Raw genomic sequence first — 144,179 nt, forward strand, 5'->3', positions numbered from 1 at the left:
GACAATAGAACATAGGCTTAGATATAAACATCAAAAGGGATGTTGATTTACATAAACTACCATAATTAGAGAGATTAAAAGAGAATTTGAAGATAAAACATCAGAGCAACATGGTGATGTAGGTTGGATTTCATAAGCATTGACTCACCTCTGCAGGTTCAGAAACACTTTTCTAAGATGGAAGTAATATCTATCCTTTGTTCTTGAATTACATTCATACTAAACTATCAGCTATTGTAAAATAATTCATTTTCTTTTCCCTTTTTTTTCCTATCCTCCTAGTCAAAAATTACTGATTTCCTATTATCTTTGCTAGATGATTAGCTAAATAATTTTATAAACTCAGTATGGCTTAGCTACGAATTCATGTTTGTCTCTGTACTCCCAGAGACTGTAGGCCACCAGGCTCCTCTGTCTGTGGGATTTCACAGACAAGAATACTGGAGTGGGTTGCCATTTCCTTCTCCAGGGGATCTTCCTGACGCAAGGATCGAACCCTATTGCGGGCAGATTCTTTACCAACTGCATGCTAAGTCACTTCAGTCATTTCTGATTCTGCGTGACCCTATGGACTATAGCCTACCAGGCTCTTCTGTCCATGGCATTCTCCAGGCAAGGATACTGGACTGGATTGCCATGCTCTCCTCTAGGAGATCTTTCTGACCCAGGGATTGAACCTGTGTCTCCCACATCTCCTGCGTTGCCAGGAAGGTTCTTTACCACTAGCACCAACCTGGAAAGCCCAACTGAGCCACAGGGAAGCCCAAAACTAAGTGTAGCATTTCTAAATTACCAGCACCGCGCCCCCCACCCCGATTTTTTTTTTTTTTTTCCATTCTAAGAAGGCTCTTCAATGTTTCATGCCTAAATAAGGACTGCTTTTGAGATTGTCATGTAGGCTGGTAGGAAAATGAAACGTATTTGAAAGTGAAGGTGAAGTTGTTCAGTTGAGTCTGGCTCTTTGCAACCCCATGGACTACACAGTCCATGGAATTCTCCACGCCAGAATACTGGAGTGGATAGCCTTTGGAGATCTTCCCAACCCAGGGATGGAACCCAGGTCTCAGGTTTCCTGAGAAACCCATTTAGCAGAGTGCAATTTTGGGGTTAAAGTAGTTATCTAATTGCAAAAGAAGAATTTCGATGAATGTGTCCCCTCCTTTCTTCCTTTTTCTGCCTCATTTTATTGCCTTTGCTTTTATCATTACCTAAAAGCCATTGCTTATACCAACCCCAGTAAAATGTGAACAGTACTTAAAACAGAGGTTTTTTTGTTTTTTTGGTTTTTTTTCTGTTCAGTTCTGTAATACCAACAACTACAATAGTACCTGACATTCCTACTGGAACTTAATAGTTTAGAGTCTAAATAAGTTCAACCTTGAATTAAGAGGAGAAGAAGGCTCATGCATCCATATTGCCCCAAAAGAAACTTGTCTTCTCACAGTTATACCAATGTTGAATGTGTTTCTTCTCATGTCGCACTTCTAAATTTCATGTCTCATGCTTGTCATAGTCATGCTACTATATTTCCCAAATAAATACTTTCTTTCCCTAAATTCCCTTGAACTGCGGACTAAGTCCAACAGTACTCCTTATAGATTTGTATTTCCAGTATGACTTAATGAATCAACCAGAAATACACGTTCCTCATTTTGCTCTAGGTTCAAAGAGAGCTTTCTTTCTTTTCTGTGTGAAATGTCGGAGTATCAAATTCTAGTGACAAGTGCAGGAGATTTACAGTCAGAGAAACTGTGTTTGAGTCTGAGCTATACCCTTTGTTTCCCACATAATATTGGGAAATCTGTACCTCCCCAAGCGCCTCAGTTACATCTTCTGTAAAACTTGGAAAAAAAATCCTCGTTCAAAGCATAGAATAGAATCATAGAATCAAGAGAATGAGAAATGTTAAAATTGCCTTATAAACATTAGAGATCCATTTTTGTGTCTTTTTCCTATCAAATCAACTAATGAAACATCTCTTTGAAACATTATGAGCTTCAGTTTTGGCATTCAACTGATCTATATTGTAATTTGAATAGTTATATTATTAAATTTAAATTAATCAAGGACTCTTATTTTGTATAAACATGTCTACTATTTTGTTATCATTTTACAAAATTTTGCTAAGTGCTTTTGGGGAATGACAAAAAAGATGGGGATTTTCTTGCATAAAGTTTAAAATCTAACCTGAAAAGCACAAGAGAAAATGAAATAAAAGTGACAGATAATCCAAGATGAACTTAAGAATTGTCATTTATCTTTCCAGCACTTCCTCATTTCAAATAAATAATAAAGAAAAACCCAATGATAAAGGAATTTTAAATGCAAAAAATCAGAGGTAGAATCTAATGGCAGGTAGGTAGATCCAAAGGTTTTGAACTTTAAGAAATTTCAGATTTCCATTGTTTATATAATAAATGATAAAAAACAAGCTAATAAAGTCAGCTTGTAACTCAACTTCCTGACAATAAGTTAGACAAAACAAACGGAGCAGTTATTGAGTTAAATACCACCTATTTTAGTAGGATGAGAGATGGTGATGATGGTAAGTCATAAAAAGTTGATCATTCCACATGACTTTTTCTTAGTGTGATTTAAACAGAACTGTTGTGTATGCAGTTTTACAACAGTTATATATAATAGCTATTATATATACAATATGTTGTTTCAGAGTCACAAACTACTATTCTAGGCCAAAGGATATCGGTGACTTGGGAAATTATTCTGTAAAACTCTTTTCTATTTCAACAGCTGAATTATCTAGGCAAAGGTCATGGAGCATTGTTAGGCCACTGTACTACTGAAAAATATGGCAGTTACCCCTTATGAACTGAATTGTTTGTCCCCCCCAAATTTATAGATTGCAACCCTAATCTCCAATGTGACTATATTTGGTGATTAAGGTTAAATGAGATCATGAATTTATGACCCTAATCCAATGGGATTTGTGTCCCTATGAAGAGAGGAAAAGACATCCAGTGTGGGCACAGCAGAAAGACCATGTGAGGACAAGGCAAGAAGGTGGCATCTGCAAGCCAGAGAGACAAGCCTTCTTCTCGAGGCGGAAGCCAGTCATACAACTGGATCCTGGAGTTCAGTTCAGTTCAGTTCAGTCGCTCAGTCATGTCCGACTCTTTGTGACCCCATGAATTGCAGCACGCCAGGCCTCCCTGTCCATCACCAACTCCTGGAATTTACCCAAACTCATGCCCATCGAGTCAGTGATGCCATTGAGTCATCTCATCCTCTGTTGTCCCCTTCTCCTCCTGCCCCCAATCCCTCCCAGCACCACCGTGTCTTCCAATGAGTCAGCTCTTCGCATCAGGTGGCCAAAGTATTGGAGTTTCAGCTTCAACATCAGTCCTTCCAATGAAAATCCAGGACTGATCTCCTTTAGGATGAACTGGTTGGATCTCCTTGCAGTCCAAGGGACTCTCAAGAGTCTTCTCCAACACCACAGTTCAAAAGCATCAATTCTTTGGTGCTCAGCTTTCTTCACAGTCCAACTCTCAAATCCATACATAACCACTGGATCTTGGAATTACACCCTCTAAAAATGAGAAAATTCTTGTGTGGTTTAAGCCACCCAGTCTGTGGTGTTTTAGTTTAGCATCCCTTAAAGTATAAAATATTACCCAAAGTATCATTGAAGTAATAATGACATTTGAGAAGCTGACATTTTCCTCAAAAGCAGAAGAGAAAAAGACAGCAAGACCAGTAACAAAAACTAAGGGAATAGGACAGCTGTGTCCAAGGCTTGGGAATATCATCAGCAAGACTGGTTATAAGGTAACTCTTGGCTAGGTTTCCACAACCACCTCAGCAAGATCAAATCAAATATGTGATATAACACCAGGCAGCACGATAAAGGAAACTACACTTGGCTTGACATTTTCACAGTATTTTTACCTAAACAAGAGATAAAAGTGCTAAGCTTTAGAATTTTCCTCTTTGGATATTTGTGTCTTCAACTTTCTCCTTATTTCCCTGTTTCATTTGAACCTCTGAATATTTACTTATATCTAGAATAAAAGGATCAGGACACTAGGGTAGAGTGATGGACCAAATCTGCTTATATTAGTGAGAAAAAGTTACCCAAGTCTAGATAGAATTATCATTGTTCATTCAGAAATAACTAGGGAAATACTGATACATTTGTGAAAAATCCTATACCATGAAGAAATAAGACACATAGAACTCAATAAGTGGTTGAAAACATACTTGTGAAAGTCTTTCCTAAAGGAACAAGAAGTAAATTTAGACTGCAATATTGTGTACTCTAAAGTGAAACAAAAACTCTGAATTGTGAGTTAAAGAGAAGATAATAGTGTAGAATGAGAAAGAAAGGTAATTGGCAGACTGTGTGAAAAACAAAAAAATATGAAGATAAGGAAATGATAACTTTTATTAAAAGCACTAAGAACATTAAAAAAATGAAATTGGAACAATAAGTAGTCATCAACATAGTAAGTCACTTGCCTACACGGTGCTCTCAGAATGCAAATGATCAGGGATATAATAACTATGGGAAAGACATACTAGAAATACAATGCACAAATAAATGATGCTATTCATTCATCTCTTTAAGTCAAATCTCTATTGACCATCGATAATTTATAGAATGTATAATCCAGGGACTATGCTTGATACTGGGGATTATGTTGTAAGCATTACCAGACACAATTTTTCCTAATACTGTATCACATAATGTTCCAAGTGAACAAAAATGTTAATCTAAAAATACACACACATACATACATATGTGCACACATATATTCACACAAACACACACCCCCTCAGTGAAATGAAGCAGAGGTCTGGAATGACTTCACTGAGGAAGTGATAGTCTATTCTCATCTGAGACTAAGCAGGAAATAAACAAGTCAAGTGAGGATGGTAGAATTTCTCAATAAAAGAGACTTGTTCAGTAAGAGCAAGTCTCAATGATTGGCAATTACTACTGCTCGATGTTCATATGAGGGACTTAAAGAAGTATGGTGGGTCTGGGTCAAAAAAAAAAAAAAAAAGGTGTTAGCATGATAGTGAATGAGCTAGAGGTTTGGATCTAAGCCACTGTAGGATATCATAGAGGTTGGTCCCTACCTTCGGGCAATAGAAAACCATCAAAACGTTTCAATAGAAGGAGGAAAAGGAGATGAGTTATGCAAGCAAGGAGATGCTGTGATTATAAATTTGAAAATATGTTTTTGGGTGAGGTTTGCAAATTTGACTAAGGAAGGGCAAAGCTCATGAGTGGATTAATTCTGAACATATTGCTGAAATCCATTTAAGTTGTGTGCTGTAGTACTTAGGTAGCAGCAGGAGAGAAAAGTGTATAGATTGGAGGGGTACTGAAGAAATAAAATCAATAGAACTTGGTGAAAAATTGTCCATGAGTCTGATGGAGTAGGAAGTGTCAACCTTTAGTATCTTGGCTTTTGCTCTGCTGAATTTGATGCAGTGGCCTCGAAATTCTGCTTCTATTCTTTTGGGTTCCTTTACCCTTGGCTACATTTATACCCAATAACTTAGCACCTTCATCTTCTTGTCAGAGGGTTGCCCTCCGGCTCATGAAGAATTTCTTAAAATCAACCCACTTCTGATTCTTAGATGCAGTTTCTTATAACTCCTAAGAAATGAGACTGATTTGAGTATAGACTACCTCAGTTCAGATTGGATAACAGCTGTCTTCCCTTTGACTTTTAAAACCCTAATCATACAGTTCCCTCAGGGTCATGTGACAAGCTTTCTTTTTGGGATGTGTCGCAGTTGCATTTTATTTCCTGTATGCTACAGCAAACAATACCGACAGCCAGGTAGTACTGTGTGCTTGGGTTATTATTGGAATAGCTCACAGAATATAGCACCCTCCACAAGACCTTCATTTACCTTAGTCCACACTCCGTTATGGGGTTTCACAGATGTCACAATGGTAAAGAATCTGCCTGCCAGTGAAGGAGACAGAAGAGACAAGGATTTGATCTGTGGCTTAGAAAAATCCCCTGGAGTAGGAAATGGCAACACACTCCAGTATACTTGCTTGGAGAATTCTATGGATGGAAGAACCTGGTGGGCTAGAGTCCATGGGGTCGCAGAGAGTCAGGTACAACTGAATACAGAACAGCACTCTCTATGATATATCTCTCAAGTCAATGATGTAACCAACTGCTAGTTAAAGGTCAAATTATCAGGTATCGCTGAGAGGGAAGGAAACAATGCCGCTTTTAATATTTTAATTAATTTTATTCAATCACCATGTGTGAGTGCTCAGTCGCTTCCATCATGTCTAACTCTTTGCAACCCCATGGACTGTAGCCTGCTACGTTCCTCCGTCCACAGATTTTCCAAGCAAGAATACTGGAGCAGGTTGCCATTCCCTCCTCCAGGGGATCTTCCCAACTCAGGGATCAAACCTGTGTCTCCTGCATCTCCAGCATTGCAGGTGGATTCTTTACCGCTGAGCCATCAGGGTGGCCTTTATTCAACCAGATGACTGGTTAAACATTTATAATTTTCTCATGCATACTTATTATTTCTGTAACAGCAAATTTTACAATATTTGATTCATGAAAAGAAGTATGGTAAAATATTAATGATCATCAAAATCTGAACCATACAATACGGCTTCGGATTTCCCTGTATAGAAAATCAGTTTACTGTGGCCATATACCCTATATTACAAATTTTCTGAAATGATTTTCACTCTTTGAATGCCTCCATCACCACCACCACCACACACACACACGCACACACTCATACACATATACTCTCTTCTGCATTATTTCACCTAGGAAAGGACGTTGTTTCCAGTTTTTGCCCATCCATTTTTATTGAGCTACTTAATTCTGCTTCTCAATCAAATTGCTACCATACCAGTGGTAGGACAGGTGATTGCCAATGATATTGTGCTTCCTAGTTAAGTTTTTGTCCTGTGGAGTGGTAAAATGTATGTTTTTCTAGTGAAATGTAATCTTAAGAGGTAGTAGAATTTGTCCACAATCCATTATTGCAAACTCCTAATTATTTCTCTCAACTGTCACTTGGATTACAGGGTAGGTGTTGCACAAAATAGAATAAGTATCTATTCTGGATAAAACCAAAATGAAGAGTCCAATTAGGACACACAACCAGTCTGATGCCTTTTCTTATGCCTGTTGTACAGAATCGCCATACCCGTTTCAACAAAGTTTCAGTGTCTGCTCTGCAAATGATGAAAGGTTTACCTCTTTCAGGCTCAGGAAGTTCCATCAATAAACTGGGCAGCTTCGTTTGGTCCAGAAGAAAGGGAATAACAGCATTTAGATTCACCTAGAGAGGCTATCAGTTTTTCTGGAAGTTCTATCGTCAGCTCACAAGACAGAGCTTCAGCATGTTCATGGGTGCTATGTACGCTCCCAGTCTGCCTACAGTGATGTCCTTCTTTAAATCCATTTTATCATTCAGTTCCAAGGAACTGCTCCATTTTAAAGATGTCCCTTATTATCAATAACATGTTATTTATTTCAATTTTCATAATTATTTTAAGTGTCCTCCTGCTAATTGTTATAGAGAAGAAAACTGTGAGAACCAATGGCTGAACATTTCCAACAATACAAAAATTGTATTCATCTCAAAAAAATGATTCAAATATAATTCTACATCTATATTAGTCCTCTTATTTGAATTCTCTTTATTCCTGATGTTGAAGCACATTGGGATATACATAATAAATATTAATTTGAAATAAAATACATAAGCTATTCAAACAGAGATAATTTTAGGAATTAGGGCTATTATCATACATTAAAGTTAAAATTGTTTATAATCTCAATGACTCAACATTTTAGGTACCACACAAATGGATATTATTAAAAGTCAAAAGTTTGAATGCTATTCTAGGGCCATTCAATAGATGGTTTTAGAGAAACTTTATTTTAAATTGAGGTATAAATTGTATTCAGTGAAACGCATAAATAATCATAAATGTACAGTTTGATTTTTGACAAATGCTTACATCTGAGTAATCTACATGCCTATCAAGATGATGTTTCTTCTTACCCTTTCACATTCTGTTCTTACCTTCTCTACTCTTCTTACTCTTATCATACTGGATAAAAGTTGTTTTTTCCAAAACATCATTTGTGTTCAGTCATATAGTGGGTACTATTTGAGTCTAGCTTCTCAGCATGAATGTGTGAGCATTCAGCCAGTTTGGTGTATGAATTAGTATTTTATTCCTTTTTGTTTGGAAAGACTATTCCATGATATGAATTTACTACAGTTGTTTATCAAGCCTCCTGTAGGATTTCTGCTTCAGGTTGGAGAGGAAACCTGACATAGTTGCTGCATCTTGTTTGAAAACAGTGGTCTGTTTAAAAAAAAAAAATGGCCAAGTTAAGAATCCCATCATCAATGCATCATAGCATCAATGCAATGGCAGTCTTGTGACTCTCAAATGCATCTCTAGAACCCAAGCAGACATTGTTCAGAGGTATGCTCTGTCTCGACAGATGAGTAATTGAGGCAAGACCTATCTCAGCTCAGAAAAACAAACCAGTGGTGTTCTTTCAGCTTTCACCTTTTGCTCTTCAATACAGGTTATAAAATAAACAATCTCAAAATCCTCAAGTACATTGTGTTTGTGCTCTAATTTAGAATAGTGTAGACTACATAGCAAGAAAAAAAGTCCTTGCTTATTTTAGAGCTGGTGCATTTCTATACATTAACTGAGCTGATACTGAAAGTTTAACCAAGACACAAAGTTTCAGGCATCCTTGAGGCTGGAGACATGTCAGTTATGGGGTTACATCACTTGTGCATGCACGCTCAGTCACTCAGTTGTGTCCTACCCTTTGCGATCCCATGGACTGTAGACCACTAGGCTCCTCTGTCCATGGAATTCTCCAGGCAAGAATAATGGAGTGAGTTGCATTTCCTGCTCCAGAGGATCTTCCTGACCCAGGGACCAAACCAACCTCTCCTTCATTAGCAGGCAGACGGCTGCCCCACCTGAGAAGCTGTATCACTTGTATCACTGTAACTTCCTTCAAAGCATAGACTGCTGTTCGCTGCAAGGAGTTCAGTTAGCCTCTATGTGTTTGAACCATTGGGACCTGCTTCAGCTTTTGAGCAGGGGCTGAACTCTTCTGGGGCACCCCTAACCAACTGGCCAGTGTGATGGGCATCTTCATGCTGACTTATTTCTGCATAATGCTGGACTCTTCTATTAGATCATCTTTGCTCTGAAACATCCTTGGTGTTGACTAAGACTGTCCTATTGTCTACTATCATGACATCCATGCACATCTTGCCCACCCCTTCAACCTCTTGTCATTTTATCTAAGCCTAATTGTATCTACTTCATACTGTCTTTTCGATGTCTTATCTGTTCAAGTTTGTAAGTGTCTCAAAGGAATGTACAACACTAAAGCCTATAATCTTTCTTCCTGATTTAGTTGGGTCATGCAGGAAGATCGTGAAGCAGACACTGAGGCAGTTAGAAGTACATAAGATTTTTTTGAAAGGAAGTAGGAAACCTATAAAAGAGAAAAGAGAAATGAGCATGGAAAGTTGAAACTTGGTCCATACATTTAGCACTAGTAATTCAAAAAACAAACAAACAAACAAATATAATTACATCTGAAAAAGGACTAACACCTTTCTTCAGTATTAAAAAATCCAACATTTGCTAATTTCTACAAGATATTCTCCTAAGTATACTATCGTAAAATCTTAAAACTTCAACATGAGTTTTGTTTTTTCACTGAGTCTTACCCTGCTAACTTAACTTTTCCTCTAGTTCCATGGATACTTGTCTGATATGTTGTTTTTAAAAATCAAAGAATAGCAAAGAAGTTCAAATGTTTTTTACTAGCCTGGGATCTCAGAAGACAATGCAAAAGAAAGTAATACAACTAATATTGTTGTAAGTGGGTTTCTAAGCCTAGTTTTTACTTTAAAAGTCCAAGTGAAAGACCAGCAAGATACAACACCCAAACAAAATTTCCCTTCATGAAACATTTAAAATAGTCTCTGATTCCCAGAAGTTTCTTTGTGTTTATTAAAATTCTAAGAGGAAACTCCAAACTCATTAGCTTCCACTGTTTATCCCTTATTTTCTGAGTGAGTACTGTAATCAAGATTAAACTTGCTTTGAAATGCCTTAGTCATGTAATAATACATCACAAGGGTAAATTCCTCATAGCATACCTCCTCAGAATCTAAAAATCTCCTAGCATTCTCTGCATGTCTCTCATGACTAATAATTATATATGGTTCTGTGTAAAATATGATAGAAAGCCAGTTATCATTCTTCTTCATTCATTTGTTCCTTTATTCATTTATTTAATAAGCATGCACTGAGTGTTCATGATGTGTTCATTATATAGAGATATAGTCCCTGACATCAAGGAGCAATTAAATACCACTACCTTTTCCTTCAGAGCTTACAATGATATTTAAGTGAATATACTGCTTTTTTAATTTATATACAATTGCTTGAGTCAGTTGCATATAGAAGTCCTGTCGTGTTTAATCTTCACTCTTCTTCATAGCCCTGAAAGAGACACAGATCTAGTAATGTGTTTCATATGTAAAATTCAGTCATATGCAAGATGTCTATGTTCTTCCAGCTCTCAGAAATCACAGCCTAATTTTTTTCTGGTCCCAATTTAGTCAAGGCTTTACACTTATGTCATCATAATCTATTTAGGCACCTAGAGCTACATCCAGAGAGATCAGAATTCCATAGTGTAATATTATGATCAGGTCTCAGTCTTCAGTGAATCTATGTCTCTGGACTTTGAATTCCACAAGAGTTTCTTAGTCATTTTTCCCTTTAAGTGAAACAGGATGGCTAGAATAGGCTAGAGTTGGGTATTTTCTTTCCCTCAGTTTAGTTAGGCTCTGATAATACCCAGCAGGTTAACTAGTTTTCCCTTAGGGCAGGACTTGTTAAACACAGTGTGTTTCAGAATGGTTCTTTTTTTTCCTTTCCCTTGCCAGAAACTGAGGGGATTTTTCTCAGATAACTACTGTGGGCATCTGGTCAGGCTTCTGGTGGTAAATCTCATGATAGTGTGAGGGTTCCCCTATGCCTGGTTCCCCATGGAGATTTTAACTCTCAGACATGGGCATGCTGAGACTCCAGCAAATTGTCAGTTACAGTTTGAGTTTCCCTACCCTAACTGGCTCCCACGGACTTCCACCTGTGAGCAGCTGTGCTGATAAAGCCACAAAGCCCAGTGTTCTGTTGCCTTTCTGGCTCTCCAGTTTTAAGGATAGTGGTTTGTCCTATGTTTTTCCTTCTTATAGATTGGAGTAGAGGTGTTTGTTTTTCAGTCTGGTCAGTTTTTTCACTTGTTTTTAGGACAGAGTGGTAAACCCCTAGCCTCTTATGTAAGGAGCTCGAAATGGAAATCCACAAACGATAGAACTTTAAATCTTAGGGGGGAAAGAAAGTGTCTATCTACCTGGTAAACAAGAGCATTTCCTGGGTCCTTTGGACAGGCAAGCAAAGCATCTGATATGTATTATCTACATATTCCAGTCTAAAGTCTTCCCTTTATCAAATATATAGGCAATATTTCATAAAATATCCAATTTGCAGCCATTTATCTAAGTTTATATTCCTTGATATTTTTTAAAATTTCAACTTGTTAAATTTTTTCTCAAAAAATCCCCTTATGGAGTTAGATAGATATAGAACTAATGGAAAATAGAGACATAGGTTAATTTAAGATAAATAAAAATGAGTTATTAGGGAAGGAATTTCATTGCCTTTTGAATAGTCTATTTCTTAGTAAAAATAAGAAATGCACTCACCGAATGGGATCCTTTTCAAAAAGAAAAAGAAAAGGAATTAAACTAGAAAGGATTCTCAGTAAAACATATTAAACTGATTATACTCATTATTTTCTCTCTAAAACTTACACACAAAATAAAGGAATACAATAAAGAGGGTGTTTATCCTTATGAAGTAAGAGTGAGGCTTCCCAGGTGACTCAGTGGTAAGAATCTGCCTGCCAATGAAGGACACACAGGAGACACGGGTTCGATCTTTGCGTTAAGGAGATACCCTAGAGGAGGAAATGGCAACCCACCCAGTGTTCTTGCCTGGAAAATTTCATAAGCAGCAAGCTTAGTGGGCTACAGTCCATGGGGTCACAGAGAGTCAGATGCTACTGAGCATAAATGCATGGATGGATGGATGATATAATAAAGTATATGAGTCTTAAAGCAAAGAGTTTGGTGGAAGCTATAAGTAATGCACAACCATGTCATTTTCCTTGTTCTACTCCTAGAATGCCACAATTCAAGCATCTTCTTTTCCAAAAAGTACCATTTCTCTTTTTCAAATCAAGATCATGGGGATTTTTTCTTTTTCCTGAAGAAGTTGAAACTCTTGTAGAAGAACACATTATATTGCCTGCCACAAATTACGGTGCAACCCTTGATGTATCAGCAGTGAAGTCCAAAAGCTGATATGCACCTAAGAAAGCTTACAGAGATTTCATCCACATTTCTCATATATAATCTTAAATATGGTTAGAGAATCAATTTTACTGAAAATAAAAAAATGGAATGGGCCCAAAATTTTTAAATTAAACTTAATCAGATAGATTGTTAACAACATGAGCATTTATCTTGTAAAATGCACAAGAAATGCACAATATAATTTATGATGTGCATGTATACTAAGCTGCTTTAGTCATGTCCAACTCTTTGCGACCCTATGGACTAAAGCTCACCAGGCTCCTCTGTCCATGGAATTCTTCAGACAAGAATACTGGAGGGGGTTACCATGCCGTCCTCCAGGGGATCTTCCTGACCCAGGTCAAACCCGTGTCTCTTTCGTCTCTTGCATTGGCAGGCAGGTTCTTTACCACTAGTGTCACTTGGGAAGCCCATAATTTATTATAGATCACAGACATAATGGAGGAAAAGTAATAGAAGTATCTTAGGTATCATATTAATCTAGTCTTTCTTTTTGACCCAAGAAACTTGAGTTACATGCAAATTTGAAAATTCTGAAATTTGGCATAGCTATAATTCCTTACAGGCTTCCCTGGTAGCTCAGCTGGTAAAGAATCCACCTGCAATGCATAAGATCCCAGTTTGATTCCTGGGTCAGAAAGTTCCCCTGGAGAAGGGATAGGCTACCTACTCCAATATTTTTGCGCTTCCTTAGTGACTCAGATGGTAAAGAAACCACCTGCAATGCAGGGGATTTGGGTTTGATCCCTGGGTTGGGAAGATCTGCTGGAGAAGGGAATGGCAACCCACTTCAGTATTCTTGCCTGGAGAATCCCCATGGACAGAGGAGCCTGGAGGGCTATAGTCCATGGGGTTGCAAAGAGTTGAACACAGCCAAGCACAGCACAGCATAATTCCTTACACAATTTACATTTATCTCATAATATCATAATATTTTCAAAAATGGTAATTATATTAGTAAAATCAATCAAACAGGTTCTTCTCTCACTTCCCTCCTCCATTCTTCTTTAAACGATAAGAAGTGGTAAAACAATCGGGTTATATATTTAGTACAGAATTGATACAGTGCAGAAGAAGAAATAAGTTTAAGGAGGATATAAATAAGAAAAAGAGAAAATTCTCACTGTGAGCCTCACCGAGTTACTGAAAGTCCCCTTGCATTTAGGTTGGAAGGAGGCGAGATGAAATTATCATGCCCTTACACTTTGGAAAAGCATATTGAGAGCAGCAGTCACACTGTAGGCAGTCCTAGTAATTCCTGCCTGTGACATAAGGTTCTACCATTTCTCGCTGTCACTGTCTCCTGTGATTCAGGGGAGGAATTTGACAGCACAGTATAGACTCTCAAGGCACTGGGAATAGATGAAATGATGTTGGCAGCCAGGGAAGGATGTGAACTGTTCAGTGGCACACGGATTCTGTACTTAGCTGTGTGTGTGTACGAAGCGGATTGAGTTTAGCCACTCCTTCATTTGGAAAGAATAATTGAGAGGACATTGAAAAATTGTGGTCTATTCATTTGAAGTTTTGCTGTGATTGTATAATGGCATGCTGTTAATTTATTTACAGGATAACCTGGGTTATGCTACAGTAATATACTCCAATATCTTAATAGTAAACACAGTAAACATACTTGCTCACACGTTTATGCCATAGGTCTGAGCAGCTCTCCAGGGCAGCTGGCCTTGAAGTTAGGGCTCATTGATTTAAGATGCTTCAGTCCTATAGCACCTGCGTCTCAACACATGATTCTGCTTTTGCGGCAAGATAGCAGGTAAAGAGAATTCTGGAGAGCCTCTCGCTGACAATCAAATGTTTTGACTCAGAAGTAATATAAGCCTCTTCCTGTCAGAGTCGGTTGTTCAGATATAGTCATATGATCACCTAACTTCAAAGGGTCAAAAAAGCGCAAGCCTTCTGTGAGCAATAAAAGAGAACTGGAGGCAAGCGAGTGCTGGGAATCTCTACTATACCTACAGAAGTGTCTATTTCAGATACAAAAACAAAGGTTTACCAGAAATAATTAATAGAAATTGTTGAATAATGGAAGGAATGGGAAAATGCATATTGCCTTTTTTTTTTTTTTTAAATGATGATAGTGTGAAGTTGCTGACATTATCTTGGGTTTGATGGGGGAAAAAGTGTTCTTGTGTGTTTCTGTGAGAAATAGAAAAATAAATAAATGTCAGATAATAGATTAATAGAGAGAGGTTAAAGAAAAAAATGAATCTTTCATCAAGTTTCTGAAACTCTGTAATGGATTGCTAAGTGATGTTGTAAAATCTTAAACGAAGGGTATTTTTAAGAATTGCTATAGAAGACAGTATTGCAAGGGATTTCCCTAGTGGCTCAGATGGTCAAGAATCCACCTGCAATACAGGAGACCTGGGTTCTATCCCTGGATTGGGAAGATACCCTGGAGACGGGGATGGCTACCAACTCCACTATTCTTGTCTGGAGAATTTGATAGACACAGGAGCCATGGGATCACAAAGAGTTGGACACAAGTGAGCAACTAACATTTCACTTTGTCACTATCAACAGTGTTGCAAACATTCTCGGGCACAAGGATCACATACAGATTGCTCAGTCTTTCTCCTTGAGATACTGATTCATAAATCTACATTCAGGTCAGATTTTTTTTTCTTTAAAGAGTCTTCTTTAAAAAAAATATACTTATTTTTGGCTGTGCTGTGTCTTCATTGCTGGGTGGACTTTCTCTAGTTGTGGTGAATGGGGGCTGCTCTGTGCAGTGTGTGGGCTTCCCTTTGGGGCGGCTTCTTTTGCTGTGGAACCTGGGCTCCAGGGCCCATGAGCTTCATAGTTGTGGCCCATGGGCTTTGCTGCTCTGCAGCTTGTGAGATCTTCCCAGATCAGTAATGGATCCGTTTCTTCCGCATTGGCAGGTGGATTCTTTACCAGTGAGCTACTGGGGAAGCCTCCCAATTTTTTTAAATGAAAGTTCTGTGTTATTGAAGTCGAGTGGCAATGCTGCAATAAGGCATATGTATTTTCCTTTCTAATTCTGTTGGTCCCTTCTCATTTTAACTACATAAATCTATGGATATGTTTCTATAGAGGGATAATTTTCAGCTTTATGATGTAGTTAACTTCAGTGGCAATTATTTCTTGTAAATTAATCTCTAGATGCAAATCCTAAAAGGACAATATAATGATAGTAGACTTATGCTTTAAAACAATAATTGGCATCACAGGCTGGTGAGTTTTGTTACTCTCGTTCTGTCACATTTGCATCATAAACAACTATACACCCTCCTGAGTTATCTACCATTAGTTAATCATATAAGAGATTATTGCTATAAATTAGAATTATTGCTCTACCTTCTTCAGAGGAGTTAAATGAAAAGAAATCAGACCTCTAAGTCCCTGCTTCAATATTTTCTCTCTCTACAAGAATATTTCTTGGAGAAATGCCATATCTGCCTTTAGCTATTTAACTCAATGGTAATCTACTGTTTTACTGAAAAATTCAGTGTTTATTCATAAACCATGCATGTTACAATATTATAGTTATTACCTATTTTCTTTGTCTGTAATCAAAATGCCATCTGAAAGAAATCTAGCTTTCTTATGAGTGACATCCACAACATTATCTGTCAATATTCAAATTATAAGCAACATATTTTGCCTACCATAAAAACTAATAAATACCACAATAAGTATCATATCGGTAGTTTTCTTCAACTTTCCCCATTTCTAAAATTAGAATACTATTCTCTATGTGAAATAATTGAATTTGGATGATTTTTTGCATTTGAAAAACTACAATAGAAATATCATTTTAAATATTTTGTATTAGAATATAATAATATTAATGTTTGAAATTTTAATGGCTTGAGAATAACATTCTTATTTTGAGAATGTAGAAAAAATTGTTTTTGTTCTTTATGTGCTAAATGCTAATAGAATTAAGTTAATCTGTATATTATTTTCAAAATTTAGTTTTAGATAATTGCCCAGTGTAACTGTAGATAAATATTCAAATCAATTTACAGACATACCTCATTTTATTGTTCTTTACTTTGGTGAGCTTCACAGGTATTGTATTTTTTTCAGATTGGAAGTTTGTGGCAACCATATGTTGAGCAGGCTTACTAATTCCATTTTTCACACAGCATTTATTCACATTGTGCCTCTGTGCTGTATTTTGGTAATTCTTGCAGTATTTCAAATTATCTGCCAGTAGGTTATATAAAAGATTATAACTCAATGAAGGCTCAGATGATGTTAGCATGTTTTAACAGTGATATTTTTTAATTAATGTACACAAGTTGTTTTTTAAAGCACAGTACTATTGCACACTTAATAGACTATGGTATATTGCAACTAAAATTTGTATGGTTTACTTTATTATGATATTCACTTTATTGCAGTTGTCTGGAACCAAACCTACAATAATTCTGTCAGGTTGGTCTGTTTCTCTCTGCTAGTTCTTGTCTCACTGTAACAAAAATTTGGAATGGTGGACTAAAGGGTTTAAAAAAAGAAAACAAAAAACAGGCAAGTTATAGCTCAGTTACAGCTCAAGCAGACAAATCTTTTATTATACAAACCTTCCTAAGACATGGACTTCCCTTGTGGCTCATCTGGTAAAGAATCTGCCTGTAATGTGGGAGACCTGGGTTTGATCCCTGGGTTGGGAAGATTCCCTGGAGAAGTGAAAGGCTACCCACTCCGGTTTTCCAGCCTTGAGAATTCTGGCAAAGAGTCAGACACAATTGAGAGACTTTCACTTTTACTTTTCCCAAGACATGGAAGCAGGACAACCCCAAAGGAGTCATTTTAACAATCCCTCTTTTCTTCCCCCTTTTACACATCCCATCTCCCTTTTGGTTGTGTCCTATGCAAAACAGGGCTTGTTCCCACCACCAGTCAAGAAAGAGAATTCAAATGGGTGTGTGCTCAAAGCCAATTGACAATTGCAAGTTGTATAACAACAGATTCTGTTGTGTATGTCTTCCCATAATTCAGTCTTACAATCAGATGTATATATATATATATATATATATATATATATATATATATATATATATATTTATGTTCATATTTAAGCAGAAGTTATTCAATTAAAAGCATTTAATTCTATAATATGTGGATTTATAGATTTTTTTTTTTCCCCCATAGATTAGAAGAGTCTAAAACTATATACGCATGCTTAGTTGCTCAGTCAAGTCTGACTTTTTGTGATCCTTTGGACTGTAGCCTACCAGGTTCCTCAATCTATGGGAATTTTCAGGCAAGAATACTGGACTGAGTTGCCATTTCCTCCTCCAGGGGATCTTCCCAACCAGGGGTTGAACCCATGTCTCCTGTGTTTCCTGCATTGCAGATGGCCTCTCTACCTGCTGAGCCATCAGGGAAGTATATATACTAAAATATTGATACTGGTTGTTTCTGAATTATGGAATTTACATATCTCTTTTTAGTTAATTTCTTAGATTTAAATATTTTTATAATCATGTATTATCACATAATAATTGTAAAGAACAAAAATGCTAACTAGTATATTTTAGGAGTTTAACTTTCAATTTAAATTCCAGATATTAATAGATAATATTTCATTGTGCTGTAGGCTGGTACATATTTTTTTCTACAATTTGAACTTAGATATATTTTCTTTTCCACAAAGATTTGAAAAGGCACAAGCATGTATATGTATTATGTGTATATAGCAAAAATATTCTCTCTAATTGTACTACAATAAAACAATATACCTACATTATGGTGGAAAGCCTATTTATCACACTCCTGCTATAGAAATGAAGCAAGCTGACTACTGATGAACAAACTGGTGGGTGAGAGTTTTGACAAAAGACCAAGCACACATTCAAATTGTACTTAAATATTTAATTCCAAATATATGTAAATAAAAATGACTCTAGTTTCCTTTCTTTAATTGAGAAAAATACTTAAGGTTATACATTTTCTTCTGGGAACAATTTAAGAACTTAAGCTTTATTGTGACCCATTTTTATATGAAATATTAATTTCATTGCTTGCTAAGTTTGTATTTATGGATCAGATATTCATTTAGCATTTTATATGTATTATTTTAGTAAATCCTTACAAAATCTTTTTGCAGTATGTGTTATTTTTCCCAACTTGCCAATATAAAACTAAGGCTTGGACATTTAAAAAAAAATTTCCCAAGCTCACACACTTAATAGGTGGCACATTAGAACTTAGGAAAACCAGTTAGTGTGTTAATATCTACATTGTACTGAGATCCTAGATAGTATATATTTTCAGTTTTTATTACAGCTTTAATTAGGCATAGTCAGAAACATATTTAATTTTTTTTTCTTTTATATTTAAGTTCAAAATTCAAAATATATGGAAGGTAATATATTGACAATCCTCCCTTTTAACCCTGTTCTCTGTAAATTTGTCTTCTATAATGTATATATTCTTGTCTTTTTTTCCCTATTGAGGTGTTCATATTTTTATTAGCCTAATGTGGGAGCTCTGTACTAAAGAACTTCCCACTCAGTATGCTGGTTGCATTCCAGTAGCAGCCTGGAATGGGGTAACAAGATTTATATGTGTCTTAATTTTCTTGTATCCAAGATTCTTGGGTTCCTGGTTAAACCTCAATCAACTAGTCCATTTACCCAAGGGTGTTTGATATGGAAAAGTTAGAGACATAGCTGTGATGTAAGTGTGGTAAATAATTTTCCTAGTGTTTTTAATCATGTAATCTGTCTCAAGATAATTTTTATGCAGAGTTTTAAAATCGTATGCAGTTGTTTTCACCAGTCTTTTTATAGCGTCTGGGATTTGTGTGGAAGCTAGAAAAACCTTTATTACCTGGATGGGATGATGGTGAATGTTGCTCAGTTATGTCTGACTCTTTGCCACCCCGAGGACTGTAGCCCATCAGACTTGTCTGTGCATGGGAATCTCCAAGCGAGAATATTGGAGTTTGTAGCCATTCCCTTCTCCAGGGGGATCTTCCCAACCCTGGGACTGAACTGGGGTCTCCTGCATTGCAGGCAGATTCTTTACTCTCTGAGACACTAGGTAGACTTATATAACAATGCCGCCATGATTTTTTCTAGTATTTTTATGAATGTTTTATATATCTAAGATTTAAATCCTTTTTGATTGATCAGGTGTACTATATATGACTTCCCTGGTGGCTCAGACACTAAAGCGTCAGCCTACAATGCAGGAGATCCGGGTTCAATGCAGGAGATCTGGGTTCAGTCCCAGATTGGGAAGATCTCCTGGAGAAGGAAATGGCACCCCACTCCGGTATTCTTGCCTGGAAAATCCCATAGACGGAGGAGCCTGGTGGGCGACAGTCCATGGAGTCACGAAGAGTCGGACACGACTGAGCGACTTCACTTCACTCACTATATACGGCAGGGTACTTAAGTTTACATCAATTCTTCGATCAGATATTCCTGTATCATTTATTCCTTCAATGGCTTGTGCTTAGTCGCTCAGTCATGTCAGACTCTTTGTGACCGCATGAACTGTAGCCTGCCAGGCTCCTCTGTCCATGGGGATTTTCCAGGCAAGAATACTAAAGTGGGTTGCCATGCCCTTCTCTAGGGGATCTTCCCAACCCAAGGATTGAACTCAGGTCTCTTGCACTGCAGGAGGATTCTTTACCATCTGAGCCACCAGGGAAGCCCCTCAATGACTTGAGGTGTGTTTATTAAAAAGAAAATGTGGTGCTGGCTTCGGCAGCACATATACTAAAATTGGAACGATACAGAGAAGATTAGCATGGCCCCTGCACAAGGATGACAAACAAATTTGTGAAGCATTCCATATTTTTCAGAAATATAGATCAATGGAACAGAATAGAAAGCCCAGAGATCAATCCACGAACCTATGGACACCTTATCTTCGACAAAGGAGGCAAGGATATACAATGGAAAAAAGACAACCTTTTTAACAAGTGGTGCTGGGAAAACTGGTCAACCACTGAAACTAGTCAAAAATAAACTCTTAAAGATCTAAATGTAAGACCAGAAACTATAAAACTCCTAGAGGAGAACATAGGCAAAACACTCTCCGACATAAATCACAGCAAGGATCCTCTATGACCCACCTCCCAGAATATTGGAAATAAAAGCAAAACTAAACAAATGGGACCTAATGAAACTTAAAAGCTTTTGCACAACAAAGGAAACTATAAGCAAGGTCAAAAGACAGCCCTCAGATTGGGAGAAAATAATAGCAAATGAAGAAACAGACAAAGGATTAATCTCAAAAATATACAAGCAACTCCTGCAGCTCAATTCCAGAAAAATAAATGACCCAATCAAAAAATGGGCCAAAGAACTAAACAGACATTTCTTCAAAGAAGACATACAGATGGCTAACAAACACATGAAAAGGTGCTCAACATCACTCATCAGAGAAATGCAAATAAAAATCACAATGAGGTACCATTACATGCCAGTCAGGATGGCTGCTATCCAAAAGTCTACAAGCAATAAATGCTGGAGAGGGTGTGGAGAAAAGGGAACCCTCTTACACTGTTGGTGGGAATGCAAACTAGTATAGCTGCTATAGAGAACAGTGTGAAGATTTCTTAAAAAACTGGAAACAGTACTGCCGTATGACCCAGCAATCCCACTTCTGGGCACACCGAGGAAACCAGATCTGAAAGAGACACGTGCACCCCCATGTTCATCGCAGCACTTTTTATAATAGCCAGGACATGGAAGCAACCTAGATGCCCATCAGCAGACTAATGGATAAGGAAGCTGTGGTACATATACACCATGGAATATTAGTCAGCCATTAAAAAGAATTCATTTGAATCAGTTCTAATGAGATGGATGAAACTGGAGCCCATTATACAGAGTGAAGTAAGCCAGAAAGATAAAGACCATTACAGTATACTAACACATATATATGGAATTTAGAAAGATGGTAATGATAACCCTATATGCAAAACAGAAAAAGTGACACAGATGTACAGAACAGACTTTTGGACTCTGTGGGAGAAGGCGAGGGTGGGATGTTTCGAGAGAACAGCATCGAAACATGTATATTATCTATGGTGAAACAGATCACCAGCCCAGGTTGGATGCATGAGACAAGTGCTCGGGGCTGGTGCACTGGGAAGACCCAGAGGGATCGGGTAGAGAGGGAGGTGGGAGGGGGGATCGGGATGGGGAATACGTGTAAATTCATGGCTGATTCATGTCAATGTATGACAAAACCCACTGCAATATTGTAAAGTAATTAGCCTCCAACTAATAAAAATAAATGAAAAAAAAAAAAGAAGAAAATGTGAAAGTGTATGTTGGCTTTTTCATGGACTTTAAACTATGTTCCACGGACCTATTTATTTATCCATATGCCATTAGTATGTTCTTAACATTTCTGAGACTTTATAACTAATAAGAAGACCCTTCTGTTTATCTGTTTATGAAAGGGAAGACTTTCATAATTTTCAAGATATATATGGTTTTCTTTTTCCATAGAAACTTTAGAATCTTTTCTAGCCAAAAAACTTTCCATGTTTTCATTTAGATTTTGTTAATGTTATGGTGCAATTTATGGTAAATGGCACCCTTGTCTTTAATAAGGGTTGTACATATCACATTTTTCTGATTTGTTCATTGTCTTAATTTTCTTAGAATAATTTTTCTGCATAGATTTTTCTTTCATCCAAGAAGATGGCCTGTTTTTTTTAATCTGTGAAGAGCATTTTGATCTTTCAGAAGCATTTTAAAATTTCACTTTTTTTTCACTTCTTGATATTATTCGTAGGTTAAATAGCATGTTTATGATTTTTGAGAATCCTAATTTTCTTACAATTTATGTATGTTTGAGTATATAACATATTGATGTCTATATATTGTTTTCACACCACTCTTTAAACTTATAGTTTCTCAGTTGATTCATTTGGATCTTCCAGATTTAAAAATGATATCATTATAAAGATTATTTTATTTGTTCCTCTGTTCTGTTATCCTAATCCCCACAAGCAGTTTTATTTTTCCCCTGAATTTTCCAGTTCCAATGAAGTCTCATAAACATCTTTTTTGACCAACTGTCTCCACACATCTCTTGATTGTCCAAAGTTTATCCTATTTTAATATCCTCAACATATTATTACAAGAGCAGTATTCATCAGTTATTGTCTATCCAGTGTTGCTGTTTCTTGACTTTATGCCTGAGTGGTAGTTTAGGTATAAAATCTTTAGTATATATGCTTCTCAGTTGAAATTTTTACAAATAATTTCCCAGGTTTTCTTCAGGTATTGAACATTACTATGGAGAAATCTGAGGCTAGCTGGATCTCCCACTTATATTTTGAAAAATTTGCATCTGTCTTTTCTTGTACTTTCATGATTTGTTCTGTTATTCTGCTTTCTTTTTGAAGATCCCATTTATGTTCATATATGTAGGTCATTCTTTTCCCATCTTCTATATCTACCAGCTTCTCTTTGATTCAGTTAATCTTTTTAGGATATCTATATTTTGGGACACCTTGCTTTGTTTCCTATGGCCTCTATCTTACTTATTTTCCTGTAATGTCAACTTTATTTGTGGGGAATGTTTCATTTGTGTTCTACTTTTATTCTGAGTAGGAGAATAAAACCACTGAATCATCAGAGACGTGCTGATAACTATTATTTAACTTGGTGGTAGTGAAGTATCAGGGTCCTGTTTCAGGCTGGGATATTTCTTGGGGCACAGTTATGTGTTTTGGTTCTTATTGGACTTCTCCCTATCCAGTGGAAAAAAAAAATATTCTTGTTGGGTATTTCATAGAGCAAAGATTCTCTTCTGTACTGCTGCTGCTGCTAAGTCGCTTCAGTCGTGTCCGACTCTGTGCGACCCCATAGACAACAGCCAACCAGACTCCCCCGTCCCTGGGATTCTCCAGGCAAGAACACTGGAGTGGGTTGCCATTTCCTTCTCCAATGCATGAAAGTGAAAAGTGAAAGTGAGGTCACTCAGTCGTGTCTGACTCTTCTCAACCCCATGGACTGCAGCCCACCAGGCTCCTCTACAGAAGCACAATTGTTCTAGCAATAGTTTGTCAGTAAGATCCTTTATTTACAATCACCCACTTTGCCTTTTGGAAACCAACCAGATCTCTGGTGATAACTGCCATCAGCCAAGGAACTACCTACCGTTCATGCAGCAGACAGCACGGATGTGAAGTTTGTTCCACGTCTTGGAGAAGTGTAAATTTTATGACACAACGCTATTAAGTCTTTGGAGTGTTGAGTTCTCTTTCCTTCATCTCTTTGTCCCACTTTTCCTGTAGAGACCTTGTTGCTATTACATCTTTGTGGCTTTTAGAGCCTTAGCATCATTTTCTCCCATCAGTGTGTAAGTATTTCACTGTTTTCTAGTTTCCTGTACTGTTGATGGGATGCATATCTGATTTCTCTTTCACAATTACATTGTATGGGAATTGTGAGCAATTCTCTCTCTTTCTCTTTGTCTTTCAGGATTGGATCTGAATAGGTTAGTTATCTAACAGTTTTTTCTTTTTTCTTTTCTTAATTGCTGTTTACATGTTTGACTATTCTGCTTACATATGTCACTATTTTCTGTTTAGTGATACTTAAAATTCATCTTTAGTATTATTCATTATTGCCTCTGCTTCTTTCTCTTTATTTGAATTTGTCTGAAAGTGAAGTCTCTCAGTTGTGTCTGACTCTTTGCGACCCCTTGGCCTGTAGCCCACCAGGCTCCTCGGTCCATGGGATTTTCCAGGCAAGAATACTGGAGAGGGTTGCCATTTCATTCTCCATTTGTCTAGTATCCATTTGTCGTAAATTTGTCTAGTATCTCTTTATTCAGCCTGTATTTATAAACTTACTTCATCCTTTTTTCAGAATTTTCTTTTACTAGCATAGAGTTAGGTTTCAATTTTTTACTGAAAGTCTCTGTTAGAGAAGATAATCTATTTATGTATACTGCGATGATTGATATATTTAACTTTTTCTTTTACTCTTTATTGTTTTGATTATTTTCTTTCTCTTTTTTCCTAATCCTTCATGGAAAGGACCTTTTCCCTCATTGTTTCCTTATGTTCATGCTGATAAATGGTGATTTTTACATTCTTTTGACCCTTCTTAGCCATTTAACCTTTAGATTTTATTATAATAATTTTCTAATTTTAGTTTCAGAGCCCATTATATTTTCTCTTGAATTATGTCTCTTCTATATCAAGAATCCTTAGTAAGCTATAATTTTAGCACATGCCATGTCACTGTTCATATTTATTTAGATTTCAAACACACCAATATTACCAAGTTACTAATATTTTATATATTCACAAAGTGATATAGTTACTTATTTTGATTTATCTATTTTTTACAAAGTTCATGCTCACATTAATTTTTTCTTTTTTCCTATTTACCCATACTTAATTTGTTGTGTATTTATTTTGGATTAAACTCTTAGATATTGCTCTTGGAGAGAGTGTATGTTGATACCTTCTCTTCTTCCTTACATGTCTGAAAACATTTATACTTTAACTATATAATAATTGAATGATATTCAGACTAGATATAGAAGTATTTGGAATTGACATTCTTTCCCCATAATTTTATAAACACTATTATTTATGCTATATCCATTTAAATGTATTGATTCCAATTATTTATTTAGCTTTTTAAAAATTGTTTGTCTGCATTGAGTCTTAGTTGTGGCACACAATTTTTTGTTGTCATCTGGGGGATTTTTAGTTGTGGCCTGCAGGATCTAGTTCCTTTACTAGGGATTAAACCTGTTTACCCTGCTTTGAGGGTATGAATTCTTAACCACTGAACCACCAGGGAAGTGTTAATTCCTATTATTTAAAAGATGTATGGTAACTTGTCAGAAACCCTATTTAAATGTTTAGTATTATACCCGGGGCTATATCATTTTATAATCTTTGTTATAAATTTTGTAAAACTTTCAATCAGAAAACTTCAATATTTAATTATTTACTAATCATTAGTTTCCTAACTTTTCTCTGTTACTTTCTTTCCCTCCTGATAATTTCATGCCCATTGAGTAGTACTTTGAATTCTGGTCTTCTTTTCTGATCCATTTGATATTACTTATTTTTAAAGGCAAAATATAACTCCATGGTGATACTTAAAAGTTGTATTTAGTGGGCCAGACAAGGCAGAATGTATTTACTCTATCCAAGATTAGGAAATTCTGCAGTGATTGAAACAGCAATTGTGGGGCAAGGGGTTGTGGGGGGACAGTCTAGTTTAAACAGTAATCAAAGATTAAGAAAGAATTGGTAGACTTAAAGATACACCTAAAAATTACTCCATATAATTCAGGCATGTTCAGAATCATGAAGACTAAAATGGAGTACAATGTATATTTAAAGAGAATTCCAGAACTGAATGGTAAAGAGAATTAGGGAGAACAAATATTCAAAAAGATAATAGCTGCAAAATTTCTTAAATGAAAAAAAATCATTCAAAATAAAATGAATGAATGAAAATTATTGATAAACAAAACTTGTGTTTATAGAACACCACCCAAAAATGTGTGTGGCTGGGAGAAAAAGAAACATGTAAGATATGTAACTAATAAAAGTATTGGGTCAGATCTCTAACGCTGTCCTACAAATCAATATGAAAAATAGATGGGAAGAGCCAAAGTATATGAGGGTTTGTTTTTTTTTTTCCAGAAGAGGAAACAATAAAGTACAGGAGGATAAAAATAACAAAGTTGACTCTCTTTGGTAATCAAATATATGGAAATTAAAACCATAAGGAGACCTCATTTTACATGTGTTTTAAATTTATTCAACATTTATCTCAATGAGTATTCATTAAATACAAGGCATTGTACTAAGAACTCCAGGGGCTTTAAAGTTGGAGAATACAAAGCAGGCTAACTTCCATCCTCAAGTTTGCAAAATGGTAAAGGAGAAATAATTTCCATGGAGACAAGTTAAGAAAATAGTATCCCAATTTGAGGGAATACTAAGCTAGTAAAGATAGTAAAATGACATATGAAAAAGGGATGCATTCTTTAAATAATGTATAGAAAACTAACCATATGTACTAAACTTTCCCAACTAAATATGCAAGTCTAACTAAATTTTTGTTGTTGTTGTTGTTTGAAACAGATTTAATTATTCCCTTTATTTATAATAGTGGACTAGTGTTTATCATCTAAAAATTAGCACTACATATGTCTGCTTCTCTCAATACATGTTAAATTTTTTAAGATGAATAATCCTATTTTTTCATCTTGGACAGCCAGAATCCATCACTCTATCTTTCCTGTAACAAATTTTGGTTACATGAATAAAATGTAAAAAAAAAAAAAAAAAAAATCCAATGTAACAGAAATTGAAAGCTAGGCAAGGAAATCTCTATTTGGTAGACAATGAAAAATCAAAGAAGTTGGAGTGACAGTATCAACACCATATTTTAAGAAGGTTAATTTACCTGGCTGTACTTGATAGACTTGAGAAGGGAAGAGACTGAGTTACAAGGCTAGTATCACTGTCCATTGTGAGAGAATGAGCATGTGAACAACGGTAGCAGCAGATGAGTAAAGACCATGGGACCATTTAGCAGGCAAACTGAATATTAAAATAATAGGACATAAAAATAGCCCATAAGGTGGATACTGATGGTTAAGAGAAGACAAAGGAGGAAAGGATAAAGGATATTTGTTCAGTATGAAACTTCTCTATAGTGTGTTGAGCAGATCATTCCAATTGCATCTTAGAAGATGAAATTAATCTAGTAAACCAGTTAAGGAGAAGCAAACACCAACACAATTGAATTGTGTGCCAATGATATCTAGGGCAGTTCAGAATTTTAAAAAGGGAAAAAATTGTTGATTGTCATGAAAATATGCAAATTACTCAGTATGGAAATTATTTCTGGGAGAAGATGAATATTATAAAGGATCATATTAACAAAAGAGAATAGAATAGGAAAATAGGGGTAGCAGATGTTATCTTTTGTTTCCTACTTGTCAGAGCCAGCAAGTCCTACATTCTCAACATTATAAGTTAAATTGCTATTGCCCACCATCCACTAGGTATCAGATGTTTGAACTTAATCTCAATACTTGATAGGAAACCTTCAAACAAAAAGTGATAATATGCTCTAGAAGCATTGATATAGACATTTGAAAAAAGTGAGACTGTATTATCAAATTCTTCATGTACAATTGGTCAATCTGAATCAGAATATTTGTATTATGCTTTAAACCTTAAAGAAGTGAAATATCCTTTTCCTTTTGGTTGGTTTGTCTACACATACATAATCTATGCCCTGCTGTGTCTTCTGGGTTGGCTTGTGTAATATTATGTAAAAACACACATAAAAATAACTTTGAAATTAGACTAATTTATTCATGAACATTCAGAACTATATTCTTATTCAAGAGTCAGAAATTAATTTTCAAATGCTATTCTACATTTTCTAATATAAACAATATTTGCTTTATATGTAAGTTGGAACTGACATGAAATCATTTTGGAGATCTAAGTATACTTTCCAGTTTGGTTATTGCTTTTATATGAAGAGCTTCTTTTTTGTGCTTACTTTTAGAGTGCAAGTGTGTCCTATTTCAAGCTAAAATTGAACAAACTATGTTGGTGGATTTTCATGCTCTAAGATGCAATCACCTGTATATGTTAATAATTTTAATTCATAATATACTTCCAGAGATTTTATCAGAAAAAAAAATTGATTTCAAGTCAGAAAACATAATTTCTGTTAAAATATCATTTGATTTAGTAACCTTGCCATTCAATTTCTCTGTTGCTTGTGTATGAGATGAAGTTTGCTTATCTCTGCTTCAAAAGGAGTGTTAGTTCATAATTGGTATTTTTAACAGGACTTCCCATTGTTTGAAAGAATATTCACCAGGGCAGTATTTCTAGCATCATAATAATTGTTTAGTACTTTAAAAATATTTTTGGTTTTGATGGCTTGGGTATAAAATGGTCTCTTTTCTTTATTCTTTATTTATAGTCACTATTGAGGTGATAGTTGATTTTTCTTTCATCCAGGATCTGGTCTTAGTTATTTCTGACTACATGTATTCTTATCACTTTTTGAATCATATTTCCCCCTTACCAGAAATGTTATTTTCCTCTTTTAAGTACCAAGACTTTCCTCTTTTGAATAACACCACAATGATACCATTGAACCAAATTCTTATCAATGACTTTTTTTCTAAACACACTAAATATAATTGCACTTTTTCTATGATCTGGTAGGGGATGAGGCAGTCAGGTTCAAGTTTTCCTGTTAATAGGCTTAGCATAATCATAATCTATACATGAATTATTTTCTAACAAATAAGAGATCATACAAATATTGTAACACTAAGAACACATATGGTTCATATACATTCTTTCATACTTTATAAATTACTCTCAAATCTTACAATGTGTTGAGGTCATTAATAGTAAGTTTATTAACTATTTTATTTTAGACCTGCATCTTTTCTCCCTTTTCCCTTCTGTTAATTAAATAAAATTGTTATTATAGTTTTTAACAAGAAACATCTATTTTAGATGTTATATGGGATAGCAAGATTGACTTGGCCCCTCTCCCAAGAAAATTCAATTTTCCAGTCACTCAGATATTTCAATCATATTTCTGCAATCCCTATGTTGTATCCTAATAGCAGAAAGAGATAAGTTTTTTAACCCAAGTACCTTTGTACCCTGTGTATAAAAAACTAGCATTATAAGGTTTTGAGAAATTTCTTCTGCTTCAATTAGAATGGATTGGATAAAATGTAATCTCCAATAATTTTTATCAGGCAGAAAGAGAGAGGCCAAAAAGGGAAGGAATATATGTACATTTATGAATCACTAATGTGGAAAACCCAGGTATGACCCCTGAGTTTGGAAGATCCCCTGGAGAATGGAATGGCTACTCACTCCAGTATTCTTGCCTGGAGAATCCCATGGACAGAGCAGCCTGGCGGGCTACAGTCATGGGGTTGCAAAGACTTAGACACAATTGAGTGACTAAGAGATACATACATTGTTATACTGCAGAACTCAACCCAACATCATAAAGCAATTATTCTCCAATTAAAAATACATTTAAAAAATAAACCAAATATATATCATCTGAAATATATAAAGGTCATTTATGTTTATGATCATGGTGAAACAAATATGTGAATATTTTTGTTCCTTAGTTATTTTGTGTGATTGATAGCCAAATAAAATTTAACTTGTATCAATGAAGATTTTTAATATTAATTTAAAAATAAAAGAAAAACATGTTTTTAAAATATCTAGATGCAAATTACTTTTAATGCAGTGTTATAGTTGAAGTAACTTATAATCCAATAATTGGACCATGATCACAGCTAAAGACTGTGACAATAAGTACATTATGATCACTCACAGTATACTGTCTTTGGCCTTTCTACTTATGAAATATTAATCTTGATTTTTAAATATTTTTTATTGCCTTAGAACTTGGAAAGAAGCAAATCTTAAGTACCATGTGTAATACTCACTCATCTATTTGTAAATTATATAAAACACCTTAGATATTTTATATAATTTTAAATTTTAAACACTTCATATATCATTTAACAGTTGTCCATTAGTGATTAGCATTCTCAGGGTTTGTAGTGATTCACTATAATCAGGGACCACAGCTGAAGTTGAAAGGTAGAAGGACCATGTGCGGAAGCCCTGAAAACCATGGTTTAATTAGCTTGATTATTCTGTCTACATGTTTAAATGGTTCTTGTTTTCTTTTTAAGATACAATGGGTAAATTTTTCTAAATCAGAAAGATGTAACATTTTTATATTAGTCATTATTTTTTATTTTCTGCCAGCAAAGGTCTATCTAGTCAAGGCTATGGTTTTTCCAGTAGTCATGTATGCATGTGAGAGTTGACCTATAAAGAAAGCTGAACACAAAGAATTGATGCTTTTGAACTGTGGTGTTGGAGAAGACTCTTGAGAGTCCCTTGGACTGCAAGGAGATCCAACCAGTCCATCCTAAAGGAGATCAGTCCTGGGTGTTCATTGGAAGGACTGATGCTGAAGCTGAAATTCCAATACTTTGGCCACCTGATGCAAAGAACTGACTAGTTTGAAAAGACCCTGATGCTGAGAAAGAGTGAAGACAGGAGAAGAAGGGGACGGTAGAGGATAAGATGGTTGGATGGCATCACTGACTCGATGGACATGAGTTTGAGTAAACTCCGGGAGTTGATGATGGATAGGGAGGCCTGCCATGCCACAGTCCATGGGGTCATAAAGAGTCAGACACGACTGAGCAACTGAAGTGACTGACTGTTATTTTCACATACCAAAGAAATGTATTATGATATAATTTGAAAAGTGAAAAATATTTGTGTGTTTATTTATTTATTTACTTTGGTTAATGTAGACTGCAGTTTTTTTTTTTGTCAGTAAACCCATAATTTTATTTGCAGTTTTCTTTACAACATGACATGATATTCTGAGTAATTTCACTTTTTTCAGATTATTACATGTAGTCTATAATGCAGTATATTTTCCATGTACTCTGTAATATGTTTATAGGCAAATTAATGTTTTTATTATACAGTTACCCTTGGAAAGCATGGGTTTGAACTGTGGGCATCCATTTATACACAAATTCTTTCAATAGTAAATACTGCAGTACTACACAATCCATGATTGTCTGGTTCCACGATGAAGCCAAGTGGGTTAAGTGTAAAGTTATATGTAGATTTTTGGCAGCACAGTCTGTGCTCCTAACTCCTGCATTGTTCAAAGGTTAACTGTAGTTATATACTTAGACTATTATGACATTGTGTTTTAAGGTAAATGTAGAAAAATGAATTACTTGATAACTGTAATGGCATAAATTTAAATGTTGACATCTACTATTTTTTCCTTAGATTTTTTTTTCTATTCAAGTAATATAAACAACCTCACACACACACACACACAGCTATGTACACATAGACAGAAACAAACACACATATATATCTTTCATGTAGGTGTGAATGCACACAACATAAATACATTCTATACTATAAATATATATAGTATGTACAAACACACATTCATTTACTATTACCCCTTATGATATAAAATATATGTTCTATATCAAAAGATCAAAAATGTGCAAACCATAACAGACAATAAATTTTTCTCTTGGCTACTGAAGAATGAAGAAGGTGCATCATGACATTTGTTTGACATTCTTTCTTTTTTATAAAGACAACCTTAATAGAAAGATAGACGCTTACAAGATTATTTCCAAAAGAAGAAGCAGTAACAAAACTGATTTTTGCAGTATAAACAGCATTTCCTGGGAGTCCTGAAAGTGTCACAAATTCACTGTGTGAATTAGGGTATTTATAAAATCTGGACTTTAGATTCTTTATTGGTATAATCAAAGCATTGAAAAAGAGCTGTGACATTCAATATATTTTTAAACATCAACACACTGTAGTAAATACACTTAAGAATGAAAGACTCAGTGACACAGACCAACTCCCTTTTAGAGGACATTTAGAATAAAATGTGTGAAATATTAGAAATGCCTGCCTGAGAGAACTGGCAAACTAACCAGATAGCAAATAAATACTGGTCCAAATTGAGAACTGGATAGAAATCCAAAGTTTTTATCAATTTGGATTAGGGCCATTTTTGCCTTTGGTGAATTACTGATCTCAAAGACATGGATTAAAATTGTACCATTCTTTTGACAGTCTTGAAGGTCTAGTAGGACATAAAATACAGGAAATGCCATAGTGAACTCTCATCATTTTGGAATGAAATTTTAAAACCTATATCCTAGAAATAAGGGGAGATTAAAAAAAATTGACTGGAGTTTCTCCATGAGTCATCAGGGTGACCCAGGACAATTTAACCCTTGGCAAGAAGATTGCCTTTATTGTCTTTGAGCATCTGTCAGAAGCAAATTAAGAATCTTCTTTAGGGGAGTAAAACATCATCCCAGATCTCAAATTATTTCTACGATTTCTTAAATACAGTATCGTCCACAAACAATGGATCCAGATATTGGAATTTTCAGACAACTGACTTAAACAACACTCTGCTTTTTTTATTCAATGACTTAAACATCTAAATATTTCAACAGAAAGTTGGAATCCATAAAATGGTAATAGCAACTTTAAAAAAGTATTAAATAAAAACTATATATTAATATATTAGCTAAAATTAAGACTTTAGTAACCAGTAAATGGAATACAGAAATAAACTAAATTTAAATGAGCAAATAAAAATATAAATCCATTACAGGTTTCAATATGAAGTTATTGTTTGCAGTTGTTGTTCCTTAGTCACTCAGTCATGTCTGACTTTTTGAGACTGTTTGGACTATAGCCTATCAGGCTCCTCTGTCCATGGGATTTTCCAAGCAAGAATACTGGAGTGTGTTGCCATTTCCTTCTCCATGGGCTCTTCCTGATGCTCAGTAACTCATGGCAAAAGAAAAAAGCACCACTGAAATCTGAAATAATTTGAAACAGATAGTTAACGAAAATATAACATCCAAATATTTTTTGTATGAAGGTAAATATAAAAATTATGAGATATACTTAAAACCTCAAATACATATGTTAGAAAAATTATAAACATAAAATTGATGTTATTTATATATATATATAAATAAACATATGTATGAACAAAGTAATAAAATTAATCATCTAATAAAAAAATTAACAAAGCTGTATTACAGCTTCTTGAGCATACTAAGACTGATGAACAGTGATAGGACAATACAATCAAGATCAGGGATTAAAAGAGACTAATTCCTCTAGATCCTGGATATGTTAGCAGTATAGTAAAAGAATACTTGGATAAGCCTAATGACAATATCTTGAAAGCTTAGATGAACAAATTCCTAGAGAATCTTACAACTTATCCAAGCTAGCACAATGGTATATAGAAAATCTAAAAATTTTATTCAATTTATTATGAACATTTAAAATATATAGAAAAGTAAAAAGAATTTTATAATGAACACTCATATACTCATCACCTAATATTTTACCTAATATTATCTAATAATACTCATCACTAATATTTTACCATAATTTGTTTTATCACATAAATATCTAAATATTCCTCTATCTAGCCATCAACCCATCTTATTTTTGATGCATTTGAAAGTGAATTTTAGACATCAGTATAGTTCTCCCTAATTAGCATGCATGCTGTTAACCAGAGATCAATTTTTACATACATTTTTCTATTGGGTAAAACTTGCATTTATTGAATACTACAAATCATAAGTGAACATTCAGCAAGTTTTGACAAATGTATAAACCTGTGCAACTGTAACTGTATCAAAGTATAGAACATTAGCCCCTTCTAATCAATCTCTGCTTTTTACCAGTATAAACACTCATTTTTAAAAATATTTTTAACTGAAATATAATTGACTTACAACATTATATTAGTTTCAAGTGTACAGCAAATTGATTTGATAGTTTTGTATATTACAAAATGATCATGATAAGTCTTTGGGCTAATTTGATTCAGTTGTGTCCAACTCAGTGACCCTATGGACTTATAGTCCATCAAGCTCCTCTGTCCATAGTATTCTCCAGGGAAGAATATTGGAGTGGGTTGCCATTTCCTCCTTCAGGGCATAGTCCCAACCCAGGGACTGAACCTGCATCTCCTGCACTGAGGGCAGATTCTTTTTTTTTCCTTTTTTTAGCCATTTAAATCTATTTATTTATTTATTTTAAATGAAACAAAGAGCAAAGATGAATACTTTTAATGATAAAAGATAAAATTCACACAGAAGATTGACATTATAAACCATTAGACACCTAACAACATAGAAACAAATACATAAAGAAAAAATCAGAAGAAGCATAAAATAGTGAAACATATTAACTACAAAAAGAAAAAATATATAAACATAGTGGGACCTATTAACATTTCTCTGAGAATATTTTATCAAGTCCAGAAAAAAATAAGAATAGGAGCATCTTGATTGATGTCACTTATAATTTAAATATAACAGAGGACTTCCTTGGTGGCTCAGATGGCAATCCAGGAGACCTGGGTTCAATCCCTGGGCTGGGAAGATCCCCTGGAAGAGGGCATGGCAATGCACTCCAGTATTCTTGCCTAGAGAATCCCCATGGACAGAAGAGCCTGGCAGGCTACAGTTCACTGGGTCTCAACGATTTGGACATGGCTGAGTGACTAAGCACAGCACAGATTTATATTTAATGAATTTATATTAATCTTATGTCCTACACAAATATATTTAAATTTTTGTGTCTCATATGTTGTTATTGGATGTCCATATGACATTTAGAAAAACTGGCAAAAAGATGAACATTACTAAATTTCAAAAAGTAGAATTCTTTTTTGTGTGTGTGATTCAGTTATACATACACATATATATTATTTTTGAAATTATGTTCTATTATATGTTATCAGAAGATATTGTATATAGTTCCCTGTGCTATACAGGAAAGCTTTGTTGATTGTTGCATATCTTTTTTTAAAATTAAAAATCTAGCCTTCTATTCATAGGTTTTTTTTCAATGAGTTGTGCAGGTAGCCAAAGTGTTGTCATTTCAGCTTCAGCATCCATCCTTCCAATGAATATTCAGGGTTGATTTCTTCAGGATTGACTGGTTTGATCCCCTTGTGGTCCAAGAGACTCTCAAGAGTCTTCTCCAGGACCACAGTTTGAAAGTATCACTTCTTTGGCAGTCAGACTTCTTGATGGTAAAACTCTCACATCCGCATATGACTACTGGAAAAACCACAGATTTGACTATACAGACCTTTGTCTCAAAGTAATGTCTCTGCTTTTTAATATGCTGTCTAGCTTGGTCATAGCTTTTCTTCCAAGGAGTAAGCATCTTTTAATTCCATGGCTCTTATCATTGTCTGCAGTAGCTTTGGAGCCAAAGAAAATAAAGTCTGCCACTATTTCCAATTTTTCCCCATCTGTTTGCCATGAAGTGATGGGACTGGATGTCATGATCTTAGTTTTTTGAATATTGACTTGTAAGCCAGCTTTTTCACTCTCCTCTTTCACCTTCATCAAGTTCTTTAGTTCCTCTTAGCTTTCTGCCATTACAGTGGTGTCATCTGCATATCTGAGGCTATTGATATTTCTCCAGGCAATCTTGATTTGAGTATGAGCTTTTTCTGGCCTGGCATTTCACATGATGTACTCTGCATATAAGTTAAATAAGTAGGGTGACAATATACAGCCTTATGTACCTCTTTCCTGATTTTGAACCAGTGTTTTTCCATCTCCGGTTCTGTTGCTTCTTGACCAGCATACATGTTTCTCAGGAGGCAGGTAAGGTGGCAGGTAAGATGGATTCCTGGGCCATTTTCAGTTTTTGACTATGATGGACAAAGCTGATATAAACATCACTAAAAATTATTTCTAAAATGTATTAGATGAAAATGACAAAACAGTTAAGGCATATTTGAAAAAGAACAAAATTTGAGGATTTGTTTTACAGGGTTTTAAGGCTCAGGATAGACAAATATATCCACTCCACGCTGGAGTCTCTCCTGTTGAATTCCATGGACAGAGGAGCCTGGCAGACTACAGTCCATAGGATTGTACAGTCAGACATGACTGAGTGACTAATACTTTCACTTTCATCAACAAATAGACCCATGAATTGTAAGAAAGCTGCAAAGAAAGCTGCAAAGAAAAAATCACACATACACACAGGAATTTAATTTATGAAAGAATTAAGTGAAAACCTTCATATTGAAAGAGAGCTAAAGAAGAGTTGGAAAAGAAGGTAGAGAGGAAACTGTTGAAGAATATTACATCAATCTACAAAAATGAGAATGCTCCTAAAGATCACATCTGGAAAAAAAAAAGAATAATGTTTATACTACGAAATTGGCCACTTCCCACTTGGAAATTGTTATCTGGAAAAATCTGCTGGCATATTCAGAATTAATTTTTTTTTTTTTCACCAAAGGATTATGATGAGGATATGGTTCCCCATTAGCTTGGTAGATATAGAAGTTACCTGGGTTCATGAAGATACTAGTCTTCCACTAAAGAGACTGCTTGGCAAGGTCTCCTAAGCTTCTCCCACAGGTGGTCTCAATACAGAGGAATTACCAGTTGTCCTTTTGATCCATGAGAGTGGGACAGCAGAGCCTAAGCTCCTGAACATCACCCAGTCTTAGCTGGGATTTGATGGGAACACTAGCAGAGAAAGTCCGCTAAGAACTGCAAGACCAGATGTGGGTCTCCTATGACCATTGTATGTTCCAGCAATCTGTCACTATATCTCTCTCCCTGTTTCCTTTTGAGATGGGCCAGGAAGAGGGAAGACAGATGAGCAGAAGAGCTCTTCAGAAGAAGTGAAAACTCAGCAAGGGCATTTCTAATCATGACTTCAATGTTAGCTTTTTTTTTTTATGCCAGTTGTTCTTTATTTTTTAAAGTAGTTTATTTATTTTAATTGGGGGATAATTAATTTACAGTATTGTGATAGTTTTTGCCATACATCAAAATGAATTGGCCACAGGTATACATGTGTTTCCTGCATCCTGAACCCCCTCCCATCTCCCTTCCACTCTATCCTTCTGGGTCATCACAGAGCATCAGCTTTGGGTGCCCTGCTTCATGCATCCAATTTGCACTGGTCATCTATTTTACATATGGTAATGTACCTGTTTTAATGCTATAATGTTAGTTCTTGAATTTGATTACAGGCCTTGTCCAAGAAATACTAGATTTAGACTGAAAGAATAAAACCCTTAACTTAAAATTATCCATCTTGCTATCATTGCCAAAAGTAATGAGTACCTTTAGAAGAAGTTTGTGTAACAAAAATATTAATATTTGTATACATCTGGCTTGTAGGAGCCAGTTGTATAAAAATAACATATAGTAAGATGAGAAAAAGTGTTGCACCTGATTTGGGCTCCTTGAAACTCATTTCAGCTGCTTTGGCTTCATCCATCTACTAACCTGCATATATACATTCTTTGTGACAGTGAGCACTTCTGATTCTTCCAGTTAGGTGGATCTTTAGCTAAGAGGATAGATGTGCAAGAAATAAACCAGGATCAATCAATGAATAAGGGGCTTCTGTGGAAGGAGCAGTGCTTCCAGTATCTTATAAAATGCTTCTAGTGTGATATGAAGAAGTCTGGAGAAAAATTTATGATGTAAGAACAAGTGATGAGACAAAATGTAGGAAGCATGAGAGAAAATAGTGTTAGATGTGAAGAAGCAGAGGAAAAGAGAGAGATAATAAATAAAATATTTCATCACTAATGAAGAACTCCAAAGCACACAGGGTCCACACCCTATAACTTTTATACTGTGAGCAGCACCATGTTTCACTGTGGATATTCTTAAAATAAATGGTAATAACTGTAATCCACAATAGTCAGTAAAACAGTGATATTCACCATGAGACAATCAACACCGACTTCAGAAGAGTTTCTCAAAACTTATCCTTCTTGTAGCCTAGTGGAGGGCAAAATATCAAAACTCCTCTGCGTAGCAAGCACAATATCATGATTCACCTCTGCTAAGAATAGGAAATCTTTACCCATGTCTATTGGCAAGGTGTTCCACAAATGTCAGCATCACGGCTTGTTTTTTTAACTTTATCAATAATATCAATTGTACTCTACTTGATTTTAGCCATTCAGAGAAATCCAAATATACACTACATTCTCCAGGGTCTCAGGCCCTGAAAAGAAGACATCAGCTCTAAAAAAAGGAAGAAACAGAAAGGGGAAAAGGGAGTTTTTGAGGATGTGTAACAAAAATGAGAATAAATAAGTAAATGTATGTGTTTTGGATATGAGTTAACTTTCATCAAAATCACAGTATGATGCAGTCACTTTAATACCAAAGACTTTTAAGTTCTATTGCTTTCATTGTTCTAAATATACATGTTTATGATTAATTGGATTATTAGATTATCAGGCATATTCTGATACATCCTGTGGCTGTCATACCTGAGATACTGAGTATGGAAAATTGTATGGATTCATAGAAAGGGAATATCTTTCCCAAATCTTTTGTGTGAAGTTAATAGATAGTCCATGAAAAAAGGGACTATGATAAGTTTGAGAAATGTTGGTTTTGAAAGTTCAATAACTATATGTTTCAGAATTCCTCAGAAAATTTACAATCTTAATGAGAACTGTAACAAAATATTAATGGAAAATAATGAGCCTAGAGGTTGGTTTGGATGACCAAGAAACAAGATGCTTGAACAGGTGGAAACTGGTACTTCACAGAAACTTTAAAAAGTCACTAGTGTTGTGGCATAGAGTGAGGTTGGAGAAACACCCAGATATCCAACTGTGTGAGGTTTGTAGGATATGTTAAAATTTTGTTATTTTAAGAGAAATGTTAAGGGTTTAAAAGATTTCAAACAGAGAGGCCAATAACCTGGGTGCAGCACTATAGAATGGATTTAGGTGTGGAAGAAACAAAAGAAGGGAGGCACAAGTCAAAAGATTGTGCTAGTGTTTGAGATGAGGTAAACGATCTTTCAACTAGAATGGTGCCGAGACATGAATATGTCCAAGAAAATTTTATTAATTGACCCACACATTATTAAAAAATTAGTATGGACTATGAAAATAGATCTGTTCTAGTCAGGAGCTGTATCTATGTACTAATCATAAGAACCCTGCTTTCCTACAGCTTACATTCTACTAGCTCCAGAAAGACAAAAACACAAGTAAACAAACTGAATAAGTAATATAGTTAATATGGTAATGACGATTCTGCAGAAAAATATAAAAGTACAAAGCAGTTTGTAAAAAAATCAATTAGAATACATAGAATGAAAATAAAAGTGTTGAAAATAAAACTCAATTGGACAAAGTACTATTGAGAATAAAACATAAAGAGAAAAATAAATTTTAAAAATATATGAAAAAAAGATGAGAGAAAAGGAGGGTATTTATGATCAGTTCAGTTCAGTCGCTCAGTCATGTCCAACTCTTTGTAAACCCATGAACTGCAGCTGGCTGGATTCCCTGTCCATTACCAACACCCAAAGCTTACTCAAACTCATGTCCATCGAGTTGGTGATGGGTCCATCACCATCGAGTCCAACCATCTCATCCTCTGTCATCCTTTTTTCCTCCTGCCTTCAATCTTTCCCAGCATCAGGGTCTTTTCAAATGAGTCGGTTCTTTGCATCAGGTGGCCAAAGTGTCGGAGTTTCAGCTTCAGCATCAGTCCTTCCAATGAATATTCAGGACTGATTTCCTGTAGAATTGACTAGTTTGATTTCCTTGCAGTCCAAGGGACTCTCAAGAGTCTTCTCCAACACCACAGTTCAAAAGTATCAATTCTTCAATGCTCAGATTCCTTTATGGTTCAACTCTCACATCCATACATGACTACTGGAAAAACCATAACTTTGACCAGATGGGCATTTGTTGGTAAAGTAATGTCTGTGCTTTTTGATATGCTGTCTAGGTTGGTCATAGCTTTTCTTTCAAGGAACAAGTATCTTTTAATTTCATGGCTGCAGTCACCATCTGCAGTGATTTTGGAGCCCAAGAAAATAAAGTCTGTTACTGTTTCCATTGTTTCCCCATCTATTTGCTGTGAAGTGATGGGACAGCATGCCGTGATCTTAGTTTTTTGAATGTTGAGTTTTAAGCAAGTCTTTTCACTCTCCTCTTTCACTTTCATCAAGAGGCTCTTTAGTTCCTATTCACTTTCTGCCATAAGGGTGGTGTCATCTGCATATCTGAGGTTATTGATATTTCTCCCGGCAATCTTGATTCCAGCTTGTGCTTCATCCAGCCTGGCATTTTACATATGTACTTTGCATGTTAGTTAAATAAGCAGGGTGACAATATACAGCCTTGATGTACTCCTTTCCCAATTTGGAACCAGTCTGTTGTTCCATGTCTAGTTCTATTGCTTCTTGACCTGCATACAGATTTCTCAGGAGGCAGGTAAGGAGGTCTGATATTCCTATCTTTTTAAGAATTTCCACAGTTTGCTATGATCCACACAGTCTAAGGTTTTGGTGTAGTCAATAAAGCAGAAGTAGATGTTTTTTTTGAACTCTCTGGCTTTTTCTATGATCCCACATTAGAAAACTGATCATTTTTTGTTGGGTGTTGATATTAAGTGAGATAGTGATATCTTTTGGAATACTGAAACTATGCCGTATCATGGATATATACAAAGCTGTTTGTATCAAGCAATATTCCTAGAATCGCTCCACTTACTGTATATTAGCTACCTGCAGAAAAGGAAAAACCAAACAAAAAAGAGAATAAAAAGTTGAGTAATTTGTCTATTTAGAGTTTTACACGCAGAGTAATAAGTGAATGGATAAGAAGCAAGGAGAAAATTACTGGAAAATTTCCAAAGATAGCTTTGTTCAACAGTTTTTGGGAAAAAAATAGTCATGAAGAAAGAAGAGACTCTATAGGATTAACTTTACTGGGTGAGAAAATACTTTGGGTTTTGTTTATGTTAGCTAATTATTTTAAGGTTCTCTTCAATACCTCTGTAGCTCCATACTGAATGTTCATGTTATATAGTATGAGAAATAATCTGTAACAGATGGGCCTCATGCTACATTTAGCATATTGGGTGTGAAAATTATTATAGTCATTAATTTAAAGATCTAAAAGAGAGGCAACAGAAGGCTTACTACAAAGTATATTAGGATTTGGAATGTAAAAGGAATGAAACTAAAGCTCTAATACTACTTTTAAAGTAATTGGTGCCATTTAGAATAATCACAATCATGATTCTTCTTTATATCTTATAGGACTATGTGAGAGGTGTAAGAACATCTTCTTTAACTTGTAAATTAAAAATGTGAATTGAATACATGCTTGTTAAAACAAAAAACGTCTTAATAAGCCTTCTAGAGTTAGATTTTCAACTCTTACCTGTTATTTTCTTTTACTCATCCTTCATTTTCATGACTCCATAGTTTCCCTGTGATATCCAGTTGTATATTCAATACTGACTATTGGAAGAGTCATATCATCTTTAAGCAAAGAACAGCCTATGATACTATACTATTCCTATATATAATCCACAGCATTTTGCACAGCTTGCACCTATTCAAGGCTGCCTATAACTATTCCCTAACAGCTGGATTATCCCTTTACTCATGAGCAAAAATATTACTGAAGATTCTGTCACAGGTTATGCTCTCCAGGAGATGCTGAGATAGAATTTCAGATAAAAGATGTATGTTAAGAAACCACACTGGGGGTTCCCTGGTGGCTCAATGGTAAGGAATCTGCCAGCCAATGCAGGAGACATGGGTTTGATCCCTGATCCAGGAAGATCCCACATGCTGTGGAGCAACTAAGCCCCTACCTCTCAATGCAGAAGATGTAAGAGATGCTGGTTTGATCCCTTGGGAAGATCCCCTAGAGGAGGCCACAGCAACCCACTCCAGTATTCTTGCCTGGAGAATGCCACTGACAGAGGAGCCTGTTGGGTTACAGTCGATAGGGTCACAAAGACCCAAACACAACTGAAGCAACTTAGCACAAGTATGACGTGATCTTATGTGAGATTCCGTGTTAAAAGAGCAAACACTTCCACAGGTTCTCATATTGTGGTGCTTACTGGGCCCTGCAATCAGAGGAGGCCAAGGCATGGATGGAATATGTGATGATCTCTATGAGAATAAAGTGCTACTAGTCCAGGATGGGAGATTCCAAATGAGAACAGCTTAAACTATGTAACTGTTGGTTTCTTTAAGGAATTGTGCCATAACAGGGGCTCAGCACTGCTCTTTGTTGCTGGCAGTTTGGTATCAGCAGAAGTGGTTCACTTTAGAAAAGCATAGATTCACGGTACCAAACATGGTAGAGTCCTTCTCTGTCACAGTGGCCACTTCACATTTCATACATGTAATGTATCCATTACAATGAACTGGGTTGCACAGTGACTGAATAGTTTATTTTAATGGTCTAAATCATTTTACCTTTTCTATGATTGGATGCTTTCTAGTGAGCATTAGAAAGGTAATGTAATGCCAATTTACTTTTATACCCACTCATATATGCCCACACATGATTTCACCCCAATCTTCCTTGTTTCCCAGTCTTTAGGAGAATTTCCCTTTTATAATGCTTTTTATGGTCACCTCTCATTGGAGGGACTGATGCTGAAGCTGAAACTCCAGTACTTTGGCCACCTCATGTGAAGAGTTGACTCATTGGAAAAGATCCTGATGCTGGGAGGGATTGGGGGTAGGAGGAGAAGGGGGCGACAGAGGATGAGATGGTTGGATGGCATCACCGACTCAATGGGCATGAGTTTGAGTAAACTCCGGGAGTTGGTGATGGACAGGGAGGCCTGGCATGCTGTGATTCATGGGGTCGCAAAGAGTCGGACAGGACTGAGCGACTGAACTGACTAACTAACTAACTCAGTAGAACACAGCCTTTGTCTATTTCAGTTAGTACTCACATTTGTAAACTAAGCTTGTTTCTTCTTCCTTCAACTAGCCATATGGCATTCTTCCATAAAAACATAGGCTGATATTGAGGGAAGATTATTGGTGCAAAGATGGTTGATGTCATAACACTTACAACAGCTTATTCTTGTTTATGCTTTTACTACTTTATCTTGAAATATATTATTGCTGGGACATGGCTTGGTACATCTGACAGAATCCAGTTCTTGATGGCAATTGGTCATTTAGTGTCCCATGATTAAGTCTTCAAAATCACTGCAGATGGTGACTGTAGCCATGAAATTAAAAGACACTTGTTCCTTGAAAGAAAAGCTATGGCCAACCTAGACAGCATATTAAAAAGCAGAGACATTACTTTGCCAATAAAGGGCCATCTAGTCAAGGCTATGGTTTTTCCAGTAGTCATGCATGGATGTGAGAGTTGGACTATAAAGAAAGCTGAGTGCTGAAGAATTGATACTTTTGAACTGTGGTGTTGGAGAAGACTCTTGAGAGTCCCTTGGACTGCAAGGAGATCCAACCAGTTCATCCTAAAGGAAATCAGTCCTGAATATTCATTGGAAGGACTGATGCTGAAGCTGAAATTCCAATACTTTGGCCACCTGATGCGAAGAGCTGACTCTTTTGAAAAGACCCTGATGCTAGAAAAGGCAGGAGGAGAAGGGGATGACAGAGGATGAAATGGTTAGATGGCATCACCGACTCAATGGAAATGAGTTTGAGTAAACTCCAGGAGCTGGTGATGGACAGGGAGGCCTGGCATGCTGCAGTCCATGGGGTCGCAAAAAGTCAGACATGACTGAGCAACTGAACTGACTGACTCACTGATCAAGTCTTCTCTGCTTATCCGGGTCTAGAGTAGAGGTCCCCAGACTCCAGGATCTAGTGCCTGATGATCTGAGGTGGAGCTGATGTAATAATAATAGAAATAAAGTGCACAATAAATGTAATGTGCTTGAATCATCCTGAAACCATCCCCACCTCACCCCATCCCATCCAACCCCTGGTCCATAGAAAACTTGTCTTCCATAAATCTGGTCCCTGGTGCCAAAAAGATTGGGGACTGTTGGTCTAGAGACATACAAAGTGTTGTTTCTCCAGAGGCATATAATTCTCTGGTGGAAATTTTATGGCCTTCCTTCAGACACTATAGCCTGTATCATAATGTTTCTAATATTCTTGCCACAAACTCTCACACGTTCATGCGATGTGACAGACAATATGGCTACAGTGGCAGGAATGCTCGTCCAATACCTTGGAGCTAGTGCACAGCCCTTTCCTTCTTTCGGTCCCACCTGAAGCCGGAAGTCTTTTGCTTGCCCGGTAAATAGCCAGAGTATACCCCTAGGTGTGAAATTTCTATTTCTAGTACTAGAAGAGGTCCACCAGAAATTGTGCTTCCTTCTTTGTGGTAGGAAGTACAAGGTGCAATAATTTGTCTTTTGTTTCATAGATTATAGTTTTATGTGCCCACTGCCACTGCTGCTGCTAAATCGCTCCAGTCATGTCCGACTCTGTGCGACCCCATAGACGGCAGCCTCCACCCATCAGGCTCCTCCATCCATGGGATTTTCCAGGCAAGAATACTGGAGTGGGTTGCCATTGTCTTCACTGTTACATGCCCACTAGACCCTTACAAATTTTATGACTATAACAGATGCTTGGGTATTCCAAGGATTAATCTCCTGGTCTCTGGAGTGTATGCATCTTACCAAGATTTGCAGTCTGTCCAATTATTGCTTGGCCTACCCAATCAATACACTGTCAACAATATGAGATCAATATGATATTCTTTAAGATATTCAGACTCTCGGGGTCACTTTGTATTGTATTGTGACAGAGGGCAGGGCGGAAAATTAATGTGTCCTTGGGAGGAAAATGAAAATGTGTACTGCTAGCTGCTTCACATTAGTGCTACAGTATCTAATTGTCCTTTCTTATAAGGATGGAAGAGTTCAGTTTTCAAATCAATGGCTAAAATGATTTATCTGAGGATTTTTAATATCTTCTAGCAAAAATACCACCTATAGCATGCTGGCTACAGTCGGGGATACAATATTGTAGAGCTTGAAATCGTCTATAATCATTCTCCAGCAGCCATCTTGCTTTTGCAGGGATCACACTGGTGAAATAAATGAAGACTGGACAGATTACACCACCTGAATACTTTGGATCCTTAAGAGTACCACTACTTTTTGCCAAAGACTAGCCAGGATAAGATCTTGGTTTTTATTTACTGTCTTGCCTGGATGTATGTAATCTCAAAGACTTCTTCCTGATTTACTCATTACAATAGCCTATACCCTAAGACTATGAACCCAGTATAGAGATTGTGCTAATTATATATTTGGGGATTAGGAAAATGATCACCAGTTGTCTTTGCAAAATGAAAGTATACACTGCCAATCAGACTTTGGTCAGGACTCCCTTTATTGTCCCAGCCCTATGTACTCACGCTCCAAAGGTACCATGATAACGGTACTGGCTATGAATGTCCTCCCAGTTTGAGTATCTATGAATCTTCACGATGTCTGGGTATTTTTCCTTGCTCACTGTATACTTAGCACCTATGTAAATGGCCATACATAATTTTGAGGACATTACTGAAAGATCCATTATTTTTTACACTTGCCATATTGTAACAGGATCTCTCCTCCTGAATTCCCAGCCACATGTTCAGTTAATAGATTCCACAGTAGTCAAATGGCTCAGTTGTGGAAACTGAACAAAAAATCATAGTTTCGTATTGGGTATATGGCCTCAACTATCCAATCACTTATCCTTGATTTTTTCCTGCATAGTATTACGCTTGTCAACTGTCCATTTATTTTGCCATAAAGGACAATATGATTCATTAGACATCTCCATAATTCTCTGTAGGTCAGAACTTTTGGGGTGTCACTTAGACCTTGTAAATTGTTAAAATAATTGTGACACCCCAACCCCTGGACTTCTGGATGTTAAATATTTATATTGTTTCTGTGTTCTATCTTCCCTATGCTTCCTTTAAGCTATATTCTATAACAGTCTCTCATATAAATTTTTTGGAGTGTTTTGGAATTGAAGAACTTCCTAGGGATGTAAGAAAATAAGAAGTATAATTAGGTGCATGCCTCATTACCCAAAGTTTTTCACACCATTCTTTAGCGTTTGCCATGGCAATTCTGGTGTTTCAGTTTACTCAGTGAAATTAGCGTCACTTTTTCCATGCATCTAAGAAGCACCTTAATAATGCATTGACACCATTTCCTGGGGTCTCTGCCATGATGTTAAATATTTTCTCTTTGGAGAGGCTCCCGAAGTTAAAAAAAAAAATCTCTCCAGTTTTATTGTTGGTATTCTTTATCCTTTGACTTCTCACTAGAGGAGATAAGCTTCTTTGTGTATAAGGAGGAGTCTGGCTTTTATTCCTGGCTTTCAGTTGCCAGTCACCCACCCTCTGTTCTTCATTGTCTTTAAATAGAGAGCTGGGGTGCCTCACAATACTCTTTCAATCCCTTATCCTTATAACTACTGTATTTTCAATACATTTCTAATGTTTAATATCACATGGGCTAGTGCACTCTCTTCCACAAGAATAGCTTCACAATTCATCACTGGTGAAAGTTTTAACAATTGGACTGCCAAACTGTGCCAGTGACTGCCTGAACTTCATCTATCAATAGTCATACAGTCAACTCTAAGACCTCATTTTATCATTTGCTTCCTTGAACCATGTACTCCCAGTGCAAATATTGCAAGTTGCATTCTCTAGCAGCAGATACTAAGATTCAGTTTAAAGTGTAAGGTTGTTATTAGAGATCATAACCAATGGAAGGGAGATGAAAGAAATATTATTGGGCAGAGGAAGTAGTTGAGCTTCAGTTCTGCACCCCCCCCCCCATATTGATCCATCTGACTAAGAGCCCAGTAGATATTCCTACATCAAGCCAGGACATCAAACCCAACCCTTGTGGCACTCCTCTCAGCCACAAGATGTGGGGTGCTCTGAGATCTCTGTAGCTGAGACAGTTCCAGGAGGGATCCACATCTGGAGAGTGAGTACTTTCTGCTCTCCTCAACTGTACAACAAATCCTTCCTTGGAAAGAGAGGTGCAACTCTGTATTTAACACAACTTTGTTCTCTGATGTCATGCTATCAGAGAATACAATTTTAATAAATCCTTTGTTTGCCCTATTGTTACTTGTTCCTATATTCTTAATAAGAACATTTATAGAAGTTAAATACATCTGACAGTTTTAATAGTGACTGTAATTTTACATAAACTCAACATTGACATCATAGAAAAATTAATGATATATATATATAAACTACATATAAATATATATAAATAAAATATATAAATATATATCAACTATATATAACTGAAGGGTATTGAATGATAGCTTGGTCTTATGTGTACCAGATCAAAATAAAAACACAGATAAATTAGGATAGAGTTCAGCTGCCTATAATGAATACCTGACATAAAATGACAAACAGGGGTAAAATGGGTAATTAGGTTTGTCTTTCTCATGTTACAAGTACTTGGAAGGTAGGTATTACAGGACTGGAATAGCTGCTCAAAGTCCCAGGCTCCTTTTATCTTTCTTCTTCACTATTCTTAGCCTGCATCTTTCATCCCCATGGTTATAAGATGGTAGCTGCACTATAGGTGTGAGATTCTGTATCAGACACAAAGGGAAAAGGGTAAATGGTAAAGATGGTTGATGACTGTTTTCTTTTATCAGGAGAAAAAGAAATAGCTTTCACAGAAGCCTTCCTCTGGAGATTTATGCTTAGATCTTGATGTTTAGAATCATATCACATGGCCACCACTACCTGCAAGGATGCCCGTAGGTGCAGTTTTCTACCTGAGCACATTGGTACCCAAAACTATGCTAAGATTCCTTTGTTAAAGTAGAGTAGGATGCAACCTGCAGTGTTTGCCACAGGGCATGTTTAAATTTTTAATTGCCACTGACTCTTAATACTATTAATATTGTGGAAACACACTTTATAGAGAAATTTAATATTTTTAGCATTATTGATACACATTATGTTCAGCTTATTTTATTTATAGATGGAGCCCAGGCTTAGCAAATTATTTTGCCCTGAAACTCTTGCAGGTAGTTAACAAAATAAAGGCGCATATACCTGATACAATCCTTTCAAATATAAAGCCATTCTTCCAAGATAAAAAAGAAAGGAAGTGAACTTTTTTGCAGTTATCTATCAGAAAAACATGTTAACCTTTTAGCCCAGATGGTGTTGAAATGTGCTGTAAAAATTCCCCTTCCTTTCAACATGTATAATAATAAATGATTTATTTTTTAAAAGAAAAAAGAATATAAGACCATACTCCAAAATAAGTTAAACATCCTAGTGAATCAGAAATAGAAACTCAACAAGATAAGGCTAATGCCTGAGGCTGGAGGGCAAGACTTGAGGCAGAAAAGAGAGTCCAGGAGGTCATTATCTGTGGCATAGTTGAGAACTGAAATGTTCCTCCCGAGATTATAGGTCACCAAAGTCAATTTTACCATGTGAAATTGGGGACTAGAGCCTGGATCTTCTATCCATGTAAAAGTGAAAGTGAAGGTGTTAGTCACTCAATCATGTCCAACTCTTTGTGACCCTGTGGACTATAGCCCACTAAGCTCCTCTGTCCCTGGAATTCTCCAGGCAAGGATACTGGAGTGGGTTGCCATTCCCTTCTCCAGGGGATCTTCCTGACCCACACCCTGAACCCAGGTCTCCTGAGTTGCAGGCAGATTCTTTATCATCTAAGCCACCAGGGAAGCCATGTAAAAATGGATGCAAAGAGGCTTAATGCAGTCATGCTTAGGGCTCCAATTCCTATCAAGTTTCTTCCTAGAATGTCAACAGGAAGCAGTCAGAGTCTCAAAGCCAGAAGTTTACTGAAGTCACCTACTAATTTCCCCGTCATCTGCAAGATCCCCAATAGGACTATGGGGTCAGGGCCTTGAATCTGTTTTCATCGAGGGAATCCCAAAGCTAATGTGTTGGTGACAGGAAAAACACTGGATGAGTTCCAGAGTTTCTCCATAACTCCAGCCCCTCTTGCAGTCATTCTCTAAGTTGTTTGAAACCTTTCTCTGTCTCCTTTTATCCCTCTTCAGTGGTTTTAATCCTGTTTTGAAAAACACTGATCTTAGAAATTCTAATAACCCCTTCAGATCAATTTACTTACTTAGCAATACTTTGTTTCTTTAAAAAGATTTTAATGTCAATGTGTCACTTTTGCCACTATTTTAAAAGTAAATGCCCTGCCCCACCATAAGATATACTAATGAAATAAAGCAGCGTAAGACTATTCTTTCTATTATATATATCATTTATCAAATTAATACCACCTAACTATGTTAATCCTAGAGGAGATCAGTCCTGGGTGTTCATTGGAAGGACTGATGCTGAAGCTGAAACTCCAATACGTTGGCCACCTCATGTGAAGAGTTGACTCATTGGAAAAGATCCTGATGCTGGGAGGGATTGGGGGCAGGAGGAGAAGGGGACGACAGAGGATGAGATGACTGGATGGCATCACCGATTCAATGGGCATGAGTTTGAGTAAACTCCGGGGGTTTGTGATGGACAGGGAGGCCTGGCGTGCTGCGATTCTTGGGGTCGCAAATAGTCAGACATGACTGAGCGACTGAACTGAACTGAACTATGTTAATAAGGAAGGAAATGGAAACTCACTCCAATATTCTTGCCTGGGAAATCCCATGGACAAGAGTCTGGTGGGATACAGTCCATGGGGTCACAAAAAGTCTGACACAACTTAATGACTAAACAACAATGAAGTATGTTAAAAAATAGATGGCTTTCTTACCTACCAATGAGATGAAGCAAATAAACGAGGCAGGATTTCAATCGCATCTGAGCTTAGCAGAGGCAACAAATGTGCTATAGAAGGCAAAATGTCTGATTAAGCTGAGAAAGAGACTAATCTTTGACAGAAATGGGACTCTCCAAACATTATCTTCTTAAGAATCCAGCCTGGAAATTTTAAAGTCAACTTTTTCTGACTTTCCTAAAAACTCTACTTATGCTGAAAAAATATAATAACTTTCTGAGAAAGAAAACCACATGATTTTCTCATCCAAACACCACACTTTTTGAACTAGGTCTTATTTATTTAGTCCAACACTTTTTTGTATTTTCAGTAAACCAGAGCTAATATTGATGTTTCTTCTAATTTGCAGTCCTATGAAACAAATAATACCTAAAGTTTAGTGAATTATTTTTGGTCAGACAAACAAATGCCCCTGTGATTTTGACAGAAGAGAGTAAACAAATCTCACTTTACTCTGGCTGCCAAAATGGACTAGTTAGAAGCATAAATTATTTGCTTTGTCTTTATGCAGTCATATGTCTTTATGCAGCATATGCAATCATAACAAAGTAAGAGAAGACTGTAATATTGTTATTTTAATTATGTATACATAAGCAGATATTTAAGTTTTTCCTAAGAGAATTGAGAATTATAGATAAACATGTTTGCATGTGGACACACACACACACACAAAATGTTAAGCATGTAATCATTTTTGCTGGATCCGATATTCCAATTCTGTTCATTTCAGGGGCAGAGATAGTGCTCATGAAACATTCCACCAGACATCATGTTTAGATTTGATATGAGAATAAGTAGATTTTACTATTACTTGCCTGACAAAATTGCAATGTGTTCCATTGATAATTTGGTCTAGAAAGCTTGGATCATAACACAGATTGTAATAAACCTTTAATTTTTTCTTGGTAGATGGCACTGGGGTATATGAAGTTTATTTCTGGCCTTCTCCTCTCTCGTTATCAATCTCTCTCTCATTCCTCTCAGACTACTTGCCCTTTGTCTACACTACCCCAAACTCTTTTATAAATCCCCCCAACTCATGCAAATTATATCACTATTGCTGTTCAGTCACTAAATTTGTCTGAAGTACACCAGACTTTCCTGTCCTTCACTTTCTTCCAAAGTTTGTTCAAACTCATGTCCATCGAGTCAGTGAGGCCAGCCAACCGTCTCAGCCTCTGTCACCCCCTTATCCTCTTGCCCTCAATCTTTCCCAGCATGAGGATCTTTTCCAGTGAGTCGGCTCTTCGCATCAGGTGCCCAAAGTATTGGAGCTTCAACTTCAGCATCAGTCCTTCCGATGAATATTCAGGGTTTATTTCCTTTAGGGTTGACAGGTCTGGTCTCCTTGCTGTCCAAGAAATTATATCATATTTCAATGCTTTCTAAAAGAGGTCATAAACCATTGGCTCCACACAACATGCAGCTCGTAGATATTTTGCCTGGTGCTTGCACTGTGGAAACACAAATTGGCAGCAAATACTAGTTCTTAAATCTAGATTTACAGCTTTTCTTAGAAGCAATTAGCAACTTTTAGCCTGTTATTTCTGCCTTCCCACATGATAGTGATTGTTGACCACTGACTAGAAGCTGCTCCTCTAGAAAGGTCATGTGGTCCCAGTTTACAGAGCCTCTTCTAGCCTCCTTTGCATTATATTTGAACTTAGATGTTTCTGCAATTTGCATTAACAGCATGGTCCTGTGGGTATTTGAGTTTGTGACCCCTATTACATATCTTCCTCTCTCAACTGTCAGCTAAGCCCAATTAACATGTTTATTGATAAGACAATATCTCCCACTGGTATGTATTAATTCAAAATACTTGAAAACATTCAACACTTTAAATCTTTCAAACTCTTTATAAAACAGAAGTATTTAAATGGAACCTCTGTTTATATAAGTTGTTGTTTCTACACAAGTCTCTTTCTAAAAACTTCTCAATCATGGGATGGCCATTCTAGCATCACCATTTGGCCACATAGTCCTCTTACTCCCAACTTTTTGAAACTTTATGTCTATATCTGTAAGTGTAAAATAATTAGATGCTAAGATCTTCTTTCCCTACTTCATTACCTCCATTTTCATCTTCATTACTTCTATCTATCCCTTACTTTCTCTTCATTTTAAAGTTGAGATTTATTATTTCCTTTAGGAGGATATGTTCTAGAGTCACTCTTGGAGCTTTTTGTATTCCCAAGTTTTTATGTGGCTGTTTGTGTTATAGCCATTATACACTGAGTTATGTGTTAGTGTGTTTTTTTTTAATATGTTACATGTTTTGTTTCACATATATAGTGGGGATGAATTTTTATAATATGCAGCAGTAGGAAGTATTTAATTTCTTTGTATCTCTAAATTTGATCTTTAATTCATATCATTTGTTCCAGTGCTGCAACTTCCTATCCAGAGGGAACTACAACTCTAGGCTTGTTAAAGAGCTTCCTTGTTTAAAGAACTTCCTCCTCCTTAAAGCTAGGAAAGATTCCCATGAGACCAAACACATTGAAGAAAAATCCCTCTCTATTTGAATTGGGAGAGGTTCCACTGCTCTCTCTCAAGCTTGGACAGGGATGTCTTAGCTGAAGCCAGAAGCTTGATGCCTAAAATTCAGTTTCCTTTAGTAATTCACTGAACCTTGGTTGCCTGGTATCTCATACACGTCACTTCCCAGCTATTACTGAACCACATAGCCACCCTGCCTCAAGAAAATTACTTAATTTTTTTCCCCTTCAAATTGACATCATTCTGTCACTTCTAAACTTCAGCATGTTTGCCTTCTTGAATTCCATCTGCTTTATTAATCTGGGTAGGGGTTAAATTTTAGATACTTTCTAACTTTTCCTTTGTTCCTCAAAAGTAAAATTTATTAACAACCTCTGTGGGGAAAGAAAAAAAACAAAAACAAAAAAACATTAGCAATCTTGTTAGGATGGACATGTTGAAAACAGAATTCTTAGATGATCCCATGATTCCTTCTCCTTGGTGTGGACAGTTGTATAATTCTCTCCACTGAAGTATCAGTGAGCCTGACCTAATCAGGTGAAAAACATTCTAAAAGAAGGTCATAATTCAGAGACATGGGAAATCAGAGAGATTTAAAGTGGCATCAGATGTTCTTCTGCAGATCTTAAATGAACAAATTGCTGCATTATGAAGAGGGCTCTGTGGTGGGCTACTGTGGGCATTCTTAAGGATCTCAGAGTGACTCTCAGCAGATAGGCTAGGATAGGCTAAGCTACATTACTTCAGGTGCACCCAACTCTTAGCAACCTATGGACCATAGCCCACCAGGCTCCTCTATCCAGGGAGTTCTCCAGGCAAGAATACTCTAGTGAGTTGCCATCCCCTCTTCTAGGGGATCTTCCCAATCCAGGAATCGAACCTGTGTCTCTTATGTCTTCTGCTTTGGCAGGCAGATTCTTTACTACTAGCACCATCTGGGAAGCTGATAACTAACAATAAAACAGGGACTTTCATCCTTAAACTTCAAGGAAATAAAATTTAAAAGCAGTCAGTAAGCTTAGGAAGGACCCTGAACTCTAGATGAGAACATGGCTTGTTTGACATTGATTTCACTTTTGTTGAAGTCTGACCAGAAGACCTAGTTCCGCAGCATACAGACATCTGACCTACAGAAGTTGTGAGACAATAAATGGGTATTTTTTAAACTGCTGATTGTGGTAATTTGATATGCATTTTTAAAACTACCATAGAGATTTCTTCCAAGAGCTGGAGAAAAAGACAATATCTCAAAGAGTTACCCTGTACTATCCCTGAGTGTTTCTTACTTAATTGTAATTTCACTCAGGACAGAGATTTTGTCTTTTTATCTTTGTAGTCTCAGTATTATTCTCATATCTGCTTGATAGTAGAACATACGTCTTTGGATGGATACATTTAGAGATAATATAAATTAACAAACATTATTTTAAGAACTTTTATTACTAAGTTCAGTTCAGTTCAGTCACTCAGTTGTGTCCAACTCTTTGTGACCCCATGAACCGCAGCATGCCAGGCCTCCCTGTCCATCACCAGCTCCTGGAGTCTACCCAAACCCATGTCCATTGTGTCAGTGATACCATCCAGCCATGTCATCCTCTGCAGTCCCCTTCTCCTCCTGCCCTCAATCTTTCCCAGCATCAGGGTCTTTTCCAATGAGTCAGCTCTTCTCATCAGATGGCCAAAGGATTGGAGTTTCAGCTTCAGCATCACCAGTCCTTCCAATGAACACCCAGGACTGATCTCCTTCAGGATGGACTGGTTGGATCTCCTTGCAGTCCAAGGGACTCTCAAGAGTCTTCTCCAACACCACAGTTCAAAAGCATCAATTCTTTGGTGCTCAGCTTTCTTTATAGTTCAACTCTCACATCTATACATGACTAGTGGAAAAAGCATAGCCTAGACCAGACGGACCTTTGTTGGCAAAGTAATGTCTCTGCTTTTTAATATGTTGTCTAGGATTGTCATAACTTTCCTTCCAAGGAGTAAGCGTCTTTTAATTTCATGGCTGCAGTCACCATCTGCAGTGATTTTGGAGCCGAGAAAAATAAAGTCAGCCACTCTTTCCCCATCTATTTGCCATGAAGTGATGGGACCAAATGCCATGATCCTAGTTTTCTAAATGTTGAGCTTTGAGCCAACTTTTTCACTCTCCTCTTTCACTTTCATCAAGAGGCTCTTTAGTTCTTCTTCACTTTCTGCCATAAAAGAGAGAAGCAAATATTGGGGATGATTTGAGGAAATAGCAGGATTGAATATAATTCTTTTATCAGAGTGTATATTTTAGCCAATGTATAAGTTTAAGCAAAAAAGATGGAACTTCTATGTATAAAAGAACAAGTAAGGTAAACTATCACACACTTAATATGATTGTTATCACATAATGAGATGTGGACAGTCTATTAATTGCCATTTATGTTTTATAAAGAATGCCTGAGGACATGAGAAGACTTCTATTTCTTAGAAACTTTTATATATAACACAGTGTAAAGTCACTCTCAACTTTAACAGTATGAAAGTGCACACACATATGCACACACACATAAAATGAATTAACTGAAAACTAGTGCCCCTGAAAATCCTACATTTGAAGTAAGACATGTGTGAACACAGAAGGCACAGGAGGCATTACAATATAATGTTATACAGTGACAAAATCTAATACAATTTGAGACTTCATATGGAGAGCAATCATATCAGGGAGTAGGAAGGTAATAGTTCCTCTTTACTAAATTCTAGCCACGGCATTGGGAATACATGGCACATTCAATTCGAGGGATCTCTGGGTTGAACAACAACAAAAAAGAAATTCATCAGCTAGCATTGGTGAGAGAAGAGGAATCAAAGATTGGGGTGTTAGAAGGATTGAGGCATTTTGGGAAAATAAGAAAATAACTTATAACATCTAATTGACCCAAACCATCTGGAGCAGGTGAAATTTTCTTCAGTTACATGGAGAGTGTAGTCACAGAGGACACTGACGAAATTACTAGGGCACTACTTCCCAAAGGTTGCCTTGAAAATAATTTCCTTAGGAACCTTGAATGGATTCGCAGAAGCGGTTCAACCTTAAAATGTTTCCTCCCAAATGATACTTCCTATCACTTCCCACTCTTCATTTTTTATTTAAAATTTTTGTACTGTCCAGCACTTTATCCTTTCATTTTTGGAAACTGTCACTTCATATAGAAATTCATCCAAGTTTTGTTCTTCTTCTTATTATTACCTTTATTATTAACAATGGAAAGACTGACAGTTTTAAATTTTAGGAAAGTTAAAGATGCATACCTTCTTAATCAGCAGATAATGAATTTGCTAATCCGATTATGCAACTAAAATATAAACAATATTGGTGGTGACATATTAAATTGTTATGCATTTAATTATGCTTTAGAGAAATCTAGAATATAAAAATACATTACAAAATGGCAGGATGCAGTTCCTTAATACTTAAGTATTTCCAAATCCTAAAATAAATGCATTAAGCCATTGGCTTCATTTTCACAGTTACAGCTCTCTGACAGCCGTGTTTATACTGTAGTTTAATTTATTTCTTCTCTTCCCTAAATATATTCAATTTTTATTGTCAATCATGCCTCAACAAAGCTTGGAAAATTTTTTAAGCAATAAGAAGTACACATAATCTTAAAAAAAATCTTTAAAAATTATTAGAATAGCATACATTGAATGGGTCATTATCAGAGTATTTTGTAAAATGCCTAAGATTACTTTAAAATGTTCAATTATTTCCCTCATGCTGTTTGCATTTAACACTTGGAACACTTGTTTTATTCCCACATGCTTAATGAATTCTTCATCACGTCCCTTCTGAAAGAAGTGAGCCTGCTTAACAGGGACTTGGCCTTGTGAGGATCTTTCAGGTTTCTGTAAGGTGGATATTCCTGCCTTCCAGTCTCCTAATAGAGCAGTGGGTACCGCATGTCTCCGTATAAAGCTCCTTCCTCCTCCTCCTCACTTCTTTTACAGCTTTATTCTTTGAAAGAACCCATTCAAAAATGTTACCTCCTTGCTTGGGCCTTTAGAGCAACGAGTCATTTCTATTGTATCTCTTGTGACTGATGTGAGAGAAGTGTAAGAAACTGAATCACAGTCTTTCAAGAGCAGAAGGATTTGCCTGCCACAAGAGGGCTAAATGATAACCCTCAAGTCCTCTTACTGAGCAATTGTGTTTCCATTCCATAAGTAGGTAAAGGCTTTTTAAACTGTATTTTCTTTGTAATAACTTATTTTCCTTTAAGTCAGTTCATTTTTATCAAAAAGAGTTCAACCATATATCTTAAGACTGTTACCCCATACGTGATAATGCCATTTATGTTGTTGTTCAGCCACCCAGTCGTGTCCTACTATTTATACCAGTTGGAAAATTGATAAATAAAAGGGGTTGCAATTGGGATAAATGAAGGCAGTTGGTACTAATGAATCACCTCTCAGTAAATTCTTGTAATTGATTCGACAGAGGTCTTTCAACTCATTGGAGGCATCCATATAGAAATGCATTGCTTTTTCTCATATCATAGCTATCCAATGTAAAATTCTCTTTGGTGGTAGAAAATGAATGCCCTGGATAAAATTTCAGTTTGATTCCTTTTTTGAATGGTAACTTAGGTCTGGAATTTAGTGTGGTCAATTAGATTTCAATCTAATATTGATCTTTTAACTAATCCCTCCTACTCCAGCATAGGTGAGACCCATAGCTCTGGACTGAGGATATGCAGTTGTTATTCTCGTTCAATTCCTTCCACTTCTCTAGGATTTTCTCCTGTCTCCTGGTGAGAGAAGGGGGAAAAGCAAAGAAGATTTCTTATACCAGCACTCTTAGGGAGTAGGTTATCTTTCGCGTCAGTAATAAATGTTGCTTACTTTGTGAGTAATTGCAAAGCTGTGAAGGCAGGGTTGCTGACTTTTGGTATTCATCCCAGTGGTTTCATAGTTTATGGCTCAGTCCATGGCTATGTATGGTGTAGAGAGGTCCTAACAGGTCTTGCTAGTGAACATCTCCCTAGGATTTGGTGGTTCTTTCAGAGCTATGACTGCATTATCTGACTGTTTTCCACATGGTGACATCACACCACATTGCTCAGATAGGCTCAATCCCTACTGATTCCACACTCCCTAATCTCAACCATCTTCCAGGTTTCCAGTTCAGGGCACAGCCAGCAAAGAGAGAATACATTTTCCTTACCTTTTTAATACAAGAGAGTCAGAAATGATGTCTTCCCTCTCCCTGCCTCATTACAGCACAGTTTTTTGTCGACACTGTCTTTTTCCTACACAGATTAGCCCATGCTGTACACAAACATACATCTAAATGGAGTAAGGTGTTGATCCTAGCTTTTGAAAGGCAATCACAAATTCCAGATGTTTTCCTTAAAGTTCTCCTTCCCTGGGTGTGGGAGCATGCTCAGTTGCTCAGTGGTATCCTACTATTTGCAACCTAATGGACGATGGCCCGCCAGACTCCTCTGTTCATGGAATCTGCAGGCAAGAATACTGGAATGAGTTGCCATTTCCTACTCCAAGGAAGTACTATCTACAATTTAGAAGTGCCATGTCCAATTTCTTTAGGGAAGTAAGAAAATAGGGTAGCTTTTTTCCGTAGACATTATACTTTCCCCAAACCCTCCATCTTCTAAAATGTAAGAATCTAAGTGGCACAACCCAATCACGCAATCTACTAAACCTGGTCAAACTGAGCAGCTTACTAAACAGGAAGTTTAGATGGACAGCAAGATTTCTGAATCATTCCTGAGTTGGTGTGCATTCACAAATATCTAGTCTAAAACCGTTTTAACCCTATGTAATGATTTTACAATTTAAAAAATATGGCTTTATAGATTTTGAGATGATTATATGGATTTCTAGATTTCTAACTCTAGAAACATAGAGTTACTGGATTTCTAAAATTAATTTTCATCAAAATATATTTATCATAAAATAATTTTGAAGAAAAATTTACCTAAAGAAGAATATTAAGTACTAACATAAATAACAAAGAACGGTGGTGACTCAAGTGCCACCTACTTGGAACTTCGCTGGGTATTCATTGCCTCCAAGATTAATATCAAGTATGCCTCATAACTTAATCATTATTCTCAGGCTTTGACCTCATTCTCTCATTCCTCAATATTTCATACATTGCACAGTCCCAAAGTTTGATACCACTTCCCTTTTTCTTTAGAGTATTACTTGGACTTTTGTGACTAAGCTGCCTTTAGCCCAACCAGGGTAATTATCACCTTTTGATCCAATATAGCTCTTATGAATGCTTCATGGAAACCACTCTTAACAGGAGCTTCTGCAATGTCATGAGCAGGGCTTACATAACATAGGAGACTGTCATATTTTCTTCCCTGAGATGTCATAATTGCCATCACAATAACACCCCTCCCCTCACCAAAAAGATGTTTGGCACTAGTCCTTTGTAAACATTTCAAATCTATCAAAATATCATTTGGACTTATAAATACACAACTATGCCAAAAAATTCTATAATTATGTTGTTCTTTTTTACTGCACTGGAACACACCATAAAAAGGGTTAGGTTATAATGTGACAAAAATTCAAATGTCATGAGAAATTAAAAATGCAAAATACAATCCACATTAATTAACCAATTATTCTGCAGGGTTCAACCATTGTTTTGTTGTCTAAAACAACAAATTAATAAAAATAAATGTTAAGTTTTATTTCCAAGCTTTACTGTTAATTTGCAAACCATCTTTCCCATCATTTTTCCCCACCCACTCCCTTTTTAAACATAAAGTTAATTTATTTCTATCCATGTGTGGTGGTATATTGCTCTTAAGACTGATATGCTTTCAATTATGAAGTATGGAATTAAGTAAAGGTGGAGTTCTTGTGGGTCATGTGAGAAATTAGTATGATGCAGTAGTAACCTCCAAGAACATTAATGGATATTGTATTTTTGAGAGCATGGAACAAAAAGCCTCTCCAACTCAAATTAAATCTTGAATCTTGTAGTTAATTGATGCAACTTAAATCAAGTAGCAAAAGGAAAGAGATTAGATAAGTTAACATATCTAAAATAGGAGGTAAGGTAGGTAGAAACATCTTGGGGTTAAGCACACACACAAATTGATGAATAATCTCACAGAATCTGTTTAGGTATATGATCGTTAAAAAATATCTAATACAATATACATATTCTTTTCTTACTTATATCTTTGTAACAAAATTGTAAACTATCATCTCTATGATTTAATATATATTTACATGATAATTTTAATAAGTTCCTAGCATTATGTTATACATATATAACATAATTGTTTTGGTGATCCCATATTCTCAATTAGCTATCAATGCAATGTATAAATTGTTCAATTGTTGAATAATTTCCTCAGAACCAATTTCTTAATGTGTTATATTGGTAAAAGGATGTATGTCTTCTTGGGGCATTTGAAAAAAAAAGAAATTGAAGTTATATGTTGTATTGATTTACAAAGCCTGTTGTCATCACCAGCATAGCTCTTGGGAATGATTTATCACTGAGTGAACATTAATGGGAACTGCTCTTAATAGATCCTCTGAAAGGCCAGATGGATATATGATTTTACTTTAATTTCCATTCCTTCACAAACAATATTTTAAGCTTAGTAATTAATTACTTTACAATAATGAACACTTTGAACTATTCATACAAATGCAGGCATTTGTGGTGATCCTCTTCCCTCTGTGAAATCACTGGGTTCCATATCTCTCTGTTTTCATAAAATATTCAACAAAAAACTTCAATATATATATTTTTTCTTTTCCGCTTGCCTTCCTTTCGTTTCTGTTATCTTTTTGTTTCTTCCTATCCTGAACAATTCAGTCCCAAATGTATTAGTAGAAGCAAAGTAAGATAGATGTCCATGGTTCAGGGACATGGGGACCACAGAAACCACAGACCTAGAGCAGGAGGTAAGGCCTTGAAGAGGGTGGGGTGGGTGTCCACACTGAAGAATGGGCAGTCCATGTGAAAAAAGTAGAGTGAAGATGGCGGCCTGGTTTGAGGTGTCACATCAAAGCACCATGAGGAAGGGCTGCATGTTGGGAGAATGACGACCGTTTTGTGATACTAGAGTTCAAGAAGTGAGCATAGGGGTATCTGTATGGAGCCAGTGATCTGTAACTTGTTGTAACTTGATCAAAAGAAGAGATGCCTCCTAGAATTGTCAGATTTGGGTTGTAATAGGTTGGGTGGGTTTAGAGTGTGTGATCAGACTGGTATGGTGACTTGGAGCTCAAATGAGATGAGAAAGTCATTCATACATTAGCGAGGCTGATATGCAGTTCCAGAGACCGAGAAGGGTGAGGAAGAATTTCCCATAGAGATTTAATGGTGTGAATTTCAGGGTCTAAGCAAGGTCAGGAGGGTGTCTAAGTGGTGCGTGGTCTGCATAAGAGGTCAAAGCCCAAGCAGAGGAAGAAGAGTAACTACATAGGGGAAGCGGTGACAGTGAAAACAGGACATTTGTTACATATGAGAGAATTAATCAAGAAATTAAGTATAACAAGTATAATGTAAGCCAGATTTCTTACTGTTGAAGGAAGAACTAGTAGATAAAGAAAGGTATAAAATATACATTAATTGTGATAGTATATATTTGTTAGATACATGTATTTGTTGGATATATTTCTATATATTTTTGAACACATAAAGATATACATATATGTGTATATTTGTGCATATGGGTGAATACGTGGATACACACACATATATAAAATGTAGATCTGTTCATTTAGAAAGTTTGGGAATAATCTCAATAGCAATGAGTAAAAATATTTCATTGGAAAAGAAACTAGGGCTTTATAGAAATGACTAATTTGGAGGCTGAGCCAGGGAAATGACAGGAAAATGAGCCTCTAACCTATTTTCATACACCTAAATATGAGTGTTTAAAGATTTAAGGAGTTATATTTAAATAACACAAAAACCAGTTTTGTTGGTTCCCTCTGGCCAATTGGGAATAACGAGTATCAAAATAATAGTAATAACAGATTTTATTTTGTAGTGAATAAGAAAGAAAATCATGAGTCCATACAAATGTAAGTAAGGGAATAAATAAGATTGTTTGATAAGCAATGGTATAGGAATGGTAATCTATATGTATAGATTAAAAACATCACTCTGTAAAAATTGTATTAATTACAAAGGGGTAAAAAAGTAACTTTATAGTGGAGAACCCTGGCAAGTAAAACCATAAGTGATCCAAGAGAACATCATCAGTAAGGAGACAAACTGATATTATGTATCACTTGATGGAAACAGTGAAAAAAATGTGCCATCATTGGTTGATATTTCTTCCTAACTTGCATAACGTAAATCTTAAGGAAATATTAGAGAAACCCAAGTAGAAGCACCCTCTACAAAGTAAATTACCTATAGCCTTCAAAAGTGTCAGACTCATGAAAATCAAGGAAAGATTGAAGAAATATTCTGTACTGAAAGAAACTAGGGAAACAAGACATTTAACTGCAATGGATAATACTAAATGGGAACTTCTTGCTATAAATGACATTATTTATATCCTTGACAAAATTTGAAGAGAGAATAAAGATTAAATGATATGGGACATACCCTCACCTTAGAGGGTACATAGGATTAACATCCTAATTCAGTCTCTTCCTTTCAGTGTGACCTGGACTTAAAATCTCACTTCTAATGAAAACAATATGGCAAGGCTTACCTGGTGACTCAGACAGTAAAGAATCTGTATTCAATGCAGGAGACCAGGGTTTGATCCCTGAGTCGAGAAGATCTCCTGGAGAAGGAAATGGCTACCCACTCCAGTATTCTTCCCTGGAATAGTCCATGGACAGAGCCTGGTGGGCTATAGTCCATGGGGTCGCAAAGGGTCAGATACAACTGAGTGATTAACAATTTCACATTCTAATGAAAACAATATGGCAAAAGTGATAGCATGCCTTTCTCAAGATTAGGTTACAAAGAGAATGGGTCTTCCATATTGTTCATCACTTGCTATCTTACTTTCTCATTCTGGTGGAAGAGGGCCCCAGGTTGTCATCTGCTCTTTGGAGAGGCTCATTTGGCAAAGATATGAGGGAAGCCTGACCAATAGCCAGTGTGGAACTGAGTTCCTTAGTTTAACAATCTGTCAACAATCATGTGAGTGGGCGTGGAAACAGGCCCTCACTCAACTGGTCCTTTAGATGAGACCACAGCCCAAGAGAATACCTTGACTGCAACATTACGACTGTAGACCCAGCTAAGCCAGTTTCCTGACCCACAGAAATTGTGAAAATAAAATATATTTGTTGTTTTAGGTCTTTAAGTTTTATGATTTTTTGATGCTACAATAGATAACTATTATGAATAGTTTTTTTTTTTTTTATTAGTTGGAGGCTAATTACTTCACAACATTTCAGTGGGTTTTGTCATACATTAATATGAATCAGCCATAGATTTACACGTATTCTATTATGAATAGTTTTAATAATATGTCATTGCTAATTTCTAGATTTTGATGTGGAAAATACATACCAGAATATATATCAATTATATTTTCTGCAGAAATTCTTTCCTTCTTTAGTACAGATAACCAAGAATTAACTGAGCAGAAATAAAGTATAGGAAGTGGGAAGGGAGTATTCTGAACCCAAGGCAAGTTCATTTCTTTCCTAGTTTGACATTAACCATTGCTGTTTAGGAGCATAAATTCAAAATTAATTATATTTGTTGTTAGGTATCAATCTTCACATTAGATATTAAGAAATTTTATTTTCCATAATTATGTTTTAATTCATGCATTTCAGCCCCTCCATAATTATATTTTCACTTATGCAAACACTTCTCTTTAAAGCTGTCCATTTGATGACCTATTTAAAAGTCTACCTTTTAATCATAAAATAGAAAAAGTAGAATTGCTAACATATAATAAACCTATATCTATAGAATTTTATATTCCTATGCTTACATTAACTATTTTGAAAGTATTTTTATAAACAAAATTTTTATGTCAATGCCTTCTTTCTTCAATTAACTGTTTATAAGCAATTTTACTAGGTGGTTGATAACTCATTAGTATACCTGCTGAGATAAATATTTCTAGGCTGAATCCATGAAGACCGAATGAGACTCTTGGTCTCATTTTACATTATGTGTCCTTGATTTTTTCCTTTTCCTTTCTACTCTTTTTTTTTTTAATACTCTAGCTCCTGCTTTCTTCATTCATACTTTCTGACTCTTTTATTCTGTCTTTGTTTTCTGAGCCTTCATATTCCTGCTTTTTCTCCATCATTCAATACTGCTCTGCAAAGATGGATTCAGGTCAGATGTTTATCTTTTTCAAAATTACCTATCTTAGTGATATTGAAAAAAATTATGGAACTATATGATTTAAAAATCATTACAAAGCTTAAGAAAGTGACCATTAATTGGGCCAAATGTAAGATTTCGTTATAGTTTTTATTGGAGTATAGTTGATTTACAATGCTGTGTTATTTTCAGGTGTGCAACAAAGTGAGTCAGTTATACATATATGTATTTCCACTATCCTTTTATTGTTTTAGATTCTCTTCCCATATAGGCCATTGCAGAGTATTGAGTAGAGTTCCCTGTGCTCTACAGCAGGTTCTTATTAGTTATCTGTGTTATATACAGTACTGTGTATATGTCAATTTCAGTCTCCCAATTTATCCCTCCACCCTTATCTCCTGGTATCCAGGAGTTTATTGCTTACATCCATGACACTACTTCTCTTTTGTAAATAAATTCATCTGTACCTTTTCTTTAGATTTTACATATCAGTGACATCACATGATATTTGTCTTTCTATGTCTGACTCACTTCACCTAGTATAACAATCTCCAGATCCAACCATGTTTCTACATATGGCAAGATGTTTGCACATGTTTCTATCCTGCTAATACCACCACCATTTTTAAACCCAATGATATTATCAGAACCACTTCTGATATCTGGGCTGCATGATGTTGCAGTCAGAGGGAAAAGTCATATAGAGTAATGAACATGTACATCAGCCTCAACGTCAGTTGTCTTGCTGTTCTCTAAATGTACATAGTGATATGGGAGTTCTGAAACCCTTTATTAGAACATCAGTCTTGAAAAATTCTTCTTGAAGCATATTGGAAGTCTGCGTGGCTTTTTGTAAACATCTTAATTTTAGGAAATTTGGCAGAACGTTTAATTACCAGAAGGAGATCATGCTATTAATCAAATTTGGAATTGCTACCATTACAAATAAATGATTGTAGGCAAATTGAGGATTTAATTACTTCTTTCAGATGCAACATTCTGTTTGCTTTCTCTTTTCAAATTGTCCCCAAATGAAGACTGTGCAATAACATCTTGAAGGGAGTACTGATAAACCTCTTTTAATTTGTTTCCATGCCTTTTAAGATTCTACTCCTATTAAAAAGGAATGGCTTGTTGATAAGAAAGCAGTTCAGTATTATGACAGATTCAATCTCCCCAAACAACTGACTTTCAGCTTGGCACCAGTGAAAGATTACTGCCTCAGATGATATTTATTTTGCTGGCTCTCATATAGTTTACACTCCATAGTTGAGTCAAAAATGTTAAAAGAATAAAATGGTCAGAGAGCTCTAAGAAATCTTATTAATTTTGTAATGGTGTTGAAAGCTTACCAAAGCTTTTTGTTCTCTAAAGCTACTGTGTTGAGCAAATCAGAGGGGGTTTCTTTTTCTTTTCTTTTTTTTTTTTTTGAGGGGGTTTCTTTTTAACTGCTGAAAACAGGCAGGGCTTTCTCTGGTTTGCTGTTTATGAAGTGGCAAATGTGGAGTCTATGGAGGTCTTGTGGAAGCTTTTCTGACTAGTTGTGATTTTTTAGACACACACACATGTACATGTGTTAACATACATGCATATACACATGTGCACACACATAAGTACACATATGCACATATATGAGATACACATGTATGTAAACACAAACATGTGTGTGTGTGTGTATGAAAGTAAAAATGGAAGTGTTAGTGTCCAGTCGTGTCCAACCCTTTGTGACCCCACAGATTGTAGCCCACCCTCCAGGATCCTCTGTCCATGGAATTATTCCAGGAAAGAATATTGGAGTGGATTACCATTCCTTTCTCTAGGAGATCTTCCCAACCCAGGGATTGAAACTGAGTCTCCTGTGGGCCACCAGGGAAGACCTTAAATAAATATATATGTATATGTATGTGTGTGTGTGTGTGTGTATTCATACACATATGTATATGAATATTTAGCAGTACAAATACGAATAAACACAAAGTATAAATAAACCAGTTGAGGGAAATTGTGTTTATGACTGTGATGAACACATACCTAACCTTAGCTATTATTAAAATAACAGAAATGCCACAAGTGGTTGCTTATGAAAAAAATGTGTTGTATTTTTAGGAGTAAATATAGAAGATGAATTAAAAAGCCTCTTGATGAAAGTGAAAGAGGAGAGTGAAACAGTTGGCTTAAAGCTTAACATTCAGAAAACTAAGATCATAGCATCTGGTCCCATCACTTCATGGGAAACAGATGGGGAGACAGTGGAAACAGTGTCAGACTTTAATTTTGGGGGCTCCAAAATCACTGCAGATGGTGATTGCAGCCATGCAATTTAAAAGACAGTTACTCCTTGGAAGGAAAGTTATGACCAACCTAGATAGCATATTAAAAAGCAGAGACATTACTTTGCCAACAAAGGTCTGTCTAGTCAAGGCTATGGTTTTTCCAGTGGTCATGTATGGATGTTGAGAGTTGGACTGTGAAGAAGGCTGAGCACTGAAAAATTGATGCTTTTGAACTGTGGTGTTGCAGAAGACTCTTGAGAGTCCCTTGGACTGCAAGGAGATCCAACCAGTCCATCCTAAAGAGATCAGTCCTGGGTGTTCACTGGAAGGACTGATGCTGAAGCTGAAACTCCAATACTTTGGCCACCTCATGCGAAGAGTTGACTCATTGGAAAAGACCCTGATGCTGGGAGGGATTGGGGGCAGGAGGAGAAGGGGACGACAGAGGATGAGATGGCTGGATGGCATCACCGACTCGATGGGCATGAGTTTGAGTAAACTCTGGGAGTTGGTGATGGACAGGGAGGCCTGGCATGCTGCAATTCATGGGGTTGCAGAGAGTCGGACACCACCGAGCGACTGTACTAAACTGAACTGAACTCCAAGATCAAGTTGTATGACTGGCTTCCGCCTCGAGAAGAAGGCTTGTCTCTCTGGCTTGCAGATGCCACCTTCTTGCCTTGTCCTCACATGGTCTTTCTACTGTGCCCACACTGGATGCCTTTCCCTCTCTTCATAAAGACACAAATCCCATTGGATTAGGGTCATAAATTCATGATCTCATTTAACCTTAATCACCAAATATAGTCACATTGGACATTAGGGTTGCAATCTATAAATTTGGGGGGGACAAACAATTCAGTTCATAAGAGGTAACTGCCATATTTTTCAGTAGTACAGTGGACAGGGAGGCCTGGCGTGCTGCGATTCATGGGGTCGCAGAGAGTCGGACACGACTGAGCAACTGAACTGAACTGATAGGGGTTAATAGTAAGTGAATTCCAGAGGGTAAAGGAGTAGCAATATTAATAGAGAATACATATTGTCTTGAATACCTGTAAATAATGCAAAGTGGAAACCTCCTTATTTCTTTTATTTTGTGTTTTCATGCATTGTGTTCAGTCCCACCTCTTTGGTCAAAAGAATCGCCTGTTGTCATCAGGCCTTGTATACTGAGAATAGATTGAAGTCATGAAAACCCATGGTCTTCCTTTTATCTATTAATATTTTTTTTGTATATATTTTATTTCTGTTTAGAATTGACCCTTGTGAAAATCCCAGGTGGCCCTAGTGATAAAGAACCAGCCTGCCAATGGAGGAGACATAAAAGACAAGGGGTAAATCCCTGGGTCAGGAAGATCCCTGGGAGGAGGAAATGACAGCCCACTCCAGTATTTTGTCTGGAGAATTCCTTGGACAGGGGAGCCTGGCAGGCTACACTTCATAGGGTTGCAAAGAGTCAAATACTTCTGAAGCATGTATGCATTGTGAAAATTAGATGATAAAAGTAATTTTATTTTCTTTATTCCTTTGTTTTCTTCCCAATGCCTCAAGGCTTTCACTGCTCCAAGTCTTCTAGGTTCATTCATCTAGTCCACAAATATTTATTGAGCATTTATGAGCCAGACACTCAACTAATTTCTAAATATACTTTGAATAAACAAAAATTTTTTAAAGTAAAAATTCTTGACTTTTCTGAGGGAAGGGGGCTGGATCCTAATTTAATCAATTACCACCTATAATATTTATATACACTTAGAATAAAGGAATGAGTTTTCTGTTAATTTCTAATAAAATGATTTATTATCATTGTAATTTTATTATATTTATATCTTTTGATGACAATTTGCTAGAAATACAGTATTCTTTCATTTCTAAAGTGCTACTTGCTATGTATGTATTTATGTATACATAGATATAAGTATTAAATGGAACATATATCATCTTAAAATTATTTCTTTTGTGGCCCAGAATTTTTTAAAGAATGCTTCAATGAATTTTTTTTCAAAAAAAAAAAATTAAACAGAGACTCCAAATATTAGTATTTTTATCCCAGAAACCTATAGACTTTATTTTCTTTCTCCAAAAAGTAGGTACAAGACATCATTCCCTGTAGGCTTTTTTTTTTTTTTTTTCTGAGATTCTCTACTTCAGGAAGCTTTTGGAATTCTATTTGCATTTATCCATCATCTATGGGGCTTCCCTGTTGGCTCGGATGGTAAAGAATCTGCCTTCAATGCAGAAGACCAGGTTTGATCCCTGGGTCAGAAAGATCCCCCAGAGAAGAGAATGGCTACCCACTCCAGTATTCTTGCCTAGAGAATCCCATAGGAGCCTGACAGACTATAGTCCATTGGGTTGCAAAGAGTTGGACACAACTGAGTAACATTTTCACTTTTTAGAGTCTATAGTCTCCTCTGTGCTTTTGTCTGTGCATCTTTCTCATAGTTAAAATTGACAAAACCATACTATAAAAATGTGTCATTCTCATTTTGCTAAATTTTTGGTAGAAAATAAGCTGATAAATTTAAATATAAGATAAATTATGACATGTAATACACTGTAAGTATTTAGTCTCTTAGACAATTATTTATAGCATGCTTTAATTTTGAATACAGAATTTTACAATTTCTTGTGTAGTTTCTCAATAACCAAGTGTCAGTATTTCAATATTTCAGATATACTTTTCCTTTTATTTTATACAAGGATTATTTTTCATGTATTTATCTGATTCTGTGATCACTGAAAAAACTAATGATTTGAAGCAAAGCTCCTACTTTAAATTTTGAATGTAATCAAAGAAGGAAATAAAATTTGAAAGGAAATAAATAATAGAAAAATATATAAAGGACCACAAAAATCTTGAAGAATGGCCCTGCCATTTTCCAAGTGCCTCAGTCATAAGTATACTGTTTCACAGACATACTGTATGGAAGAGTGGTAGACAATTTCTGCTGTCCATTCACACCTTATTTCAATGATAGGTAGAGTGGAATTACTATAGAGTTTAGCCTGTAGAATTCCATGAACAGAGGAGCCTGTTAAGCTACAGTCCATGGTGCCCCAAACAGTTGGACACGACTAAATGACTAACATTTTCTCACTTTTTTCAGTGAGGGTTCAAGTTTGACCAAAGTTCCAAATGATAGTTCTCTGTCAGGGGACCCTCTAAAGCTCACAGAAGGTAGAGACTAAACATTTAGTATTTAATTTATGAAAGAAAAGTTGTAAAATATGTTCTGAGTAATCGTGTTTATTTCAAATCAGGGAAACAACACACAAATCAAACCATGGAAAGCAAATCTGGAAAATGTTTAAAAATATTCTAAAGTTATATTAGCAATTTTGCACTAACAAAAAATCTGCATAAGGTGAATAATTTGAATATGATGTGATTAAAGTCGTGATAAGGCCATTACTTTGAAGAGTTTATGATTTTTCTCTGTTCTGGGAATTATAGAAATAATAATAAGGATGTATGTTTTATATACAAGGTATAATAGAACTTCTGACTCATCCCACTATGTTTTGTCAGCAGTCTAAAACAGTAGTAACAGATGGACATGAAAATAAAATATAAGAGAAGAAGTAAGATGAGTGGCAAGATAGGCACTAGTAGTACTGGTAGGTAGGGAGAGCTACAAAAATACAAATATGATTCCTGGCAGACTGTGTAACAGTTATACCAGAAGTGATAGCAGAAGAGTAAAATACTGCTTTGTAAAAATAGATACTAGACACAATTATAATTATGTATAAAGAATGCATGTCTAACACTCTAGATAACTTACCTGTGAATTTTTGTTTGACTAATTATTCAAATATTAAGTATGTGCTTACTATGCACCACACCCTACTCTAGGTACTTCAGAAAAAGGCAAGGAGTAAAGCAAACCAAAGCACATGTTTTTATGGACCTTACTTTCTAGATGGAGGAGTGAGAAGGAGCAAGTTAGTTAAGCAAAATGAATCGTAATTTATATTGCCTATTCAAATACTGGTTTGGCAAAAAAAATTTGTTCTGGTTTTTCCATACCTTCTTACAAAAAAACCCAGACAAATTTTTGGTCAACCCAATAAAGCCTATATTAGAAATTTATATAGAGTTACTATATGCAGCAAATATATAGTAATATAGATGGTGTTACCTGTTAAGCAGAGACACAAAATAGAGAAGGGCAATGGGAGTTCAAATTGAATATGGTGGTACCAGAAGGTATCATTTTGAATAAAAACATGGGGACAGTGAGGAACTAGCTCTATACAATGTGGGAATATAGTATTTTAGGTGCTTGAGCAGCAAGGAGATGGGTTGTGAGTGGGTAGAGCATGTTTGAGAAAGAATAGTGGGCAATTTTGTTAGAGCCATGGAGGAGGAAGAGTGACCTGGGATGGGACATGATTCAACAGTTATAAGTCAAATGATGTAGTCCTCCTAGCTCAAAGGATTCTGACTTTTACTGTGTGAAGAGGAAAGCACATGAGGAACATGACTTATGTTTTAAATATAAATTGTTGAAAACATTTGAAGTTGATTGTGGCATGTCAATTGTCGTGATGTTTTCGTGAATGTATACATGTGCTATATGATTTGCCGAGAGAACATACTGGTGATAGCAAACACCCTCTTCCAACAACACAAGAGAAGACTCTACACATGGACATCACCAGATGGTTAACACCAAAATCAGATTGATTTTATTCTTTGCAGCCAAAAATGGAGAAGCTCTATACAATGAGCAAAGACAAGACCAGGAGCTGACTGTGGCTCAGATCATGAACACCTTATTGTCAAATTCTGACTTAAATTGAAGAAAGTAGGGAAAACCACCAAACCATTCAGGTATGACCTAAATCAAGTCCCTTACGATTATACAGTGGAAGTGTCAAATAGATTCAAGGGATTAGAGCTGAAAGACAGAGTGCCTGAAGAACTATGGAGGGAGGTTCGTGACACTGTACAGGAGGCGGTGATCAAGACCATCCCCAAGAAAAAGAAATCAAAAAGGCAAAATGATTGTCTGATGAGGCCTTACAAATAGCTAAGAAAAGAAGAGAAGCTAAAGGCAAGGGAGAAAAGGAAGATATACCCATTTGAATGCAGAGTTCCAAACAATAGCAAGGAGAGATAAGAAAGCTTTCCTCAGTGATCAATGCAAATAAATACAGAAAAAACAAAACAAAACAAAACAAAACAGAATGGGAAAGACTAGAAATCTCTTCAAGAAAATTAGAGATACCAAGTAAACATTTCATGCAAAGATGGGCACAATAAAGGACAGAAATGCTATGGACCTAACAGAAGCAGAAGATATTAAGAAAATGTGGCAAGAATACACAGAAGATCTACACAAAAAAGATCTTCATGACCCAGATAACCATGATGGTGTGGCTAATCACCCAGAACCAGACATCCTGGAATGTGAAGTCAAGTGGCCCTTAGTGAGCATCACTATAAACAAATCTAGTGGAGGTGATAGAATTCCAGTTGAGCTATTTCAAATCTTAAAAGATGATGCTGTGAAAGTGCTGCACTCAATATGCCAGCAAATTTGGAAAACTCAGCAGTGGCCACAGGACTGGAAAAGGTCAGTTTTCACTCCAACCCCAAAGAAAGGCAATGACAAAGAATGTTTAAGCTACTACACAATTGCACTCGTCTCACATACTAGCAAAATTATGCTCAAAATTCTCCAAGCCAGGTTTCAACAGTACATGAACTGTGAACTTCCAGATGTTCAAGCTGGATTTACAAAAGGCAGAGGAACCAGAGATCAAATTGCCAACATCTGTTGGATCACAGAAAAAGCAAGAGAATACCAGGAAAACATCTACTTATGATTTATTGATTATGCCAAAGCCTTTAACTGTGTAGATCACAACAAACTGTAGCAAATTCTTCAAGAGATGGGAATACCAGACCACCTTACCTACTTCTTGAGAAATCTGTATGCAGGTCAAAACTAACAGTTAGAACTGGACATGGAACAACGGACTAGTTCCAAATTGGGAAAGGATTATGTCAAGGCTTCATATTGTCACCTTGTTTATTTAACTTACATTCAGAGTACACCATTGAAATGACAGAATGGATAATGCACAAGCTGGAATCAAGATTGCCAGGAGAATTATCAATAACCTCAGATAAGCATATGACACCACCTGTATGGCAGAAAGCAAAGAAGAACTGAAGAGCCTTTTGATGTAATTGAAAGAGGAGAGTTAAAGAGCCGGCTTAAAATCAACATTCAAAAAACAAAGATCATTGTATCCAGTCTCATCACTTCATGGCAATTAGATGGGGAAACAATGGAAACAGTGACAGACTGTATGTTTTGGGGCTCCAAAATCACTGCAGATGGTGACTGCAAAAGACACTTGCTCCTTGGAAGAAAAGCTATGACCAACCTACACAGTGTATTGAAAAGCAGAGACATTACTTTGCCAACAAATGTCCATCTAGTCAAAGCTATGGTTTTTCCAGTAGTTATGAATGGATATGAGAGGTGGACTACAAAGACAGTTGAGCACTGAATAATTGATTCTTTTGAACTGTGATGTTGGAGAAGATTCTTGAGAGTCCCTTGGACAGCAAGGAGATCCAACCAGTTCATCCTAAGTCCTGAATATTCATTGGAAGGACTGATGCTGAATCTGAAACTCCAATACTTTGGCCACCTGCTGTGAAGAACTGACTCACTGGAAAAGACCCTGATGGTGGGAAAGATTGAAGGCAAGAGGAGAAGGGGATGACAGAGGATGAGATGGTTGGATGGCATCACTGACTCAAGGAAGATGAGTTTGACCAAGCTCCTGGAGTTGGTGACAGATAGGGAAGCATGGTGTGCTACAGTCCATGGGGTTGCAAAGAGTCAGACATGACTGGTCAACTGAACTGATACGTATGCTGAACCATATGCAGCTGAACACTTTACATGCAGGTTTTTAAAGTGTAAATGCTTTAATAAGAGCTGGCAAAAATTCTTTCTGGCTTCAGTGTTGAGAACAGAGTGTACCAGGAACAAGGCAAATTCAGGGAGACCTGTTGGGGGCTCATTCATTAATCGAATTGTGAGATCACAGTGCTTTGGACCAAGACGACAGCAGCAAGGATGCTGAGAAGTGGGCGTGTGCTGGTTGTTTTTGTTTTTTTTTTAACTGAAGTATAGTTGATACAGGTTTTCTCTGGTAAGGAATATGTAAGGAATAAGTCTGCAATGCAGGAGACACAGATCCGACCCCTGGGCTGGGAAGGTGCCCTGGAGGAAGGAAAGGCTAGCCACTCCATTATCCTTACTGTAGAATTCCATGGATAGAGGAACCTGGCAAGCTACAGTCCATGGGATTACAATAAGTTACAGATGTACAGTATAGTGATTCACAGTCAGTTTTTAAAGGTTCTATTCTATTTATAATTATTATAAAATATTGGCTATATTATCTTCCCTGTGTTTTATAATATATTCTTATAGCTTATCTTATACATAATAATTTGGGCTTTTCTGGTGGCTCCTAAGGTACAGAATCTGCCTGGAATGCAGGAGAACCAAGTTCAATTCCTGAGTCAGGAAGATCCCCTGGAGAAAGAATGGAAATGGCTATGCTACCCATTCAGGTGGTGCCAGGGGTAAAGAGCCTAGCTGCCAATACAGGCAGACACAAGAGATGTGGGTTTGATCACAGGGTTGAGAAGATCCCCTGGAGAAGGAAATGTCAACCCACTCCAGTATACTTGCCCTGGAAATTCCCATGGACAGAAGAGCCTGGCAGGCTACAGTCAGTGGGTTGCAAAGAGTCAGACACAGTTGAGCAACTAACACCCTTCACTTTTACTTTTGCGTCTCTTAAATCTCCTACACTTTTTTTGGCCCTCCTTTGGTCCTCCTTTTTCCCTCTCATGGGGCTTCCCTGGTAGCTCAGACAGTAAAGTGTCTGCCTACAATGCAGGAGACCTGGGTTTGATCCCTGGGTTGGGAAGATCCCCTGGAGAAGGAAATGGCAGCCTGCTCCAGTATTCATGCCTGGAAAATCCCATGGACTGAGGAGACTAGTGGGCCACAGTCCATGGGGTCGCAAAGAATCAGACACAACTGAGCGACTTCACTTCACTTCACTTTTCCCTCTCACAACTGGTAACCAATAATTTGTCCTCTACATCTGTGAGTCTGATCCTTTTTTGTTATACTCACTAGTTTTTTTGTTTGTTTAGATTCCATATATAAGTGTTCTCATGTAGTATTTGTGTTTCTCTGATTTATTTCACTTAGCATAATACCCTCCAAGTCCATCCATGTTATTGCAAACATCAAAGTTTCATTTTTTTATGACTGAGTAGTATTGCATTGTATGTGAGTGTGTATGTGTGTGTATACCACTTCTTATCCAGGCATCTACTGGTGGACATTTTAGGCTGCTTCCATATCTTGGCAACTGTAAATAATACTGCCATGAACATTAGGATACACTTATCTTTTGAATTAGTTTATATATATATATATATGTATATGTATATGTATATATATATGTATATATATATATATATACACACACACATACCCAGGAGTTGAATTGTTGGATCATACAGTAGTTCCATTTTTAGTTTTTTTTTTTTTTTTTGAGAAATCTCCGTAACATTTTCCACAGTGACTGTACCAGTTTATATTCCCACCAACAGTGTACAAGTTTCACTTTCCTCCACATGCTCACCAGCATTTGTTTTTATTTTCTTTTTCATGACAGCCATTCTGATAGGTGTGAGGTGATATATATTTGTGATTTTGATTCACATTTATTTCTCTGATTATTAGCAAGATCAAGCATTTTTTTTTCATATGTCTCTTTGGCCAGCTATTTATATTTCTTCTTTGGAAAAAGTCTACTCAGATCTTCTGTCCATTTTTTTAATTGAATTTTTTTATATTAAACTATATGAGCTGTCTACATCTTTTGAAAATTAATCCCTTGTTGGTAGCACCTTTTACAAATATTTTCTCCCAGTCCATTGTCTTTTCATCTTGTTTATGATTTCCTTTGCTATGCAAAAGCTTGTAAGTTTAATTAGGCCCCATTTGTTTACTTTTGCTTTTATTTCCACTACTTTAGAGGATAGATCATAAAACATATTGCTGCAATTTATATCAAAGTGTTTCCTTCCAATGCTTTCCTCTAAGAATTTGACAGTATCTGGTTTTACATTTAGGACTTTAATCCATTTTGTATTTATTTGTATATATTTTGTTAAAGAATGCTCAAGCTTCATGTGTGTGTGTGTGTGTGTGTGTGTGTGTGTGTGTGTGTGTGTGTGTGTGTGTGTTTACCTGTAGCTGTCCAGTTTTCCCAGAACCACTTATTGAAGAGACTGTATTTTCTACATTGTAAATTCTTGTCTGCTTTGTCATAAATTGATTGACCGTAAGTTCCTGAGCTCATTTCTAGACTCTATTCTGTTCCATTGATCTATGTGTCTCTTTTTGTGCCTGTACTATACTGTTGTGATGATCATAGCTTTGTAGTATAGTCTGAAGTCAAAGAGCCTGATTTTTCTAGTTCTATTCTTCTTTCTCAAGATTAGTTTGGCTACTCGGGGTCTTTGTGTTTCCAGAAAAATTTTAAAATTATTTGCCTATTTATGTGAAAAATTCTACCAGTATTTTGATAGGGATTGCATTGACTCTGTAGAATGCCTTGGGTAATATGCTCATTTTAGCAATATTAATTATTTCAATCTAAGAATATGGTACATCTTTTCATCTGTTTCTGTTTTCAGTTTCTTTCATCAGTCTTTTAGTTTTCTGGATACAGAATCTTAGGTGGGTTTATTTCTAGGTAACTTACTCTTGATTGCAAAGAATGGATTTTTTTTCTTAATTTTTCTTTCTGATATTTCATGTTAATATATAGAAATACAATAGACTTCCATATACTAATTTTGTATCCTGCAACTTTCCTGATTTAATTGATGTGTTCTAATGCTGGGTATATTTTGAAGCTAGTGCTAACAGAATTTGATGATACTCATCATGAAAGGAGTGATAAGATGGTATACAACAAGATTTTTAGCCTAAACAACTATGAAGATGGATTTTATGTTAACTAAGATGTGAAAGGTTGAAAGAGAAGCATGTTTGGATATGGACTAATGGGAGCTCAATTGTAGAAGTGTTGAGGCTGAGAAATCTATTAAACATCCAAGTGAGGCTATCAATGTGGAAAAATGTGTCAAGTTCAGGACAGCATTCTATTCTGGTGATATCAACTTAGACTTATCTATCAATTGTTCCTCTCTCTCTCTCTCTATATATATATACATATGTATCTATTATATATAGTATATAAAATTCACCTATATAATCACATATCTATATATCTACTTCTGTGATATTTACAAGTATAAAATTATGTTTTATTACTTAGAGTGTAGCCAGTGAAGAGGAGACAAAAGTATGGCACTGTTTGGCATTTGCAGAGTTAGAGACTGGGGAGATGATATAGGGTCAGTACATGAAACTTCCAGAGAATATCCAGAATATAGCAGGAAAACAGAAGATACAGTGATTAACCATGTAAATGTCTGCTAATATGCCACATGAGATGAACCCTGAAAAACAACCTTTAACAACACAGAATTAATGTGAATCCTTGGCAGTTGAGAGTGAAAACCTTATCAAAAGAAATTTAAAGGAGACAAAGAGGGGAAAAATTGGAAACGGTGAATAAAAAAGAACCCTTTCTCAGTGTTTTTCTCCAAATGAATGAAAAGAATTATGGAATTAGTTGATGAAAGAATTGGAACAATTTGTTTTAATGTGGGAACACATATTTCATTATTAATAGGAATGAGTTTCTAGACTGGGGAATTTTGAAGTAAAAAGAGTTGCTGAAATCATGACCTTAAGTCAGCAAAAAGTGATATATATTCAAGTGGACAAATATAGAAATTTATCTTAAATAGAGTGTGGAAAGCTCATCTAAAGATAGGATGCATGCATTCAAATCAGATAAGTGGATGGATATGGCTGCAGATTATAAAAATCCTTATTTTATTTCTTTTTTTTTTCTAATATAATGGGATGAAAAAATCATTAACAGAGATTAAAACTGGAGTAAGGGAAGCTGGAAGTTTGAGGAGAGAGGAGAAGTTATAAAATAGGTATTTAGGAAGGTGAAAGAACTAGGGTTATGTAATATGATTGCCTGGAGACATTAAGACCTACTTGAAACACATGATAAGAGATATAAGTGCTTATAAACAAATACCAGTCAGCACAGTATTATCACTTTTTTCTTTAGCCTTGTTTCAAAGCATGCACACACTTACAGGATAGGAGGAGAGTTGGATTTAATCAGGATTGTGGCTTAGTCAAAATAAAAGTAATACAGGGATCAGAGATCTAAATTCTATTTCTCTGGCTTCAAACCCCTTTTGCCTAGTTTTTCTACTAGACTCTTCCTTTTTATAGCAACCATATAGATCCAAGGATGAAAGCACAATAATTCTCTAAATACTTAGAAGATGTAAAAATATCTAGGTGCTAGAAATTAAAAAATTAATTATAACTATGTGCTCACATTTTTGTTAGGTTAAGGTAATGCATAGGTAAATATTTTGCAAGTTTCTTTCAATATGGCTAGACAAAAGTAGATAAATATTTTAAAGGGCCTCTTATCTACCAAATTTTTCAGCATAGAAGAAAACGTTTTAATAATTTTTATTCAGAAATACTGTCAAAATTGTTAATAGTAGAAAAAGCTCACTTGTTATAAATTTGATACATTCTGAAAAAGACTGCTGTTAAGATTACTTTTGATATCATGTATATAACAAAAATAATGCCCAGTTAAAAATAACCACAATATTTTAGGTTCAATTTTACAAATTCTTTTATTTCAAATAAATTGTAACATTTAACCTAGCTATGGATTATGTGATTCTAACTGAACCAAAATATTTAAATTTTAGTTAATATGAAGACAAAAATGCATTTTTATATCAAATGTTAGAAGTCTGCCTGAAACACATTATAAGAAATGAAAATTTAAGGGTTAAATTTGACTACTCACATTTACTACATTCTTATATTCCAGGTGCTATTTTCAGTTCCCACTTGAAGTGCACAAAAACTCTGAAACGAAACTAAAATTATTCCCATTTTACAGATAAAAAGGTATGAAGGTTTAGTAACAAAGTCTTACACATGGAAGGAATTCATGTGCAAATGTCCTTTATCTCTACAATGATGCTTTACTTTTATAAAATAGTGCACATATAATTTGAGAAATTACCATGTAGTTATTTGAAATTTTGACATTTGCTATTTAAAAGAATGTTCCAACTTAATACAGTTGAAAACTCTTTAATTTAGAAAAGTTCATATCATGGTCCAACAGAGAAGGCAGGGGAAAAAAGAGGAAATTTTTGTAGAGTTCATTTGTGATGTTGACATTTTATACGTTAATGACAAAATATCCCATATATACCAAAGTTCTTAAAAGGACCTCTGTGAACCTCCCCTCCTCCCCTGACTTCACCCAGAATGTTCTGTTTTCCCTCAGACATGACAACTAGATTTATTTTTTGCACCGTTGGACTTAATGGTCTATCTGCTTTTCTTTACACGATTTTTACTTATTTTTTTAATGTTTTATTAAATTCTACCTTCTCAATGCTTTCCAAATTGATCACCTGAATTTAAGTCACAAAATTCCCCTTATGGTACTCTTAGTCCCTTTATCCACACTCTGTTTTTGACACATTTAGTAGGTACATTTACTATTTATTTACATAGTATGCAAACTACTTATTTAGTATTTTTATTATTATTATATTTTTGTCTACAATGTCACCTACGCCCAAGATTTTAAGCTACATAAAGTCGGGAATTTTTTTCCTGCTTTTTTTTTTTTTATTCATGTATGCCAAATGCCAAAAGTAGTGTCTCACATATAGTCATTGCTCAATAAACATTTATTGAATATATAGCAAAGCAGCAGCCACATGACAGTCTGGAAAATTGAAGTGGTTGAACTGGTAGAATACATGAGCTGGAATAGCAAGACTGGAGAAAAATCACTCTAAAATAGTACAAAGTCCATTCTGACTCCATGTGCCAAATACAAGGAATACATTTACCTTAAATAAATAAGTGGAAAACCCAAGGCTTACCTTAAAATATGAAAAATGTATGTCAAGTGACAAATATTAATACTCTTAAATAGTAAGTGTTACTCAGAGGTGTAAAACTGCCGCATGAACATCTAAAAACCTTAGCTTGCTTAACTATGGTCAGAGAGAAATATTTAAAATGTGAACTCCTTCCCCTGTAAGAAAAAAAATACCCTAAGGATAATTAAATGTCTGGCCTCATACAGAAGTGTTAAAAAAACAGAATTTTTTTTTTTCTCCTTGGAGCCCTTGCAAAGAGCTAAGTGTATTCACGTTAAAATAAGTCTATTATGTCCCTGCAGGACTCAAGTTAATTGTAATAACAAGCTATATATGATTTTATAATAGAAAAAAATCCTTGCTCCCTGTGAGGCAAAAAGTCAAATACATAGACAAAGAAAGCTCCTCTTCATACGGATTCTCTATCTCTGTCACTACCTCTCTGTCTCTCTTTCTCTTATACTTTTTCTATTATAAATTAGAAATAAAGTTTAAATCACTTAGAAGATTATTTTTTATACCCAAGAAGCCAAGCAGGAGTATAATCTATTCTGAAATTCATGAGAAAATCCTTTAAAATGTCAGACAACATTTAAAACATTCTATGATTAAGGCATATTTTAATTTTCTTAATATCAAAACTCTGCTGTGGGAGAAGCTTATGAACCCTCATTTGATATTCACATGAGCTGATATTAAAATGGAGCCACACTCTTAGAAGTATCAATATCAGGAATTGAGAGTATCAAAAAAAAAAAAGAGAGAGACCAGCCTGACCTTCAGAAGAGACAGTGCAGAATAAGATGAACCAGAAATGAAACAATTTTGAAACAATAATTTTTCTCATGGATGTTACTCATTAAGTACGCTTACATTCACTAATTCACACTTATATTCACAAACAGACCTGGGACAGGTACAAGTGAATTTGGATAAGATGATCTTAAATCTAAGATGTTTCTAGCCTTTTAAACAAAATATGGAGGAAAATGAAGGGATGAGTGGCTGCTTCCTAGACATTGATAGTGGTTGACTCATTGAGTACATTCAATATTTTACAAATATTTCTTAAGACTATTCATAAGAGTGTGCCAAACTCTAAATATTAAGCAATTTCTTCCTCCGTTAGGCACGGGTTTCATTAGCGGATTTTTGTGGGGTACTGAGCTATGTGCTAAGAATACAGGAGTGCCTGCCCACAGGGGTGGCAATGTAGTGAAAGAGACACTAAAAATATAACTCAGAATTGAATGTCATGTAGTAAACTGTGCAATGGAGGAAAAGCAAGAGAAAAATATGGGGTAAAATATGATGGGGAGGTGCTTTTTTTGATGATGGTCAGGAGAGTTCTTTTAGAAGAGGGACATTGAAGCAGTGAGAGCAGTAATCTCCGAAGTTGAAGATATAGGAGTTAAATATATGGGGAAGAGCACTTGTGGAAAAGGGCACAGCAAGGTCAGCAGTGTTGAGTTGGAAAAATGCTTTGCCTATCTGTGAAAAATTACCAGAGAAGAGAGAAAAAAGGCAGGAGAATTGTAGGTATGAGGTTAAGTCCAGGAGATTTATTTCCATGTCAGGGGGAACGTGGCAAGCCAATGGCAAGAGTTTTAGACGTTATATTAATTACGGGGCTGGGAGTCATTTGGGACTGCCCTGGGGGTCCAGTGATTAAGACTCCACACTTCCAATGTAGTGGATGTGGATTTGATCCCTAGTCAGGGAACTAAAATCCTGCATGCTGCGTGGCATGGCCAGAAAAAGAAAGAGGCAGAAGACATCTGCTACATCCATGTGTAATAAATCCATCATGTTAAAAAAAAAGAAAAGCCATTGAAAGGTTTTCAGTAGGGCAATCATAGAGAAAAATAACCTGAGTCACACTTCAAAAGGCTGCAAGGAGTAAGTGTAAGCTCTTCTATAGTTTATATTCTAATAGCTTTGACTATGAAGAAATGCATTTACTTTGGGTTTGGTAATAGCAGCAACCAACAGCAAACAGTATGTTATCTCCTATCCTACCGCTGACTTGCCAGATGCCAAATCTTACTAAATGAAATATAAGAAGTCATAGTTGGTCAGGGAAATCTCAGTGTTCTTGCAAATTCTTTTTTTACTCAAGAGAAGCTTTTGACCATGGTCTGCTTAAGAGGGCAAAAGAAATCTAAAAACAATACATTTTGCTTGAAAAGTAGTGAAAAAGAGAATAGAGAAGACCTGACATGTTGAATGGTTATCAACAGAATTATCAGAGTGTTCAAATGGAGCATATAAAAAATAACAAGGAGATAGAAAACAAAAAATCTTTTATTCCTAAAATATGTTTAATATAAACATTGCAAAATGAGAATACCACAGTCCATTTAAAATAATGCACTTTTATCCTAACTCTTCTCTGAATCATCTGCCTTATTGTGATACACACGTATGGAAAATACTTTGCCAAATGGTGGACAGATTTCTTGGCAAAATGCTGGTTTAGAGGTCTCAGGAAACCGTACCAAAATAGTAAATTAATGTATGAATAATAACTTTTAGAATACCCTAACTCATGCTATAGGCTACCAGGAATTAGTCTTTAGTTATACTTAAAATTGAAATTCAGGTAATTGTTATTTACTTACAAGAATACAAGGAAGGACAGAATTTCTGGATTATTTTGTAGACTGACAGGAAATATTTAACTTCTATAAACCCTACTGAAAAACACAATTCAAGTCCAAGAAATTTGGAATAATATCTTAACATTTAAATGGACACATTAGTTTAATGTTTTGTTACTACCACAAAAAATTAGGTAATGGGAACATTATGAATACTTAAATGAGAGTACTTTTTCATGTAAATTTAAGGACAATGATTTTGTTGAATCTTCACTTAACATACATAGCATTCATTTATTGTTTTACTTGCATTTGTTACCTTCTGTGTTAAAATCTTTATTTTCCCTTAAAATAACAACAAGAACAGTTGAACTGAAAGTAAATATGCTTAATCAGACCTAAGATCATACATGTTCAAATTGATTTTATATTTATGTGATGTTATTTGGATACACATGCTATTTTTTTAAGTTCTTTAAATGCACAGTAAACTCAGTACTTGAACAAAAGTTTAGTCATAAGTATCCTTATTTTTGTTAAATGTAGTCTTTAACTTTTCCATAGTCTAGCTTTCTGTGTTACTAATTTTACTGCATTAGAAAAACATTTAACATATTGGAGAAGAATACTGCTAGACAGATTTTTCTAATTGTATCTTCATCTCATATATGTGGATATATGGTGACACATAATTTACATAGCCAATTGTTTGACATGAAACTAAGCCTTGCATATTATATTTGTACTTTAAGATACAAAAGTGACCCCTTATCTGCAGTTTTGTTTTCCACAGTTTCAGTTGCCAATGGTCAACCATGGTCTGATTGTATTAAATGAAAAATTCTAGAAATAAATAATTCAAAAGTTTTAAATTGCTGGTTGTTCTGAACAGCATTTTTCTTTATACATATTTTCCTTCCAGAGATGCCTTCTTTTTTTGATTCTGCTTCAATATTATATCCATTCTCACAACTTTAAGTATTTTCTATGCATCATTGACTTTCAAATTTTTAATTTCAGCCTGTTCACTCTTCTAAGCTCCAGACTTTTGGCCATACCACTTGCTTGTTATATCCACTTAGATGTTTCATAGGCATGTCAAATTTGCTAAGGTTAAATTAGAATCTTTGACTTTATCCAACCACCTAGAATATTTCTCTAGTCTTCCTTCTCTCAGGTCTCTTTTGAAGCTTAAGTATCTCTCCTCTTAGCCAAAATATCAGCAGGTTCTATTGACTTCTTGCCAGTATATCTTGAACCTATGTGCTGTGCTTAGCTGCTCAGTAGTGTCTGACTCTGAGCCCCTGTGGACTCAGAATACTGAGTGGGTAGCTTGTCCCTTCTCCAGGGGATCCTCCAGACCCAGGAATAAAACTGGGGTCTCCTGCATTGCAGGCGGATTCTTTACCAGCTGAGCTACAAGGAAAGCCCCTATCTTGAACCTATGCATGCTTTATATTTTTACCATCACTAACTTTATCCGTGGTCATCCATCATCTCAGTATCCATGATATAACTCTAACTGATTCACTTATTAGTGTTCTTGCCTCCCTACTGAAGGAAACCAGAATATGTCATCCAGAAATATGCCTCTTTGACATAGAAATTATTTTGAGCTGAAGGCGGCTCAGAGGTTAAAGTGTCTGCCTGCAATGCGAGAGAACTGGGTTCGATCCCTGCATCAGGAAGATCCCCTGGAGAAAGAAATGGCAACTCACTCCAGTATTCTTGCCTGGAGAATCCCATGGACAGAGGAGCCTGGTGGGCTACAGTCCACGGGGTCGCAAAGAGTCGGACATGACTGAGCGACTTCACTTTCACTTTTGTGCTGAAAGTAGGATTTTTTTTTTTTTTTGCCTAGACTCTTGTTAGGAGAGGGTGTCAAGGGAATCTGAAAGAAAGCAATCCATGCTAAACTCACTCTTATCTTCCTAGTTAGGTAAGGTAAGGACCAAGTAGACCTACTCAGACTACCTGTAGATCAAACTGCTAGGTCTTGTCAATTCTTCACAAATCTATAATTTCTCAGCTTCCTGAGCTGGACTCTTCTTTGGGTCATCATTCTCTTATGAAGGCTTCCTTGTACATGTAAAACTTTAAGAAGGTTTGTATGCTTTTCTTCTGTTAATCTGTCTTTATCAGTTTAAGTTTCAGACCCAGCCAAATAAAAATGTTCAGAAATTTAGGGTGTAACTTCACTCAAGTAATAGTATTTGCTATGTATGTTTACTCGGTCTCTCAGTTGTGTCCAACTCTTTGCAGCACCATGGACTGTAGCCTGCCAAGCTCCTCTGTCCACGGAATTCTCCAAGCAAGAATACTGGAGGGTGTGACATTTCCTACCCCAGGGGATCTTCCTAACCCAGGGATGAACCTACATCCCCTGCATTGCAGATGGATTCTTTATCACTGAGCCACCTATTGGCATATGCTATGCATCATAATAATATGCTAATTTCTTGCTTTAACATTGATTTGTGCATTCTTAGTAGAACATCATCATAGTACTGCAAATGTAACCTTCATCAATTTGTGATGTATTATCATACACACATAATCTGTGCCTGTACTTAAACAACTACTATCACTTTTGCGATATGAGCTCTGAAATGTTTTCTGCCCTATCAGTAAACAAAAATGTCACAGTCGTCAGTATTTGCAACATTCCAATGTAAGCTAGTGTGCCCTAAGGGCACTTTCAATGGAGAAAAATACCGGCCATCAGACTGCAGCCATTCCTTATGGCGAGCCACAAGAAAGCTCAGGATGTTACAAACACAGGATACTGGCTCCAAAAGATGAGGTGAATATGAAATGAATGATTTCAGTGAGCTCAGACTCTTGCATATTCCCATATACAGAAAAGCACTAAATTCCTTCACTTGGGATATCTCATTTTCTTTGATTAACAATAACATTTTGATGTTAAGACTACCTGCCCTTTGCTGCAAAACTTCCATATAACCTGGTTCCTCCTCTCACCTCCTTGGAGCAGTTCTCTCAGGGTCACTTGCAATGCTGTCTACTGGGCTTGAAGTCTTAAAAATTCCCATGGAATAAAATATAACTCTCAACTTTTAAGTTGTGAAAAAAAAAATTAAGTCGACAGATAATATAGAGAAAAATACATATATAAGAAAAGATTTTTAAGATATAGGTGTCAAGTGTGAATTTGAAAAGGATAATAAAATGCAAGTATTTTTGTGGGTTGAAAATAATAAGAACATGAGTGATATGTGTTTATTTTGGTAAATAATGATCTCTGGTGGCCTTGGCCTGTAGGGCTTCAGTCCACCAGCCAGAGATTGAGGTTGGGTCAGGGTGGTGAGAGCACCAAATCCTAGCTGCTAGACCAATGGTCAGTAGCAAGGTCCTGGCCCTCTGGCTCTGCATAAAAAGAATTCCCACAAAGACAGAAAGTAGTGAAGCAAGTAAAGTATTTATTAGGAGGAAAAAGAGTGCAATATGTTTGGACAGACATATGGGCAGACTCAGACAGAGAAAGAGTCACTGAGTCATGCTCTCATGGCAGTTTGAATTACTTTTATCAGCTATTTCTTCTGGTTTTCCTCTGACCAATCATTTTGATTTGCCTGATTCAGAATCCATATCTGATATATCTCAAGATTCTCCCACGTGTGTGCACTCATCTCTTAGCCAAGATGGATTCTTCCAAAAAGGCATATGGGTAGAACATACCTTGGTATCACTCCCCTTTTGAACTCAAAGGAGCCTTTCTGTGTGTGTGTAGTCTGGGAGCTCTCCTGTCTTTGAGAAAGAGAAATATATGCTCTGGGCAGGGTCAAGCCCCCTTTCTCAATTGTTCTGCTCTTCTTGTATTAAGTTTCCATCCACAAGGAATGAATCTCCATTTGCCTTAGGCTGGGGTGTGCGGCTATCTACCTCCTGCCTCAGTAATATCATGAGAAAAGAGTTGGGAACCTTGAAGAATGAAGGATATAAATAGGGACAACAAAAGGTGTGTCAAAGAGTTGGTCGCTGCTGGGGTAAATGGGTTCATCCCCATTTAGACCTTCCAAAGAGACTTGGCATGAATTTTAGAACTGTCTACACAAACAACAGAAAATGGATCTAAGTTTCTATTATTTTCTACTCAGGGAATGCTTATAGGTGTGAATTCCCTTACACTTCCAGCCTTGCTCAAGCAGAAGGGCTTCCCTAGGCACCCAGGAGGCTCATTTTTCAAAAACAGGTGTTGTTCTCTGCTTTTGACTCAATTTGGACTTCCCAACATTTGGATTCTCATGATTGTATGCTTCAGAGGGATGGTCTGGGAGCAAGGGGCATTGATTTCTCTCTTGGCTTCAGTCTCTGGAATGCTCTCAAAATTATGCAATATTCATTCAGCTGATTTTTCTTGAGTGAAAAATTAATCTAGATGCCATTAGAGTGAAATATACTTAGAAATGCATTTCAACTTGAATATAAAACTGGTAATTAGAGAACTTTGCATATAAAAAAGAAAACTCTTCACCTGAAATAACCCACTGCCTGCTGTTCATTTGCATATCCACACTTTAACAGTTAGATTCTAGCAGTCAGAATATGTTAATAGCTGCACCCATTTCATATCCTAATGCAGGAAATCCAATAGCTCAATGATAGGCATATGTGTGCTTTACAGAGAATCTCTGAAATTACTTGGCAAAGGAAAAATATTTCTTGCAGCTCTGCAGAAGGAGTCAGAAAGCCCTTTCAGGCACTTCAGTGAGCAGTCCATCGGCACCAGTTTTAAACTGCAGAAATGGCATCTTTCTACCACAGGCACTATGTAATCTGAATTTTAATCATCTGCTTTTCTTACCATGTCTAATCCTTCTCTATCTATTCTCAAACAGCCAATCAATATAGCTTTACCTTATAAAGAAATCTGTTACATAAGTTCTTATATGGGAGAGAAATTCTGTGGCAGCTAATGAAATGTCCTTGGTTCAAATTAGGAAGTAGAAATTTAAAACTTAGTTAAGTAACCTCATATGACTCCCTGTTACTATACTAAATCTCTGTTTAATTTCATACTTCAGATTGCCTAAGCATTTCTCAAGGCATTGTTTGGAAGAAGGTCTCTAATACCTACACCTGGAAATGTAAATTTAATTAGTACAGATGTGATCTGCATTTCAATGCTTTTAGCAATCACATGGGTTATTCTTATACCATCTTGAGAAATTTTATTTTAGACTGTTTGACAAGAAATATATGAATTGTATAGCAAATGTCAGTGGTATACAGGAGTTACAAACACATACCTATATATGCTTAGTTGCTCAGTCATGTCCAACTCTTTGCAACTCCATGGACTGTAGCCCACCAGGTTCCTCTATCCATGAGATTCTTCCAGGCAAGAATACTGGAGTGGGTTGCCATGCCCTCCTCCAGGGGATCTTCCCAACCCAGCGTTCAGACCCAGGTCTCTCCCTTGCAGGTGGATTCTTTATTGTCTGAGCCACCAGGAAGCCCATCTATATAATAAAATCTAAATCAAATATTTTCATGTATTTCAATAACTTCCTTCTCCCTCTTGCAAATATGTATAAACAATTTTATTTCTATGTGTATGTATATGTGTGTGTGTGTGTGTATATATACACACACATATATATATAGCCAACAGGAGAACATAATAATTGCAGTTGTAAATTAGAACATTGAATCCTAAGTAGAAAGTATTAGCTCAAGTTGCCAAATGCTCAACACCTGCCTGGTTCTTTGGGATAGTATATCATGAAGTCAACGGATGTGATTTTTCATTGGACCAGAGGAGGATAATGTCAATTAGTTAATAAACTCAGCTTTATAGACCACTTGGAGATAATTATCCTAAGGTGTGAAAATGTAGTACATGCTTTCACAATATATAATAGTTTTTATATAATAAATCCCAACTCTGGATTCTGTTTCATGTTCTATTTGTTTATTAATTTCTGCATCTGCAGTTCCTAGACCTAGAAAGCACTCAGTCAGTGTTAGCAGTTGAATAGATACTTGCTTATGAGTATATTTTTGGAAACTACAGCAGTTAACTGGTGTACTTAGACCCCAATGTATCTCTCTTTACTTCCTTGTTTTGCTTGTCATAACCATTTGTATTAAAAGCCAATTTTGATGGGGCTGGTGGCAACGTTTCAAACTGAAGAGCCCTGCTTGGTGAGATAGTTTTAACACTTCCTTTCTTGAGCGATATTTTGGAATACTTCCCAGTACTACCTTGAAAACAGGTGGGACAGGGAAAAGATGAGTCTGTCAACAGGGCTGTATTACTACTTCAGTTTCTGTCAAACAGTCCACTGGCACGTTTACTTTTCCTTCTTAGCTATTCAAGATCCAAACATCAAGCTGTTGCCTTATGAACTGCTCCCTGTCAGTGTAGGCAGCAGTCTGGACAGAACACCAGTACCCCAGCAGCCTACTCAGACGAGAAGCACACAGCAACATTCCATGTAGGAGGAATAATTATTGGCGATCATTTGAAAGGGTCAAACTTAATCCACATGGAAGTTGAATGAGCTTCCCATTGTGTCTGAATCCTCAGTTTAAAGTCAAGTTCACTTTTTTAAAGAATGCTTACTGTTGTCTGATTGAGTTTGGTTGTATGACAGAAACATAAATCTGGCATATAATGAACAGCATGCCAAATATACAGAAACCACTGTTTGACTGAGCAGTTTGATTCAGAGGTTTAAATAGGCCATATTTTACTCATCTGCCTTTCACCAAGTTCAATAAAACACTCATGTGCCAGGAAACTTCTTGAATAAAGGACATGTCATTCTTTGGTATTTCAGCATATTGGTATAAGTTTAATGTAAAAAACACATGCTACTGTTTTCATCATATTTGTTTGTTAAAAATAAAATAAAAATATATTTTACAATGATAGCCTGAAAAATAATTTAGGAGTGCTCCCTGAGAGACTGTTTTGAAGGTATTTTCAACTATTTTTATATATTTTTGATTTACTCTTTTGCTTCTTGTTTCACATTCATTATAAAGTTATTTTATTGTATACATTGCATGAAGATAAAACTAAATTAGAAATTAAAGTGAATTTTAAGCATAGACTTCTTTCTGATTTTACTTAGCTGAAAAGGCAATATTTAATAGGTATCAAAGTATTCACTTTTGAGAAAATTCATTCAAAAAACACCTCTTTTGATATCTAATTAATTCCCAAGTATACACTGACAAATTTAGAAAAGTATGCCAAAATAGAAGTGATAATATTGTATGTTTCCAAAAGTGATTTATAAAATTCTTCACTTCTGTCACAGCAAAACTATTATCTTTTTTACTTATACTTTATATAATTAAAGAAACTGTAATAATGTTGATTTGCCATAAGTTCTACCCATTAAAGTTTTCAGTAACTTCTATAAAATGGTCAAATCTTCCAAAATTATTTTTCAACTTCAATTCAAATTAATTGAAAGAATAGCCTTGAAATAGTCCAACATAATAAGTTGGAATAAACTAGAAAGGAAGTAAAATTTTTAAAAGAACATTTCTATTTAAGTTGATATTAAGAAATAATATCATTTTACCAGTCAACACTTTCATAAAGCAGAGATATAAAAGAAGCTTCTTATCTGTAAAGAGGCAGATGCTCCTGAATTAATTTTTGTATATCACTTGGAATTTAGTCTTTAGGTGACATAAAATTTATCATACATGGTATAAGGCAGAAATATTACAAAGAACCTCTGTATCATTTATTGGACTCTTTTAAGAAAATAACTGAAAAAGGCAGGGATCATTCTCTTAATTAAGTATTCTTGTTGAGGAGTCATTTTTATTATATCAAAGATTTCAGCGTTCTCAATTTTTAATAATCTTTTAAAATTATATTTAAGTAAAAATTTGAAAATTTGGAAAATAAGTAAAAGGTTTAGGAAAATTAACATCTATTGAATACAATATCACATAAAATATTAGAATTACTCAAATACTATTCTACAACTAACTCTAATATGCTCAGATTTTCATAGAACCAACATAGTATCCTCTACTCAATAATTTATAATCTTTGGATAGACAGGATAAGAAAATTAAAAACAATAAAATTGTGTATTAAAGTAATTTCATTTTTGTTACACAGTGACTCTTTGTTAATATTATATATTACTATGTATTAGGTGGTCTTCACAGATGGTGTAGTACCTGCCAGTGCTGGATATTCAAGAGATGGGGGGTTTGATCCCAAGGGTCGGGGAGATCCCCTGGAGTAGGAAATGGCAACTTCCTCCAGTATTCTCACCTGGAAAATTCCATGGACAGAGGAGCCTGGCAGTCTACAGTCCATGGAGTCACAAGAGTTCTATAGGATTTAGCAATTGAGCAGCAACTATATATTAGTACACTACTGCTCAGTGAAGGGTAAGACCTCTAGGTAAAAGCCTGCTCGGTGAAGAGTAGGGGCTCTAAGTAATGGCTTCATGAAGGAAGTGGACTCCGTGGGATGGTTTGTTGTTGTTCAATTGCTCATCTGTGTCTGACTCTTTGCTGCCTCATGGACTGTAACATGCCAGGCTCCTCTGTCCTTCACTAACTCCCAGAGTTTTCTCAGATTCATGTCCACCGAGTCAGTGATGCTATTTAAGCAACTTATCCTATGCCTCCCCTTTTTCCTTTTGCCTTCAGTCATCAGGATCTTTTCCAACAGAGAAGAAGCAAGGGCATCTCAGAGACAGAGGACAATATATCGGAGAAAAAAAGAAAAAAAACTTAATATGAGTATGGAGGTAGGGCTACTGATCTGACTAAATATACATAACGTTTCTTTAAGGACTTCTTTTACATATAAAGATATGAAATCATCTGGGAAGAGAGCCAGTCCATATAGATTTTGAGAATTTAGAAAACAAAGATGTTTTTGTGCAGAGTATTTCAGAAGTGAAAGGGTGAATTATTTTTCTTTGTTTCATAAAACATCGGACTGGAATGAGCTTGAAATGTTGCCAAATTTGTTATGAGTTCCTACGATTAGTACAAAAAGACACCAATAATCTGAAATTGCTGTCATCTTTCTCTCTGAATGTATAAAGACATTTTCAATGACCCTTTCTTCCACCCAAAGTTGGAATTAAATGACAGAATCTTAAACATTAAAAGACATTTCTTCTCTTTCCTTCTTCCAATTCATTTTTATCTAGCAGACTATATTCTTATGCTTCCAAATATACTTCCATATATTAACATTGTAAATGAAATGAAATACTATCTTCTTATTTTATGGAGATAATTTTCTTCTTCTTATGGCTTTATCTCCATATTTTTCTACTTTTCCTATTGCAAAGTCTTAAAAAAGTTATTTTTCTCAGAATGTTATTTTATGGTTTTGAACATTCATAAGTGGTTTGACACTCCGTTCTCCAGTGGACCATGTTTTGTCAGAAGAGGTGGTAAGAATACACAAAAGGTCTATACAAAAAAGATCTTAATGACTGGATAACCACAATGCCATTGTCACTCACCTAGAGCCAGATATCCTGTAGTGTGAGGTCAAGTGGGCCTTAGGAAGTATCACTGCAAACAAAGCTATTGGAGGCAATAGAATTCCAGCTGAGCTATTTAAAATCCCAATAGATGATGCTGATAAAGTGCTGCACTCAATATGCTAGCAAATTTGGAAAACTCAGCAGTGGTCACAGGACTAGAAAAGGTCTGTTTTCATCCTAATCCCAAAGAAGGACAATGCCAAAGACTGTTCAGAGTACCTCACAATTGTGCTCATTCCACATGATAGCAAGGTAATACTCCAAAAATTTCAAGCTAGGCTTTAGCAGCATGTGAACCGAGAACTTCCAGATGTGCAAGCTGGATTTAGAAAAGGCAGAGGAACCAGAGATTAAATTGCCAACATCCATTGAATCATAGAAAAAGCAAGGCAATTCCATAAAAATATCTAGTTCTGCTTCATTGACTGTGCTAAAGTCTCTGACTGTGTGGGTCACCACAAACTGTGGAAAACTCTTAAATTGACGGGAATATCAGACAACCTTATCTTCTGAGAAACCTGTATTCAAGTCAAGAAGCAATAGTTAGAACTGGATATGGAATAACAAACTCTTCCAAATTGGGAAAGGAGTGTGTCAAGGCTGTTTATTGTCACCTTGCTTATTTAACTTAGTGCAGAGTACATCTTGAGAAATCCAGGCTGGATGAAACACAAGCTGGAATAAAGATTGCTTGGAGAAATATCAACAACCACAGATATGCAGATGATACCACCCTAATGACAGAAAGAGAAGAATAACTAAAGAGCCTCTTGATAAGGGTGAAAGAGGAGAATGAAAAAAGTTGGCTTAAAACTCAACATTCATAAAACTAAGATCATGGCATCCAGTCCCATCACATCATGGCAAATAGATGGAGAAAAAGTGGGAACAGTGACAGGTTTTATTTTCTTGGTCTCCAAAATTACTACAGAGGGCGACTGCAGACATGAAATTAAAAGACTCTTGCTCCTTGGGAAAAAAAGTTATGACAAACCTAGACAGCATATTAAAAAGCAAAGACATCACTTTGCCAGCAAAGGTCCATATAGTCAAAGCTATGGTTTTTCCCAGTGGCCATGTATGGCTATGAGTGTTGGACCATTAAGAAGGATGAGGGCCAAAGAATTGATGGTTTCAAACTGTGGTGTTGGTGAAGACTCTTGAGAGTCCCTTGAACTTTAAGAAGATCAAATCAGTCAATCCTAAAGGAAATCAACCCTGAATACTCATTGGAAAGGCTGATGCTGAAGCTGAAGGTCCAATACTTTGGCCACTTGATGCAAAGGGCTGACTCATTGGAAAAGTACCCTGATGCTTAGAAAGATTGAAGGCAGCAGGAGAAGGGGCTGACAGAGGTTGAGTTTGCACAAACTCTGGGAAATAGTGAAGGACAGGGAAGCCTGGCATGCTGCAGTTCATGAAGTTTCAGAAAGACAGGACTTAGGGATGGAACAACAATATAATTTTTTGAAATCTCGTGTATAGTGAATTATTTTTTTCATATAGAAAGGTATGGGGAGGGGATGCTTATTCAATGTATTTCTATATATCTTGTGATAACTTTTTCCCTAGAATATCTTTTTTAAGAATGTTTTTTTATAGCATTCTTCTGATTTTTACCTGCACCACTCCCCACCATGGGACTATCAGGTAAGGGAGACCATGTGAACATAAAACATATGACATTTGTTGTGCTATAGGTACTGAAGTCATTTGTCTCTGACCCAGAAATCTCATGTCCTCTGCCATCATCTCTGACACCACGGTGGGATAAGTTGTTAGTTTGCAAGTATGGTAAAATCTCAAAGACTTCAGATTTTGACTGAAGGAGATTTCTCTTTTGGGGGAAAGTTTCAATGAGGACCTTATAGACATGCAGTGGAGATATTATATTAGTTGTCAATTCTACTTAATGAAACTGTGATTAATTTACTCTGTAGTCCAATGTAGTCAAATAGCTGTATAGTAAAATATAATCACTCACAAAATCTTGCTCAAAAATGAAGCATATTCTGTAATGAATGAATTCTGTACTTTACCAAGATGATGGGCAAGCTTGGCTTTTGTTGTTCCGGGAATGAGGCAGAGCTTCAACCTCCACATTTGTCAATCTGTACCCATTTATTAGCACTGAAATTGTTCTAGAATCTAGCATCTAGTTGAGAGTAATTGGTAGATGATTTGATTGAAACTGCTGTCACCCGTGTACCTGCTTTTTACAGCAAGACTGCAGATGTTAGAATATTATTTGTCAAGCACACAGTGAGTTAGAGAATTTAGAGATGCTATTTTTCCATGCCACAAAAATTAGAGAGGATATGCTGAAAAGATAATATACTGTACAGCTGGGTCAATCTTCCAGGCCAAAATGGAATGTCAAAGTGTCAGTTGTGATAATTATAAGATACATTATGATTAAATGGACTTCCATCTGGAGCTCTGGCAGAAGAATTATGCCTTGAGAAATTATGCCTTGAGAGATATAGCTCAAAGGGTTGATGGCGCTTAGTACTGAGTAACCCCTGAACACATTCAATTGGCTACACAGCAGAATTCAGATTGATGGTTACTGACCAACTTTGGCACTCTGCTGAAATATTGCTACAATAGACATATCTTAATTGACTGTTAAAAATAAAATAGGAGCTTCCATATGATGTTAATAACTAACAAAATTTAAAAAAGGATATGAATTTTTAATATTTAACTTAATCCTAAACATATTCTCTTTATACTCTCTTAATTTGAATAATTAATATTTTCTTTCCAAAAAACAGAAATTGCCTTCATGTCTAAATAACCTCAAACAATTGTAGTGTATCTTTCAAATAAAACCTTCATATCTTTGTATTGTATTAACACTGATGTGAGCTTTAGGTGATCTTGCTCTCCCATAATAACTTAATGTGATATTAACAAAATTTGTACTCAGAATTTGTGAAAATGTTCAAAAATTTAGTATCCAATTTCACTCAAGTAATAGTATTACTATTTGCTATACACATACTGTTTCCAAAATATTTAGTAGAGGTAATACAAAAGGAAGATATTTTAAGGATGTTGATATTGAAACACTTGCAGACCAATTAGGGATAAAAAATTTATATGTTTGAAAGGAAGCAAGCAATTAAATTCATTTAAGAGATTAGTAATTTGGGGATATATATGTGATTTGAAATTATAATGCTCAGTACACAGAATATTATCTCCAGCAGTTCACTGAAAGTGCATAGAGAATGAAATAATCAAAATATAAACCTTCAAATCATGTGAATAGTCATGATTTTCTTCTCTGAATACTACTGTGACATTATTTTCCTGGCTGGAAGGTTTAATTTTATGTATAAATTTGATATGTAAAAATATTAAATACTGACCTGTACATAGAATTTTAGAAGTCACTGAGCTTAGCCATCTCACCAATGTGACTGTGATTCATTGAAGAAAAAAGAATTTTTTTTTACATTAATCCCTACTCTTCCTACTAAAAACCTGTGTTTAGAGAAAGTCAGTATATTCTTGGCCTTTTTAGTCTCACATAAAAGTATAATTCATTTATCTAGTTTACCTCAACTCTCTTCTTTCTGAGTACTGAGTATGTATTTAATCCAAGTCTATCTATTTCAAACAGTTTACATAAATTTTCACTGAAGTTAAACAATAAACTCCAACCTACTAGGTCTTATTGCAAAGAATTAAAATCTCAAGTTTTCAGTGAAAAATAATTATTGAAGTATAATTAACAAATTTGTAAGATATTTAAAGTGTACATTGTGATAATTTGAAATATATATATATATATAGTGAAAGAATTTCCCAACTAGTTAATTAATGCATCCATCAGCTCACATTTCTCATACATTAATCTGTGTGTGTGTGTGTGTGTGTGTGTGTGAACATTTAAGTTCTACACCCTTAGCAAATCTCAATTATATAATACAGTGTTATCAACCATGTGCTGTGCTTAGTCGCTCTGTCATGTCTGACTCTTTGTGACCCCATGAACTATAGCCTTCCAGCCTACACGGTCCAGTGGATTCTCCAGGCAAGAATACTGGGGTGGGTTCCCATGCCCTCCTCCAGGGGATCTTCCCAACCCAGGGATCAAACACAGACGTCCCGCAGTGCAGGTGGACTCTTTACCACCTGAGCCGCCAGGGAAGCCCGGTTATCAACTATAGTCATCATGTTATACATAAGTCTTGATTTATTCTATAGTTGAAAGTTTGTATCCTGTTACCAACCTCTTCCTAATTCCCCCACCACCAGCCCTTGGCAACCACTTTTCTAATCTCCGTTGTTATAAATTTTACTTTTTTCAGATTCCATGTATAAGTGATATCATGCAGTATTTGTCTTTCTCTGTATGGCTTCTTTAACTTAGCATAAAGCCCTCAAGATCCAGCCAGGTTGTCACAAATGGCAGGATTTCCTTTCTCCTGTGGCTTAATAATACGCTATTGAATACATAAGTCTCACATCTTTATTCACTCATCCATTGACAGACATTTAGATTGTTTCCATGCCTTGGCTATTATAAATAATGCTGCAACAGATATGAATCTAGATACATCTTCAAGATATTGATTTTGTTTTGTTTGGTCATACACCCTGAGGAATCAATGAATCATATGATTGTTCTATTTTTAACTTTTTTGAGGCACCTCAAAATCAGCATTTTTTTTTCCCACACTGTTTATAGTGGTTGCACCAATTTACATTCCCATCAACCATGCACAGTGTATCCCTTTTTCCTACATTCTTGCCCACACTTGAAATTACTTGTCTTTTTGATGATAGTCCTCCAACAGGTGTGAGGCATGGTTTTGGTTAACATAAAATCTCATTTTAATAAGCTAATATTTATGACTAATTTTCTTTCTAGATGTTTACATTTTCTTTTCTATTCATGTTTACTTACATTAGAGATTGGGATTTGATTTCTGCTGATGGTGATATCTTGTTTTTCTCTTTTCTTTTTAGTTTTGCGAATGGTATTCCATCTAGGGAAAGTGATATATCCACTGACAGATGAAAATTACCTAAAGTGCATCAAGAGATTGGCATATTTTCTAATATCTCTTAAGTATCTTTTTTATCCACTGCTTTTTTCAGATATGTGCTATCTTCGCATCAGATATTTTTATTTCTCAGGCATATTTCCCCTACCCTTTATTTTAAATTCTCATCTTGTTATTTTGAATTTAGCTTCCATTGCTGATTTTCTAAATCTTTTGAGAAAGGCTGGCAAAATGGAAATGAGGTCTGGCACAGGGGTGTTGAGATCTCCTGCTACTCAGAGAGATATAAAATAGATAAGACCATGAAACAAAATGTCCTTCTGGGTATTGGCAATTGTAGTGCAACTTTCATTGCTGTTAAAATAGTTTAGCCTCTAAGTACAAAGACTATTTTATGGTTCATGCAGCTGTTTCAACAGATTGTCTTCTCCAGTGAAGTACAAGAAGAAATAAGAAGTGGATATTTGTAAATGACATCTGAATTTAATTATTTCTTAATTAAGAAAATGTTGTTGCATGATACCAAAGCACAACACAAATAAATAGAATCAAATGGCTAAAGATTTTTTTTTTTTAACCAACACAATATGAAGCAAAATGTAGAAAGTAAATGTCAGTGAAGATAAAAAGCAATAAGAGATTTAAGGAGAGACCTGACAGAAGATAAGTTATATCAGGAGCAAGACTCGTCATTTTGTTTTATTGCTTTTCTGACATTAATTATAAATGACAGGTGACCTGTCAGCTAAGTACAGTGTGTTCACAGAGACTGAGAAAGTTTTAGATCCTCTAACAACTAGCCTGGGAACAAAGCGTACAATTTCAAGTTAATTTTAGCAAGACTACATTATAAATAGTGGTGTTAGCACTAATCAGCTATTCAAAACATTACAAACATTTGCTAATTAATTCTTGCACTGTTGATAAATAATGCTTTCATTTACCAAGGCATAGAAAAAAACAACTCTCGCAATATTAAATCTCCAAAGTTTCTAAGTTTCAGGAAGTACAAAAGCCTGTCTTTTTCATTTCTCACATTTGCATATATGAGAAACACACATATACACGGACTTCAAAAATATATTTTCATAATAAAAATTAAATAGCATTTTCATCACAAAAGAATGTTCCATAAGACATAGTATAGGCATAGGGTGCAAACCTGTAGCCCATAATTTTTCAGTACCCACCTCTTCATCACCTGGCCTTCCTAAGTCCAAATTAGATTGCTTCTTCTGCAATTTACTAGTATCTTGATTATTCCCTCTCTGTAATTTATATTAATTTTCAAGTTACTTTTTATTTGAGATTTTTGATTATTTTACATCTCCTTTGTTAGAAAGCGCAATCCATGAAAGTAAGGACCATGTTTATTTCATTCATCACATACCAGGTACTCAATAAATATTTATTAAGGAAATGGCTTATCTAGAAACATATGAAAGTATTATACTTTATACAAAGTGAGATTCTTGTATATTCTAAAACAGAAAACATACTTTTATTAATGTGTTTCTGTCTCACATGTGTACAACTCTTTACAACCCCATGAACTGTGGCCTGCCAGGTTCCTCTGTTCATGGGATTCTCCTGGCCAGAATACCAGAGTGAGGCCCATTTCCTCTTCTAATGTGCTTACACCTTTGCAATATTTAAGTAAATATGCATGTACATTTCAGAATCAATGTGAGTAGAAAAGTGCAATTTAATTTTAAAATATTTTCAGTCTTCCTCCATCCCTCTGATTCTAAAACAGATCATTTCAACCAAACTAAGTACATTATTTGTTTCTTCTTTCTTAGCTGTGGAAGATGTTGAATTTTGAAAAGAAACACAAGAAATTGTAGGTGAGTAATGAGAGCTACCATTTATTGCACCCTTATTAAAAGTCACTATGCTCTTATAATGCCAGACATATAAACGAGATATTATTAGTATGCCTATTTTGCACATTTAGAGAGTTAGGTAACTAATCAGAGTTATAAAAGGAAAATACTTGTTTTACTAGGGAATACACCTTCTAGCAAAACATTGCTGAAGGTCCTTTTTTTTATTGTGACACAACATCTTGGTAAGATAAAGAGTGCCATCTCTACTGACAGTAAATAGCCAACAGATATAGATCTGGCATTTCTAGCTCAGATCAGTAGGGAGAGAAATGATGGTCAAAACCGTCCAGGAATTCAAGCAGCAGATCATTCTAGTTCTTGTTCACAGTAGCCATGATAGTAAGTAAAATCTCAAATAAGGTTTATGCAGTAAGGTCAGTATTGCTATAGACATGTAATCAAAATCAAAGTTCCTTAAATACCTATAGCAAACTATCAAAGAATAAAAACTATGCTAGAAGGGATCACAGTTATGCTCTTTTGGCACTTCAACCTCATCTCCAAAAGGCAGCTCTTCATAATTTGGTATATAACTAATGTCTCATGGGCTTCACCTCTCAGTGAGGACAGGTATTCTATATTTGTAGGAATGTCTACCTCTAAGCAATACTCTCAACACCTACATATCTGCATTAACACCATCTCTGCCCATCCCCAAAGATATCTGCAAGTATAACTTGAATGTTCCCTATACTCCATCACTGGGGTCCTATCCAAGATCACTTTCCCTTTAAAAGGTCAGATTAATTCCAGTTTTTATAAAGATCTTCTGATTAATCCCTTCATCATGTAGCCTATGTGCTTCTGCAAGATTACAGGCAAACCTCTGCCCTTAATCTCTGCCATTGTCAACCTCTGTAGGAGATATTTGAAAAGACAAGTATCACAGTTCATTCCTTTGTCCCAGAGATTTCATTTCCCCATTTTTATTGGGGCAAGGGAGCCTCTGAACATAGTGTATTGTGAGAATATGCAGTTTTTGCTTGAGAATAAAGCTGCAAGGGCTAACATCAAATGCTTGCCTGTTAGATAGTGGCTCAGCATATACAGGTATAGTTTAAAAAAAAATCACAAGACATTGAAATAATGCCAAGAAGACTAAAATAAAATGTGATTATGTATTCAACCACTGAAGAAGTTAATTGTATTTGTAACATGAGCAAGAACTACTCAGGGAAACAATCTTTAGAAGCCCATGGGATTAAACACTGAGTGACTGAAAGAAACACCACCTATTTTGGGGATCATTTTAAAAGAGATACTTAGATTTAAATATTACAGCAGATGGACATGGAACTAGACTGAAATTTAGAGATTTCTTACAATTTAAAGGCCAAAATCCTTTCCTGATTTAAAAGAAAGAAAAGGAAGGAAGAATACAGTCTAAATTATCTGAGTTCATTTTGTACTTTTATCCTCCACATAAGCTACATTCTGCCAAGCTATATTGTTTTCTTAAGTAGTAGTGAAGGATCCAGAAGAAGAATAAGATGCTATAATTTTCAGAGAAGGATATGGTGAATTCAGTAAATTGTTACTCTTCTATAGTGAAACTCTAGAATTGTTCATTAAATGGAGCTTATGTGACAATTGGGGAACATAGTAAAAATAAGAAATAGAAAAGAAATAGGAAAACTGCAAGTGATCAAATGCATTCTCAAAAACCATGCAATTTTTAATCTCCTTTCCTTTTTTGTTTTTCAATACACTGTCAGATTCCTAGAGAATGTTTGAGGTATGGGACAATGATTTCAAAAATCTTCATGTTTTGGGGTACATTTTGTACATATGCATGAATAGTTAGATATACTCATGAATTATTAAAAGGCTTTTAAAAAGATGGTTTTTAAGGATGAACATTAACCTGAGGGGAGATCTCTAGGTGTATGTTCTTGTGCTATCATGATAAATGTATTCATTGTGTTGAATTAAAAAAAAGATAAAATGTGCTCAAATTTTTATATTTCTTTTCTTATTCAACAAACATTTATTAGATTATCAAATTACTATGTCCAAAATGAATAAGACATAGCTCCTACCTTTGAGAAACTTGCAGTCTAGTAGGGAAGATAGATGTAAATAACTACCATAAAATAGGAAAAGTGCTATAATGGATGTGTATGTCAATGATTTAAAGGGAAATCTAATGGATGACAGAGTGTTGTATTGATTACAAGATCAATATGAGTCAACAGTGTGATGACTGCCAAAAAATTAAACAAAAAAATCTAGCTTGGATTTGCATATATTTAGGGTTCCAAATGAAGGAAATAATTTCATAATAGTTTAAAAATTTGGCCATATTTGGACCATTTCTCACTTTGGGCTATTACATTTTAAAAATAACTCAAAATAGGACCATTCTAGAAATGGAATCCAGGATAAAGATTTATGATGTTATGATATTGAAATACATAGAAAATAATGGGACTGTTTAATGTATAAAATTTTATGAGGAAAGTACATGGGTATATGAGTGCAGACTTCAAATATTTGAAGAGTTGCCACATTAAAAAATACCCAAATAGTTTGGAAGTGTATAGCTAAGATGATTTGAAGTATTGCAGGAAGGAAATTTCTGTTATAAAACAAAAGGCTGCTTTCTAATATCAGAACTATTCAGAAATTGAAGGCATGTTTCTTAAACTTGCCTTTTTGACTTCCTCAACTTAGAGGTGGCACATGAACTGCCAGAATTGTTGTAGTGTGACTTGGTATACTGGGTGGATGATGAGTGAACTGGGTTACTTCATGTTGTTTCTAAAGCTCATCTCTCTCAATTTCTCTGTCACACACACACACACACACACCAAATCTGCATTATTTCTCTCAATCTCCCTCATAAATTTTCCCATCATTCAAATACACACTTATACATACACATTATATATATCTGTGTAAATATTAATAGAAAAAACAGCTATCTGGATTATTTGGAGCAATTTTTATTTGAAATGAGGTGAGGGAAAAATCCATTACCTGTGGAGCATGTCAGCAAAGACACATTAACCAATGATTATACATGACAATGAGTAAAGGCAAAAGAGATTATTCCAAGGAACTGCTTAATCTTTGAAACTGGAACTATTTTTAAGTGGAGAAAAGTATAAGGACCTTTATATCAGTAGCTTATAATGTTAGCATCTAATTTGTCTTATAATAGGCTTGGCCTTCATTTTTTAACCTGGTTCTTATAAATAAGCTTTTGCAAAGATCCCCAGTGCCAGACCCATTCCTTGCACTCTAATTCCTGTGTGCAATTCCTATTTTTCATTTGCTTGTTAGTCTAGCGTGTGCATGCTCAGTGGTGTCAGAATCTTTGCGATCCTGTGGACTGTAGCCCACCAGACTTCTCTATCCATGGAATTTCCCAGGCAAGAAATACTTGAGTGGATTGCCATGTCCTTCACCAGGCAATCTTCCCAACCCAGGAACCCCCAACACAGGGATTTAACTAGCAGCTCTTAAGTCTCCTGCATTGTCAGGCAGATTTTTTACCACTTTCATCACCTATTTTTCATTTGCTTGTTAATTTGTTTTTAAACTTTTGTCTGCATCCTTACCTTTGAGTTCTGCTTAGCTCCCCACTATTTCTAAAATCCCGACACCACTTCTTTCCCACCTATATCTCCCAAGAACTTAGTTCCTGCATTGTTAGACTGTTGATGGTTGCATCCCACTTGCTTTGTTGCTGGCCTTACCTGGAATCAGTTCCCTGGTTTTATATCTTTGTGTTGACTACTGAGCAGGTTTCCCTGAGACTTGAGCCATTTTTGAAAGTTAGACTTACCTTTCAAGTGTGTTGTTGACTTCCTATTACAAACTGAGCTACAAATATGTCATTATTGTTTTTAATGGAAACAGTTGTCCTTACAAAAGTTGAAGGCTCATAATATTCCAGACATCAAGTTAGTTCTTTAAGAAACATTTTATCATTAGCTTCTCATAATACCACCCTATAAGCTGAATTGTAATTCCATTTTAAAGAGATAATGACTAAGTCTCCAAATAAAATTTCTGTCAATGTCTCACACACTTTCAGTATTCAAGATAAAAATTAAACCCAAATCATGTATTTTAAAGCGAAGCACTTTGTAAGCAAGTTAAAATAGGAATATTCCTCCTAAATTTTAGAGTTTAGATTTCCAGCATGTGCCAAAAATTAGTTTCCTAGGTAAGCACAATAAAAAATTAATACAGTAGCACAAACTTAAAACTGGAATGGGCAAAGTAATAATTTTATATCTAATATCACAAGAATAATCTATTAGGGCAAAAATAGACTAGGATTTAGACATTAAAATATAGTTACAAGAGATGAGAAAATGAAAGACATTTAATAGATATGAAAGAATATTACATCTAAATCAAACATATTTTAAGATCACTTATAATTTGCCTTCCTCAGTTATTGCTATGTTCTCCATATTTCTTATCATGTATTTTTATATCAGTTTTCCAAGTAAATACATTAATATTATTTTAATGGTAAATGACATGTGCTAAAATGTAAAACTTACTGAGATTAAGTAGGGTTAGGAATTCCCTGGTGGCTCGGATGGTAAAGCATCTATCTACAATGTGGGAGACCTGGGTTCGACCCCTGGGTCAGGAAGATCCCCTGGAGAAGGAAATGGCAACCCAACCAGTACTATTGACTGGAAAACCCTATGGATGGAGGAGCCTGGTAGGCTATAGTCCATGGGGTCACAAAGAGTTGGACATGACTGAGTGACTGAACTGAAAGAAGCAAAACTATTTCTATAACAGAGAAATACTTCTGTTTTTGTGCACTAACAAAATAATTGTTTTGCTATTTTCCATAGTACTCAGGGCCCAGAATCCTGTGCCTACTGTGTCTATAGCATTAGAATACTCAGTAGAAAAAGGTCAGGAAGTTAGTTTCTTGTAGTTTCAATTTTTTTTATTTTTTGTGAAGTTTTTCATAGAAAGAGACAAATTCCTAAAAGTAGTTCTTATTATAGAGATGATTTTATTTTTTAAAGAGGCAAAGGATATTAGGCTATGGTAACAATCCTTAAAATTCAGTATCATACATTTAGCAGATATTTGAAGCTCATTCATGTGACGTGTTGACTATACATTGGCTGCAGCTTTGTAGCTTTGATTCACTTATCCTTTAATTTGGGATTCAATCTAAAGGGTTTTGTGACAGAAGGAAAAAAGACATTAATAAAGCACATAATGGCTCTTAAATCTACTGATTGGATATGGCATACCTTACTTCTACTTTCTCTTTTCTATTGGACACCTAATCAAGTCACATGATCACAAGGGGGAGAAGTATATTACATGGATGTGGGAATGACCAGGAATATATAATCTCTTTCATGGTAAGAAAGTAAATAATTATAAACAGTAATATAATATACTGTCTACTGTTTTGTTTTCATATATTCATTTCCTATTTCTGTATACAAAACATATCTACATATATTCAAGGAAGATGTCAAAATTTCCACCCCATCAAGACTCAGATTCAAAGTCTAGAATGTCAAGATAATCCATACATCAGGTCTGGTTGTATCTCCACTCGATTTACATACCTAGGAATGAAAATATGATAACACAGAATGGTCCAGGAGGGTCGGATAACTACCATAAACACTTTGCCATATTCTATAAAAGAGTAGACAATAGAGATGCATAGCTAGGTTAAAATACTGCTGGGCAGATGTTTTGAGGACCTTCTCTCTTGGTGGTATAAAATGTTGTTTTATAATGCCCAGATTTTATTCCCTGTAATCAGTTCTTGGTTTTGCCCTCTGGAAGATTAGTTGTTGTTGTTGTTGTTTTCCCCTACTGCCTTCTTTGGATAAAGCTGAAGAAGACATTGGAGATTATGTCATTCTTAGGTCTGAATATCTTTTCCAACCAGCTTTCTGCCCATAAAGATTAATGTATCACATAAAGTTTGCTTTCATCACCCAAAAGAATGCTGATGAATGCATCATGTAGTCAAGGAGGCAATGGTGCCTACCACCCCTGGCCATGATTTCAAGTTACCCTGGGGGCAGAAGTCACAAAGCTATCAAGTCATAGGTAGAGCAGTTATTACTAGACACATTGAAAGTCCCAGGCCACAGTCAGTGGCCTATTAAAGAGCAGTAGACCCTGAAAGAAGAATCCCACAAGGGATATTCTTTATATTATCCATTTTAGAAGATGTTCTGGATTGCAAAAGAAACTGATTTTTCACATATCAGAAGCTTGTCAGGTTTTCTGCCATTTGCAATCAAAAGAATACTACATGAGATGAAATCACCCCCCTTCTACATATTTATATTAATGGTGTGGAAATTACATGATTCATCAATTTGTAAGGAGACATTCTTTAAGAATGCATTTATTATTTGGTAGAAATATGCTTTACTTGAATATTGGTGAATCTATTTTAATATTCTTTATTTTATAGGGGAAAAGTACACTGTTGTAGGTAAAGGGTTATTGACAGATATTTCTACTTCCTTCCATTAGGCACATGCCGGGTGTGGTAGATTACAATAATGGTTGCCATTTTTTACCCCTTCATGTATCTGCAATCTTTGCCATGCAATGTCATTTTCTCCTACTAAATAGGAAGAACATATTTTCCAGTCTCTGATTTTGTGTTTGGGCTTATGACTTGTGTTGGACATTTGAATAAGATAGAAATGTCATTATGCCAGTTCCAAGTCTAGGTGTTAGGAGGACTTTCATACATCTGCTTACCTTCCTGGACTTCTACTATTATTAAAAGCAGAACTTGCCTGAACAGGCCTGTGACCCAGGACAAGGAATATGAATATCTGAGTAAGAGCTGAGGTCTGAGATATAAATGAACCCAACATAAACAGCAGAGCTCTCCGGCCAGGCCAGCCTAAATCAGCCATCACCCAGCTGATCCACAGACTCATAAGTTCATTGTTTGCATATATACTAAGGCTCTAGTTATGTGATACAGTAGAGAGATGTTCCCTTCCACTTAAATCCAGTTGTAGCCATATGTCTTGCTTTCTCTTTGAAAATTTAGGAACTGAAATGCAATTTGCAAATCTCTGTGTATCATAACAAAAGAAGTACTCTGAAGAAAGAGGGCTCCATTAATTCAGATCTTTGAGTACAGACAAGTTGTACCAAAACCATAAGAGAATCAAGACAGGCAACAGACATAAATGAGAAATAACACTGTTGTTCTTAGCCCCTTGTAATTGGTAAGTTGTTTTTTTCCTTTGAAAAATATTTAAAAAACAAAATTGACAATAATAAAATAAGTTGTTAAAAAAATACTTGTTCTAACACCACATTGTAAATCAATTATACTCCAATAATTTTTTTGTTTGTTTTATTTTTATTTTTTTCTTTCTTATTTATTTTAATTGGAGGCTAATTGCTTTACAATATTGTGGTGGTTTTTGCCATACATTCACATGAATCAGCCATGGGTGTAGATGTGTTCCCCATCCTTACCCTCCCTCCAACCTCCCTCCCCATCCCATCCCTCAGGGTCATGTCAGTGCACCAGCCCTGAGCACTCTGTCTCATGCATCAAACCTGGACTGGCGATCTATTTCACATATAATAATATACATGTTTCAATGCTCTTCTCTCAAATCATCCCACCCTCGCCTTCTCCCACCGAGTCCAAAAGTCTGTTCTTAACATCTGTGTCTCTTTTCCTGTCTTGCATATGGGGTCGTCGTTACCATCTTTCAAAATTCCATATATATGTGTTAATATACTGTACTGGTTTTTTTTTTTTTTTTCTGACTTACTTCACTCTGTATAATAGTCTCCAGTTTCATCCACCTCATTAGAACTGATGCAAATGTGTTCTTTTTAATAGCTGAGTAATATTCCACTGTGTATATGTACCACAGCTTTCTTATCCATTCATCTGCCAATGGACATCTAGGTTGTTTCCATGTCCTGGCTATTGTAAACAGTGCTGCAATGAACACTGGGCTACACATATCTCCTTCAATTTTCGTTTCCTCAGTGTGTATGCCCAGCAGTGGGATTGCTGGGTTGTATGGCAGTTCTATTTCCAGGTTTTTAAGCAATCTCCACACTGACCTCCATAGTGGCTGTGATAGTTTACATTCCCACCAACAGTATAAGAGGGTTCCCTTTTCTCCACAACCTCTCCAGCATTTATTGTTCGTAGACTTTGATAGCACCCATTCAGACCGGTCTGAGATGGTACCTCATTGTGGTTTTGATTTGCATTTCTCTGACAATGAGTGACGTTGAAGATATTTTCATGTGTCTGTTAGCCATCTGTTTGTCTTCTTTGGAGAAATGTCTGTTTAGTTCTTTGGCCCATTTGTTGTTTGGGTCGCTTATTTCTCTGGAATTGAGCAGCAGGAGTTCCTTATATATTTTTGAGATTAATTATTTGTCAGTTGCTTCATTTACTAGTATTTTCTCCCATTCTGAAGGCTGTCTTTTCCCCTTGCTTATAGTTTCCTTCATTGTGCAAAAGCTTTTAAGTTTAATTAGGTCCCATTTGTTTATTTTTGCTTTTATTTCCATTATTCTGGGAGGTGGGTCACAGAGGATTCTGCTATGATTTATGTCAGAGAGTGTTTTTCTTATTTTCCTCTAGGAGTTTTATACTTTCTGGTCTTACATTTAGATCTTTAATCCATTTTGAGTTTATTTTTTGTGATTGATGTTAGAAAATGTTCTAGTTTCATGCTTTTACAATTGGTTGCCCAGTTTTCCCAGCACCACTTGTTAAAGAGAGTGTCTTTTCTCTATTCTATATTCTGGCCTCCTTTGCCAAAGATAAGGTGTCCATAGGTGTATGGATTTATCTCTGAGCTTTCTATTTTGTTCCGTTAATCTGTTTCTGTCTTTGTGCCAGTACCTTACTGTCTTGATGACTGTTGCTTTGTAGTAGAAACTGAAGTCAGGCAGGTTGACTCCTCCAATTCCATTCTTCTTTCTCAAGATTGCTTTGGCTATTCGAGTTTTTTTGTATTTCCATATAAATTGTGAAGTTATTTGTTCTAATTCTCTGAAAAATACTGTTGATAGCTTGATAGGGATTGCATTGAACCTATAGATTGTTTTGAGTAGTATACTCATTTTCACTATATTGATTCTTCCAACCCATGAGCATGGTATATTTCTCCATCTATTTGTGTCATCTTTGACTTCTTTCATAAGTGTTCTATTGTTTTCTATATATAGGTCTTTTGTTTCTTTAGGTAGATTTATTCCTATGTATTTTATTCTTTTCATTGCACTGATGAATGGAATTGTTTCCTTAATTTCTGTTTTCTCATTGTTAGTGTATAGGGATGCAAGGGATTTCTGTGTGTTAATTTTATATCCTGCAACTTTACTGTATTCATTGATTAGCTCTAGTAATTTTCTGGTAGAGTCTTTAGGGTTTTCTATGTAGAAGATCATGTCATCTGCAAACAGTGAGAGTTTTACTTCTTCTTTTCCAAACTGGATTCCTTTTATTTCTTTTTCTTCTCTGAGTGCAGTGGCTAAAGCTTCCAAAGCTATGTTGAATAGTAGAGGTGAGAGTGGATATCCTTTTCTTGTTCCTGAGTTTAGGGGAAATGCTTTCAATTTTTCACCATTGAGGATAATGTTTGCTGTGGGTTTATCATATATGGCTCTTATTATGTTGAGGAATGTTCCTTCTATGCCTGCTTTCTGGAGGGTTTTTATCATAAATGGATGTTGAATTTTGTCAAAGGCTTTCTCTGCATCTATTGAGATAATCATATGGCTTTTATCTTTCAGTTTGTTAATGTGATGTTTCACACTGATTGGTTTGCGAATATTGAAGAATCCTTGCATCCTGGGAATAAAGCCCACTTGGTCATGATGTATGATCTTTTTAATATGTTGTTGGATTCTGTTTGCTAGAATTTTGTTAAGGATTTTTGCACCTATGTTCATCCGTGATATTGGCCATAGTTTTCTTTTTTTGTGGGGCATCTTTGTCTAGCTTTGGTATTAGGGTGATGGTGGCCTTATAGAATGAATTGGAAATTTACCTTCCTCTACCATTTTTTGGAAGAGTGTGAATAGGATGGTGTTATCTCTTCTCTAAATTTTTGGTAGAATTCAGCTGTGAAGCTATCTGGTCCTGGGCTTTTGTTTGCTGGAAGATTTCTGATTACAGTTTCAATTACTGTGCTTGTGATGGGTCTATTAAGATCTTCTATTTCTTCCTGGCTCAGTTTTGGAAAGTTATAGTTTTCTAAGAATTTGCCCATTTCTTCCAATTTGTCCATTGTATTGGCATATAATTGTTGGTAGTAGACTCTTATGATCCTTTGTATTTCTGCATTGTTTGTTGTGATTTCTCCATTTTCATTTCTAATTTTGTTGATTTGAATCTTCTCCCTTTGTTTCTTGATGAGTCTGGCTAATGGTTTGTCTATTTTATTTATCTTCTCAAAGAACCAGCTTTTAGCTTTGTTGATTTTGGCTATGGTCTCCTTTGTTTCTTTTGCATTTATTTCTGCCCTAATTTTTTTTATAATTTCTTTCCTTCTACTAACCCAGGGATTCTTCATTTCTTCTTTTTCTAGCTGGTTTAGGTGAAGAGTTAGGTTATTTATTTGATTTTTCCCCTGTTTCTTGAGGTAAGTTTGTGTTGCTATGAACCTTTCCCTTAGCACTGCTTTTACTGAATCCCATACTTTTTGGGTTGTTGTGTTTTCATTTTCATTCATTTCTATGAATATTTTGATTTCTTTTTTTATTTCTTCTGTGATTTGTTGGTTATTCAGAAATGTGTTGTTTAGCCTCCATATGTTTGTATTTTCAATAGTTTTTTTTTTTTTTTTCCTCCCTGTAGTTGACATCTAATCTTACTGCATTGTGATCAGAAGAGAAGATTGAGATTATTTCAATTTTTTTTTAATTTACCAAGGCTAGATTTATGGCCCAGGATGTGATCTACACTGGAGAAGGTTCAGTGTGCACTTGAGAAAAAGGTGGAATTCATTGTTTTGGGATGAAATGTCTTATAGCTATCAATTAGGTGTAACTGGTCCATTGTATCATTTAATATTTGTGTTTCCTTGCTAATTTCCTGTTTAGTTGATCTATCCATAGGTGTGAGTGGGGTATTAAAGTCTCTCACTATTATTGTGTTTCTGTTAATTTCCACTTTCATACTTGTTAGCATTTGCCTTACATATTGCAGTGCTCCTATGTTGGGTGCATATATATTTATAATTGTTATAACTTCTTCTTGAATTGATCCTTTGATCATTATGTAATGTCGTTCTTTGTCTCTTTTCATGGCCTTTATTTCAAAGTCATTTTATCTCATATGAGTATTGCTACTCCTGGTCTACATTTGCATGAAATATTTTTTTCAAGTCCTTCACTTTCAGTCTGTATGTGTCCCTTGTTTTGAGGTGGGTCTCTTGTAGACAGCATATATAGGGGTCTTTTTTTTTTTATCCATTCAAAGAGTTTTCTTTTGGTTGGGGCATTCAATCCATTTGCATTTAAGGTAATTATTGATAACTATGATCCTGCTGCCATTTACTTTGTTTTAGGTTTGAGTTTATAAACCTTTTTTGTGTTTCCTGTCTAGAAAAGATCCTTGAGCATTTGTTGAAGAGCTGGTTTTGTGGTGCTGAATTCTCCCATCTTTTGCTTGTCTGTAAAGCTTTTGATTTCTTCATATTTGAATGAGATCCTTGCTGGAATCAATAATCTGGGTTGTAGGTTTTTCTCTTTCATCACTTTAAGTATGTCCTGCCATTCCCTTCTGGCTTAAAGAGTTTCTATTGAAAGGTTCGCTGTTATCCTTATGGGGATCCCCTTGTGAGTTATTTGTTGTTTTTCCCTTGCTGCTTTTAATATATATTCTTTGTGTTTGATCTTGTTAATTTGATTAATATGCGTCTTGGGGTATTTCATCTTGGGTTTATCCTGTTTGGGACTCTGTGGGTTTCTTGGACTTGGGTGACTGTTTCCTTCCCCATTACAGGGAAATTTTCAACTATTATCTCCTCAAGTATTTTCTCATGGCCTTTCTTTTTGTCTTCTTCCTCTGGGACTCCTATGATTCAAATGTTGGGGTGTTTAACATTGTTCCAGAGGTCTCTGAGGTTGTCCCCATTCCTTTTAATTCTTTTTTTCCCCCCTCTATGTTTCATTTATTTCCAACATTCTATATTCCACCTCACTTATCCTATTTTCTGCCACAGTTATCCTATTGTTGGTTCCCTCCAGAGTGCTTTTGATCTCAGTTATTGCATTATTCATTATTAATTGAGTCTTTTTTATTTCTTCTAGTTCCTTGTTCTTGCATCTTCTCAATCCTTGTCTCCAGACTATTTATCTGTAACTCCATTTTGTTTTCAAGATTTTGGATCACATTTCCTATCACTTCTCTGGTGGCTCAGACTACAAAGCATCTGCCTACAATGCGGGAGACCCGGGTTCAATCCTTGGGTCAGGAAGATCCCCTGGAGAAGAAAATGGCAACACACTCCAGTATTCTTGCTTGGAAAGTCCCATGGATAGAGAAGCCTGGTGGGCTACAGACCATAGGGTCACAAAGAGTCATCAGACGTGACTGAGCGACTTCACTTTCACTTCCACTTTTCCTATCATTATTCTGAAGTCTTTCAGTTAGACTCCCTATCTCCTTCTCTTTTGTTTTGTTTGGTGGGCTTTTATCATGTTCCTTTACCTGCTGAATATTTCTCTGCCTTTTTATCTTGTTTAGGTTGCTGTGTTTGGGGTGGCTTTTCTGTATGCTGGAAGTTTGTGGTTCCTCTTTATTGTGGAGGTTCTCCCTGGGGGTGGGGTTGAATGAGTGGCTTGTCAAGGTTTCCTGCTTAGGAAAGCTTGCATTGGTGTCCTGGTGGCTTCAGCTGGATCTCTTCTCTCTGGAGTGCAATGAAATGTCCAGTAATGAGGCTTGAGGTATCTATGGGTTTGGTATGACTTTGGGCCACCTGTAGTTTTTGCTCAGGATTATGTTCCTGCTTCGTTAGAGAATTAGCTTGGTATGTCTTGATCTGAAACTTGTTGGCTCTTGGGTGGAGCTAGGTTTCAGTGTAGGTATAAAGGCTTTGGATGAGTTCTTGTCAATTAATGTTCCCTGAAGTCAGGAGTTTTCTGGTGTTCTCAAGTTTTGTATTTAAGCCTCCTGCCTCTGGCTTTCAGTCTTGTTCCTACAGTAGCCTCAAGACTTCTCCATCCATACAGCACTGATGATAAAACATCTAGGTTAATGGTGACAAGATTCTCAACAGTGGGGGACACCCAGAGGGGTTCACAGAGTTAAATGGAGAAGAGAAGAGGGAGGTGGGAGATAGAGGTGATCAGGAGGAGAAGAGGGGGGATCAAAAGGGGAGAGAACAATCTAGCCAGTAATCAATTCTCTATTTGCTCTCCACAGTCTGGAACACTCAGAGAGTTTCATGGAGTTCCATAGAGAAGAGAAGAGGGAGGAAGGAGATAAAGGTGACCAGGAGTAGAGGAGGAGGAGTCAAAAGAAGAGAGACCAATCTAGCCTGTGATCGGTTCCCTAAGTGTTCTCTACAGCCTGGAACACCCAAAGAGATTCACAGAGTTAAGTAGAAATGAGAGGGTGGAGGGAGGAGATAGAGGTGACCTGGGGGAGAAAAAGGAGAGTCAAAAGGAAAGAGAGCAATCAAGCCAGTAATCACACTCCTAAGTAAAAATGGGTACTGAAGATTGGATTCTTAAAGGTACAGAATTGATAACAAATACCAAAAAGCAAAGATTAAAAATCTTGAGTAGAGGTTAGACTTTCAAAAATACAATATTAAAAAACAAAGCAAAGTCACAAAAGTTATAAAAAATATGAAATTTGTTTTAAAAATAGGGTCTTTTTTTTAAACAAGGTAATAGTAGATTTTAAAAATGAAAATTAAGTAATAAAGAACTTAAAAATTAAAGGAAAAGTAAAAAAAATTTTTAAAAATGATAATAGTAAAATATATTTAGGAGTTTCTCTGGAGCTCTGAGGTCAGTGTGGGGTCAATTCAGATTCAGATAATTCCTTGTTCCAGCTTATATGTCTCAAAGTCTACAGGTCCTTTCCAATGTAGCTGGTGCTAACTGCAGGGCTTTAATCTGTTGCAGCTGTCACTTCCAAAGCAGTTCCCTCTTGTTTGTTTATTTTGGCTTCCTCTGTTTGCAAGTCTTTCAGTATCTAACTTCCGCCCTGACATAAGGGGTTGAAGGTGGTCACTTATTTAGGCTCACTTGTTCAGTCATGCTGTGGAGAGGGAGGAGCACTGCAAACCTCACTGGCGTGTGTGGGGAGCGCTCGCAGTGTCTGGGCCACACTGGGTTTGCCCCCGCTCACGGCGTGTGTGCTTTCCTGGTCTACACTGCTCAGGCTCCAGATTGCTCTGCAGGGGAACTGTCTAAGGCGGGCCCAGGGTTGCGTGCACTTCCCAGGTCTATGCTGCTCAGGTTCAGGTTCTTGGGTACTCCACAAAGGCACAGACTCGGTTGGGCTTGCGTTTTGTGCCCTTCCCAGGTCCGGGCAGCCCAGGTGACCATGTGCTTGGCGAGCGCACTCTCCCCAGGTGTGGTGCGTCTCATCACCTTCCCGGTCTGGCCACTCAGTTTCCTGGGTGCGCAGTAGGAACACCGTCTCAGGTGGGCCGTGTGTCTCCTCTGGGGAGCTGATGTCTGCCGCGACCCTCCTGGTGGATGTTAACCATCCAGGATCCTAAGGAAGATTTGGTTAGCCACTGGGAGCCTGCTCACAGTTTGGTAGAGGATGCCATCTCTGGGGCCAAGTTTGCCCCTTGCCTTCCGGCTCTGGCTGTTGCCCGCCTGCCTCTGGCAGGTGGGGGATGCGCTGGTCTGCTGCCGGCTAGCTCTCCTCTGGTATTCTCTTTGTTCTGTGAGCAGGCGGGCAGTGCCTTAGGTTAGAGCTTTTCAGGGAAAGTTCTCTCTCTCTCTCTCTCTTTCTTTCCTTTCTTTTTTTTCCCTCTCTCTCTGGCTATCCCACAGGTTGGGGATATTAGCTCCCTCATGTTAGCTCCCTCAGATTGTCCTCAGGGCATTCAGGCCTGGTCCTTACCCTAAGCAATGCAGCCCATGCCTCCCTGTTCAGCAAACATTTGCTGGTGGTGGATGCGAGCATCGGGGCTACTTCTCCACTGGGAGTTGCAGTTAGGTGTGTAATCTGTGGGTTTTATTTATTTATTTTTTCCTCCCAGTTATGTTGCTCTCTGAGATTCCAAAACTTCCCACAGACCTGCTGGTGAGAGGGTTTCCTGGTGTTTGGGAACTTCTCCTCTTTTACAACTCCTTCCCTAGGATGGGTCTCCATCCCTAACTCTTTTGCCTCTCTTTTTATCTTTTATATTTTGTCCTACCTCCTTTCAAAGACAATGAGCTGCCTTTCTGGGTGTCTGGTGTCCTCTGCCAACATTCAGAAGTTGTTTTGTGGTATTTGCTCAGCGTTCAGATGATCTTTTGATGAATTTGTGGGGGAGAAGGTAGTCTCCCCATCCTATTCCTCCACCATCTTCTATTCTACCCTCCAATAATTAAAAAAAAAAAAAAAAACAGTCAATTGAGAATAGCATAAAATAAAAATAAGTATGCAGTTTTCTCGGGCTCTGATAAAATATTGAAAATATGATCTTATAGTTGTATATTTTGAACAAATAGCAATACTTTCTAAACAGGCAATTAAAACATTTTAATGACATAAAGAGCTTTATTTTGTTTATAAAATTCTCTTAGATGTTGAATTTTGATACCTGTTCTCTTACAAAATGAAAATCCAGACATTTTCATGTAAGTTTTATTCTATTATGTCCTAAGTCTTATAACTAGAAGATAAAAATAAATCATACTGCAATAAACGTATGGATGTTTAAAGACAGTTATCCAGAAATAAGAGCACACACCTATATAAATCAGGTGTGAAAATAAGCCGTTATTTGATAAATATTTAACATGTGTCGTTCCCTGATATATCAGCTGGTATGAATCTGCCTGCAATGCAGGAGACCCAGGTTTGTTTCCTGGGTCAGGAAGATCTGCTGGGGGAGGGATAGCCTACCCACTCCAGTACTCTTGGGCTTCCCTTAGAACTCATCTACCTGCAGTGTGGGAGATCTGGGTTCAATCCCTGCATTGGGAAGATCCCATGGAGAAGGGAAAGGCTACCCTCTTCAGTATTCTGGCCTGGAGAATTCCATGGGCTACAGTCCTTGGGGTTGCAAAGAGTCGGACACAACTGAGCAACTTTCACTTTCATTCTCTTTTAGCAAGCATTTTGAATCCATTTTCTCATTTATTATTTCAAAAATTCCTTGAGTTGACTATAATCATCACCATTTTGTGAGGAGGGGACCTATACCATGAGGCCAGTGCTTTGCCAGGCTCCTCTGTCCCTCTTCTGGACACACCCCTCTCCAAAGGGTAAAGTGTCTGAGGGCTCAGCGGTATGTGGCTACCTGTAGCTCATATTTCCCATCCCAGACTATGCTCTGAGGAAACCCAGAATCTGAAACTCTCGCTCTGAAATTACCCATGTTCACTTTTAAGGTGTGTGTAAGCCTCTTTCTGGTGTCCATTCTCCCAGTACTTACTATCTTGCCAGATTTGGGGCGCACATGATGATGAAGGGGCAGCTGCTTGAGGCAACTGGATGGAGATTGGAGGTTCTGGCTGAGGTATTCCTCACGTCTTGAAAGAAGCTACAAGGTCAAAGACAGAACTAGGTGTCCAAAAGAAGTGAGGTAAGCTGAGGACCAGCTTCCCTAACCTACTACAAATGGCATAGAACTCTTGAGAGACCTCAGAATTTTAAACAGAAAGCTGACCTTGCAAGTTGTAATGGTGTACTGTGTTTATGATGGTAGAAGAATAAAACATGTTATTTAGCAGTTTTTGAATTTTATTTATCACTTTTAAACTAGATATATGGCAATTAGATGCCCATTGGTACTCCTGCCCCACTGTACAAATCAATTGATTGGGGCTTAGGTTAAGTCACTTTTTCAATTTCATGTAACTGGTAAATAGAAACTATAATGAAAATTCAGAGTATTTTAAAGCTCTACATGTTACTCATTTTAATTTCTTACTTCCCAGAAATGAAATGATAAAGTCAAGCAGCAATATATATTCAGGGTATGAGAAGAGTAAAATGCTATTTAATTTTGCTAATAAAAGGTTATGTTATATATGTTTACTGGCGACCACCAATATCTTAGCCCAAACATTTTGGTCATTTATCATTTTTATTGCAACTAATCTAATATCTCTTAAATTTTTAGTTAAATTGTATAAATCCTTGATCTTAATACCTTTAACTTAACAAAGGAACATTGTATCTCCAATGCTATGCTGTTGCTGCTGCTAAGTCACTTCAGTCATGTCCAACTCTGTGCGACCCCATAGATGGCAGCCCACCAGGCTCCCCCATCCCTGGGATTCTCCAGGCAAGAACACTGGAGTGGGTTGCCAGTTCCTTCTCCAATGCATGAAAGTGAAAAGTGAAAGTGAAGTCACTCAGTCATGTCCGACTCTTAGTAACCCCATAGACTGCAGCCCACCAGTTTCCTCCATCCACGGGATTTTCTAGTCAAGAGTATTGGAGTGGCGTGCCATTGGCTTCTCTGCTCCAATGCTATATACAATGCCAAACACAAGAATAATTATTCAAAAATAATATCTCATCTCTCTTGAAAAGATATAAGTTCCTTGAAGATATTTGCATCTTAATACATCTTTATATGAATGAATTAAAGATTAAATTAAAAAGATTTCTTAGTACTTACTTCTATAAGTGGCTCTGAAATCATTAAAATCTTGTAAGTAAAACAATAAGCCTGGGCAAGGATTACAATGATTTGATTTGTTATCAATAACTGATTATAAATTCAGAAATTTGAAGCAATAGTATCACCGTTTGGTAATGTGAGAAAATGAAAACAAAAAAATCATAAATAGAACAACTGTTTTTAATAAGGTAAATATCTTATTTTGTTCACATATTAAGATTAAATTCCATATCATTTTTCCGTTTCTACCATTTAATATTTTTTTAATTTTAAACATATATTATGTGTGGTCTTTCTACATACATTTAAATGAACTAAAGTTTCATCCAAGTTTCTTATCAAAAATTTTTAAAAGCAGAATGAATGCCAACATATAATAAAAATATTCTATCATTTAGCATTTTTAAGAGATCAGTTTGCTTTATCAAAGCATATAGAATCTCAGAAAAGTTCTGCATTTTAAACTATATTTAATGATTTGCTAAACACCAGGCTGGATGAAACACAAATTGGAATCAAGATTGACAGGAGAAATATCAGGAACCTCAGATATGCAGATGACACCAACCTTATGGCAGAAAATGAAGAACTAAAGAGCCTTTTGATGAAAGTGAAAGAGGAGAGTGAAAAAGTTGACTTAAATCTCAACATTCAGAAAACTAAGATCATGGCATCTGGTCTCATCACTTCATGGCAAATAGATGGAGAAACAGTGGAAACAGTGGCTGGCTTTATTTTGGGGGGCTCCAAAATCACTGCAGATGGTGACTGCAGCCATGAAATAAAAAGATGCTTACTCCTTGGAAGGAAAGTTATCACCAACCTAGACAGCATATTAAAAAGCAGAGACACTACTTTGCCAATAAAGTTCTATCCAGTCAAGGCTATAGTCTTTCCAGTGGTCATGGATGTGAGAGTTGGAGTATAAAGAAAGCTGAGCACTGAAGAATTGATGCTGTTGAACTGTGGAGTTGGAGAAGACTCTTGAGAGTCCCTTGGACTGCAAGGAGATCAAACCAGCCCTAAAGGAAATCAGTCCTGAATAGTCATTGGAAAAACTGATGCTGAAGCTCCGATACTTTGGCCACCTGATACGAAGAACTGACTCATTTGAAAAGACCCTGATTCTGGGAAAGATTGAAGGTGGGAGGAGAAGGGAACAACAGAGGATCAGATGGTTAGATGGCATCACCAACTCAATGGACATGAGTTTGGGTAAACTCCAGGAGTTGGTGATGGACAGGGGTGCCTGGCATGCTGCGGTCCATGGGGTCGCAGAGAGAGTCGGACATGACTGAGCAACTGAACTGAACTGAACTGAATTTTTCTTATAAAGCTTTTTGTAAATATTATTTCCATATTATTTGAAAATTTATTAACTAAATATTGTATTTACAAAGTATTAATCTAAAATATTTCAAAGTTAATTCTACTTTCACGAAACCATTTCAGAACATTCCCATAATAGCTTTCAATCAAGTCAAGTTAATTGTTTTCATCTCAGATGTGTGATAGTTGTCTTGTTTCTGTCTCTTGGAACATTTAAACAAAATTTTCAAAATACATTTAAATCAATATGGTGTCAAATTTTTGAGGTTTTTTATTATTGCATCTCTGTGTTGGCTAACTGGTTTATCAACTCAGTTTGAAATTACTTGCAAATTAATACTGCCTCTGAAGCTTTTATATACACTTCTTCCATATTGTCTTTGAAATGTGTTTCTGACATAGTCAAATTATCCTCTCTTGATGATATGTTTTAAATATAATTTTTCCCTAAATAAAGCTTTCTTGTAAGTAAAATACAAACAATGGTTACTTGTAGCTTTTCTGCCCACTGACATACATTTATATCTTTCAAACTTAGCTACAGATGTCAAAACAATGACATGCAGAGTGAAAAAGGGAAAAAGATTTCTCCCTGATTCCTTTAAAAATAGACAGGAGTCATGGGAAATAAAAGTGATAGGGATTGCCCACAACTGGATGTGTGTATAATAAAACTGAAAATAGTTAAGGTATTTTTAAGGCAGACATGAATCAGTTAATTATAATATCTCAGTGGTTTTGAAGCAAATCACATAGGTCAGTGTTTCCAACCAGGGGTACAGATGCAAAACTTCTAAAGAACTGTTTAAAAATGTGTGTGTTTAGGTCCCACCACAAACCTACTGAATAAGCATCTCCTGGAATCCATAAGGAAAAGAAACATGTATTATAGTTAGACTATTTAAATTATAACTTTAGGAGTGTTACATTTTATGTAGTCACTGACTGTGTCTATTGACTGGGAAATAAAACACTCATACATTAGGAAGTTAAGTGTTACCAAGTAACAATGTCTTAAAAATCTCACTGTGATATTATAGTGGAAGCTGAGAAACCAATTCAATGTTGATATTGTATGTTTTATTTTTTCAGGAAGTAAAATACCTTTTCTATACCTCAGCTTTCAATTGTATTTGACCTTGAGACTTTGGACAGAGTCGTGTTGTGATTTCTGAAACCACACAAGAAACTGCATTGCACTGAAATAGTAGCTTAACAAAAGTTCAGTTGCAGCATTTCTCATCTATGAGCACAAAGTCAGTTTGAGTAAAGCAAAATTATAGCATATAAGACAATACATAGTCTAATCAGCTTCAAAACCGTGCCTAGACAGAAAACTAAGGCAAACTTCATTGATAATTTCTTGTTTGGTGATCACTCCCTGTAAGTCTTCCAGAAGTGCATCCTGACATTTTATTAATTTCTCAGATTCATAGAAACACTGATCATGAATTGAAGGCAATTTCAAGAAATTTTCTGACCAAGACTACTCATAAAATAGCTAATATTTATTAAGTACTTAATGAATGCCAGGTACTCTTCCCAGCACTTTAAATGGATAAACTAATTTGTCTCACCTCCTTGTGAAATACCTTTATTATTATCTCACATTGTGGAGAAGGGAACTTATGTACAAAGCGCTTAAGTAAGGTGCCCACCGTTATTCTGGTAGTAAGAGGTAGATCTGGCATTTGGACTCAGGCTGTCTGGAAGTTTTTGCACATAACGGTTATGCAATGCTAAATGTTACTATATATATTTTCCACATGGCTAGACAAACTCAGGAAAATTAATCACTATACCCAAGGTCGAGTGATGTGAATCTGGTGTTTCCTTTCACTACATGCTTGAAGCTGTAGTACACTACCTCTCTCATTAATCCTTTGTCTCAGGCACTATATCATCCAAGATCTGGACATCCTCCCCGCCACCTTGGCTGTGCCACAGCACTGAAGATTTGTCATTTTCATTCTTGTATGCCTGGCATTGAAACATACCTGTCCCAAGTCTAGTTTCTAGCCCTCAGAGCTTCCTTGCCTTCAAAGACTTTGGATATACTACTATTATTAAAAAAGAAAAGGCAGAAGAACTATTTCTTCATAAAGAAGCAAATGCACATTCTAAACACAAACTGTTGGACTTTGTTAGTATGGTGAATAAAACATGCTTAGCAACAAGGTAATTCCTTCAGAGAGTTATCTCTCTATTGTTATTGTTATTGATCTCTGGCTGGTGGTGGAGAAAAATGAGCATTTCCTAGTTCTAAGCAACTGGTACTACTATCTCTTGAGGCCTGGAATAACAATGTTGTATTCAAATGAATGGTTAAGAAACCAAAGTGAAAGTGTGAGGGTCTCTCAGAACTCTGGAAGAACAGATTGAAAAATGATCTTATTTCAAGGTACTTTTCAATGCCTTTTTTTGTTGTTGTTTTATGAAAAACTCGTGCTATTTAGTCACTTATTTTATTTTGCCATTACTCCCAACATAAATTTTCTATTTTAAAGCACTCTTCTTGGTTTTAAATATACTAATTTAGTACAAGATATCTAGAAAATACATTTTTCATTGCTAATAATGTGTACTTTTCATCTTTTTCCTTGTTTCAAATGAGGTTTATGATATATTATTAATCACTATTTATGATATATATTAGCAAGTTTAATGTATTACACACATTTTATAAGTATTTTTGCTTTTCTGCTCATCTTCTATTTTCAATTTAGATGTTCTTATGTATAGTTTAATATTTTATAACCCCAAACATATTGTATTTTTCTTGATTTCACACACAGAAGCTCCCTTCCTCTTTTGGGACTGGATGAATATTTACCTACATTATCTTTTAGTAATTTTTATTTAATTTATTAACATTTATCTCATAAATCCATCTTGAATGTGTCCTGTTGGATTGTGGCCATTTGCTTTCCCTGAGGATTTTTTCCTCCATTGTACTCCATAGAGACAAAGAAAAGAAAACAACTGATAACTTTTATCTTGTCTTTTATTCACAAATATCTTTATTTACAGAAGTACTGTAGCTAAATCTGAAGTTTATATGAAAAATTGTTTTTAATGTATTTGTTTGAGACCAAAAAAAATAAAATACTTTTGTAGTTGAAGAGCTACTTATTCTTTACATTTTGAAGTTAAGTTGAGGGGAAAGTTTGAAAATGTTCTACTTTAAACTCATTGACATGCATGTGATTATTTAATGCAACAATATATAAAGGGAATATTTTATTTAGAAGTAAAACACTTCATACTACTTATATATACCTAAAGTTTTTGTTCTTTTTTTCTGGCAGAAAACATAGAATTATTCTATTACAGCATCTTAATTTGGTAAATTTGTTTTTGTTGTTGAGTCTCTCAGCTGTTTCTGACTCTTTGTGTTGAAATGGTGATGCCATTCAACCATCTTATTCTCTGTCATCCTCTTCTCCTGTCTTCAATTCTCCCAGCATCAGAGTTTTTTCTAATGAGTCAACTCTTGGCATCAAGTAGCCAAGTGTTGGAGCTTTAGCTTCAGCATCAGTCCTTCCAATGAATATTCAGGGTTGATTTCCTTTAGGATTGACTAATTTGATCTACTTGCTATCCAAGGGGCTCAAGAATTTTCTTCAGCACCACAGTTTGAAGGCAGAAACTCTTTGGTGCTCAGCCTTCTTTATGGCCCAACTCTCACATCTGTACATGACTACTGGAAAAATAAAAACTTTGACATACAGACTTTTGTAAGCAAAGTGATGCCTCTGCCTTTTAATTTGCTGTCTAGGTTTGTCATCGCTTTTTTTTTTTTTTCCAAGAAGCAAATGTCTTTTAATTTTATGGCTACCATCACTGTCCACAGTGATTTTTGGAGCCCAAGAAAATAAAGTCTGCCACTGTTTCCATTGTTTCCCCATCTATTTGCCATGATGTGACAAGACCAGATGCCATGATCTTAGCTTTTCGAATGTTGAGTTTTAGGCCAGCTTTTTCATTCTCCTCTTTGACCTTCATCAAGAAGCTCTTTAGGTCCTCTTCACTTTCTGCCACCATGCAGGTCATATTATCTGCATATCTGAGGTTATTGATATTTCTCCTGGCAATCTTGATTCCAGCTTGAGTTTCATCCAGTCCGGCATATCACTTGATACACATTACATATAAGTTAAGTTAAACAAGCAAGGTGACAATATACAGCCTTGACACACCCCTTTCCCAATTTGGAACCAGTCCATTGTTCCATGTCCAGTTCTAACTGTTGCTTTTTGACCTGCATATAGGTTTCTCTGGAGACAGGTAAGGTGCTCTGGTATTCCCATCTCCTTAAGAATTTTCCACAGTTTGTTTTGACCCACACAAAGGCTTTAGTGTAGTCAATGAAGACGTAGATGTTTTTCTGGAATTCCCTTGCCTTTTCTATGATTCAATTGATGTTGGCAATTTGATCTCTGGTTCCTCTGCCTTTTCTGAATCACTCTTGTACATCTGGAAGTTCTCAGTTCACATACTGTTGAAGCCTAATTTGCAGCATTTTGAGCATTACCTTGCTAGCATGTGAAATGAGTACACTTGTGCAGTATTTTGGACATTCTTTGCCATTGCCCTTCTTTGGGATTGGAATGAAAACTGACCTTTTCCAGTCCTGTGTTGCCACCATCAGATTATCAAAATGAATCATTTTGTGATCAAATAATCTTGAATTATTATAAAGCTACTCATCTGTTATTTTAAAATAAGGCTAAAACAAAGCTTAAGAAAGTACTCCACCTCCTACCTTCTATTTTCTAAGTACATACTCTGTAAACATTATCATTTGATCTTTTGCTGAGAAAACTTTTGTATTTCTAAGTAATTTCTCTCTGTTTCCCTTCTCCCAACCACATATACTCCCTCATGCTAGAGTCCCTGGCACAGTATCTGGTGTCTGGTTTCCATTTTAAATAAAATAGAACTCATTTTACAATGAGTGTCATAATGCAAGGCTTCTATCCCCCAAATACAGTGTTTTAATAATCATATCCACTTACTGTCCAAAAATGTGATGTACCAATATTTTAGGGCTTTCACATTCTTATTGACTCTGTTGACTGAAAAGTATATTTCAATAAAAATAATTTTCTTCTGCCCAAACACATTTGAAAAGTTAAAATATTTAGATACAGTCTGAGTTAAACCGGTGCACTGAATTTTAAAAGACGTTTTTTTTTTTTTTTCTTATATGCAAAATGGTTCACAAAAATTCTGAAATATTTCTACAAAACTGGAGGGAAATTAAGACAATTATCCAGATTAATTCAGGAAAACAAATTGTATTTTAGGAAATGGTTGCTTAGATTTTTGTTATCCAACTTACCTATCTATATGTAAATTCTCCAGAAAACTTCTTATACCTTTCCTTGCTTCCAATACTTATGTTAGTGTTTTATATTTAAAAGCAGTTTTCTTGTAGCAAAATGTGACTGTGTGGAGAGAGAAAGTGTGTAAATTCACATTGATAAAAAGCAAACTTATGCTGATATTTCATACCTCAACAATGAAAGTGAGCTACATTAAGTTCACATATAATTTAACCAGTTAATTTACAGAAACACCTCTCTGCAATAGAAAATGTTTCATTTCAATTTGTTTTTTTTTTTTCCCTCAGAATTGTATTATTTAGATGACTAGTTGTAAGATTTTAATATTTGGTTTTAATTGTCATATATACCATTAGAATTATCTGTAATTTGGTTGTGTTTTAATTTATGGAAGATCAACTTACATAGACATAATGAAGCTAAACTCAATGGAATTTATTTGTTAGAGCTTAAGAAGAGGTTTAGTTAGTGATATTATATCTTAGATGGTATCCATAGTATAAATTACATATTATAATGTAAATATGCAAATAAATTTTGCAAGCTACTTCAGAGACCATTCAGCTTTTCAGTGTAGAGAAGTGTTTTTACATTTATGTTTTGACTTTGTTAATGAGAATTCATAAACAAAAAGGAAAATAAAATTTATAAACACAATTTATACTACAAGAAAGATCTATAGTAAAATAATAATTTCTCTGAATATTAATTTGTTATTCTAACTTTATATTGGTTTTAGACGAAATAAGACATTCTATTTAAAACATCTATAATCTCTTAGCAAATAGAAAATATTTCTTTACAAATAAGTGCTGATATATTTTTGCTAGCTAGGAACTCTTTATTTCTAGTTAATCTTTCTGAACTTTATATTACATTCCAATTATGGTTTGTTTATATAGAGAAAGCGAGAGAGAGCAAGAGAGAGAGAGAAAAGTTTGTCTTCAATGTAAAATTATAATTTTTCCTTTTATATTTACTAATACTGAGATTTATTTCATTTGGCAAATGTATATGATGGCTCCAGACTAATTATATTAAATTCTTTTTATCAGCCCTAACTGAACTTTCATATCTTGATCTATAGGTGATTTATTAATTGCACTTGTGATTGCAGATTAATATATTTTTTATGTTTCCTGGTATTTTAATTGATAACATAGTGGTTTATTTTTCAGGTTAATAGTAGTATTCATTTTAAAACTTTAAGTTTTTTCACATACCTTGATGTATCATCCTTATTTTTAGTCTCTGCTTCTTAAATAATTTCTACAACTTGAAAATTGTTCAAAGCTCTTTGCTGTATTATTTATATTCTGAGGTACTGTGCAACATGTACATGGACATAATCAATTCAGAGAAAATCCACCAAGGTCAAAGATCATATGCATAAAAACCCATCTCAGTTCTCATGAGCTACCTAGACTCCTGCTTGCCCTATTTTCACCAGTGTATCCTGAGAGAAAGTATGTTTGAGGAGCAAATGTATTTTATTTTATTTATTTATTTATGTTTTTTTAGTTCTACCAGTTTATTGCTACCAACCCATCTCCCTCCACCCTCGTGCACACATGCTCAGTCACGTAACCCCATGGACTGCAGCCCGCCAGGCTCCTCTGTCCATGGACTTTTCCAGGCAAGAATACTGGTGTGGGTTGCCATTTCCTTCTCCAGCAAATGTATTTTATAAGTTAGTGCTCAGTAAAGGATTCTATTTAGAGTTTTGATGATAAGAAAAATATACCAGTTGCTATTTGATTGTTCCAAAGATTTTCTCATTACATACTTTCGTTTGTCTTGTTTTTAGATGAATTTAGTAATGCATTTAGTATTTTAAGAAAGCACTCATATATTAATGATTTCATAGTCCATAGTTACTCATTATGAGAAAAGCTAAATATCTATAGTTTAATAGAGGAAATCAACCATTAATCATATACTGCTTAAGATATATCAACCTTATCTGTTGACTTTTGATTAAAAATGATCTGAAGGTGACTACATGAGCTATAATTGTGGATCAATACTTAGTAAGTGTTTTGAATTATCAGAAGTCCATGTAAATCTCTTTCTTAGGTGCCATTTAATTATTCTTTGGTGATAGGTCTTTATGTAATTCTCTTCTAAATAAGCGGAATCAAATTTTGTACAGGGCTGTTCCTGACCACAGAAGATAAATCCAACATTTCAGTGCAATACCCATTTTATTTGAAAATAAAGAAATCAATTCCCATGGTTATGAAAATAATTGGAAGAATTAAGGTTGCTCTGTGTTGGTTATACTAAGAAGCACATCCTGGTATCCATTGTATTCAGACACAGCTTTTGCTTTATGAGGCAACTAATACGAGAATTATGTAGTTCATACTCTGAGGAGAATAAATAGCATTAGGCAAAGGAGGCTGCTCTCACAAAATAATTGCAGAGTTTGTTGGAAAAAAAGAAAAAACCTGAAATATTAACAATTATTTTTCCTTAAAACATTCAGTTCAGTTCAGTCACTCAGTTGTGTCTGACTCTTCACGACCCTAAGAGCCACAGCACACCAGGCCTCCCTGTCCATCACCAACTCCCGGAGTCTACCCAAACCCATGTCCATTGAGTCAATGATGTGATCCAACCATCTCATCCTCTGTTGACCCCTTCTCCTCCTGCCCTCAATCTTTCCCAGCATCAGGGTCTGTTGAAATGAGTCAGCTCTTCGCATCAGGTGGCCAAAATATTGGAGTTTCAGCTTCAACATCAGTCCCTCCAATGAACCCCCAGGACTAATCTCTTTAGGATGGACTGGTTGGATCTCCTTGCAGTCCAAGGGACTCTCAAGAGTCTTCTCTAACACTACAGTTCAAAAGCATCAATTCTTCAGTGCTCAGCTTTCTTTATAGTCCAACTCTCACATCCATACATGACTACTGGAAAAAAGCATAGCCTTGACTAGATGGACCTTTGTTGGCAAAGTAATGTCTCTGCTTTTTAATATGTTGTCTAGGATTGCCATAACTTTCCTTCCAAGGAGTAAGCGTCATTTAATTTCATGGTTGCAATCACCATCTGCAGTGATTTTGGAGCCCAGAAAAATAAAGTCAGCCACTGTTTCCACTGTCTCCCCGTATATCTGCCAAGAAGTGATGGGACCAGATGCCATGATCTTAGTTTTCTGAATATTGAGCCTTAAGCCAACTTTTTCACTCTCCTCTTTCACTTTTATCAAGAGGCTCTTTAGTTCTTCACTTTTTGCCATAAGGGTGGTGTCATATGCATATCTGAGGTTACTGATATTTCTCCCGGCAATCTTGATTCCAGCTTGTGCTTCCTCCAGCCCAGCGTTTCTCATGATGTACTCTGCATATGAGTTAAATAAGCAGGGTGACAATATACAGCCTTGACGTACTCTTTTACCTATTTGGAACCAGTCTGTTGTTCCATGTCCAGTTCTAACTGTTACTTTCTGACCTGCATACAGGTTTCTCAAGAGGCAGGACGAGTGGTCTGGTATGCCCATCTCTTTCAGAATTCTCCACATTTTATTGTGATCCACACAGTCAAATGCTTTGGCATAGTTAATAAAGCAGAAATAGATGTTTTTCTGGAACCTTCTTGCTTTTTCGGTGATCCAGCAGATGTTGGCAATTTGATCTCTGGTTCCTCTGCCTTTTCTAAAACCTGCTTGAACATCTGGAAGTTCACGGTTCACGTATTGCTGAAGCCTGGCTTGGAGAATTTTAAGCATTACTTTACTAGCGTGTGAGATGGGTACAATTGTGTGGTAGTTTGAGCATTCTTTGGGATTGCCTTTCTTTGTGATTGGAATGAGAACTGACCTTTTCCATCCTGTGGTCACTGCTGAGTTTTCCATATTTGCTGGCATACTGAGTGCAGCACTTTCACAGCATCATCTTTCAGGGTTTAAAATAGCTCAACTGGCATTCCATTACCTCCACTAGCTTTGTTTGTAGTGATGCTTCCTAAGGCCCACTTGACTTCACATTCCAGGATGTCTAGTTCTAGATGAGTGATCACACCATCATGATTATATGGATCATGAAGATCTGTTTTGTACAGCTCTTCTGTGTATTTTTGCCACCTCTTCTTAATATCTTCTGCTTCTGTTAGGTCCATCCCATTTCTGTCCTTTATTGAGCCCATCTTTGCATGAAATGTTCCCTTGGTATCTCGAATTTTCTTGAAGAGATCTTTAGTCTTTTCCATTCTATTGTTTCCCTCTATTTTTTTTGCATTGATCACTGAGGAAGGCTTTTTTATCTCTCCTGGCTATTCTTTGGAACTCTGAATTCAAATGGGTATATATTTTCTTTTTTCTGTTGCTTTTTGCTTCCGGTCTTTTCACAGCTAAATGTAAGGCCTCCTCAGACAGCCATTTTCCTTTTTTGCATTTCTTTTTCTTGGACTCTCTTTTTATTTATACTGCCAATAAAAGAACCATAGATCCAAATGAAGATGAGTTTACAAAATGATTCCTAGTTTAAATCAAAGCACTGTTTTCCTTTGTTGTTTTAACAGTGCTTTGTTGTAGGAACAAAAGAACAAAACTTCACTGTTTAGCTCAGTCACTCAGTCGTGTCCGACTCTTTGCAACCCCATGGACTGCAGCACACCAGGCTTCCCTGTCTATCACCAGCTCCCGGAGCTTGCTCAAACTCAAGTCCATTGAGTCAGTGATGCCATCCAACCATCTCATCCTCTGTCATCTCCTTCTCCTCCTGACTTCAATATTTTCCAGACTCTGGGTCTTTTCCAGTGAGACAGTTCTTCACATCAGGTGGCCAAAGTTTTGGAGTTTCAGCTTCAGCATCCATACTTCCAATAAATATCCAGGACCAATTTTCTTTAGGATTGACTGGTTTGATCTCCTTGCTGTCCAAGGGATGCTCAAGAGTCTGCTTATAGCTCCTCCATTTGCATTCTTTATTATTATTTTTTTTTTAAAGTAGGCAAAATTGTACCTTTCTTTTAGTGAATACATCCATCATCTATTTAAGTAATCATGTTTCTAGAAATGTCCTTTTAAATGTTTGAATATATAATAAAACAATTCCATTTCAATTTTAAGTATCACTAAATGAAAAGTTCAATTTGTTACTATTTTAACTCTCTTTTTATAGCCGACTACTCTGCTTTTTTTTTTTTTTTTTTGACATTATGACTGTTAGAAATTTAAGTTAATGATCTTTATTTTATTTTGGCAAGGTTAGATGTGGTTAAAAAGTAGACACACAAATTGTAGTGACTTACAAAAAGTAATTTACTGCTATTATTTGTAACAAGTCTACACTGGGGATTCTAGATTTGAGGCTCCTCATCTGTGGTTGCCTTGCTCCATGTGGTCACACAGGGATCCAGGCTGTCAAAGTGTGGACTTTATTCAACTGTGGCTATTGAGGTCACCACAGTTATCTCCATGCCCACCAGCTGGAAAGGAGAAAGAACATAGAGAAGATCATAGAAAAGGTTCTTAGAGACCAGGCCAGAGAGCAGGAGACATCATTTCCACTTTAGGAGACCACCCCAACTCAGTTTCTTGCCTCTTTCCTGAATTCTGCACTTAAATTCCCATATCCTGAGAACCACCTTAATTGTAAACAAGATGGTTAGCCATCTGATTTCCATTTACATTCCATTGTAGAGAATTTAGCCGCAAGACAACACCTAAAGGCAAGAAAACTAGATACACCTAGCTCTGTGGTTAAGAGGAAGAGGATTTGAGGTTTGATGGCTGTTGGCAAGGTGCTCCACGAAAGACTTTGGTTTATTAATTTTTAAAGCAAAGACTCTAGCTTACTACTTGGCTTAGAGTAGGATGTAAATATATACAGAAGAAATGAAAATAATGGCACAGCAATTTTATTGCTCCTCTTAGCTTAAAAAATGGCAAAGCTGAACATATACATCGCTTTTTTTTTTTTAATTGAAGTATGTGCTTGTTTAATTGCTCAGTAGTGTCCGATTCTCTGTGACCCCATGGACTGTGGCCCACCGCACTCCTCTGTCCACAGGGATTCTCCAGGCAAGGATACTAGAGTGGGTTGCCATGTTCTTCTCCCAGGAATCTTTCCAACCCAGGGATCAATCCAAGGTCTCCCACATTGCAGGTGAATTCTTAACAGTTTGAGACACCAGGGAAGTTGATTCAAATATCATGTTAATTTCAGGTGTCCATCAGAGTGATTCAGATATATGTATATGTTCTTTTTCAGGTTCATTTTCCTCATAGATTATTGTAAAGTATTGAGTATAATTCCTGGTGCTATACAGTACACCCTTGTTGGTTATGTAACATTGTCATTATGATCAGTCACTAAACTGTGACTGACTCTTTGCATCCCTGTAGACTGTAGCCCCCCAGGCTCCTCTGTCCATAAGATTTCCCAGGCAAGATTACTGGAGTGGGTTGCCATTTTTCTCTCCCAGAGATCTTCTCAACCCAAGGATCAAAGTCTCAGACTCTTATCCCGTGCATTGGCAGGTGGATTCTTTACCACCAAGCCACCAGGGTATTATGTATAGTAGTGTCTAAATGTTAATCCCAACCTCCTAATTTATCCCTCCCCAGCTTCCCCTTTGGTAACCATATGTTTGTTTCCTAGATGCATGGTTTTTTGGTATGAATATCTGGTAAAAGTCTTTGTTCAAGAAAAAAAAAATTTATCTAATATGATTACTTGGTACTATTAACACAGTCAGCTTTCTATCCTTATGCACATTCTTCTTTGTCTCAATCAGCTTGTCTTGTTTTTAACAAAGTAAGAAAATGTGTTTTCCTTAGATGGACTATTCAAAATTATACTTAATTGCCTTCTCTTTTTGTGACTTTGAAAGCTCACCTAATTTTAGCTGAATATGTAAGACTTAATTGGCAGGATGCTCTCATAAAAAGAACAAGGATACTGGATTTAGTGGATTTAGGTCACCTAAGTGTTATCTCTTAGCAGGTAAATGCTTTTAAGCATGACACTTAAACTGTCTGAACATCAATTTCATTATACCTCAGTTTAAAATATTAATGTGTTTCTGATCTATACCAAAAGGTTATGTTAAAGGTAAAATTGGACAATGTAAACAGAGTACTTATGAACAGTAAAGTGTTATGAGAACATTTGTTCCCCTAAGCCACGGTGTCTACTTATGGGGCTATATCAAGCACCAAGTTTGAATTTTAGAACTATGATGGAATGCAAGTTTTAGAAATCTGTTAGCATTCCCTCCTCACTGTAGATGAAAATAATTAATAAATCATCCTGTTTTTGTGATCTTTGTTATTTCCTAATTAAAAAACCTTACTTTACTGCCTATTGACAGAGAAAGTTAGATTGAGAAGTTTCACAAGTTGCCTCCAGACATAATACATACTTAAATTATAGGATGGTGAACTTTCAGAAAAAAAAAAAAATGTTCAAAGTGATAACTTTGTCCATGCAAGATAAAATTATCTACTTATTGAAAAAGTGTTAAGATAAATATACATATGGATTTATAATTGATGATGATAATGTAAACTGAGGGATAGGTATTAGTCAGTCCGTAAGATAAGCATTTTTATGTCCCAAACCCTTTACATATGAATTGGCCAGAAACATTTTAAGAGTTCTTTGTTCTTGGTGGTAATATAAAGGAAGTTGAAGGAGCAGATAGCAGAAATCCACTGGGAAAAGCAGGGGTAGACTTAGAGCACTTGTTTTTAAACTTTGTCTCTTGGGCAACTCAGAATGCCTCAGATGCTAGGCAGAAACTGAAAGGGGAAACACAACAGCCAAACTCAAGATCTGCCCTTCTATCTCAGCCATATTAGTGTTGTTTTTTTCTGATCAAGATATCTTGAAAAGAGAGTCCACTTCATTAAAGGGATTTGAAAACTAGTGTGTTTTTTTTTTTAATTTTACTTTTTATGTGAATATTTCATTTGTTGCTGAAATTAGAATAGTGCCAAGCAAGTGTCCAAGAAAGAGAGAAGAGGCCTACTGAACTGATATAGATTACATTATGCTTTATATAGTAAACATGTATCTAGGGGATATTCTGAAGTGAAAAAATAGCAGTGTAAACAAAATACTGGTAAAATATTGGCAATAAAAAGTCACAGAGTTGAACATATAGTCAACTGAAGCTGACACAGGATAAGAGAGCCCTGAAGAAATACATGAAATGTGATAATGCCCTTGTTCAGACTAATCATGTTACTTGCCATGGCCACCACCACCTAGATATGAAGTATCCATCTGTTAGAGGTTCTTGATGGTTGGAAGTATCACTGGACAGAATAAGAAATTAAAGTGCTGCTATAGAAAGATTAATTACATTTTGAGTTAATAATATCAGTAATTAACATTGAAAGAGTGCTTCCAATGAGTCAGACACCTTCTTAAAAACTTAAACTCAGTATCTAATACACACACACACACACATACACACATATATAATTATTATTATTATTCCCATATGTTAAAAAGCAGAATACATTTTATAGTGTGGATTATTTCCCAAGATCACACAAGTGGTAAATTTTAGTGTAAGAATTTGAATCAATTAGACCAATGTTCATCATTTTTTTACAGTACTCTACTTCCTTTTAAAGTCATGAGCAATTTCAATATATTCCTTCAAAATAAAATTATTGTCTTTTATTCAATCTCCTTAGACTCAACATGCAATGGTTCTTTATAGTTTTAAGGAATTATGTTGAACAAAAGTTGCCATTGTTGATCAATTTTTAATTGAGTGTTCAAAGACAGCATAAGCTCAGAGTTTAATTTTAGGAAGGCCTGGTTAAAGTCCTAAATCCATCTTTTCTTTCCATTCTTACATACAATATGAGGACAAGAGAATCCACTGTGAAGGATGGTTTTAAGGGGTAGATGATGCCCTATATAAAAGTGCTTAGATGTGGGCTGATAGCTGGCTTTGTAATTGTTTATTCCCCTTGATTTCTATTTCATATTCACAATATCTTTGCTATTTACATTAACATGTATGCCATATATATATATATATATACACACACACACATATATGTGTATATATACACTTATGGAAGTTATTTAGAGCTATTGTTTATTCTTAAAATTCTGAATAGAATTAAAACATAGATAACTCCTAACTATCTCCTAACAGATAAGATATTCATATCAGTTGGATGAATACCATAGATTCTTTGGTCTGTGGTCTGATATTGTTTTACAAGATTAATATTTCCTTTTGTTTCAGAAATAGTCTGATAACAGAAACCCTATCCCATTTAGGAAGATGAGGGGAGAGGGTGTCTATGCTCACTGGTCTTGGTTGTTACATCATATTTTGCAGAGAAAAATAAAAGGTGATATTGAATTTTGACATTCAAAAGGTCTAAACAAAAGGCAATCTTTCCTTTCCAGAGATGAAATCAGATTCTAGAAGATGAAAGCAAAAGGCAAGAATCAGATATACTTAGATGCTGATGAAAGTCCCCTAGGAGAAGTTCTGGGAATGATTTTGTGACTCACAAAGAAGTAAAAAACCCAAAGATAGGATGAAATCCTCAATTAAATTTTGGAGTTGGTACAGAGGAATTCTGAACATTGTTTCCCATATAGGATTGAGAAAATCAGCAAGGTTCCAGAATCCCCTCACAACTTGCATGATTCAATAATAGACTACATATGATATGGCATGGTCATCTATCTGAATTTATTACAGATTTGTAGTTACATGAGAGTGCTCAGAAATTCCCCAATGTTTACCGAAAGGGTGTCAGTGTTACATGGAGACTGTCTGTAGATTTTAAGAGTTTCATAGTCAGGGTAAGGAGACCACTGAGTGATACGTACAGACTCTTGACCAGATAAGAAATAAGACACTGAGGAATTCAGAAGATAAATACAATGAGCATTTTTAAATTAATTTATTTATTATAATTGGAGGCTAATTACAATATTGTGGTGGTTTTTGCCATACACTCACATGAATCAGTCATAGGTGTACATGTGTCCCCCATTCCAAACCCTCTCCGACCTCCCTCCCCATCCCATCCCTCAGGGTTGTCCCAGTGCACCGGCTTTGAGTGCCCTGTTTTATGCATTGACCTTGGACTGGTTATCTATCTCACATATGGTAACATACATGTTTCAATGTTATTCTCTCAAATCATCTCACCCTCGCTTTCTCCCATCAAGTTCAAAAGTCTGTTCTTAATATCTGTGTCTCTTTTGCTGTCTTACGTATAGGGTCGTCATTACCATCTTTCAAAATTCCATATATACATGTTAATATACTGTACTGGTGTTTTTCTTTCTGCCTTACTTCACTCTGTACAATAGGCTCCAGTTTCATTCACTTCATTAGAATTGATGCAAATGTGTTCTTTTTAATAGCTGAGTAATATTCCATTGTGTATATGTACCACAGCTTTCTTATCCATTCATCTGCCAATGGACATCTAGGTTTCTTCCATGTCCTGGCTATTGTAAACCGTGCTGCGATGAACATTGGGGTACATGTGTGTCTTTCAATTCTGGTTTCCTCAGTGTGTATGCCCAGCAGTGGGATTGCTGGGTCGTATGGGAGTTCTATTTCCAGGTTTTTAAGGAATCTCCATACTGCTCTCTGTAGTGACTATACTAGTTTGCATTCCCACCAACAGTGTAAGAGGGTTCCCTTTTCTCCACACCCTCTCCAGCATTTATCGTTTGTAGACTTTGATAGCAGCCAATTGGACTGGTGTGAGATGATACCTCATTGTGGTTTTGATTTGCATTTCTCTGATAATGAGTGATGTTGAACATCTTTTCATGTGCTTGTTAGCCATCTGCATGTCTTCCTTGGAGAAATGTCTATTTAGTTCTTTGGCCCACTTTTTGATTGGGTCATCTATTTTTCTAAAATTGAGCAGCATGAGCTGCTTGTATAGTTTTGAGTTTAATTCTTTGTCAGTTGCTTCATTTGATATTTTTTTCTCCCATTATGAAGGCTGTCTTTTTCCCTTGCTTATAGTTTCCTTCATTGTGCAAAAGCTTTTAAGTTTAATTAGGTCCCATTTGTTTATTTTTGCTTTTATTTCCATTACTCTGGGAGGTGGGTCATATAGGATCTTGCTGTGATTTCTGTCAGAGAGTTTTACCTGTGTTTTCCTCTAGGAGTTTTATAGTTTATGGTATTACATTTAGATCTTTAATCCATTTTGAGTTTATTTTTGTGTGTGCTGTTAGAATGTGTTCTAGTTTCATTCTTTTACAGTGGTTGACCAGTTTTCCCAGCACTATTTGTTAAAGAAATTGTCTTTTCTCCATTGTATATTCTTGCCTCCTTTGTCAAAGATAAGGTGTCCATAGCTGTGTGGATTTATCTCTGAGCTTTCTATTTTGTTCCGTTCTATATTTCTGTCTTTGTACCATAGGTACCATTCTGTCTCAGTACCGTATGTCTTGATGACTGGCTTTGTAGTATAGTCTGAAGTCAGGCAGGTTGATTCCTCCAGTTCCATTTTTCTTTCTCAAGATTGCTTTGGCTGTTCTAGGTTTTTTGATTTTCCATACAAATTGTGAAATTATTTGTTCTAGTTCTGTGAAAAATACAGTTGGTAGCTTGAAAGGGATTGCACTGAATTTATAGATTGCTTTGGGTAGTATACTCATTTTCACTATACTGAGTCTTCCAATCCATGAACATGGTATATTTCTCCATCTATTTGAGTCATCTTTTATTTCTTTCATCAGTGTTTTATAGTTTTCTATATATAGGTCTTTTGTTTCTTTAGGTAGATTTATTCTTAAGTATTTTATTGTTTTTATCATATTGGTAAATGGGATTGTTTCCTTAATTTCTCTTTCTGTTTTTTCATTATTAGTGTATAGGAATGAAAGGGATTTCTGTGCATTAATTTTATATCCTAGAAGTTTGCTATATTCATTGATTAGCTCTAGTAATTTTCTGGTGGTGTCTTTAGGGTTTTCTATGTAGAGGATCATGTCATCTGCAAACAGTGAGAGTTTTACTTCTTTTCCAATCTGGATTCCTTTTATTTCTTCTTCTTCTCTGATTGTTGTGGCTAAAACTTCCAAAACTGTGTTAAATAGTAATGGTGAAAGTGGGCACGCTTGTCTTGTTCCTGACTTTAGCAGAAATGCTTCTAATTTTTGCCATTGAGATAATGTTTGCTATAGGTTTAACATATATAGCTCTTATTATGTTGAAATATGTTCCTTCTGTGCCTGCTTTCTGGAGAGTTTTCATCATAAATGGGTGTTGAATTTTGTCAAAGGCTTTCTCTGCATCTATTGAGATAATCATATGGTTTTTACCTTTCAATTTGTTAATGTGATATATCACATTGATTGATTTGCAAATATTGAAGTATCCTTGCATCCCTAGGATAAAGCCCATTTGGTAATGATGTGTGATCTTTTTAATATGTTGTTGGATACTGTTTGCTAGAATTTTTTTTGACAATTTTTGCATCTATATTCATAAGTGATATTGGCCTGTAGATTTCTTTCTTTTTTCTTTTCTTTTTTTTTTTTTGTCTTTGTCTGGTTTTGGTATTAGGGTGATGGTGGCCTCATAGAATGAGTTTGGGAGTTTACCTTCCTCTACAATTTTCTGGAAGAATTTGAGTAGGATTGGTATTAGCTCTTCTCTAAATTTTTGGTAGAATTCGCTGTGAAGCCATCTGGTCCTGGGCTTTTGTTTGTTGGAAGATTTTTGATTACAGTTTTGATTTCTGTGCTTGTGATATGTCTGTTAAGATTTTCTGTTTCTTCCTGGTTCAGTTTTGGAAGGTTATACTTTCCTAAGAATTTGTGCATTCCTTCCAAGTTGTCCTCTATATTGGCATATAGTTGCTGATAGTAGTCTCTTATGATCTTTTGTATTTTTGTGTTGGCTGTTGTGATTTCTCCATTTTCATTTCTAATTTTGTTGATTTGACTCTTCTCTCTTTTTTTCTTGATAAGTCTGGCTAATGGTTGTCTATTTTATTTATCTTCTCAAAGAACTATCTTTTAATTGTGCTGATTTTTGCTATAGTCTCCTTTGTTTCTTTTTAATTATTGCTGCTCTAATTTTCATTATTTCATTGCTTCTACTAACCCTGGGGTTCTTCTTTTTCTAGGTGCCCTATGTGTAAAGTTAGGTTATTTATTTGATTTTTATCTTGTTTCTTGAAGTAAACTTATATTGCTATGAACCTTCCCCTTAGCTCTGCTTTTACTGAATCCCATAGGTTTTGGGTTGCTGTGTTTTCATTTTCATTTGTTTCTATGCATATTTTATTTCCTTTTTGATTCCTTCCATGATTTGTTCGTTATTCAGTAGCATGTTGTTTAGCGTCCATATGTTTGTATTTTTAATAGTTTTTTTTTTTTTTTTTCCTGTAGTTGACAATTTTACTGCATTGTGATCAGGGAAGATGTTTGAAATGATTTCAATTTTTTTGAATATACCAAGGCTGAATTTATGGCCCAGGATGTGATCTGTCCTGGAGAATGTTCTGTATGTACTTGAGAAAAAGATGAAATGCAATGTTTTGGGGTGAAATGTTCTACAGATATCAATTAGGTCTAATTGGTCCATTGTATCATTTAAATTTTGTGTTTCCTTGCTAATTTTCTGTTTAGCTAATCTATCCATAGGTGTGAGTAGGGTATTAAAGTCTCCCACTATTATTGTGTTACTAATAATTTCCCCTTTCTAACTTGTTAGCATTTGCCTTACATATTGAGGTGCTCCTGTGTTGGGTGCATATATATTTATAATTGTTATATCTTCTCCTTGGATTGGCCCTTTGATCATTATGTATTTTCCTTCTTTATCTCTTGTCACGGCCTTTCTTTCAGGGTCTATTTTATCTATTTATTTATTTTTAATTAATTAATTAATTAATTTGTTTATTTTATCAGGGTTTATTTTATAAGTATTGCTACTCCCGCTTTCTTTTATTATCCATTTGCATGAGATGTCTTTTTCCAGCTCTTTGCTTTCAGTCTGTATATGTCCCTTGATTTGGGGTGGGTGTCTCATAGACAGCATATATAGGGGTCTCGTTTTTGTACCCATTCATCCAGTCTTTGTCTTTTGGCTGGGGCATTCAACACATTTACATTTAAGGTAATTATTGATAAGTATGATCATGTTCCCATTTACTTTGTTGTTTTGAGTTCAAGTTAATAAACTTTTTCTGTGTTTCCTGTCTAGAGAAGATCCTTGAGCATTTGTTGAAGAGCTGGTTTGGTGGTGCTGACTTCTCCCAGTTTTTGCTTGTCTGTAAAGCTTTTGATTTCTCCTTCATATTTGAATGAGATTCTTGCTGGGTATAGTAATCTGGGTTGTAGGTTTTTCCTCTATCATCACTTTAAGTATGTTCTGCCATTCCCTTCTGGCCTGAAGAGTTTCTATTGAAAGAGCCACTGTTATCCTTAAGGACATCCCCTTTTGTGTTATTTGTTACTTTTCCCTTCCTGCTTTTAATATTTGCTCTTTGTGTTTGGTCTTCTTTAGTTTGACTAATATGTGTCTCTGGGTGTTTCACCTTGGGTTTATCTATTTGGGACTTTATGGGTTTCTTGGATTTGGTGGCTATTTCCTTCCCCATTTTAGGGAAGTTTTCAAATATTATCTCCTCAAGTATTTTCTCATTCCCTTTCTTTTTGTCTTCTTCTTTTTAGACTCCTATGATTCAAATGTTGGGGTGTTTCACATTGTCCCAGAAGTCTCTGAGGTTGTCCTCATTTCTTTTAATTCTTTTTTTCTTTTTTCCTCTATGTTGCACTTATTTCCACCATTCTATCTTCCATCTCACTTATCCTATCTTCTACCTCAGCTATTTTACTGTTGGTTGCCTCTGGAGTGCTTTTGATCTCAGTTATTGCATTATTCATTATTGATCAACTCATCTTTATTTCTTCTAGGTTCTTGTTAAGCATTTCTTGCATCTTCTCAATCCTTGTCTCCAGACTATTTATCTGTAACTCCATTTTTGTTTTCAAGATTTTGGATCATCTTTCCTATCATTATTCTGAATTATTTTTCAGGTAGACTCCCTATCTCCTTCTCTTTTGATTGGTTTGGTGGGCATTTACTATGCTTTTTTACCTGCTGAATATTCTCTACCTTTTCATTTTTCTCAGATTGCTGTGTTTGGGGTGCCCTTTCTATAGCCTGGAAGTTTATGGTTCCTCTTTATTTTGGAGCCTGCTCCCTGTGTGCGTGTGTGTTGGAGGGGGGTGGACTAGTGGTTTGTCAAGGTTTCCTGGTGAGGGGAGCTTGTGTCTGTGCTCTGGTGGGTGGAGATGGATCTCTTCTCTCTGAAGTGCAATGAAGTGTCCAGTAGGGAGTTTTGGGGTGTCTATGGGTTTGGCATGGCTTTAGGAAGACTGTCTTTTAATGCTCAGGTCTGTTCCTGCTTTGCTGGAGAATTAGCATGGTATGCCTTGCTCTGGAACTTGCTGGCTCTTGGGTGGAGCTTGGTTTTAGTGTAGCAGTGAAGCTCTTGTCTTGGGTGAGCTCTTGTCTACTAATGTTCCCTGGAATCAGAAGTTCGCTGATGTTCTCAAGTTTTGTAGTTAAGCCTCCAGCCTCTTGCTTTCAGTCTTATTCTTACAGTAGCCTTAAGACTTCTCCATTCATATGGCACAAATGATAAATCATCTAGGTTAATGGTGATACAACTTCACCACAGCAAGGGACACCTAGAGAGTTTCACAGAGTTACATGGAGAAGAGAAGAGGGAAGAGGGGGAGTCAAAAGGGGAGAGAGTAATCAAGCCAGTAATCACACCCTTAAGTGAACATGGATATTGAAGATTAGATTCTTAAAGGAACAAAATTGATAACAAATATTAAAAAGCAAAAATTAAAAATCTAGAGTAGAGGTTAGATTTTCAAAAATACAATATTAAAAACACAAAATCAATCACAAAAATTATATATATATGTATATATATATGAAATTTAGTTTTAAAAAGAGTCCTTTTTTTTTTTTTTTTGGAAGGTAATGCTGCTGCTGCTAAGTCACTTCAGTCGTGTCTGACTCTGTGCGACCCCATAGACGGCAGCTCACCAGGCTCCACCGCCCCTGGGGTTCTCCAGGCAAGAACACTGGAGTGGGTTGCCATTTCCTCCTCCAATGCATGAAAGTGAAAAATGAAAGTGAAGTCGCTCAGTCATGTCCGACTCTTAGCAACCCCATGGACTGCAGCCTACCAGGCTCCTCCATCCATGGGATTTTCCAGGCAAGAGTACTGGAGTGGGGTACCATTGCCTTCTCCTTGGAAGGTAATAGTAGGTTATAAAATGAAAGTTAAAGGAGCAATAAGGAACTTAATTAGAAAAAAATTAAAGTGATAATAGAAAAACATATATCTAGGAATTTCTCTGGAGCTGTTGAGGGCAGTGTGGTGTCAGTTCAGTTTCAGATAGTTCCCTCTTCCAGCTTGTACTTGTTCTCAAGGTCTATAGGCCCCTCCCAATGCTTAGTCAATGTTTACAGGATTTTAATCTGTTGCACCTGTCACTTCCAGAGCAGTTCCCTTTTGTTTATTTATTTTGGCTTCCTCTGTTTGCAAGTCTCTTCAATGTCTAATTTCTGCCCTGACACAGAGGGATAAGGGTGGCCACTTATGTAGGCTCACTTGTTCAGTTGTGTCATGTGGAGGGAGGGATACTGCAAACAAATGTTGCTGTCATGTGTGGGGCGTGCTCACAGTGTATGGAGTACACTGGGTTTGCCCCAGCTCAAGGCGGTGTGTGCTTTCCATGTCTACACTGCTCAGGCTCCAGGGTGCTCTTCAGGGGCACTGTCCAAAGTGGGCCCTGCTATTAGTGCACTTCCTAGGTCTAAGCCACTCAGGTTCTCAGGTACTCCACAAGGGCACAGACATGGTTGGGCATGCATTTTTTCCCTTCTCAGGTCCAAGCAACTCAGGCAACCAAGAGCTTGGCAAGCACATGTCCCAGGTGGGCTGTGGGTCTTAATCACCTCCCTGGTCCCAGTCACTTGGTTTCCCAGTGCGCCGCTAGAGCACCGTCTCGGGTGTGCCATGTGTCTCCTCTGGGGAGCTGATCTCAGGCTGTGACCCTCCTGGCAGATGTCAACCATTTGTGATCCCAGGAAGAAGAGGTCAGCAACTGGGAGCCTGCTCAGTTTGGTGAAGAATGCAGGTCTCTGGGGCTGAGATTGCCCCTTGCCTTCTGGCTCTGGCTGTCACACACCTGCCTCTCTGCTCTGGCTTGGGGGAGGGGCCTGTATGCAGCCAGCTAGCTCTCCTTGGTATTTACTCAATCCTTTGTTCTGTGAGTGGGTCAGGCTGCACATTAGAGCCTTTCATAGGAAAGTTCTTCTTCTTCTTCTTCTTCTTTTTTTTTTTTTCTCTCTCTGGTGATCCCACAATTTGGGTAGATCTCTCATGTTAGCTTGCTCAGATTGTCCTCAGGGCATTCAGGCCTGGTCCTTACCCTGAGCCCCGATTATGCAGCCCGCACCTCCCTGTCCAGCCCCCCTTGCTGGTGGCAGACGTGAGCATCTGAGCTACTTCTCTGCTGGCAGTTGTGGTTAGGCACCTATTCTGTGTTTTGTTTTGTTTTGTTTTCTCTCCTGGTTATGTTGCCTTCTGAGATTCCAAAACTGCCCCACAGACTCACCTGTGAGAGGGTTTCCTACTGTGTGGAAACTTCTCCTCCTTCATGACTCCCTACGCAGGACCAGTCTTCATCCCTAACTCTTTTGTCTCTCTTTTTGTCTTTTATATTTTGTCCTACCTCCTTCAGAAGAGAATGAGCTGCTTTTCTGGGTGCCTGGTCCTCCCCCTGTGTTCAGAAGTTGTTCTGTGCAAGTTGCTCAGCATTCAAATGATCTTTTGATGAATCTGTTGGGGCAAAAATGGTTTCCCTGTCCTATTCCTCAGCCATCTTGGGACCGCCCCCACATACAATGAGTATTAAGCAGTGGAGAAAAAGAGAGAAAGCGCTAGGGCAGTGAATCCAGACAAGACTTGAATGTGGGCAGTTGTCTTTGATGAAACTTTTTGGAGCCAAACAGATTATTAAAACAAAACAAAACAAACAAACAAACAAAAAAACCCTGAACTCACTGAAAGAAACTAAGTTTATGACAAGAGTGTGAGTAACTTTCCCACTTTAATAAAATTATCCTATTGCCACTAAACAGCGAAAAAAGCTTGTGTTGGTTGTGTGTACGTGTGCACTCAGTCATGTCCGGCTCTTTGTGACACTATGGACTGTAGCCCGCCAGGATCCTCTGTCCATGGAATTTTCCAAACAAGAATACTACAATGGGTTGCCATTTCCTGTTCCAGGGAATCTTCCCAACTCAGGGATCAAACCCACGTCTCTTGTGTCTCCTTCATTGGCAGGCAGATTCTTTTTGTGTTGGTTAAGTTTAGTTTAAAAAGGTAAAGAAAATTAAAATGAAACCATCCCCATGGTTCCCTTGTATTTCTGAATAGTTGTAATTTATAACCAGTGTAATATTTTTCCCATTTTACTCAATGAACTTTCATTATCTAAGTTCATCAATTAAGAATGCAGTATACCCAGATTGTCTCAGTTAAAATTCTGGCTTGGCCACTTATTAGCTGTGCAATCTAAGACAGACTTACTTAGGGACCACTTCAGCTCAGTTTACCCATATATAAAATGGAGTTATGTTTCCTACATTGCTATGTATTATAAAGATTAAATGAGATAATGTATGAAAGGACTTAGAAAGTATCTGGTGTCTGGTAAATACTCAGTAAATGTTTCCTGTTGCTGCTGTTACCGGTACCTTCACTATCAGCCGGAACACTTTCTTGTGATAACAGTGGTCAAAAAGGAAGAATACTTTCAAGAGAGCACAGTAAGCTCTTTGCAATTTTCCTCATACATTTGGAACAAATCCTCAGAGTGATTCTGATGTTTAACCTCCTTCATGCATTTATTCAATTATTTATTCCACAAACAAATTGAATACATTTATAGGGCACCTATTACATGCCAGACAGTGATATAGTAGTAAACAGAAATAGATCATGGCTTCATGAAGCATACATTTTACTTATAGAAGCAAATAGTGAAGTAATAAATACATACAATTTCAAGTGGTAAACTTTGGGGTAGGCATCAACTGACAAACAACATCATCATCTCAGAGCTTGAAACAAAACAGTTTATTTTTCAATCATGTCACAAATAATGCTGGGCAATGGCAGGCAAGGTGAGGTATGCTCTCTTCTCTGAACAGTCATTTAGCACCCAGGCTCTGTAACTGTGTGGTTCTATGGTTTTTATAGATTACTTATTTGCCTGGTAGATAGAAAAAGGAGAAGGCATCTGGAGAATTGTGCCTTCTAGAAACTTCTGATTCTGGAAACCAGCCCTGAATCCCTTCAGCTGCATTCATTAGTGACTTGTTAAGTACAAGAAACACTGAGAAATATGATCTTCACACCCACGGGGAATAAGAAATAGATTTGGTGAACATCTAACTTTGTCTCAGCAATATGGTGACACTTTCTATTATATATATATATATATATATATATATATATATATAAAACATATTTTCTATACATATAATATATAATAATATATATATTTATATATAATATAAAAAATATAAAATATATATATAAATAAAATATATATAAAAACATAAATTTATATATAATATATATTATATATATTATAATATATATACTATATATTATAATATATATATTTTATATATAAATATATATATATAATTTATATAAAAATTTATATACATATAATATATTATTATATACATATATTATATACATATATACACACATACATATACACACATATATATACATATATATACACACATACACATATTATATACATATAATATATAATAATATATATATAAAATATATATAATAATATATTTTTATATTATATATAAAATATATAATAATATATTTTTATATTATATATAAAATATATATAATAATATATTTTTATATTATATATAAAATATATAAAATATATATATAAATATATAAAATATATATAAAAACATAAATTTATATATATAATATATAATAAATATTATATATAGGTATATATAATGGGGCAAATGTGTAGACAACATTTTAAGTGTGGTCTTTCAGGAAGGCCTGACTGGGAGATTTTTGTGGTGACCTGAATTAGGAAGTAAGTGAGCTATTCAGATAGCCAAAGAAAGAGCAGTTCAAAATAACTTCAATAGAAAGATGGAAACCAAAGGTAGTGTTCCTGTAAGAATGCAAGGGCCATACTTTTAAAAAGGCAGTTTTAGCCCAAATGAGGGATACTCTTTACATCTCTTTTCCTCAGATTCCTACCATGGGCTTGGCAAAATGTTTATGTAAAGAACTGATAGTAAATATTTCAGTCTCTGTGCGGCACATGTGGTATCTGTCTTACCTACTCAGTTGTGTCAGTATAGTACAAAGGCAACTATAGAAAAATATCAAATTGTATGCATATGACTGTGTTCCAATAAAACATACTTTAGCAAACCAGGTAGAAAACCAGATTTGACTGGTAAGCCATAGTTTTTTTATGCATAACAACATCTGCAAGGCACACAGAATTCTTTTTTATTTTTCATTATTCCTCACCATAAATTTCAAACAACCAATCTAATTATTTTCTGCCTAACTTTTCTAACAAATGCATATTTAAGAAAATGCTACATACTTTGTACATTGACATGAATTGTTGTTGTTCAGTCACTAAGTAGTATCCAACTATTTGTGACATCATGGACTGCAGCATGCCAGGCTTCTCTGCCCTTCACTGTCTCTGGAGTTTCCCCAAACTCAAGTGCATTGATTCAGTGATGCCATCCAACCATCTCAACCTCTGTCACTCCCTTCTCTTCCTTCCCTCCATTTTTCCCAGCATCAAGGTTTTTTCCAGTGAGTCAGCTCTTTACATCAGGTGGCCAAAGTATTGGAGCTTCTGCTGCAGCATCAGTCCTTCCAATGAATATTCAGGATTGATTTCCTTTAGGATTGACTAGTTTTATCTCCTTGCTGTCCAAGGGACTCTAAAAAGAGTCTTCTCCTGCACCACAATTTGAAAGGGTCAATTCTTTGCTGCTCAGCCTTCTTTATGGTTGAAACATCATTTTAATATAACAAATATTTATGGAAAGAATATTTTCAAAATTATTTCAGCATAGAACTTAGTAAAACAAGTCAATAGACTAAGAACTGTTAAAGATATTAAAGAGTGATTTTTCCTGTGATATCTACTTTGCTATAATTTTTTTAAATGTTGATACCTTAGATTTTTAAACAAAATACAGTTTTCTTTTCCTTTTAATATGATTAAATAGGTGGCTAATTTTAAGCTTGACTGAGGGAATCTCAAAGTCAACCTCCATTGCACTTAACTCAAGGTGTTCCTCATAATTGCTGTTCAAAACCTTGATATGCCCTCAGAGCTACGGAGACACTAATGCAATAACTTTTGTTGAAAATAGTTTCATAGAAACATAAACTTACTAAATTAACACTTGATTGATGAACTGCTTATAGTCTGATGGAAGATGTTGCAATTTTAATTATATATTGCAAAAAACATTAAAAATATACTTGGGCAGTGAGATTTGTTTTATTTAACTGATAATAGCTTAACAAATTGATAATAACTTTGGAAACTATAAGTGCATAACCACTATTCACACAGTTAAATCATGGTATTGATTCAATATTATTTCA

General features: G+C 36.0%; 1 non-coding gene across 1 annotated transcript; it reads left to right on the plus strand.

Annotated features, from left to right (window-relative positions):
* Nucleotides 1–20,174: 20,174 nt before the first annotated feature.
* LOC122429004 lies at nucleotides 20,175–20,281 on the plus strand. Its single transcript, XR_006265875.1, has one exon. It is a non-coding gene; the product is annotated as a U6 spliceosomal RNA (small nuclear RNA).
* Nucleotides 20,282–144,179: the final 123,898 nt, after the last annotated feature.

This window comes from Cervus canadensis, chromosome 27 (genome assembly GCF_019320065.1).
Source record: "Cervus canadensis isolate Bull #8, Minnesota chromosome 27, ASM1932006v1, whole genome shotgun sequence".
Lineage (NCBI taxonomy): Eukaryota > Metazoa > Chordata > Mammalia > Artiodactyla > Cervidae > Cervus > Cervus canadensis.